Source organism: Hermetia illucens, chromosome 1, assembly GCF_905115235.1.
Source record: "Hermetia illucens chromosome 1, iHerIll2.2.curated.20191125, whole genome shotgun sequence".
Lineage (NCBI taxonomy): Eukaryota > Metazoa > Arthropoda > Insecta > Diptera > Stratiomyidae > Hermetia > Hermetia illucens.
Window position 1 is genome coordinate 62952181 of NC_051849.1, and position 119536 is coordinate 63071716.

A 119536-nucleotide genomic window follows, 5' to 3' on the forward strand; every position below is an offset into this window, starting at 1 on the left:
ATTCAAATAACTTTACAACTTCCCTGTCGGGGTAGTATGTTCCTCAAATCCTTAAGATGGGTTGTTTTCATGAATTTATTGTTCACTTTGAACACGATGAAGATTATAGATAGATTTGAAGTGGTAAAAAAGAATGTATCTCCTTTTTATTTGTAAAGATTGCTTGTCAAAATGTCGTTAAGGTTCCAGATACTTTTATATGGATCACTCGATAATTTTGATATTAGTATTTCAATAAATAGAAACATATTATCTAATCGTTATTTTATTCCAATTCCAGCAACTGCACCTAATGTCCTCGAGCTACTTAGCAATAAGACATCGCATATGATGAACAACCTCACCAGCGTAGAGCATATTGCTCAACCAAAAGTGCATCCCATCACACCTACGCTACCATATTCCGTATCTGGTTTACAGTTCCCAAATAGTCACCCCGGCCTTGTATACGCAAATTGGATTGGATTACATTCGAAACCCCCACCGCATGCAAATTATGTTCTAGGATTGCAAAGTAAGTATGTTTTAATGTTTTAATATTTTACTTGTGAGAGATGTGATCCCAGAGATGATGAGAGTAACAGCTAATACCCCTTAGCTATACACAACCCCTCCCCCCACCCTTATACACCCAAAAAACTGACCTACTCGAAAATATTTTTGAGAATTTACTACAAGAAGTAAATATGGATGTAATTTTTTTAATAAAATACACAATTTTCCTCCATTGAATTATTTTTTCTTTTACAAAATGGTGGTATTTTCCAGGCCAGTCTATTCTGAATTAATAAATGGTTGGGCAAAACAAATTTTAAAAAAGTTTAGTAGGTTTACTAAGCAGTGGCTAGCATGTAAATGATAATTATGGTTTTATATAATAATAATAACCAAGTGGCCAGCTTAATATTAAATTATGAAATTCAATTTTTTTGTGATTTTTAGTTTAAAAAAAAAAATAGAAAATATGGCATAACCGTGGTTTAAATGATAACTATATAAGAGTATTGTACATAAGTGGTAAAAATTCATGCAGTATTTTCGCAGAAATCGTTGTCGTAGTAAGCTTTTTTGCCTGATGTTTTTACTCCCTAATTCAAAGTGTTACTAGTGTTCAAAACATCGGTTAAGCAGCATTGTGAGGTCAAGACCCTGTTTCGAAATTCGACATTATGGTATCATATAGTTTTTATTTATCACCCGAATATCTGTTGTGATAAAGACTATGCAGAACCGCGTGTAGTGTGCTTGCATTAATCAATCATAACGACGTATAATAATAAGGCCTGAATCTTTCTAAAATTTAAAGACTGTATTCCTGAAAATATTTTCTTTGGAAAAATGTAAAAAAAATCGTTTCTTTGAGGTGTATAAAGTCTATAACGTCTTTAAGAAAGTCATGATGAACGGAAGCAAGCATTGATATTAGATGCCGTGCATTGTAATGTCAACCTTTATAAAGTTAGTGGGGTCTTTTGTGCTCAATATCAAGAGCTTGACTTTCGATAGAAGATAAGGAGCGTGACAACTAGAACAGATGAGTATTTTATCAATGACAAGCAGAGTTTGTTCCCGAATGTAGCAATATTGCACAAAAAGTATTTAGTGAAAAATGACCAACTGCTCAAAATTTTACAAATCCATTCATCGATATTGTAGTCTTCGCTTTTAAGGTTTTGTGTAAAACAAAACCTTATTAAAATCGATTCAATGTCTGTCTGTCTGTCACACGCATTTTTCTCCAAAACGGCTAAACCGATCCGAACGAAATTTGGTGGACAGATGGGAACTATGAAATCCCACGCATACAGCGAGTGGCATAAATTTAGGTGGAGGTTAAAGGGGGCCCCCCCATACATGCAAAGGGGGGATTCAAAAATTTTTTCACCGGATATAGTTGTACAGGGTATCAAATGGAAGGTCTCGATTTGTACTTTCCTGACTGACATTAGTTTTGAAATAAATTGCAAAGTGCGTGAGTAATGAGTCAAAATGTACGCACTTGAAGTGAGACAGGACTCATTTTCGGAAACTACCCAACCCAAAAATCCGAAAAAAATCAGGGTGGTGCGCCTAGATGAAATCTAGGCCTCAAAATATGTCCCATTCCGATATCTGCTTAAATAAACTTACTAATAGTATATTACTACTTTTTAGAAATTTACTGAAAACCCCCCTTAAATTCATCCTAGGACTTCCGAATTTCGTACCAGCATAGAGGATAATATTTTGTATATATGTGCTAAATTTCATGGAAATCAGGTAATTAACGCCAAAGTTATAGCAGTTCAAACTTAGCAATTTCGCTGGAGTTTACTGCTTCCAAAGCCATGCAAATCAGATGCTGACGTCATAATTACCCGGGATAATTGACATTCGAGTGGAATATTAAAGTCACATTTATGAAGAATCTATTTATCTGCAGCCCTTTTTAAGGTTTTTTGTAAAACACTTATGTGAAATCTAATCTTCGAGAGATGTCCCATTCCGGTATCTGCTCAAAAAATTTACTAATAGTATATTATCAACTTTTAGAAATAGAATAAAAAACTCTCCTTAAGTTCATCCTAAGTGTACTAAATTTTGCACCGACATAGAGGACAGCTTCGTGGATACACATGCCAAGTTTCATGAAAATCCAACTATTATTGGGAAAGTTATAGCAGTTCAAACTTATCAATTTCGTGCTAATTAACAGCATCCTAAGCCATACAAATAAGATGCTGACGTCATAATTAACGAGAATAATTGAAATTCGAGTGAAATATTAAAATTCCATTCAAGAAGAATCTAATTCTCCCTAGCCCTTTTTAAGGTTTTGTGTAAACACAAAACCTTATTAAAATCGGTTTACTGTCTGTCTGTCTGTCTGTCCGTCAGTCTGTCTGACTGTCTGTCTGTATGTCTGTCTGTCTGTCCGTCACACGCATTTTTCTCGGAGACGGTTGTAGCGATTGGCACCAAATTTGGTAGAAAGGTGGGAACTGTGAACGCTCACGCATGCAGCGAATTACATCTTTTTACATCAAATTTAAGGGGGGGTCTCCATACATGCAAAAGGAGGGTGTAAATTTTTTTTTCATCAAATATAGTCATGTGAGGTATCAAATTAAAGGTCTCGATTAGTACTTTTCAAAGCCGATCTTAGTTTTGACATTCGTTGGAAGGGTGGGGAGCGCGGGGGGTTGAAAGTGATCACTTCTTTAAGGGGGCCATTCTCAGAAACTACCAAACCGAAAAATCTGAAAAAAATCAGGAGGCTGCCACTATATGGTGCCTGGGCTCCGAAATACCTTCCATGCCGATATCTGTTTAAATAAAGTTAATAATAGTATATTACTACAATTTTTTGTAATTGGTTGGAAACCCCCCTTGTGTTCATCCTAGTACCATGAAATTTTGCACTGATATAGGCTATAATATAGAGCATGATCTTACCAAGTTTGGTGGAAATTGCACTATTACTAACAAAGTTATAATACCTCAAATTTGTTGCTTCTTTGAAAATTGAAGACTATGAATGTCAATATCACCCGAAAGTGGATACTCTCACATAATATATGGATATATTACGTGTTACGTACTAAGAAATACACAAAACCTTTCGTACCTGAAGCGTCCAGCTTCCGGTTTCCCGACTTGTTCTCGTTTGCCACCGAATTCCGACACACCAACTCCGCCCTGTTTCTTTGTTGTAGAGTGAACTTATTTGATAATTTTTTCGTTGCATTTTATCCCTATCTAGCACAATATTTTTCCATTTCTCACTTCTGTCATTCCATATAATAAATGTTATAAAGGAGAAGTAACATCTTACTTTTCTAGCTTAGCCCTCCTACTCTTCCTCCTACTAAGTAGGGAAGAGTGGTGCATGTTTTTGATAATGTTGTTCGGAAAATGCTCTCCGGTATTGGCATAGAGTTGCTGGTGAATACCATCCCACCTTCCACAAGACATAATATATGACTAGCGTCATTGCAGAACTCAAAGTCAGGAGATAATGCCTTACTAATGCTGTGCAAATAAGACTGAAAACTTCCATGAACCCTTAGGCACTAGGTAAGAAGATAATTAATTTCACCGTGCCTTCGGCTCATCAGTTCATCAGTGAGTTGACTGATTTTACTAAGAGAGTTGCTAATCTTTAATGTATTGTGCCGTTCTTCTTGAGGAACCACTTCCCTTGAGTCTTCTCCCTTGTAAATGTAGATAAGTTTAAGTTCTTTACCAAGGAGAACAATGGGAATCACTTCCTTAATCACTGCCACAACTGTGTCTGCCTTGATGGTCGCAAGAGCATATGTATCCACCGATAGAAGTCATATCTAAGAGATGACTAGCTCCTGCCAGTACGATGTTTGTTTTTGTTCATTGCACTGTGGTATCCTTTTAGCTGAATTGTATTTTGCCATTATGGCGCAAATAGCAAACTTTATGACACTCTGTTGTTATCAGGTTCATAGCCAAATTTAGCCAGTGCCACACCATTTCAGTGTCTTCAGCGCGACTTTGTTTTTTCGAAGAACTTCGACGAATCTTGCGATATTCCACCTGTAGAGGAAGCGCTGAACTATTGCACATTGAGAGATAGGGTCAACCACTTCGAACGCGATGTATTCATAATTGCTTATCGCGAAGTCTTCCAGAACTCACCATCCGTTTACCAACGCCATCAGTGATTCACATGATTCATGGTTAGGTCGGAGAGGCTTCCGTCGCAGCCTCGGCGCCGGAACGGTGGCATAATTGTGGGCTGTAGCAATACGAGCCGCGTTTCTGTGGCTATTTTCAAGATCCATTTTTCTCTGGAGTCTGGGTGAGGTATGTCCCATTCAAGTGCCCTGCATTGAAATCATCTCAACCAGGATTCGTCTCCCCAAGTCCAGAACAGCGTGCTTCAGAGTATTAAGCTTGACCTGAAAGTCCAACATCGCCTCATCCTGTGCTAGACTGCAACTGCTCAGGTTTGGGCAAGAAGCGAAGTCAGGTGCCGTCCCAAACCCCGATGGCAGCGGTACTTGACAAGTCGAGATGTTTCGATTTTAAGTACTGTTTGCTGATTAGCATTTGATCAGCTTTTACCTTCGCATCGAACTGCGCTAGCAACCTCCGAGCAGTTGCATTCTTGCGTTGATCTGTAGGATGCGGATCATGTTAATCACATCTTAGCCCTTTCCAGGCCCGTTGTGAATACTGAACACCGCACGAGGCGGCAATATGTGTAACATTTACTATCCCTGTGAAGAACGCAACTCTTCTTTTCTTTGCAAGTGTTCGCTTTCTGACGAACCTGTCCGTATCTGCGGCATGCTGCTCTACTGTCTGATCCCCGGCTGGGTGTAGACGAGCCTCCAGAATCTACGCACCGGTAATACTTGGTGGGAGCTACCCGATGTCTTATCCTACATACTACACAAGTAATTCTGATTTTCCTGCTGTTAAAAAGTTTCCTAGCTAGGTAACTTCCACCACAGTGAGTTTCTGCTTCGATTAACAAAGGTGGTACCTATCCAGACATTCACGCGTGATAGTCCTTTCAACTTCGATATTTTCTGGAAGACAGTTAAGATCTCACATTTCCAGAGAGCATGCAGGTTTTTGATTTGAAACCAGAGTATTGATTGTCTGAAGAAAAAGAAGAAGATATAACATTCCTTTTTTGTCGTATTTTGAACTATTATAATTCAACGTGGATTCCTCCGCCCTTCGTTTTCAGTGTAGAGGACACTTCTGTTCTTCTACCTTCGGCTTGAACTTATAGCAGATCACACTGAGAACTTCCGCAAGGGTCTTGACTTACGTTAGTTTATTAAGCGGAGCTGGCGGGTTACTCCTCCCTCGTTTTCTCGCCTTTTCCTTTTATTTGTACCCAACCTGACTATAGCAAACGGTTTTCTAATGGCGTGGCGTATTGCTTCCTATTGCCTTAATTTTTTTGAGACTACCTAGATAGATCCTTCAGATCTGTCTTCCTCTTCCCGCTTTTTCCGCAGTTTGCTCTGCAGATGACAAAGTGCGCCCCGTTTGACGCCTATGGTGCGCTTAGCAGGAAGTACGGTTGATTCTGCTTTTCGTGCCTTTGCTGTTGTTGTCCATATCCACTTGTAGAAAGAAATGCTGTCCAGGAATTCTTCCAATTCCATCCGTTCATTTTTCGCGTCTTTTCAGACGTTCCTCTGGAAAAAAGCTGCAAACGGCTCTAGCAAGGATAGTCGATTGCGCTCCCAATCGTTTTGTGTCCAAAACTATCGCTCCAGTTTCAACGATTTCCTCTGGGCTTCTATCCGGAACTGGAGCATTGCAAGGTACTGGAATTGCCGTGGCGGGATCGGTAGCCGCATAACTTTGCGAGACTACCGACTAGTTGGCCGTGTATATACCATCGTTTCCTTGGATATTTCAGCCCTTGACACCTCCTCGGAAGGGCACTGCGGTGAGTGAACGCAACTTTTCTTCCTTCCCTACCAAATTCTCAACTTTTCTGTCTTTTCCCCATCGAAGTGGTACCAGCGTATCGTGTGCGAGGGAGCGCACCGAAATAGTCAGGAACGAGTGTGCTCTCAGGTACAAACCTCTACCAATGTCAGTAAGGCTTGATCTATACTAGCTGATTCCAGAAGTCACATACGCTCCCGATAATGTGAAATTGGAGGACGCGATCGAATTGTCGAGACTTTTGGAGGTAGGGACATAGTGCCTCAACGACGATGACGATTACGATCGTTTCGCTGTGGATAAAATCCAACTCAATGGGTTGCGGTGGGTAGGGCACCAGATCCATATGGGTGGAAATGATCCAGCCCAGAAAGTCTATAGGAGTGGCATCTTGCTGACTTTGCTCCAGATGGACCAAGGACGTCAGGCAACTGCTAGGGATATTGAATTTCTAAACGTCCACGCAAAATCGGCGGGCCTAGACCGGACGCCGGTTGTTGCATCGTTGATGATAACGTTGATGAAACTGATACATATATTCGTAGATTTCTGTCCAATAATAAAAGAAAATGAAAATTCATAAGTTCAGGCTTCCAAATTGAAAAATCCGGACACGTTTCCAGCAGAAAGTATTTCCGTTCACTTCCCTTTCGGAATCTTATACACATTTGTAATTGCCTAATCGATTTGGCCCACGCTTACATAATTGCAACTATTAATTTAGATAATTTGCATATGCACGATTACCAAGTATTTAACCGTAATAAATTCGATATTTGCCCATAATTTTGCGGCTATCTAATTGATAAAATAATGAAGCAGTAGAACTGGCATTAGCTCATTTAAAAGCAAGGCAATGACTTTACGTAGAAACGAGCTAGATTTGCATTGCTAATGGCTCCGAGTACACCTCCGTACTTACTTGTGTGTTGCACTGATTTTATTGATGAATATTACTAACGCAAATATATAAGCAAATTATGATATGATGGAATCACTTAACACCTTTTGGAACACCTTCAACGTCAATTTGTGTTAGAGCAGAAAATGTCTGGATGGCGATTAGCTCTCATATGGTCACCTTCAGTAAATAATCGTAATAACATTCACATTTGTCCGAGCTCGAACCATAAAGATAAATAGTGCGTGTAAAGAACGTTAATGCACATTTCACAGTCTTCCAGGGATAATAAATGAATTATCTCAAAAAGTTCGATGCAGACTATGCAAATGACCATTCATATGATGTCTTACTCGAAAACGACTCACTTGATATTTGCCTATCAATTGTCACGTTTAGCTGAAGAGGATTGTGATCAACATGTCCATGTCAATGGAAATTTGAATAGAATCTAATTTCTGTCAATATGCTCTTTACGACAGGCTTCCAAATAGAGACATATGAAGTGTCTTCCTTAAACGTTTTGGCTGAGCTGATCCTAACTTCATAAATATTTCAGCGGAAGATGAAGGTCCGCTGAACCAGGTAATAATATTCCTGTTCAGAATGACTAGACCATGTCCTGATTGTGTGGAAAGCACTAGTTTATTTTTAACACCTTTATGTTCTCCCTTATTCTCAATATTTGAGGAACATGTAAACTGGATAAAGTAAACACAGACCAAGGAGATATTTTTCTGCTCCTAGTGATTCTCCGTGGAAATTATCGATTTAAGAGTCTTAATAGCAAACAAGGCACAGGTTGGAAGATTACAGTAAATTCCTTTATTTAAACTTGATTAAAAATATGCATTTATTAAGTGATCAAACAAACCAATGCTTGCACAGGAACGTTAGGTTCTTTTATGCCTGAACAGAGTTCTTTTATGGAAGATTCTCTACCCCGATAACAAATAATTCTACATTTATTCCTTTCTATTATTTCATTCTAGTACCAAAGCCAAGCGGCAAGCGTTTCCGAAAACCTGGTGTCGATCGCAAGCCCAGACAAGCATACAGTGCAAAACAATTGGAACGTCTGGAGAACGAATTCAAACAGGACAAATATTTGAGCGTTAGTAAACGTATGGAGCTTTCCAAATGCCTCAATCTGACTGAAGTTCAGATCAAGACCTGGTTCCAAAACCGTCGTACTAAATGGAAGAAACAATTAACATCACGCCTAAAAATTGCTCAGCGACAAGGAATTTACACAAGCCCTTATTTGACTCCTGGGATACCACCGTATTCCTTGTTTCCACCGTATTATGCAACCCCCCTGTGTTTTGTAGAGCCAGTTAGCAGTAGTGATAATAAATCAGAATCGCCGTCACCAAGTGGATTATCGTAATGAACGAATTGATTGGTCTTTTTTGATGTAAGGACATATTATAAGTTAAATTGTGTATGATAAGCGTGTGCTGCAATACTTTTGTTAGATTCAATAAATTAAAGAAAATAAATTTAGGCAAACGTTTTCTTCTTTCTCTTAATTCTTCAATTGTTCCCCATAGATTTATTTTGCCGGAAGGAGCCATTAACATCAACATTAATAAGGTAGGTAATCAGCTAGGTGTCAATGGCGGCTTTAAGGAGCGATGCGTTGTTTTGATGCCACAAACTCCTAAGGTCCTGACTGCTTTGGAAAGGCAAGGAGAGCACGACAGCCTATATACACTAGGCACTAGCTGGAGCTGAAGTGGTAGTCCACAGCCACATTCGACTGCGCCTACCGAGAGACTGCTAAAAACAGAGTCCTCGACTCACGAAGTTTGGTAGCATTGTACGCTACAGCGTATTTAAAAGAGGGTCCAGAGGGAGGAGGTATAGAAGTATAATACATTGAGAACATCCACCGGGCAAGTTCTGTGAACCCTATTAAGCGTGGTTCGTATTTTTGCTTAATGTTGGCCACCACACAACAGATCCGTACATTAAAAAGGGTGCGTACTTCCAAAGAAAAATTCCTAGTCGGAAATCCCGTTTCCTTACAAATGTCCTCTTGCAAGTGTAGAAGTTCTATATTTGATCTTCAATTGAACGTCAAATCAAAAATCATACCAAGGTACTTTACATTAGAGGAGAGAGGCAAACTTCCATTTAGCCGCGGAGGGTGGAATTCAGGTACCCTTGTTTTAGTGGTAAATAGCATCAGTTTCGTTTTGGTTGGATTTCATAACAAAGGAAAACATCCCTGACAACAAATTCGGCATAAGTCACAACCTTCACCCCGCTAGTGTCCAGTATCCGTATAATTACATCCATCACTATCAACCAGAGCATCGGAGAGAGGACGCCCACTCTGGAGCGTACATCTGTGATCCCTGGTCAAGTGGTTGCCGTCCAGATCAGAATGGTCTATAATGGCTCTTAGCATGGATACTATCCAATGCAAGTATCTCTCTAATCCTATTCTGGTTAGAGTTTCCCTGATGTATTTGTTAATAACGTTGAAAGGAATCCAGTTAGGGCATATTGCTTATAGTGTAACGACCGCTCAACTGTGCTAATGACATTGTCAAAAGCTATTTCTGTTGATTTGCTTTTGTCACCTTTAGGAATCACCAGTTCTAGGGAGGATACGTTTTATTGCATGACTTTACAAGACCCTCTCATAATGTGACATAGATATATTTTACGTATTATGCCGTAAATGGGGTTCATCCCAACTACATGTATCATATATATGCATATATTGTAATGTTTAAATTTTTGAAAAAGAAGAAGGCATCTGTTACTCAACTGTACAGGATACAGGAAAATGTTCAATGTAAAGAATACCCAAAAATGAAGCCGAACACGGAGGAGAACAATAGAAAGAAAGTTGCAGTACAGGACTTCGGAAATCCGTATCGTATAATGTGAACCTTAGCTCCTGTGGCATCAAATGTTACAAGCTCACGGGAGGGAGTAGAACTAGCTCCATTTACGGACCCGTTCAAAAGAAGTTTGATTCTTCGTAGATAATCACCCTTACGAATGAAAATTCTATTCTCAAGAGGGAGAATATAGCGGTATACGGGAAAGAGGAAACTATGACGCTTAAATATCCGAGCGACGTAAGACGTAGCGACCAATCAGGAGCTGCCTTTATCATACTGGAGGATAAAATCTTGCAGCTTCGGGAATTTACCAAGGTACGCTAGAATATTCATTAGGATATAAGGACCATGATTAGTAGCATCGGGTTATGGCAAGGCAAGAGGAGGGAAGGCATGGGACGAAAAAGTAAGCCCACTTTAAACTCAGGAGAGGAGAACCCGGGGAAGTGGCTACGGAGACGCTACAGTGAAAAACAAGCCGCCATCAGCAGCCTACTGATATAAATCAAAATCACCCACTGCCAAGCGACGGCGGATCTACACCCGCAAACCATCGCAAGAAAGATATCCATGTGTCTATAATTAGTGAGCCGTGTCAAGACCACGGTGGTGACACTTGGACCAAGAATCAAACAGCTCGATGGGCTTGCAGCGAACAAGTCTTCCAGGAATTAATGGAGCACCCGCAGGAAGACTTCGTCAGAACGAATGTGCCAGTGGTACTTGCAAATGTTAGGATCTCCTACACTTTCAGAGGAAAGGTCTTGCGTCTATAGTGGGCCTGACACACGTGAACGCTACTTTAGTAAGAAGAGTTGCTTAACAAGTTAGTGAGGATTACACTCACAGTGACTACCGGGAAATGTGCATGCAGATCAAGGGTGAATCGATCTCCAAAAAGAGCTCTTACAGAGTTCCGGCTTCGAGGAGGAGACGTTCTTTGCGACGTTTTAGCCTAATGTATCCCTTAATTGTGCGGCCATAGAAATAGTCACCCAGATTACTCAACCATGTTTTCGAGCAAGTAGATTTTACCAGAGGTTTAGGGGAAAACGCAGTAGCCACGATCGAGAGGAATCGTATCGACAACAGACGGTCAACGAGTGTGTGATATCTCCAGTTATAGCGAAAAAGCTGCAGGGAATATATGGTAGGATCCTGGACAATGAGGCCCATGATTTGGATAGCAGCCCCAACAGGGCTTTGAAGCTCGCAGTGCAAACTAGCCCCGACATTTCCGCCAACACCTTCGAGGTGTGCCTAAAAGGAGGAATAATCCCTGCCTAGTAGAAAGAGCAAATATGGTGTTGGCGCCAAGTTGGAGCAACCACTAAAACCACTCACACTTCTTTGCCCATATCCCCGCGGAACCACCGTAAAGTATTACTTTGCGAGGAGGGCTCTGGTTTACACCAGCATTACCAGGTCTCGTGTCCGTCGTACTTTCCGCCACAAAATGCTGGGGTTCGATAACTTCACTAAGGCATCATTTAACGTCCCTCTTTCAATCGTGAATCTCGCATAATTTAACATAGCAAGCTCCGGGTCCTGGGGTCTAGCACTTCCTTTATTCACTGTGTCCTGTAAGGAGCTGTGGTAGGTGATGACATACACTGCCTCTTCGGATACTGTCCTATATGGATTGCACACCGTCAGAACGATTGACTGGTATGTCGAACTTACTCTTCCCTGGTTCAGTATGTTATCCAGTTCGCACGCCCAGACAGGAGCCGTGTATAGTTGGATGGTTTTCACCACTACTGCAATAAGCAGCCGGCGAGTAGATTTTGGCCCCCCAATATTAGGCATCATTCTTGCCAGAGATAAACTAGCCTTTGCTGCCTTTTTGCGCACATAATCCATGTGCCGCTTGAAGCTGGGGCTGTTTCGGAACTATTACCACTGCTAGGTCGTCTGCAAAACCAAACAATGTTGCCAAGCACTCCATCATACATTATGTGCCACAGCAGAGGCTCCAGTACGAAGCCTTGCGGAATACCTGCTGTCCTTCGATCAGTCGTCCGGCTCGCAACAAAAAAGTTTCCTCGAGAAATAACTCTCGATTATCCTAGCGAAGTAACCAGGGACACCCAGTTTAACCGGTGTGCCCTTAATTCATCGATAGTTGGCCAAGTTAGACGCATTCCTGACATCCAGCATCACTACCACGCAGTTTCCTGAGTCAGGTCCACGACCATTGCTATTGCATCGACCAAGGACCGTGCGCCATACTGCCGTTACGATAACTCGACGAACGGAAGCATCCTGTTGTATATCACTCTCTCCAACATCTTTCCCAAAGTGTTTAAAAGACCTTTGCCTTTTTCACTGGCGGGAAACACTCCTTCCACCATGCACGATTCAATGAATCAAATGTGTTCAAATGTGAACCATGCGGGATTGATTTTAGCAGCCAAGTTCTGGGCTTTGTTCGGACTCCCATCTAATCCTGGAGCTTTATTATCTCCAATTCGTTCACAAATCTCTCGTAGTTCCTCCCTGATCACATCGGGGATTGTGGAGACATACGCCAGATCATCTCTCTTGCCTACGAGGCACTGAGATAAGTCCGATCGACGATTGAGCCTAGCCCCCTGCACCGGAAGGTTCGAACGCATCCAACATTGGCTAGTACGATGTAAGCTCCGCGAAGTTTTCAAGCAGGATTTGGCCCCTGGTGCTAATCACTCGACTTCCTTAGTTTAAGGCTCACTCGTTGAAATCGCTGCAGTGATTTTGGGGCAGCGGTTTCTAGCATCCAACACCAAGCTGTCCAGCATCGCCTCATACTGCGCTGATGCTGCACTAGAAGTATAGCAGCTAATTCCGGTAAGGTTCACAGATTACCGCCACATCCACCTTCGGCTCTCGAATGGTTCGCGACAGCGATTCTTGAGCTGCCTCGCAGTGGTTGAGGTTGATTTGTATCAACCTCATTTAGCCCTTTTCTTCCTTCTGCCTCTTTTTGACGTCCAGGTTTGTCCATTGTTCGGGTTTACGAGCTGTAGACTCTTCCCTTTTTGTCAAAGTTGGGGTCATACTCGAAGAACTACCCGGAACTTTTGCCGGCGGAGCTTTCTTCAGTATCCCTACTCCTCTTGCCCGCATTCTCACTTACCTTATGTTGAGAGGGCATTACCTGCGTTTCGCGCGTGACTTTGCCACATGACGCTCGGGAGTTTTTCTTCTCCACCGCCTTAATATAAGACAAGTCAATGCCACATATCAGAGCCCTAATATTTTGGTGGATATTCTCTTCTTGATGAACTCACTCACTCAGTTTGGGAGTTTTCTTCCCACCTACCCAGTCTATGCATAAGCATGCCCATGCACGCACATCTTCTGATGCGTTCATGTGCCTGCCCATGACCTATCCACCGAACGTTCCCTTATCCCCATGAAAGGATGCGTCTAATGGGAGATCTGGCAACTTCATACAGGACAGTAGACTGTTACCCATCGTCGAAAGCAGCAATGATCCCAGCGCCAGTATGGGTTTAGAAGTGGGCTTTTCCTTTGGGACAATATGCAACGGTTTTTCAAGCCGAAGTTTATGCGATCCTAAGGGTGGCAAACTGGGTGATTGACGAGCGGTTGAAGGGCAGGCGCATCGCAATCTGCAGTGACAGTCAAGCTGCACTGAGGGCATTGAGCAGTCCTTTGATTACCTCGAAAATCGTTCAGGAATGCAGAAACCGTTTGAACTCTATGTCTAGATTCAATACGGTGGAACTACTCTGGGTACTTGGTCACTGTGGCATAGAGGGAAATGAAATCTCGGACGCTTTAGCGAAAGAGGGGTCAATCTCCCCTATGCCGGGACCGGAGCCAGCAATTGGGGTATCAGTAGACACACCAAACTTTTCCTGCCAGAACCCAACATACGTACCGCAAAGTTTATCCTGTCGAAAAGCAGGAGGACTTGCAGGTGTATTGTGGGCATTCTGACAGGCCATAATTCACTAGCTGGGCATATGTTCAGAATAGGAATTACCGAAGATGATACGTGTCCCTCCTGTAATGAGGAAGCGGAATCCACGGAGCATTTCCTATGTGAATGCCCCGCCTATGGACGCATCAGGCATCAGATCTTTGGTGCCGATGTCCTCCAATTGCGACGGGTAGCATCACATCCACTAACGGAAATCCTGCGATACGTTAACGAATCCGGAATATTCCGTTAGACGGGGGAGGCGAGTACAATGGGCCAACACGGCCTGAGTGCTCAGAAGCTGTAGCTTCTCCCCCACCATACACACACACACATGGGTTTAGAAGCGTCCAGCCTACGGTGGATGCAACAAACACGAATTCTGGTGGCTGCTGTGTGGTGTTGACACTGGATGTCAAAAATATAATCAATTCTGCCATTGGCTGACATAGGTGTTCCCGAATTTTTGGTAAGTTTGGTCGGGAACCACCTCTCAGAGAGAACTCTCTGGTATGGGACGAATGAGGGCCCCAAAGAGTGCATAATCACCGCCGCGGCACCACAGGACTGTATAATTGTGTACGCTTTGGCGATGACCTGGATGTAGTTGTTGCAGCAAAGCACTCAGAGGATGTGGAGGTTTATGCGACGGCGACGGTGAGAGCGGTAAAGATCAGACTGACAAGGTCAGATTGACCCTGGCAGATGAGAAAGAAGAAACACAAAGAAGGTGGAAGTCGGTGAACATATGGTCGTCTAAAGGGCGCCAATCAAATACCTGGGGTGATCATTTACGTCAAGCTGAACTTTACGGATGCATGTCAAAAGGCAGCATGTCACTGCGGCACTTGCAAGAATGTTGGTGAATGTCAGTGGGCCGAAACACTGTAAAAGTTTGCTTATAGTCAGAGTGGTTCGTCGCCGTGTAGACGGAGGCTCTTCCAACTCTTAGAGGCTAATTGCTTTGTTTAACTTATTTTGATTAACAGTTCATCGAAGAGGGTTGTGCGGGGGAAACAGTGGTATAGTGGATTAGAAACAAGTTCTGTTTTTCTTTCCCACGCTCTGGATGAAATGCCCGTCTATTAGCCAGTGTATCATTCCAAGAAATTGACGCACACATTAACATCGTCATATTATGATTCCTCGATCCTCTTCCTCCTCCTTACTTTTTTATGAAAGGGGCACAGTCTGTACAATTTCAGCCCCCTGATGTTTTAAGTTGAACTTCGTACACCGAGTCTTTCCCACTACTTAATGGAGTAAAACAAGTGACAGTGATCTGAATAAAAGGGAGGAGTTTTAACTACATCGTCACGCTACTCCGCAGGGTTGAGGCGCGAGGCAAGTTCCGATTAGATCGCCTCCAAACTGCGATTGAAACCGACCACAATCATTTTTTTGCAGGTAGCGTTCCATTCAGATGGATATATATCTACATTAATGACAGCGGTATTCCACTTTTGTGCTTATATACGCGCATATTGTATGCTTTGGCGCATGCAGTAAAGTGGATATATTCAGGTGCGTACTATTAATTTAGATAGGTATGGACAGTATGTGATTATGGGCAATGTTTGTTTAGGGTTAGCATAATATTTATGTAATTAATATGTACATATATTTGCAAGTTTGGATATATAAGAAGGAATATTTTGAACTTTATTCCGAGAAGAAAAACCTGCATGGAAAGTTCCTGACATAAGGTGAACACAAAACCTTTTTACCTGAGGCGCTTAGCTTTCGGTATTCCGACTTGTCATATTCATAGTAGTTCCGACTTGCCTAAAAAGCTACACAAAAGATTCTTAGTTATTATGCAACCTTTGGATCGGTTCTTCCACAGCCGAAGTCGACAGATAGTCAATATTCATCGCCTTCTAGTATAAGGGTGCTGAATTATTCACAAATAAATGAGCTAACTACTAAGACTAATCTGAGGAAAAACAATTTTATTAAATCAAAACCGGTCATCTTTTAAAATTGTATTATTATTATTACACATTAAATTATTTTACGTTGAATATACATATTTATAAATAGAAAAATAAAATATCATCAAAATAACTTATTTTCCTGTACAATTCTCTAATTGACTTGTAGCATTTTTTTGTAATATTGTACTAATCAATTTTCATTCTACATGTTTCGTGTTGAAATCATATTAAAAAGTAACAAGCAATGAAGCAGACAAAGAAAAAGCAAGTATGTCCGTAAAAATAGTTAAAACAAAAATATACGCTAGGAAATATACTTAAAAGCTTTTTTGAAATAAAAAGTAAAAATTATCTTACGTGAAATTTCATCATCACTGTGTATCGGTAATAAAATATATTTTTTTTACTACAGAAAATATCCTAACAATATCTGTATTTTAAAATCACTGATCATTTATGGTTATTTTGTGATATATTCTTTTACTTTCGTATATTTCAAATATTTTATTTATGATCATTACGCCATTGTTTTGTTTGTTTTAATCCACTCGGAATATTTTTGCTCTGATGATCGTTGCATGCTAAATTCTAATCGTAATCGTAAAGTTATTGTTTCAGATTTGTCATATTCTCATTTTACTTTGATTTTTTTTATATTCCTTGTATTCCAATTTTTTTATTTTGTTACTAAGTAACATGTAAGTCTTTTTGTGCTTTTATAAATCTTATATAACAAAATAATTCCCATAAAAGATAATTACTTTTGTTTTTATATATAAAATTAAATATGAATTTATTTTCCTACTTATATAAATAACAACATGTATATAATCATTACTATAAATATTAATATCATATGTAGGTAATGCACTTGAAAATTCGCTATGTCACAGTTTCTGTATGTACAAAACACATGTCACTTTCTAGATAAATTCCTAAGATCTACTCTGGTATCTTTCTACTTTTATTCTCTTCTAAGCAATCGTGACAGGCTTGATCTGATATGTTGGTCAGACGGTGGTAGCATTGGTGGTGTTGGTTTCAATCTAGAGCCTGTGACCCTGTACTAGGCAATAGTAAGCATAACCCGCCACTTACTGTGAATGGAAAGATATTTATGTAAGATACTTGCTTGAATTATATATCCTACGACGACTTACTGAAAAGCATTGCTGAAAATAAAACTACTGGCACGACACAATTTAAATCTATTAAAAATCCGAAAATCAGGTTCCCTAATAAGGCACCTCCTCGGCCGAATGTTAATGATAAGGCTGCCGCCATTACTCTGTTAATAGATAATAATAATAATTTTATTATACAATTGTGGGAGTTATCTAGAAAAATTTGAATATTTACCACAAAATAGTATTTACCTTAAATTTGTTGGAAATAGATCGACCATCACACAATAGACTGTACTTATTCCGAGTGATGTAAGTGCTTCAAATATACACGATAAAACTAAATTTTGAATTGAGTTCACTACAAAGTACAGTCCAATCGTAACCCCTCCGGCTACAACTAAGCTGAATACTGTAAGGAAAAGTAAAGAATTTCCTATGAGAAACTTGAAAATATGACGTTTAGCAGAATATAATATAAGCGTGATCCATCTAGCACTTCTGTGGCAAACAAAGATTACGGCTTTCAACTACAAAGGTGTTATTCAACCACACCTTCGGAATTCAACAGCGGCTTACAGCGAAACCTGCTTAACTTCACGTCTTTTACGAAATCAATTTTGTAATTTCTTATACCTAAACTTTCCACCGGGGGTTGCGTTATTTCTTGGCTCCACGTAACCTTACAATCTAGGCCAGCCTTGATGAATTCCCTCTAGGATCCAATCTGGCTAAATGTTTGTTCAATGTTTCTGGTATATCAAGTTTTGACGCACACAGGAGTAAGGTTTTAAACTTGAACTCATGTGAGCATTATGCAGTTCGTAAACGCGTGACCATCAAAATTACTAGAGACCATGCTTGGAAAGGGCGGTCCAAAGGTAGTCTGTGTTCCAGAAGGGTTTGCAGATTCGGCACTGCAAACATCAAGAAATGACTGGATAATATACGACCTACAGCCCTACTACCAAATCGTACTCCCACTTCCAAGTGTCCTCAATAAAGGGGAGAGGAGCATGTAATAGAAAGAGAGCCGACTGATCCTCTGAGTTGGATGTTGTGCAACCGACTATTGAATATTGTTTTGGAACCTGAATTGAGCCCCTGATCGAATTGGGAAGACAACCACGATATAAGCAAAAACGGAAGCAGTCTCTTCAATTCATGGAAATCTTTCCGACTTGTTTCCTTTAAGGGGGACATCTCGTGTGTCAGACCCGAGGAATCAATTTTTCTTGCATCAATTGTGTCTAGATATAGTGTAGCATATATGGGCAGATTGATGATTGATATTCGGAGTCGTTCGGAAATTACAGTGTTAAACAGGCAAAATGTCATATTCCAGGTCTTTGTTGATCGCCGTAATAAAGCGCGTATTTACCGGTCCGAATTACATTCGAATGACTTCGCTAACAGGACAAGAATTGAAGCCAAGACTGTACATGTGTTGCTTCAAGAAACCTAAGGTTTATGGATCAGGGATAGAAGATTAATGGTCAATTAAAGTTTTATGGCCAAAAATCGCATTCTACTTTTTAAATGCGTTTTTCTTGAAACTGCATGCTGAAAATCGGTTTCCACTATAGTTCAAAATTTATCCAACGAAATTCTTTGAAATTTTCATGACTTATTCAGAACATATTTCTACGGTTAGCAAACTACGACAGTCGCGATTCTTTCGGTAGTTTTTTTTTATTCATTAAACAAGCCTTGAGAAAAACGCCAAAATTTACAAAAAAAGTTTTACAAGGCACCAAAAATTTAGTTTTGATTGATGTGAAGTGGATTTAGCTGAAAGAGGCAATCAAATTTGGTGCAAATGGAATGACTGGTTTGACAAAGAATGACAGTTGACCATTGATGAGAAAACTGCCGCACATAAAAGATATCAGAGCGATGCAGAAGACATGCCAGAGTAGGACGAAGCTCTAAGAACTGCCAGCATGAATGGTGTCAATGGTCAGTACTGAAATAGCCCAGATGTACCATCACCATGTAGAAGCTGTTTGCAGTATTTGCAAGGACAATTTCCAGGGATGGCATGGGAATAGTGTTGGCTCAAGATTCCTAAGTATACCGGGGGCAAATTTGTTTCCTGCAAGGAAGAAGTTTTCAACTATGACGGAGTGAGATTCGATTCCAAACAGTCGTCAACCGCGGAGCATGCTTTTCAGTTTTTCATTTTTGATTCCAGCTGGCATTAAGATTTAAAAACAAGGTAAATTGTTTATCAACGTGCAAAAAATGAATATTTGACTTGTCATTATAGCAGGAATAATTTTTGGTATAATATGCTATGTGATTTAATAAATCATATTTAATATAATAGAATTTGGGTATCTAAAAAGAATTTGGGTATCTAAAAAGAATTTGATTAAAGTAATAAACAGTTATGTTTAAAGTAGTAGTACATAAATTCTATACAGGTAATACAGGTTACTTTTTTTGTGAAAAACCAAGGACTTGTAATATTCTCAGATCTAAATTAAAAGCATATGTCCGGTCAGCGTTTTTACTCGAAATCCCGTGACTGTCCAAGTTCCATTGGAAACAGTATAGGAGAAATGCCACCTTTTGTGACCAGAAATCACAAAACATCGAGTCTATACAAGTTTGTAGCTAAGGGTAGAGTAACACCCTCTGCCTGTGTGAAAAAGGAAAATAGGAAATTTACCGAAAATAAGTGGTCTTGACACATCTGTCAGTAACATTCTGTCTGACAGTAACATTCTGTTTGATACCTCAACAACAGACAAAGGGAGAAGAAAGCAAATTGGAAAATAGCGAAAGTATGATCGGAAAAGGGGTAGTGGGAACCTTCAAAACACTCGGAGCGGATGGCATTTTCCTAGCACTACTCCAGGAGTCAAGAACTGCTCGGCCTTCTGGAAGAGGAAAATATTAGAAAACAGGCCGAACAGGAATATAGTAGCACATGAACTCCTGGGAGAGCTACCAAATTTTGAAATAAAACCCTAGATTGTATTAATCTGTTGGGGCAAATATGAGGACATCCTATATGCAGGAGGGCGGGGTCGTGCAACAGTACATAGCACCACTAACGATCACTTGAGAACCAATAAGGAAATATAGGTCAAACATTTGGGAATTACAGTAGATCAGAGGAGTAGGCTGACATTTGTAGAGAACGGACGTGTCTACAAATTGATATTATTAATAAAAATAATTTAAAATTGAAATTAAACTTTTATCAAGAATATAAAAAGATATTTATATTACTTAATTAATAATATATAATTTAAAACTTAATTGAAACTAATTTACTTTTGAGTTATTATCTAAGTTACTTAAAAAGTTTTGAGAAAAAATTCGTTTTTTTTGGCTTGGCGGGAATGAGCGGCGAGCCGCCGGCGGGTGGCGGACCAGACCGGCCCCCCACCATAAGGCCTAGGGGCACTCGGATCGGTCGTGGAGTCCGCAACGAGGAGGATCCAGACTTGAAAATAGCCAAAGTGAGGATAGCCAATCTTGAAAGAAGAAATGGCGAGCTGGCGAAGACACTCGAAGATTTCAAGAAGCAAATTACAACATTGATAAAAAAAATGAAAAGCTTACAGAGCAGCTAATGGCTGGGGAGGCGGGCCCGCCGTCTCCAAAGGTAGCCAGAAAAAAGGTTAAGCTATCTTCGACTACTTTTGCAATCATGGAGGAACCGGGCTGCCTTGAGGGCGAACAAGTTCTCGACACCGAATCTGTCCGTATGGAGGACACAGAGAGCAGTAAAGCAGACGATACGAGAGTCGGCGACAACGGTGGCGATGGAAATGTCCCAGAAGAGGATGCTAACCAGGCAAGTTGCAATAGTGAAGATGGAAAATTGGGTGAGTTTTTGGTTTATGTTTCCAAAAAATTAAAGAAAAAAAACAAAACTCAAGAAAAAATGTTAAATAATGTTAAAAATAATGCAAGTACGAGTGAAAATTTAAAAAATAATGCAAGTACGAGTGAAAATTTAAAAAATGGTCCGACTGGGGATACAATTAGCACCCGAAATAAAGAAAAGGGGGAAAGGGTGCCCCCCATTAATGTTTATAAATTAGGTGGTAGAGATTTAGCCACTCTACTTAATAGGAGCGCGGGGCTCTCAAATTTTGTTATCAAAAAGACGGGGGCCGAGAGAGCCCAAGTCAAATGCAATAAAATTGCAGATTACAAAAAAGCACGGGAGGTCCTCGAGCGAGTGAAGGCTCCTCACTTCACCTACACTCCAAAGGAAGAGAAGGTGCAAACCTTCCTTCTGAAAGGCTTGGATGCGGAGGAAGAGCCCGATGAGGTGCTCAAAATGCTCCGGGAGACGGGAACTGAGGTTAAGTTCCTCTCAGTGTCACGGTTTAGTACGAGGAGGTCCGTTTTGGAAAAGCAAATCCTGCCGCACTTCCTCGTGCAGATAAGCCCGGAGACCCGGGGAAGCGATCTGATCGGCATCAGGTCGCTTAATTACCAGGCCATTCGTTTTGAGCGCCTGCTAAGGGGCGAAATAGTCGAGTGTCGAAGATGCCAGCGCTATGGTCACTCGGCAGTGAACTGTCAAATGACCTTACGATGTGTAAAGTGCGGGAAAGACCATACCGCAGCTGAATGTTCGCTGACTGAAGCAGATGGCAAGGAAAAAACTTTCTGTGTTAACTGCGGAAGCGGAGGGCATCCGGCTTCGTACCGTGGATGTCCTACATACCGCAATGTTAAGGTCACAAGGCAGCAGGCTCCGAGATCGGCCCAAAGAACGAAGGCGTCAGCGGCGTTGGACAGTACCGTCCCTTCGGCACCAATCGTCTCGGGGATCCCATTTGCAGAAGTAGTTCGACAAGGGGGAGCTAAGAAGCCCCAACAAGATGCAAGTGGCGGGATGAACACTATCCTCAATAAAATACTAACCATGTGTGAAAACATGCAGCATACGCTACACGTACACAATACAAAAATAAATAGCTTAACAGAATATTTACACAAACAGCATGTCCGCTGCTAGGTCTGCAGTCACAGCGGTACCACTGGATGGTCTCCGGATCATCGCGATTAATGTGAATTCCATCGTAGGAATCCATCGAAGAGCGGAGCTCCTTGATTTCGCTGCCAGACAACAGCCTGACATAGTCTTGATTTCAGAAACCCACCTCAATCCGAGGCATTCGATAACATTCAAGGATTTTGAATTCGTAAGGAACGATAGACGAAATTGTGATGGGGGAGGTGGTACCGGAATACTTATGGGTCGCCATTATCGTTTCAGGCATATTAATAGGCCTGAATTTGAAACCTTTGAGTGTATCGAAGTTTCATGTATTCTTTTTTCACTGCCTAGAGGAGGGAATTTATACATTCTGTCAGTCTATGCAGTGGGAAACAACCGAGCCAAGTTCATAATTCATAATTCATAATTACTATATTATAGCTGGCGACTTGAATGCTAAGCATACCTCGTGGCTAAACGCCACACACAATCCCAGAGGGGTATTCCTCAAATCTTGGATAGAGCAATACCAGATAGAGTATAAATGCGAATTATATGGGTCAGAGAGTCCAACCTGGCCCAGGGCAAATTCCTATCTGGATTTGTGCATTGCTGACGCGCGCTTGAATTTTAATTTTAGGAATCCTCAACGGAAACTACAGACTCTTCCTTACGATAGCGACCATAACGCTATTCTTATTGAAGTTCTGTTTGATGGACGAAGAGTTCGCCTTCTGCCGATGGACAGTGGCGTCCACAGGCTGAACTTTAAACAAACAAATTGGAAGAAATTCCAAGAGAGGTTTATTCGGGGATATCGAGAGGAATGCCCACCTCTTGATGGGGAAAACGACAGTACAATTGCACCAGGTGACAGGAACTTGAGCAACGAGGAAATACTTCAGTATCTTCTCAAGCTGGAGAACTTGACGCTGGAAACAATTGAACAAGTCGTCCCTAAGATTAAACCTCGCAATAATATGGAAGGATATGAAACTGCAGCCATAAAACGGTTGAAAAAAGTGAAAAGCCTTCTGCTCACTCGCGTCAACAAAATCTATCGGAGATATGGGGACTATCATCATCCCATATTGGTTGAGTTCAAATCACTTCTAAAGATCGCGCGGGATCTTATCCGTCAACATTACGTGAATGAAGTGAACTCCCAGTGGCGGGAGAAGTTAAAGGGTATTTCACCAAGCGATCCAGATTCCATGTTTACTAAGATAAATACGTTATTCCGGAAGAAGTCACGAATAACTGTGCCGAGAATTAAAATCGGTGGCAGCGAGATACAACACCTTATTAACTCTTGTATAGACACGAATAGTGTAACTGCTGATGCGCAAGGCAATTACATTGTGATGGATGATGTTCTGAAACTTGAACTTATAGGGGAGCACTTTGAATCGGTGCATCGGCCCAGAACGGACTTAGAGCCAACGCGACTTTCGGAAATTGTAGAACGAGATGTCCACAATTTCAAATATAGCCTGAACGGCACCACAGTTCTCCAATTTAGCTCTGCGTTGCAGGCTGATCTCATACCGAGTGATAATCTGCTTGATTACTTTGTCTCATGTGTTGAGTTAACTTCCATATTCAGAAGAGTAAACAATAAGAGATCATCCGGTATGGATGGCATTCCCAACGTGGTCCTCAGGCATTTACCAGACATTGCCATTCGTAATTATTGCATTTTGTTCAATAATTTATTGAACAATTCCTTCTTTCCAGGACAATGGAAGAAAGCCCGAGTATTCCCGATTTTAAAGAGAGGGAAGGATTCATCCAGCCCTCAAAGCTACCGCCCAATCAGTTTGCTGCCTAACATCAGCAAGGTGTTTGAGGTTTTGGTATTGAAAGCCTTGAACGGGCATATCAAGAAGAAGGAATTATTGCCGAACGCGCAATTCGGATTTCGATCTGGACATTCGACAATACATGCAATAACGAAGGTAACGTCTGATATTTGCTGGCGGATTAACAATGGTGAGTGCGTAGGCGCTTGCCTTATAGACATGGAGAAAGCCTTTGATACCGTCTGGTTGGATGGACTGATTTTCAGGCTCCTGAAGAATGAGTTTCCCAGCCACCTCGTAGCGATGATGTGTAGTATGCTGTATGGCAAGTGCTTTGTCATTACGGACGGAAATCTCACTACTAACAGAGAATTTCATGTTCTGAATGGATTACAGCAAGGGACAGTGACTGCGCCTACACTTTTTGCGGTATTTGTCGGCGAATTGCTCAATTCTTTCGATTTTAATAAATCTCCTAAAAGGTCGTTGGTTGCCTTTGCTGACGATCTGATAGCCTAGACGGCGCACAAGAAGGTAACTGAGGTGCAAGTTGAACTTCAGAAGATGTTCAATGATATTAAGTTCTTCACGAACAGTTCGCGGATGAAAATCAATGCGCAAAAGTGTGAAACGATTCTGTTTCGAAATTCCTTGGCGTATGCCAGTAGGAACTTGACAAGGAATTGGAGAGATTTCCACATTGTCGCGAACGAGGATAGTTCTGAGCGCATTCCTCATAAGAAGTGCGTTAGATACCTGGGTGTGCGTATTGACGAGCGTCTCCAATTTAACGAGCAGGTTAAAGTCGCGCTAGAGAGCGCTCGCAAGGCATTCATGTCTCTCCGAAGACTCTTTTATGCTCCACATCTTAGCCGGAAGGTTAAGATTATTTGCTATCTTACTTTGGTTAGACCGGTGCTCACCTACGGGTGTGCTATCTGGTTTAATTTGAGTGCTAGCCAAATGGAGAAAATAAGGATCTTTGAAAGGAAATGTCTGCGTGCTTGCACGGGGCTTAATAAGACTGCTTCGTCAAACTATGAGCACTATGTAACTAATGAAGTGATGTATGCAGCTGCTGCTGTGCCAAGAATCGACACAGTTATCGTCAGATTGATTCGGAATCATATAGTGCGATCTGCTTCGCATGGTGAGAACCCTTGGGTTTCGCAGCCGTTCTACCCAAATGATGGGTATTTCGAGAAAACTCTCACGACAGGCTTCATTCCTCCCGAAGCGTTCGTGTATCTTGACAGGAATGGTCTAATTCTTGATTCTGCCGGTGATCCGGTTATGTATCATATACATAGACGGGCCACGGACAAAAGGATAGAATACCCCCCGAATTTGACAGTGGGGGCTCCGGGATTCGACTGGAGATACTCCAGAGCGAGAGCAATTGACATTAAGCGGGATGAAAAAGAGAAATCTTGGTACTGGTGGCTGCGGGATGCCGGTTAGCGGTGGCCGTGCTCAGTTCTGCCATTTGTTTCTTGGTGGGGCTTTGTAAATATGTACACATTGAACGGGTGCTGATTTTGTCTCCAGTTGTAGCTTATAAATACATACGTTATTATTCTTTGTTTTTTTTGTATGGATGTTATTGTAAAAAAAAAGAAAAAATGTGTAATATAAAATATATAATTATGATAGTTTTAAGAACAATAATTTAAGTTAAAAGTATTTTTTATTACTTTTATTATTACTTTTATATTTCTTTATTTGCCACTAAGGCCAAGTGAATTCTGTCGGGTTTTTGACCATTTCCCGACAACTTATTGTAAAATTAGGTTTTCATTTCTTACTGTTTCTCTTCTCTGTCTGTAAATCGTTATTCAAAAATTTTGAGAGCCCACAGTGGCCATTAGATTTAAGTTATTTTTGTTATTTTAAAAGATTGTTTTTTATTGTTCATTTTTCCAATCTATATACTATTGTTACCTATTTCTTAAAAATAAAAATGATTTTAAAAACAAAACAAAACAAAACAGTAGATCAGAAGCTACTGTCAAACACATGTTTCGGGAACAAAAAAACATGGCTTTAATGATACAACAGGGAAAAAATGTCATAATAACCGCATTAGTAAATTACCCATGGGTTGGTAAACTTGGCACAACAGTATTCCTGAAGGTCCTTCTTAGCGAGGCAGAGAGCTGCGTAAATCGAAGGAAGATCAATATTTTTTTTCTAGGCGGAACCCGAATTGCTTATACCAAGGGATAACATGACAGTGAGTTTCCATTTTGGGAAGAAATTTGAAATAAGTTGGGGAAAGCGGGCAGACTGCAAACCTACGGCCTAAACCAAAAACTGATTACCTGATACACTGACGGGTCCCCAACAGCGCGGGTGAGGGGGCCATTGGTCTAAGCAAAATATAGTTGAAGCCAATTCGTAAGCATGTTAGTATATTTTAGACGAAAATATGGGTTATAGACAGGTGAGCTTACTATGACCTCCAAGGCAATTATAAGGGGCAGAATATTGAAATTCTATTTATAATGCACTTAGGTCAAACTAGGTAAAGTCTAAACAGGTGTAAGAATGTTTCAATAAATTGAAAACCTTTTGTTCGCACAATAGGGTCTGGATACTCTGGGTTTCCGGTTTTATTGGGTTAGAAGGCAATGAGGGCATGGATGAACTGGTCAGGAAGGGGGAACAAAGATAACCAAATGAAACAGGGAGAATCTGTGGAATCAAGAAAGAGGGCTTTGGTCATTACAATGAGAAAATAAGTCGGCGCTCCAGGTATGAAAGGTTTTGTTGATTTTTAATGTATGAATATTTAACTACACGATGGTTCTACTTATATATAGCTGGGAATATACCCGATATTCAATTCGAAGTGGTACCGATATTTTACCTCCTAGGGAGTACAAATTTGATGCGAATGAAACTTTGACCTATTGTAACTTTGTTAATAATAATAGGATTTCCACAGTTCCGAAATTTCTACTGGATTTCATGTCAATAGGTGCAACCGTTTCTGAGAATAGTGCATGTATGTTCCTGGCAAGGATAATGCTGAACGTAGGAGGGACGCGGCACCCTTGTAGGCTATTTGAGCTCGATCTTGCTTTATGCCATCCCTTTTTGGGGAAAGTAATTTCAAATATCTTGCAATCCCCCAAACTGAGAGCGGTGTACAGGAGGCCAGTCCGAAGGGTGTGTTCTGCCTTCAAAACCGTCTCAAATGAATCTGCATTCGTCGGAAATGATGCCAATTGACATTTTAGCAAATGAGATGATGAGCATATACAATCTGAAATCGGTGTCTCTTTAGTCGCAGATGAGGAACGCCGAAAGAGAGATGACAGGAACGTTGGGAGCACTGAGGAAAGGGCCGGTGGACACACAAGCTTATCCGTACCATCAAGAACTGACTGGGGAAACAGAATGGGGAAATCAATTATTATCTCATTCAGTCTCTCATAGGCATGGAGGATACCACCAGTACTTGTATAGGTTTAAATTAGACAATTCACCCAATTATCCTAACTGCAATGGAGTCCCCGAAAACCCAGAGCACGTATTCTTCTTTCCACTGTTCGAGATTCATGAGCGAGAGGAGAAATCTAGAAAAAACTTTAGGGCACTGATACGGGGAAATGTCGTGGGGAGAATGTTAACATCGCAGGAGGATTGGGATGTGATCAACTCTATGATCGCTTCAATCCAGGGTCAACTGCGAAAAGGGGAAGAGGTAAGGTTAAGAACGTAGCGCATAGAATATACGAGAAATAGTTAAAGTGAACTAAATCCGCCTGGCAATGTAATACAATATGTTGGTTTCACGAGGCAGGGTGTGAGACGACCAAGAGGGGAGAAAGAATGGGAAGGGGGGGGGGCAAATATGCCAAAAATCTAAAAAGTTTACCGAAGTTGACCGTGAAGGTCCACCCGCAAATACGGATACTCCAGCGAAGTGTACTGCCGACGCGTGCTTGCTTGCCTTTTTGTTAGCTAAGCTCGGGAATGTGCAGGAAGAGTCCTTTGAAAACTTCAGTTCCTCCCGAGAAACCTCAACAACATTGGTCTCCTAGAGTGTACTAGAAAAAGGATAGAAGCTCGATGAATATGAGTTGCTATCTCTTTTGGAAAATAGCTGCAGGAAGCAAATGAGGTTAAGTATTTGAGAGTATATTAATCATAGGTAAAAATCTCAATTGAACAAATATTTCGAGCGTGTGGTAACTACAAACAAGTCGGGAAACCGGAAGTTAGACGCTTCAGGTATGAAAAGTTTTGTGTATTTCTTTTATAAAGAGATTTGGGTGTGCATTTGTCCCATTAGCATGTAGCACGTAAAATATGCATTTATTATGTGAAAATAGCCACTTTCAAGTGATATTGACATTCATAGTCTTGAATTTGCAGAGGAGCACAGATTTGACCTAGTATAACTTTGTCAGTAATAGTGCGATTTTCACCAAATTCATGATCATGATCTATACTGTAGCCTACATTGCTGCAAAATTTTGTGATTCTAGGGTGAACTTAAGGGGGGTTTTCCTGTCAATTACTAAAAATTATAGTAATATACTATTATTAACTTTATTTGAACAGGTATCGATATGGAGGGTATTTCGGAGCCTAGGCACCATATAGTGGCAGCCCCCTGATTTTTCCCAGATTTTTGGGTTGGGTAGTTCCTGAGAATGGGTTCGTTAAAAAAATGACCACTTTCAACCCCCCGCACTCCCCACCTTTTCAGCGAAAGTCAAAACTAATACCGGCTTCGAAAAGTACTAACCGAGACCTTTAATTTGATACCCCACATGACTATATTTGATGAAAAAAAAATTTACACCCCCCTTTTGCATGTATGGGGACCCCCCCTTTAATTCGTCGTAAGAGGATGTAACTCACTATATGCGTGAGCGTTCACAGTTCCCACCTTTCTACCAAATTTTGTGTCAATCGCTGTAACCGTCTCCGAGAAAAATGCGTGTGACGGACAGACAGACAGTAAACCGATTTTAATAAGGTTTTGTTTTACAAACAAAACCTTTAAAAGGGCTAGGGAGAATTAGATTCTGCTTGAGTGAAATTTTAATATTTCACTGGAATTTCAATTATTGTCGTTAATTATGACGTCAGCATCTTATTTGTATGGCTTAGGATGCTGTTAATTAGCACGAAATTGATAAGTTTGAACTGCTATAACTTTCCCAATAATAGTTGGATTTTCATGAAACTTGGCATGTGTATCCACGAAGCTGTCCTCTATGTCGGTGCAAAATTTAGTACACTTAGGATGAACTTAAGGAGAGTTTTTTAGTCTATTTCTAAAAGTTGATAATATACTATTAGTAAATTTTTTGAGCAGATACCGGAATGGGACATCTCTCGAAGATTAGATTTCACATAAGTGTTTTACAAAAAACCTTAAAAAGGGCTGCAGATAAATAGATTCTTCATAAATGTGACTTTAATATTCCACTCGAATGTCAATTATCTCGGGTAATTATGACGTCAGCATCTGATTTGCATGGCTTTGGAAGCAGTAAACTCCAGCGAAATTGCTAAGTTTGAACTGCTATAACTTTGGCGTTAATTACCTGATTTCCATGAAATTTAGCACATATATACGAAATATTGTTCTCTATGCTGGTACAAAATTCCGAAGTCCTAGGATGAATCTAAGGGGGGTTTTTCAGTAAATTTCTAAAAAGTAGTAATATACTATTAGTAAGTTTATTTGAGCAGATATCGGAATGGGACATATTTTGAGGCCTAGATTTTATCTAGGCGCACCACCCTGATTTTTCCCGGATTTTTAGGTTGGGTAGTTTCCGAAAATGAGTCCTGTCTCACTTCAAGTGCGTACATTTTGACTCATTACTCACGCACTTTGCAATTTATGCCAAAACTAATATCAGTTTCGGAAAGTGCAAATCGAGGCCTTCCATTTGATACCCTACGCAACTATATCCGGTGAAAAAAATTTTTGAATCCCCCCTTTGCATGTATGGGGAGCCCCCCTTTAAACTCCACCTAAATTTATGCCACTCACTGTATGCGCGCGATTTCATAGTTCCCATCTGTCCACCAAATTTCGTTCGGATCGGTTTAGCCGTTTTGGAGAAAAATGCGTGTGACAGACAGACAGACAGACAGACAGACTTTGAATCGATTTTAATAAGGTTTTGTTTTACACAAAACCTTAAAAAGGGGGATTACATGGGGTTTCAAACCGTACATAATATATTCGATATTGCAACTCCTGGTAAGACTTTTACTTATTTATGGGGCTCTAGAATTGTGGCCAGGTAGATCAAAGGAAAGCTGAAAAAAATTATTTCCTGTGCAAACACCATGTTACGGGTGTCATAAAGAGTGCATCTTTCAGTGTTGTTGTAACTATGTGCTATCTTTGGACAATATAATAATGGGAAAGGCGAATTTTGCAATAGACAGATCTAAGTAAACTAAATGGTATGTGGTCATCTGCGGTACACGGGTAGATGATCCACAAAGTGATGAAGCCAACTTCGGAATTCCAAAGTCTCAATAATGATATTCCTGGAAAGGCAGCTATCTGAGCGAGCAGAAGTTTCAGTTTAGGGGTCGATCTAAAACAGAAGATGGGACAGAGGCATGTAGTGAATCTGAAATACGACGTGTGGTATCCCTAGCAGCAGAGAGTCTATGCTGAAAACTATACCCTCTGGCATCAAACCAGATAAAATTTAGTGAAGACATCCGGGTCTTGCCCGGATAGCTAAAAACGACGTAACGTGGAAAGTATTGTTTAAGTAAGAATCCCAACCACTACTTACACGACCAGAATCTGAAATTAGCAAAAAATGGGAAGCCAAACAACTAATTGCGGTATGGATGTGTACTACCTGAGATATAATTTACCCTGAAAAACATTATTCAAAAGAGTCTCTAATTCGTCGCCTATTGTTAGTGTGGCGAATAGGACGATGCTATCACTTGAGCTGCTGCGGAGGTATGGGCTGATGCCCTTGATAAGGAGGTGCATCGTAAACGCCTCGCTCAAGTGCAGAGGCGGGAAGCTTTGCGAGTGGCGTCTGCTTATCACACCGTCTCCGAACCGGCTGTGATGGTGATTGTGGGAGTGATTCCCGTTGCCATCCTTGCCAAGGAGCGCAAAGCTATCTATCGCCGTAAGGGCGAAAACTTAAGAGAAGTGGTTGCCCGTGAAGAACGTCAACGCACCTTTAGCGAGTGGCAACTTTCTTGGCAAAATGAGCCAAGGGGCAAGTGGACTGCGCGGCTCATCGACAAATTAGACCCATGGTTGAACAGAAAGCACGGTAAGATTGATTACTTCCTTACCCAACTTCTAAGTGGGCATGGAGGTTTTCAGTCTTACCTGCACAGGATTGGGAAGGCGCGATCTCCTGATTGTGTGTTCTGCAATAGAGTGGCGGATGACGCTGAACACACCTTTTTCTCTTGCGAGAGGTGGGACGGCCTCCGCCAGCAGCTTTATGCAGACACAGGGGAGCTCTCTCCAAACAACATTGTCAGAGAGACGCTGAAGAGCGCTGGCAGTTGGAATCGTATTGCGCATTATATTCGGGCTCTTCTTACTACGAAGAAGATTGAACTCGACCGGCGGAGGGATCGGACGGTAAGGGGTTCCCTGAACTAACAACTCCCTTCCTCCCCTCCCCTCCCGTTGGTGAAAGGAATTCCCTGACTTGAAGGCTCCCAAAGCCGGGAAGCGGGAGGGCTAGCCCGAAGTAATGTGTCAAACGGTTAGTTGGTAGTCCACCAGCGTGCTGTTGCGGGAGTCCAACACTCTGTGCGTAATCGCATTCACCTACCCTACTCCCAAAAAAAAAAAAAAAAATCACTTTAGCTGCCGTGTGGAGGTGGCAAAATCCAATCATATACAAATTATCTATTCAACTACCTTCCGAACAGATCTTGGTATGAAAAAAAAATCATTAGTGATTCATAAAGGATCACTATAAAATCTAAATGATTGCAGAAACATGGATTTGATGAAAGATGAATTTGAGAGCCATGATTCTTACGGATGTCTAGTTTCATTCTGCACTCAAAATGATTTAGCATTAGAAAGAAGCTTCAAAGTGATTTTCCCAGTTAATATCTGAGGATATCGGAGGCACACTAATAATTATTCTAATAACGAAAGAAAAAGCATCATGGATTAAATGGAGCGTCACTGCAACACATGAATATGAATTACCTCTGTCAGAAAAAAACTCCGTTTGTAAGCAAAGAATAAAACTGTATAAAAGGAGCAATGAAAAGGGTTGTATATTTTCCTTAAAATCGTCGCTTGTTTCCAATAACGCCTAATTAGAGTGTTGAGTATGGAAATACATGAAGCAAGATCAGGCAGGACTGTTGAGAAATAACATGGCTTTGGAAAATAACATAGCACGAAGGTTGTACTGATTTTGTGTTTGCTTCACTGTAAGACTTCTATCTTTGGTATAATATTCTGGACAGGATCGCCATTGTAACGAATCCAAGTACTTACCTAGGAAAAATTTGGCCCCTAACCTATGGACACAAAGTGGCAGCCAAAAACTGGTTGGAATACAGGCTAACCCAATTATTATGGTATGCCAGTACACACTGTCTTCAATGGTATGGTTACAGAAATCAGTCTCCACGCTCCTGCAAGTTGGAAAAATAGAAGTAGAAATACCAATAAAAGTTATATTTCGCTATGCAGATTTACCCATTAACGACGACTATTGAGGAGACTTCGCATACGGACGCAGAGAGTTCAGGATGTTCATTCTCAAACAATTCGAACCTGTCGAATAACTCCGGGAACCATATCATAAGCGTATAGTAGCTATCAGGAAATAAAATGGATAAATTCATTTGGATTGACTATGAGTATGGGCAGATACCTTGAAGTTAGACCAAACTGGATAGCACACGTTAGAACTGTGTTGTATAAATGGGGAGGTCTACACAATGCCTTTGTTTGCTCCCAGATCTCTGCCAAGAGAATTTTCAATTCCTTAGGCCTTCTTATACTTAGAGCTCTAACAGGCTTATTAGACTTGAGTGAAATAATGCTAACTCTTTCTTTTTCTTTGAGCGATGAAACCTAGGAATAAAAAGGAGTAGATTAATTTATGCTTTCTTATTCTTCGTCAATATGAAACTTACCGGATACGATGACCTATCGTTTCCTGTGTTTTTTGCATACATATCCTTAAGGATCTCTAGTGCTTCGTCTATTTCGCCCGTTTCAATGAGAAATTTCGGGCTCTCTGGAAACATGAACAACCAGAGTGCAAGAAATATGCTATAAATATAAGATAAAGTTAACGCGCCAAAGTGCATTGTAGAATTTATCACAAAATTTCCGATACCTCACCTTGGTAGGGCACATATTGCCACAAAAAGGTTCCAACTGTGGAAAATGAATCCGTTGGAATTCCAGTTTATATTTAATGGAATCACAAGCCACGCGATACCTGGAAGGATGAGTACATTATTTTCGGGTAAGATACTCTTTGTGGTACAATATATGTATTATATCTAGATAATGGACGAGAGACTTCGATTTGGTGGAAATTAGTTTGAGTTGGGCATTGCGCTGATGATTACTCAATAATTCAGGTCGACCATGTGTTGCCTAGATAGAGTCGAAATTTATCATGCCAACATGTAATTCCTGAGCCATTCAAGTTTCTTTCGAACCAATTTCCGTCTAGATCATGTGTTTGTTGATCCAAAATGGTAATAATCTGACACGCATTATTTGAAATTTAAACACACGTATCACGAGTAAAAAGCCATAATTTTCCATTCGCCACACATAAGTACAAATTAGCATTTATTCGAGCAATTTAGTCGTAAGCTAGAAAAGTAACATCTAAATAATACTCGTTTCTTAACCACCGCCTCACTACGAGCCTTCCAATAACGAAGCGCATCCGAAAATCTCAAAATTACTTCATCCATCAAATAAATATGTAAATATTTTTCGTTTTGAAAACGCATTATCGCTTTAAGAGGACAATAAGAAATCGTGTGAATTGAAACTCAAATTAGATTATTTGGAGGCTCTAAAAACGTTTCAATTACTGCCCGGCAAAGAAGATGTCTTCCTTCCCGCTGAAGATGACATTGAACAATCATGTTATTGGACGATGATAGTCAAACTAATTATCTAACTAGGTGCCGTGATTGAGCCATCACGAAAGATAAATAAGGGTTAGATGGCAGTTTTTTACCCTCTCATGTGAACCATTCACATAATACACGTAGAGATGGTGTTTGCGTTACTTTTTCTTACCTGGCAGAACGATTATTCCGAACGTCCAAAATATTTCCATCCAGCAGAGAATGTTCTCCCGGTATTTCGTTGGTTGGAACTCGCCCAAATAAGGAAAGCAAATACCCATTGCACCAGCCACTCTGAAAATATTTTTATGAAGTTTTAATTAGCACCTTCCTGGATTACTTTTTGGAAACACCATATATTGTGGACAGTTTGAATATGTAAAATGTTTTATGAGTTCATATGAAATCGGTTTTAATGTGTAACAATGGATGGCCCCAGGAAGGGGCCTGTGTTTAACATGCTGCAACAAAATGGGAGGGTGTAATCCGAGAAATATTTGTTGATTTTTTATTGTGATTCCCCTTTGCATGCTTCTCTAATTGTGTAGAAGTCCTGGGTATTTCGCCTTCCATCTTCAAGTCTGCTTCTTGTTCCTGAAAGGGATAACCTGACTGGTATTGGTTGAATGGATGAGTGCTCCCTCTGGGCTTACGAAAATATTTCACTGTTATAATATAATAGTTTTGAATTCTCTTTGAAATCCAAAAGCCCATTTTGAGTAGTCGGAGACGAGCAAGAGGGGAGAGCTGTCCTATAAACGTAAAAAGATGGCGAAATTGGCCGTGAAGGTATGTCCCCAAAAATTGAAGCTCCATTTAAATGCTCCATCGACACGTGCTTGCATGCCTCTGTGCTAGCCAGGCTCGGGAATATGGGGGTCTTCTGCGAAACCTGAAAAAAATAACGGCTCGACCGCGCGCGGGGATCTGTAAAACTCAGGTTCCGATGTGTGGAGAAGCGCCTCAAAGTTGACCCCATTGCGAGAGGTATTTATTGCTACCAAAAGGGTGGAACGAGCCACTCAAACAAGTCCAAAGTGGAAAGTTGTAGAGGCCGTAAAGAAGAGCAGAGAAAGAATGGAGTATACTTGTGTAAAGCTCTTAACACCAAAGAATAGCTGACGGTCCAAGGAACAAGTAACGGAGGGAGTACAATCAGCTCCACAAATGAAACCCCAGGAAATGGAAACAAATGTTTCTAAAACCGTGAAGACAAGGAAGCAGGTAAAAGGAAGAAGGCGCCGTCCGGATGCAATTATTATCGAAAGTAGAGGTGACCTTTCTTACGCTTAGATTCTGCGGAAAGTCAAGGTAGATCCGACGCTAAGCGGTCTGGGAGACAATGTCACACGGATCAGAAGAACGCAGAAGGGAGAACTACTCCTGAAGCTTCGGAAGACGCAGAACGAAAGGACGCTGAACTACCAGAAATTGGTTGGTAGATCCTTAGGTGAGGAAGTTACAGTAAGGCAGTTAACCCACGAGATAACTGTGAAGTGTTGGGACCTTGACGAGATCACGACGAAGGAGGGCATATGAAAAGGACTGGTGCTGCAATTTCAAATTCCAGACGGCAATGTCGACACAATAAAGAGTTTACGGACAGCATACGGTGGCACGCAAACGGCAATCATTAGCTTGCCAGTTGCTGGAAGCTGGAAAAGTGAAGATTGGATGAGTTGTCTGTAGGATTCGGGAGAAAATATCTCCTGCTATGAATTTTAAATGTCTGGAGTAGGGCCACTTAGCCAGATGTTGCACAAGCAAGCACGATAGGTCTGATCGATGCAGGCGAAGTGACGAAAAAGGACACCTGGCACGAAATTGTGAGAAAGACCCTAAATGAATGTTGTGTAAAGATGCAAGCTTTGGTGATAAGGGCCACGCCGCAGGAAATGTCCGTTGTCTAGGAGAAAACCAAAAGCAAAGAGTAAATGAGATTTATTCAGATGAATCTCAACCATTGTGAGGCCGCACACCATCTTTTGAGTCAGTCAATCCAAGAGCTCGATGTGGACGTGGCAGTTATTAGCGAAGCATACAGAGGAAAAGATAACGCGGTATGGTCTACCGTCAAAAGTGGAAAGTGCGAAATTTGCACAAAGAAATAATAGCAACGCCTGGAAATGGGTTCGTAAAAGCTAAAATTAACGGTATTCATGTTTATAGTTACTACGCTCCTTCAAGTGCAACAAGCGTGGAATATGAGCGAATGTTATATGAACTGGCATTAGACGCAAGTGCACGATCCCCAATTGTTATCGCGGGAGACTTCAACGCATGCTCGACCGAAAGGGGAAACAAGGTTTCTAACAACCGAGGGTTCATATTGCTGGAAGTTTTTCTTCGCTGGCCATTGTTCTTACTAATATCGGAGGTACCTATACCTTCCGAGAAGGGAGTATAGGCTCAGTGGTAGATATTACCAATGTAAGCAATGCATTGTTGAGGGGCGTTACCTGACGAGTTAGCGCACACAGTGATCATCAAGCTATACTGTTTAGTGTTAGTGGAGAACAGGAGAATGGAGTATCCAAAGGAAATAAGCTGTCAGCTTATTTACAATGAAATCGAAAAGGTACTAAATTTAGTATTTTCTGCACGAGTTTGGCAGAACATCAATGCATTATCTGTTCCATACAGAAAAAGTTACCACCAAAGATACTACTCAGTGAAACAATTATAGAAGTATCACGTTGCTGAGCACTATCTATAAGATATTCTCCGCTATCTTGCTACGGGCGGATAGGCAACCAAAGAGACTTCACTTGAGACAAATCAGCAACAGATCAGATCTAAGACAGTCTAAGACAAGGGACTGCTCTACCATGCACTTCTCCCTGGAAAAGTGATCCGTTATGCTGTTGTTAATGCAAGAGGCACAATCCTATTCATGCTAACTATATCGACACCATGGGAAGAGCAACCTGAGATGAACAAGTGGTCTTCATCCAAATCGAGCAAGCGGCGATGAGCGCGAGATCATGGACTGCATGGCGGAGTACTTGATGGCAATGTGAGCACAAAAGCCAACAAATAAACTATACAGATTGTACAGCTTTGAGACCGGTGATACGACGATGAAATCCGCGCGTAGCTATTGACAACCAACAGAGCCAATTTCAAGAGTCAAAACCTCGGAGTTTGGGTCTTTAGCAAGGAAAATTGTGAACTCCTGGTCGCGTTCGAAAGAAGAATCCCCCAAACAAGTGTTGGCCCTCTACATGAGGACGGATGATTCCGCAGCTTATATAACGATGAAATCTATGTCTGGTTGTGAATAAAATGCGGTTGAATAGGTTGCGGTGGGCGGGCTACTTAATCCGTATGGGTGAGGATGATCTAGCTTGGAAAGTGTATAAGGACAATATCTACGGTTGAAACTGAAGATGTAGCAGACGCTGCATAAGATGAGCGAAGGAGTGAGTCAGGACCTCAGACAGCTTTTAAGCATATTGGATTGATGGCGCAAAACCGGGATGTCTACATGCTAAGGCAGGTGTAGACCGGATACCGGTTGTTGTGCCGTCGATGATGATGATGATATTTTCGAAAATAAAGAGAATATCTTTATTCTTAAGAGATTTGATTAGTGAAGTCAGGAAAATGTTAACCCCAACTAGGCTGAAGTTATTTTCAGGGTGTTGGCTTTCAACAGCGATGGAGCGTGTATGGATGGTATCAGAAAGGAGAAAGAGTCGTCAATTTACTCATGAAGATTTTCTTTATGGCTACTTCTCCACACAAGCTTTTGACCTGTTGAGTTGCTAAACTGAAATCTTGAACCCAGATTTGCTGGTTCGACTGCATAAATTTGGTTTGCTGAAGTGTTGTAAGAAGCTATTTGGCAAAATCATCCGAGATTGAACTCTTCAGGAAGATAATGATCCCATATAATGGACTCGAGCTTGGATGCAATGCAAAAATTAAATTTGCATCAATTAAATGGTCTGATCATCTCAGCTATAACATGCTATTCGAATAGAAAATGTTGGAGCTTTAATAAATAATAATAATAATAATCGTTGGCGCAACAATCCATATTGGATCTAGGCCTTGAAGTGTGTTAGAGCACTTCATTCAAGACCGTAACGGTACACTACAGTATACTGTAGGAGGCAATGTGGTCAGCATTGCGCTCGCCCGAGATTATTACCCTGATTTGACTCAGGTACTCATTCACAGCTGAGTCGACTGGTATCCGACGTCAAATCACGATACAAATTCCACTGTCACCAGTGAGATTTGAACCGCGACCTTCCGCACGACAGCCTTGATAGCTTTAATAAAGATAGATGGAAAAATGTTAAAACCAACCAGCTGATTCTTTGGTGGAAAAAGGTTTGGCGGACTTTGGGTAAATATGGCGTATTACTTCACGTTCTCTTCGGTAAATTTCAAGGATAGCTCAGAAAAAAAACTACATTTTTAAAATCCTCATACACTTTGCTTCTTTCGTCTCGAAACCCAAAATTTTTGAAAGTTTTGTGGGTGCGGAAAAATAAAATGGTACACAATGTTTGCTTGGTTCCATTCAAAATTTTCGCTATTGCGCCAACGTACCATGTAATCGCTTTCTTATCGTAAAATCGACAAGAGTTTTATCACTCTCCAAATTGTTCATTTGGCAGCAGGGATACCTAAAGGCTTACTAAGAGTTACACGAAACAAGGCGAACATTGAGAAAGGGTCATCATTAAACCCAACGAGATCATCTTAGCATACTTCCTCAGGTGTGCACTTTTGTTAGGAGTATTATTCGCGTGGAAGAATCTTTCGTTTTTGAAACGTATGCAGTCTGGACTGCCAACCAAATACAAAGTATTCTTTTTGGCCAGTAATTTTAGACATATCGAATAAGTGATCCTGGGAACTATCTAGGGTTCCTTAGGTAACCTCCATCAAAGCGCCTGAGAATACAGTGTCCAGTTGGCGACAATTGCCATCTACCACATGCACCTCATGGTGCTTAGTATTCACTTTTTCTTGACAGTGTCATGAGATTATCCCTAGGCTTTATTTGTCAACACTATCTATTAACAAGTGAAAATTATATTTTTGACAACATGTCCTTTGTTATGCTGTTTGGGAAGATTTAGATAAGAGTGTCGTGGGTGTTATTTCACTCGAATATCAATCAATGCGGATCGAAATATCCTCTACTGAAAAGAATTGTATACTCGCAAAGTGAATTAGATATAAAGTAGATCTAAAACTTTACCCTTTTTCGCATTTATTTTCGCGAAGATTAGCGCATACAAGAGCCAACGCCAATCAATCAAGTTTATTAGACAACATTCCCATTTAGCAAAGTAGACATTTCTAATTTATGAGAAGGATATATTTAGATTGCTAAGTTGACATATGCCGAGTTTGTAGATATATTTAACCTTCTTTTTCCGTTTAAAGAGCAACAATATGGAATGAAATGAGAGTGTTTATAAGTGCGTACATACATATATGTGTTTTAAAGTAAATAAACTTACCCAAATCCATTAAAAAATCTGAAGATCATAAACAGTAGATAATACTGCGATAGTGATGAGAGCAATCCACAGATTCCATCTAACAGTAGTGTCGCAATAAGAACGACACGTCGTCCTTTTGTATCTGCTAAACATCCCCAGAAGTAGGAACCGATGAGCATTCCCAGCATCGGTGAAGCGGTGAGCCACCCCTTATCACGTGAGGTCATATCAAAATCACAGGTTGCCGATGGCAGCACGAACGATAGTATCGTGATACCAATCGCCGTGTTTAGGTAGATCAATCCACATACTGTTAGCAGTAGGAAATGAAATTTACCGAATCCGGTTTGTACTATTGCGTTTTCATAGTCAGAGACCGTGCTGTCCATAAAATCAAGACCTGGAATGAAACCATTGAAATTTAGCAGGTTTGCCACGTTCAGTGGGTGGTATCAGAGCCTACCCATCCTGTATCGTTGAGCTTGGTTCTCGGCTGCTTATGAAGGTCTCCTCTCGATTGCGTTCCGTGGCTGATGGACATAAACTGAAGTGTTCCCTTCTGTGATCCAATTTGCCTAGTTTTGATATCCTGTGCCGTTAACACTACTTTCAACAGGCACTGATGCGACCATGCAAATTATTAATGTCGTTTATGCAACTGAAACAAAGCAGAAAAATTAAATAAATATGATTAATTGATATTCCTTTCCTTTCTGGCTATAGCTTCGTGAATAGAATACGTTTTCTGTAATAATTTATGAGTTTATTACATGCGCTAATAACTTTCAACAAAAGGGATAGTTTCAATAAAAGTTTCTTATTGATTCGTTGTCCATAGGAGAGCCAGTCTACGTGTCATGACTATTCAGACAGTGGAATGAGGGCATGCATATATGAACGTATGTAATTTTCAATAAAGGACGAATGGAATTTATCGAACAGCAAACTAAGTTCGAAGCATATGTAATCAAGGTACTCCGAAATTCAATTATCCTTCATGGACAAACGGGGTCGTAATCGTTTTTATTTTCGACTAGCAAGGATACGTCTGGCGCAATCCGTCAAAACATACATACTACGTATATATTAAAAAGTTATAGGTTATGTGATACATTCCAGGCATTTATGACCCTGCGATCATATTTACTTGCCTATCAATGGGCATTCGTCGTCCTGGTGTCGGTTGAAACAATGGAACAATGCCTTGTGATTTGGAGAATCAGCTGCATCGTGCACGAACCTCCTATGCGGCGGTTAGCTAAGAAGGGTTGGGCTGGAAATGGTTGGCAATCTGGGCAGAATTTCACCATTTTAATTTGGGAAAAGCTTGGTGAGGTAGGGAATGGGGTATTTTTAGAACCTTGGGAACAGCTTAGTTTGATTCACTCAATAGTGTGTATCAAATCGAAGCACTTCATATTCTTTGTATTAAAAAAAGTTTAGGGATGTCTTCTGAGTCACTATCCCCATACTGTGTTGCGAATCGTAAGCAGAACTAAAATTATTTAATAAAACACGAAACAAACCTGAGCTCATTGTAAAATATGAATAGAAATTGTAATTACTGGATTGTTTAAAAATAAAAAATATGTTTCCTTCTTCCTATGAGAGGGAGGATGAAAAACGTCCTGCTGAGCCAATATCTAATTCTATATTCACCTGTACGTGGTGATCGTTGGAAGTTCTACTAAATGGAAATCTGTAGAGGTAGAAAGATAAAGGCGAATCTCCTATGAAGCCTCGCAAGGAGATATGAAGGATCAAGGATTTTCGCGTTTCTTATGAAATGTGCACTCTCTGTATAATGTAAAAGCTGGCCAGCAACTACCCAATACTCTATCACAATATAATGCTAACTTCCTTCTTCATCAGCCATTGTCTCTATCGGAGGTGGAGCTGGTTCGTCAATTGAATTCGCTACTGTTCTCAACTTAGTCTGGCTGGGGCCGAGAGGTTGTTAAATCCCTAAATTCCCATCTGTCATATCAAGTCATCGCTATTTCGGTCGATCGTCGGATTGCTCCCCACCCCATACTACTTTGATGATTAATTTTAGCTCAACAATCCAAATTACGAAGACATCTCCTTTGCAATTTGTTCAGGATGAATGCGACCTCGTGTACATTGTTATTGTTCCAATTTCGGACCTTGGTATGTTACGCCATTGATCCAACACAACTTGTTCATCTGCATTACCACGAGGTGGTATTCATTGTTTTTGATATTTGACTAGCAGACAAACTTTGCCCTAGAAGCTTAGGCTTAAGAATATACTCAAAGCCTTCCCTGCTTGTCGTAAGAGACGACTGAAAGGGATAGAAATTTAGATTTTCGTTGCACCTACTCTTCATCGATTTCGTGAAAGTTTACGATAGCGTGAACAGAGAGTATATATGGAGTTCTCTACGCAAGTGAGGCATTACGGAGAAACTAATAGCTATTATCAGAGCGTGAAGTGCTGCACCGAGGTAAAATCCCGGAGAATTTCGAGGTCCAAAGCGGAGTCTGCCAGGGCTGCATCCTGTCACCGATATTATTTCTTCTTTTTATTGGTGACGTTCTTCATGTTGCTTTATTCGTAGGACGTGGAGGAGTTCAATGGACGGTGACATCTTTCCTCAAACATCTCGACTTCGCTGATGACATCTGTTTGCTCTCTCACCGGGTCATAGACCTTGGCCAAATAGCTATTGATTTTGAAAGAGAAGTAAGAAGAGTTGAACTGAAGATAAACATCAACAAAATCAAAGTTCTCAGTCTAACGGGTTATCGCACTCCCCCTATCTGCATGAATGACTAGAGCATCGGAAGCGTCAATCAAGTTGTAAATTTAGGAAGCGTGGTTTCCGCCGACGGTGGCTCGGAACTGGATGTTGCCCGATGCATGAAGCAATTTCCTAAGAGCACAGATACAAGATATCTAAATCGACCAATTCTTGGAAGATTACTGAGACTAATAGTGATAGTAAGTTTCCTGTTTCAGTAGGACTGGCCATTGAAAACTTTGCTTTATACAGGTTGAGTTATAGATGGAGTTGTATGAGGCGATCATTCCGTTTTTGAATAAGTTGTGTGAGTTCAACTTTATTGTGGGATACTAGGAAAACATCGTCTACATAGAACAGGGCGCTGTAGATTGGATATCCAGCGAAATAAGCAGTTTAGCAAGCTATGATATGTTATTCAGGGTAAATCTGTACACGATCATGAGCGAATTTGGTATGCCAAAAAAAATTAAGAAAACTAAATAGGCTGAACATTACTCAGATCAACTACATCGGAATCAGCAGTAGCTCGTAGATGCGTAATAATAGAGGTGCAGATATCGGCCTTGAAAACGGTTATAATTCAATGGATGGTTCCCTTTGTATCAGGCTACCGTTATAAATTGCCCCCTTTGAACTTGAAAAGTAGAGAATCGGATCCCTTGCTGAATGTAACTTCGGCCCAACAGAAGATCGACATGTGAGAAGAAAGATTCATTTACGGAGGTTATCCAGAAAAAATGTTGTTGTCAAGCATTGATATTGAAGCCTCCACCAAATGGTTGACTAATGGTGTGCTATTTTACGAGACAGAAGCATTTTTCACTTCAATTCGAGCTGTTTCCTCCTAACAAAAAAAATATAAACAGTACATCCTTCATGACTCCTCAATTACCAACTCTGGTTGTAGGTTATGCAATTGTGAAAAGGAGACGCACAACTTAGTGGCAGACTACCGTCCCTTTTATATATTCTTCAGAGAATCTTGGGAAATTATCCAGTCACACTACCGTGGGACTGATCACAGTGTTAATCATAATAGGCTCAATCTAGTTTTGCTTCCCAAGGAAAAAATGAGAGTACTTCATAATTAAGGTAATCGTACTGTTAGACCGGGACTTTGTTGAAAAACAGGGACAAACGGTCCAGGTAGTTTCAACCGTAATTTCAGCGACCGTATTAGTTACGACAAATTTCCGTTCGATTTAAGGGCCCGACTACACATGGAGGTGCGAACAGCTGTCGTCCTTGCAGCTTGCGCTATAGTCCAAAGAGTCCCCTCCGATAACAGTCTGGCCTAGTGGGCTCTACTCTAGATTTGCACTGCTTTCGGTACAACAATTATATGTCTCTGTAGTTGAAAGCCACCCCGTCACTACATTAAATGTTCGTGATAATTGTGAATTTAGCAATAGATAGTAGATGATAACGACGTCGAACTGTATAATATATATGACGAGTCACGAGCCTCTATTTTTAAGACTTCGGGTAAAATGAAACTTTATTAAAATCACTAATCGTTTGTTTGTCTTTCCGTCTATCTGTCGGTAATTTTCAAATCCGAGTAATGATAAGCTGTCTCCGTCGACTAAATCTGCCCACTGCTTTCCATACTTTACTACTGGTATTCGGCCGTTCACGCCCATTGAAATTAAGCATGTAGCTGGCCGTAAGGAGCGACTAATAGCGATGTAAATACTGGCCTAGCTAACTAAAAATTTTAAAAGTTTCCTCGGGTAGCGACTGAATTCACAGCTAAGATCTTTAGTTATCGGAAAAAAAACAATGGTATCGAGGGCGCCTATAATGCTTTCTATGAGCTTACTTTCACTTCGGGAGAAGCTTTTTAAAGGTGGTATTGTGATGGTGATGACAGTACCTTCAACCCGCCTAGGGGAGTGTAGCGACAATGATGAAACGTTTGTAGATATCAGCAACATTTATGTCGACAGAAGGAGCCTTAGGCTGGGTGGATCTCACAACAACCGACCCGGCAAGGGACGTTACAGGAGATGCGCTGGACAGGGACCGGTTTTCTGTACACCATCCAGTGAACCATGGCCATCCAGTGAACCATGTTCTCGGAGTAGGTTTCGCAATCAGTCATAAAATGAAAGCTGGTGTTATCGGCTTTGAAAACATAAGTTTATTAACGTCCACGCCCCTACAGAAGAGACTGCACAATCGGAGAAGGAGAAGGAAAGAAGACCTCCGAAGCCTCTATCAAGTATAATATCAAAATCATGCTTGAATATTTTAACAGCCAAGTAGGAAGGGAGTCTGTGTTCAAGCGGTAGGTTGAAATGGTTTTTGCAAGTACCCGGACGCGGAAAGCAATCCACAAATAAAGATGAGTGTCGTCAATCAAATTGACCGCGTATTAAGCGAACGCCATTTCTCAGCGTCCATGCCTTTGGCAATCGGGTAACAATGAACACAGAAGTCAACCATAACAAAGCCCTCCGTAACACCTATAAGAGGTGGATGTCGCCGGAGGTGCACTTAACATGCATCGACAAACGATCTTTTTCGATCACAAACATATTTGGTCGCAAAAAAAGGTTAAACAACTGGTTCGAAGATAAATGTATGTTAGAGTAGTAAATTGCAAAGCAACTACTCAAGAGAATCTAATGATTTCTTTTTTATTTGATTTGGACATATTTTGATTTTAAAAAATACTTTTGAAAAAAAAACCATCGTTTTTCTTATGTCCTTGAAACGTTCTTGCTATAGTTCTTGTCCAACTGTCATAGGCGGCTTTGAGAAATAAAAAACAAGTCGAGAAATCGAATGCTGGACGCTTCAGGTATGAAAGGTTTTGTGTATTTCTTATATAAAGACTTTTGAGTGTGCATCTGTCCCACGTAACACATGCATATATTATGTGAGAGTATCCACTTTCGGGTGATATTGACATTCATAGTCTTGAATTTGCAAAGAAACGATCAGTTTGACCTATTCCAACTTTGTTAGAAATAGTGCGAGCATACTCTACGTTACTGCAAAATTGTGGTACTAGGCTAAACTTAACTGGGGTTTGGCAGTCAATTATTAAAAATTATAGTAGTCTACTATTAATAACTTTATTTGAATGGATATCGGTATGGAAGGTTTTTCGGAGCCTAGGCACCATATAGTGGCAGCCTCTTGATTTTTTTTCAGATTTTTCGGTTTTGCAGTTTTTGAGAATGGGCCCGTTAAATAAATGATCACTTTCGACCCCTCGCACTCCCCACCTTTCCAATAAATGTCAAAACTAAGACCAGCTTTGGAAAGTACTAATCAAGACTTTTCATTTGATACTCCACATGACTATATTTAATGAAAAAAAAATTACACCCTCGTTTCGCCCCCTCCCCTAAATTCAACGTAGAAGTATGTAACTCACTGTATGCGTGACGTTCACAGTTTCCACCTTTCCACTAAATTTGATGTCGAGCGCTATAGCTGTCTCCGACAAAAATGCGTGTAACGGACAGACAAAAATCCATGTGAACCCCGACGAAATTGTTGTAGTGGTAGAAGAGGAAATTCTAGATGCGACAAGGAAATTTGCTGGAAATAAGGCCCAAGGCCCGTTGGAATCCCGAATATCGGCCTGAAAGTGGCAGCCAGGACAGCACCAGGTATGTTTGCCAAAGTTTTTACGGTATCCCTTCGAGGAGGAGAATTCCCCGAGCAATGGAAATTGCAAAAGCTGATTTGGTCAATATCATTACTAAACTATTTGAACGAGTATTATAAAACAGGCTGCTCGCTGTTGCGGAAAAGGAAGGAGACCTATCCGATAAGCAATTCGGGTTTCGTAAGAGGAGATCAACCTTTGATGCAATCAACATGGTGACTGGCCTGGCTCGCGCTGCAATACAAGATGACAAATTCTGCGCAGTGGTGACACTCGATGTAATAAATGCATTCAAAATTGGAAAGTAGACGAAAATCGTAGAGGAACCAAACTACAGGCTCCGAAGTATATTGTATGCATCGTTGTTGCATTTCTTCTAGAAAGAAAATTATACTGCGACTCGGATGATGGACTGAAATTATTCCTGATAACGTGTGGCGGTCTGGGGTCTGTCTTAGTTCCCTTACTGTGGTCAATTATATACGACGGAGTGTTGACGATACGCCTTCCTAACGGCGTGACATTGCTTTGCGCTCGATATCGGGGTAACAGTAGTTGCAAAACGCTAAGAGATCGAAATCTACGCAAATGAAGCGATATGGGAGATCAATTCCTGGTTGAAAAGTCCGGCCTATCGCTTGCTGAACATAAAACGGAGCTAGTGCTTATCAGCAAAAGAAGAAAGGACACAACCGTGAAAATTGAAGTTGGCAGACAAACAATTTACTCTCAACCATCGCTTAAATTTTTACAACATGTAGAATGGTCTGCAACTAAAGCGTCTTCCATCGCTGTAAATATCTCGAGGATATGGTGGACCAAGACAAAGTCGACGTCGTCTTATTTCAAGGGTAGTTAGTTCCGTGCTACTCTACGCAGCTCCAGTTTGGGCAACTGTTCTGGAAAACAAATCAAACTGCGGAAAATTAGGAATGGTGTATCGACTAAGTACACTCCGGGTATGCAGTGCTTATCGAACAATATCAGGAGAAGCAACATATGTACTGGCACGGGCAATCCCCATAGACATCTTGGCGAATGAAAGTCGGCGTCTCTTCGACAAAATGGATGCAATCGGGGAGTCTATTGTACTTCAATGGCAATTAGCACGGCGGGAATCCATTGCAGAATGGAAAAAGAGATGGAGCGAAGCACAAACTGGCCGCTGGACCTACCGTATCGTTCCACACATTCGAAGATGGATTGAAAGGAACCACGGGGAACTAAGCTACGACCTAACGTAGTTTTTAAGTGGACATGGAGGTTATCGGGCTTATCTATATCAATTTGAACAAGATGTGGTAACGTGGCTTAGAATGCGGAGCATGTTGTATTTGAGTGTACAAGATTAACAGCGCACTGAACTAGGCTGGAGGTGATGGCAGACCGGCGTTTAACACCTGAAAATATAGTGGAGTTTATGTTGAAGTCAACGAAGGCTTGGAATCAAGTTGTAATCGAGCTGAAAATGATTCATCAACAGCTAAGGCATGAAGAACTATGAAGAAAGCAAGAAAGGGAGTGATCAATAATGACCGCAATTAAAAACTGATCCAGACCCGCGATGCAATGCTTGTAGCAGTCTCGTGGGGAGATTGAAAGAAGACGGAGGTGGTTTTAGTGAGTCTCACATAACTGTATGGCAGGAGCCAGCTGTAGGTTTTGAATCTCTCCACCTTCCAACGATGAAAAAAAGAAGACAGACAGGCAGACAGACAGACAGTAAAATGATTGTTCTTATTAATAAGTGTTTCGTTAGTTACATTTTCCCGTTCGGGATTTTTCTTATTTTGAAATTTGGCAAAAATATGCATCATTTTATGAAAAAGTTGTAATTTGCACTTTTTATTTGAGGGTATAAAAATGGTATAAATCAAAATTTTCAAAAACTGGCTCGGGGAGTTCACTAAACAACTGAAAAAAATGGATTAAATTCGATAAATTTTTCTGGTAGAAGTGACGTCCCAGCGTTTAGAAAAGTCAACTTTCGGGGAAAATGTGTGCACCCAATCATCTTTCTAATAAACGATTATATTATATCACAAGACAGATCTCCGTATGTCGATTTCTTCAACTGTACAATGTGGGATCGATAGGATAGATGCTGAAAACTTTTGAAAGCCTCTTGGTCCTCGGCCCGACACCACTTGATAAGCGAAGTAGTCACGCGCCATTAAGCGCTCGAAAAAACTGGAGGTGTTCGAAATATCCATGAAGGAACGTGTTTTTCGCGAAATCCTTTTTATGGTGTATTCTTAACATTGTCTACTTTGTTGAAACCACGATGCTGCAGACTCCCTTACGGACGCCGCAGACAACGCGAAGAAATAATAATGTCGGTGAAAGAATGCAGTCTTGACAAATAAGGATAATTTTTTTTATGAGTTTAAAATTAGACACAGTACAGAGAGGCAACAAGGAATATTAATACGGCATTTGGAGAACCAACCAACAACACCAAACCGCACTGATCAAACGGGAAAAACAAAGATAGGAGAATACAACTTTGAGACCGTTGATAATTTCTCCTATCTAGGATCGAAAATTACAACCGATAATAGCTACGATGATGACATCCGGGCACAGGCAGTCAACAGAGCCTATTTCAGCTTACTAAACCTATTCCGCTCGAAACGTCTCACCATACGGTTAAAGCTCTTTCTGTACAAGACAGTGATTTTGCCAGTCCTCATGTATTCTTCGGAAACTTCTTAACAAGAAAAATTACGAACTCTTGGCCGCATTCGATAGAAGAATCCTCCGAAGAATTTTTGGCCCCTTACATGAGGATGGACGATTCCGTAGCTACATAACGACGAAATCTATGAGCGATAACAACCGTCAAGTTGTGGATAAAATCCGGCTCAATAGATTACGGTGGGCGGGTCGCTTAATCCGCATGGATGAGGATGATCCAGCCCGGAAAGTGCATAAGGGTAATATCTATGGTAGAAAAAGAAGACGAAGCATACTCTGCCTGGGATGAAGCGATGGCGTAGGTCAGGACGCTAGATAGTTTTTAGGAATATCGAATTGATGGACCTCGCCGCAAAACCGGGGTGTGTGGAGTTCCTTATTAAGGCAGGCCTAGACCGGGTACCGGTTGTTGCGCCGCTGATGATGATCATTTGGAGAAGGAACAGCTGGTGAACGAACCAGAAGGCGTTGGTTTGAGAAATTTCTATCAGGAGATATGGATCTTGAAAATAAGCCACGTGGATAACCTCATGCAGCCATTGATGATGGTCAATTAAAGGCTTTGGTCGAATCTAATCTCCGACAATCAGTTCGAGAAGTTACAAAAAAGTAGATGTTCATTCTTCAGCTATTTCCCGGAGTTTGGATTTCACTGGAATGGTAAAAAATATGGACAAATGGGTTCCACACCAATTGACGGAGCAGAAGACACGACGACAAAAAGTATGTACTTCTTCCCTTACACGGAATCAAATATATCCATTTTCCATCCATAGAATTGTAATGTGACCAGTGGGGACTGTTGTTGGTTTGCAGCTGGTGTTATCCATCATTCCTTCCTTATCCCCGTTGAAAGAATAGATGGAATAAATTGTAGTGAAAAAATCCAAGAGATGTATAAACATTTATTAACAATTAGCTATAGTCAACAGACATGGTGTCATTTTTCTTCAGGATAACGCCAGGCCATATATATCGAATACGACAGTGCAGCAACTGCATCAGCTGGATTACAAAACTGTCTCCTCTCTCTTCGGATTAGCTGAATTCACGGAATCATTCAAGTTTTTAAGTGTTTGAAAGAAGAGTGATTCAAAAGCAAGGGCATTGAAGCCAACAAGCATCGAATGGCGTTTTTCCACGTGTGATTATTGCGTCAATGGTAGAAAAAACAAGGATTTTATACATCATATCGTGACTGAAGACGAAAAGTAGATACACTGCAATAACATTGCCTGACTAAGCAGCACTTCCACATCAAAGTGACCAAAAAATGGATGACTCTTGAATAGCGTTACAGCACGTGTCCTTTTCCAAATATGTAATTCTGCCAGAAGAATGGGGTGGGATGACAAAGTTGAAGCTGAAGTTAGTTTCTCACATGTTGCAGGAGAATTTGAGACTATACTTATGTGTATTTCTTGGATATTTTTTGATAACTATTTAGTTCAAAAGTAAATTTTAGTCATTTTTAGTGTTACTAATGCAATGTGTCTAACTCCATTTAATCCAGAATTGATTGACTTTTAATTCAAAAGGGAAAAACATAATTGATGAATCGAAGAGAATAGATGATAAATGGAATGATCGATTTCCATAAGGTGCATATAATGAAAATGGGTTGGTTATTTACGAAGACTTGCTTTGAATTTCAGAGATAATAAAAGTATTTAAAACACTACATCTTTGAACGGTTTAGCTACCACAAGTGGCTTTGTAACTTACATTCTTCCGTGTTCAATGAAGTATAAATAACACACTCAACTGAAATTCACGGATAGAATACTTAGATGTCCTCGAATGAAACACTGTTCCACAAATGAATCTATTTTGCATAAAACATCATAAACTAGTCTATCTGAGAAGATTTTTCGTTGAATATTAAGAATTCATTTATTCCTAATTTTTTCAATTGAATTTGCGTGTCTTGGCGGCTCTTGAAAGCCCTTTTTGTAGTGCTACCAATATGTGGAATTAAAGAGTTACCAATAAACTCGGATGTGAACACGCACATAAACACGAATTTGAATAGAATGCTTCATTAATCTCTTGAAGGACATCTCATTAGATGTCGCTTTCGAGCTAATTTCATGTGTTCGCCGGTGCTGGTGTGTCATTAAAGTGTCATTATTGTTTATTGTTTATTGTTATTGACCGTTAAATCACGTCTCCAGGTGAGGGTCGGGCCAGAAAAGCTTCCACAAAATTTCTTTTGTAGATCAAAGGTAGGGTAAGGATTAGCACTATTTAAATAGAGCACAACCTTTGGAACTAGATTATAGTTTCCCACTAACTTTATCCCTATCCGAGTTACTCACGGGAAGTTACCTTCAAAACTGTGTGCATTTCAGAAAGAATCTGGCTCGCTTGAGTGGTATAATAGTTTCGTTTACACCAAATTTGCACCAATGACAGTTTATTGAAATTCATCTGGAGTGAACCTGAGTGTTGTGATAATTGGGATTTCATTACAAATCAAATAGTTTTATTGCAGAAACTCGTATGCGTATGTAAGTATGTCGAAACCATGCATCATACACTAGTTAATTACCAAAAGTGATCACTACTGCTCTAGACTCCATACAACACTCCCAAAACTGACCATGAATGACACGGGCTTTCGTTAAATGACTTCTACAACGTCGTTAAAAGTGTCCATAAATTGTAATTGGAATAGTTATCAACATTAGAAATGCGCTTAAATCGTCACTGTCTCCATAAAAAATCACAACACATTTCCCTAGTGAGCACTTGAGCGAAGTTAGAGGAAAGAAGTCACCAACCAATGTTCAAACAGTACTGGCGTTACTGTTGTATGTTTATCGTTCGAAATTACACTTGTAACTGTTTCAAGTTCAATTTGTATTCCTGAACTTCATATCTTCCCAAATAAAATTATTGTCAATATTTCGTTTATCGATTTCTACTCGTTAATAATTAATGTCTGATGATACGGTTTTTTCTTATGTTATTTTGGACATTCCATGTTGTTCCATGTCACTTTCGGAATGTACATTTATTGCTTTTCCGAGGAGGAACACAGTACAAGGATGTTAATAATAATTAGGCAGCGATATAATGGATGGATTGGAAGTGGAGTTCATTTTTAATGCCGTCCGCTGGAGGTATTACCAAATGGTGGTTTAATTTCCTTTTACGATAGTACGTGCTGCAAGGCAGACAATAGGGTTATTTGTGGGGAATTAGGAAGCGTGTGTGGCTAGTGATAATTTAAGGTCAATCTATTGAAAGTTTCATGTTAAGTAACTATTCTTTGCTTAAATGGAGCAGCTGCGTTGAAGCGTAATTGGCCGTTTCCCATGCAAAGAATTAGTAATGAGAGTATCACCCGAACCCGAGATGAGTAGGTGTTGAAATCAATTTTAACTATAATGGCCTTCCGGATCATATTCTATTTCAATTTCTATATGGAGTGAAGTTAGTGGAAATATTTTGTTTTTCAATATAGTAATAAAGCTGAAAACGGGGGCTTGCAGGTTGATAATTTTCTGGCCCTGGAATTGGATATGCAGAGCAAATTCTGACACTGACCGCTTTAGATTGTCTACAATTCGCTCATTTCGCCGATACCATTTGGTAGTCTATATACTATCCCTCCTTGATAATTTCTCCTATCTAAGGTCGAAAATTACACACGATAACAGCTACGATGATGAAATCCGCGCACGGTTGTTGTCAGCCAACAGAGCCTATTTCAGCTTACAAAAACTGTTCCGCTCGAAACGTCTCACCATAGGGTCAAAGCTCTTAGTGTACAAGAAAATGATTTTGCCTCGAACGTGTATTAATCGGAGACTTGGGTTCTTAGCAAGAAGAATTCCGAACTCTTGGCCACGTTCGAGAGAAGAATCCTCTGAAGAATTTTTGGCCCTCCACTTGAGGATGGACGATTCCGTAGTCTATGTTACATAATGACGAAATCTATGAGCGATACCATGACTGCCCGGTTGTGGATGAAATCCGGCTCAATAGGTTGCGGTGGGGGGGTCACTTAATCCGTATAGATGAGGATGATCCCACCCGGAAAGTCTATAAGGGCAATATCTATGGGAAAAAAGAAGACGCGGCAGAGCCTGCCTGAGATGGAGCGATGGCGTAGGTCAGCAGGCCAGACAGCTTTTAGGGATATCGAATCGGTGGACCTCGGTGCAAAACCGGGATGTCTGGAGTTCCTTATTAAGGCAAGCCTAGACCGGATACCGGTGATTACGCCGTTGATGATGATGATACTATCCCTCAGTGGCCATTCCTAAAACTTCCCTGAAAAGTGGAACGAGTAGGTGCCTTCAACTGGAACATAAACATTTCCGTTTTGCCCATGGTATTCTATCAAACCAGATGGTCCGCAGAGAGTATAAAGCGGAAATATCTGAAGCGAGGACGTAGGCGGAAAACTGCCTTTTTTTTATTTCGGGATGATATATTCTAATTTGAGTTTCTGCATTACGGTCTAGAGCCTGCATTATTCGACGGAATCAATCCAAGCTACTATAGTCACAGTGGATAGTGAAATACACGGAGAATTTAAAATAATCTGGCTATCACTCGACTTGGGGTCCTAGTGACAAGTCGCCTGAGGGGAAGTGCAAGTTCTTTTAGTCGAACGCTGAAATATATCCAGCGTTTGTCTCAATTATGAAAGAGGCTCGTTCAACCCGAAATGATAAAAATACTTATAATTACCGTGTTCCGTAAGAAACTGTGTCAGGCGGTAACCCAATTCTCCTTGTTTTCGTACGAACCATTTCTTAATACACGGGATTGACGTATGGGGTCAACGTTCTCATACGCTAGAAAATTCACTGAGATTAAATTGTTTTTTAGCGCAACACATATATCTTTTCGAAAAGTAATTTCGCCTAGGTACTCGTATTCACGTCTATTTTCTGGTTATTTATCAGCAGTGGTTGGCTGGTAGAGGCCAAAATAGACGTAGTGCTCATTCTTCCTCCCTGACGTCTGCCCTCTGAAGGAATGGATTCAGCATGTCTAAGGAGATCATTTTGAGTTTGCCTCCAACGTACGTCTGAACGCAGGCTTTTCACGTTCGAGGATGCAGTAGCTTCCGGGTGGCAACAGTCCTCACCAGAACGTGGGTGCAGACTTCGAGTTCCCTAGTGGAGTTTCCCACTGGTTGCGCATGATAAGAAGAAGGAGGCGAAGAGCATGGGCAACGGCATTTCATTGCAGGCGCAACAATGCGGTATAGGAGAGATTCTTGTCGATGACCAAGCCGTCGGGTAGTCGAGGGTTCTCCCCGCATACCAGATCAGTAGTGCTGGAAGCAAACTTTTCACTGGCGGCTGTACGCAGGCCAAGTAAAACGAAAGGCGAAACCTACGATCGGGAAGGATCGTCGCGTGTCACAATACCGGCTTACAGTGCGAACATTTCAGCAGTCCATTAGACTGCGGATAGAATGCAGTCGTCCGATGACGTTTGAAACAGACGAGCTTTTTGAGTTTTGAGAAGATAGTCTGTGATTATAACGGCTGGAATACTAAAGCGCCGAATCCACCCTCAAGAGAGGGCCTCAGCACATGTTAATACATCTACTTCTTTCTTAACATACTTAGTGACCTTACAATCTTTGCAGAGGTCAGAGGTCATCGGTATGAACTCCCAGAGTTTGAAAGGGGTGGTGTAAGCATATGCGAGATCCATGTCGAGAAAACACAACAGTTTGCTAAGTAATGAGCAAATCCTTGGGTAGAATGGGATACTGATCCGGAATCGAAGCAATTAGGCATCTGTAATCTCCACAAAGTCGATGACCAACAGTTGTTGGAAAGCCTACATATGTCCTGCTGCATAAGTTGTTGTTGAAAATCTTTTCGTGTAGGACGCGCCTTCGAGAAGATTAGAGAGCCAATAGTATTTATGTGGTGCGGAACATCATGCTTAACTGGCTGGGAGATACTTCAATTGGTAGTAATATTGTATTTTTGGAGGAGTGCATGGATATGTGGATCAGCAACTTCCTCAAAAATAAAGTAGTGGAGTGTTGTTGCTCGAGCAGGTTGAAATATTCCCTGGTGATTTAAGAAAGGTTGTGGGGTTTATCAGATACCTAAGCTGCATATATTGCAGTCCCTCGGGACACAGGAAGTCTGTGCATAATAAGAGAATACTGATGTCAGCTAGAATGAAGCACCCAACAAAATCCAACGCAAGCCAGGACTCATGTCTATTTACTTATAGCCGGAAGTTGTGATGGCCGGAGAAATAACTCGGGGGATCTAATGAGGGGACCTCTGGACCTATATTCAACCAACTTGCACCTTTTAAGCGATTCGTACACGTACGAAGTGTTGCAACGCTTTAGATAGACTCCGCTGTGTTCCCCAGTGACTACCCGACCGCTCATTTCGTGAGGAACGTCGGACGTGCGTTCTAATACGCCCTCTCGAACCCATAGCATTGACGGCCGCTGACAGAGCCACGTGAGAGTAGTCACTTGCCTTCGCATTTTCTCTCAGTGGTCTTGGGAGATACATCTACGATCATGAGGCCCGTGTATTTTGTCGTCTATCACGTATCCACCAACAGTCGCTGATCCATAAGAACTTCAGGAGCTCCACGTCTAACTTGTCCCTACCCACCTGCTTAATTTCACTCTGCAACTACCTGGAGGTGCGGCCGCCACCCGTTAAGTCTGTCAGTAAATGATTTAGCTTTGTTGTCTCACCTACTAATCAATTCCAACTAAGTTGCAATTATCATCTGGGTGTAGTTTTAAACTATGCGGAAAACAATAACTCTTTTGAATATTCTTCCTTTTGCTCCCCAAGGGGAAAGTTTTACATTTTTCCTGAATCATCCTTACTAGAGATGAACTAGATTCCATTGTCTTCTCTCGCGTATAGCCCCTTGAAACTCAACTTGGCATCGGAAATTACGTTCGTTTTTATTTTTCTTGCGATTATTAATAAGGACTCCTTCCGTCTTATCTTCCTCCATATTCAGTCTAACCACTCGTAGACATAATTTATTGTATTTATTGGTATGAACGGTTTCAATTTCGAAAAGTTATACGTCTTGGGGGTGTTTCGCGATTAAAGCTACTGACAAGTCATCCATAAAGCCTATCAATATTGTCTCCTCTAAGATCAGAGAAATATCTCCGAGTTGGGTTGATATACGACGATGGTTAGCATTGACAATAGAATAGGCTGCCAGAAAGCATAGGTGTGTGCGTATACGAGGTGAAGGGGAGCCTGCGAGCAATAAGACCGTAGAGACCCATTGCACTGAACCCCGCCGTCTAACGAAACTGTAACTGGAGTACAAGGCCGTTCAGTTTCTTCCTTTTGTAAATAATACCATCGCGGTTTTATTCGGGTTTATTAAAAGTCCATGTCTCTTCTATCGACCATGCCGACGTTTTGAGCATTAGTACAGTCATCATCCGCATAAATTAGGGCGTGAACTAGCAACATACTCCACAGTATGGCGGTAGTTGCACTCCCTGTGGGGCAACTTTTCATTGATTTTGTCGTTAGATATCGAACAATACCTACTTTGACATACAGCAACCTCCGCCTGGAATATGCTAGTGTATCTGCCCATTGGCTCAAAGTACATTTTCCTTGGACGAATGACACCGGCACCCGCTCCCTCTGCTGTGAGGGATCCGTGAGTGTACCAAGTAATCAGTTGCTGGTTTAGGCCGTATGTCGTAGCCACGCTCTCCCAATTTTCTTTGTTGCTCCAACGTGTTTCAAAATTCTTATCGAAGTGAAATCTCGTTGTCATGATATCCCTTAATAATATAAATAATACTAATCGTTAGCACAACAATCCATATTGGGTCAGGGCCTTGAAGTGTGTAAGAGCACTTCATTCAAGACCGTAACGGTACACTACAGAACACTGTAGGAGGCAATGTGGTCAGCATTCCGCTCGTCCGAGATTATTGCCCTGATTTGACTCAGGTACTCATGCACAGCTGAGTCGACTGGTATCCGACGTCAAATCACAATACAAATTCCACTGCCGCCAGCGAGATTTGAACCGCGACCTTCCGTACGACAGCCTTGTGCTCTAACCACTCAGCTATCCGGACACACATGTTATCCCTTGGTATCAATAATTCCGGATACCGGCTAGAAAGAATATCAATATTCCTTCGATGTAGGCAGCTCCCCGCCTCACTCATACTACCTTGCCTGCATCTGTATGCAGATGGAGGGGAGTTAGCCTCAGAAGGACCTCCAGGGATACCGTTGGGTATCTCCTTGGAGCTTATATAATTCCCTGGCGTGCGTGCTGAGCTCGGTTCTTTCTGGCCAGATATATCCATATATATATATCCAAAGTAGTGTCTTCGGGTCGCAACCCCATTTCTCCCTGCTATCGATTTACAAGTCATCAGAGCCCTGGTGGCTTTCCGACACGTGTTTCTGACATGTGTCTTCCAGAATTTGGTGTAGCGTAATTCCGAAATATTTGACTTCTGTTTCTCGTTTCACCTCCATATCATGTAATCTTATGGCTCTCAGGTGAGATCAATAGGTAGTATAACACCTGTGGTGGCTCAACTTTACCGTTTGTGAAAGTATAGTACCATATAGCTTGCTAAGAGAGTCCAATTTGATCGACTCATTCTTTTTAAGGACCCTGCAGAGCCTTGAATTTTCTCTTCCACCTCATCTCACAGTATCTCAGAGTCTCGCTTTGAACTTTCTACCAGCCTGCAAGTTATTGAAGTTTAACCAGTCTTCGTTCTTATTACTTTTACAAGCCTGATCCTGAAATCTTCCGGTTGCTTTCCTGCATATGGTATCTGTTCCTGAAACCTTTCATGTTTGTGAATTTATCCTTCATGGTATTCTTGAATTTTACCCTCCAGTGCCCAAGATGTAGGACCGGGTTCTGTTTAGCTAGCATGTAAACCTTCTTCCGAGCGCAGGGTATTCGGCATCCAACATAACTTGGACCGAAATGATGGAGCCCATTGTAAAAACCTTGATTATTAAACTTTGGCTTCGTTCCAGGCTAACATATTTTTTTCCACAGACATTTCCGCAGTTAGGAATTTGTCCCCTTGATGTTTGGCCATCCTTACAGGAATTCGACATGATACCGTTGCTTCTTATAGGGTACTGTAATCCTGTAGTGTGCCGAAACGGTCTTGACTGAAGTGCTCAAACAAATTTCAAGACCCTGATCAAATTAGATTGTTGCGCCAGCAATTATTATTATTACCACACCTGGCAGTGCAGGCAAAAACAATATTCTTCATTCGGTGTTGGCTGGGAGTCTTCCCAGGATCACGATGTTTATTTACAATTAGATTAGTTGGGTCCATATCATCTACTGGTACTTCTCCTTCTTCCGCTTCTTCTAATAAGTATGGAAGGGATTATTCTGACAGACAGGATTTAGCCTGCAGTTCCACCTTTTCCAGTGGTTGAAGTTTCTTTCTGTCAAGTAAGAAGAATTGCCGTACTTTCCTTTCTGGCTGACTGCGCTGTAGGCGCTAAGTGCAGGCCAAAAACCATACTGACGCTTCGTTTGACTACCTGCTAGTTAATTGGAAAACAGCAGCCTTCTGTTGATCACTCCTTCTAGCAGGCTCGATGGAAATGATGAACCATTTGGACCTACCGTCGATTATTAGCTGAGGTCCATCATTTTCCTGCAGCGGAAAAAGTCTGTAATTATTTGCAGCAACAGCGGTAATCAGGACTTGGTGGGACGGTATCTTGTACATTATAAATTTGTCGGCCCTGCAAATTACGCAGCTGCTTTTAACAATATTGATTACTTTTTCATACGGCCTCCTCAATGTTAAATCGGAAATTCCTATTCTCTGCCACCAGAATCCGGTATTCCGGCTTTTCCCTTGCTCTTTGGCAACAAAACATCGAGAATTCCAGAATCCATCAATTGTTTTGTTTCCTGCTATGCTGCAAACGCTGTAACCTGCTTTACACTGAATCAGTTAGCCCACCTTTTCTATCACCGTTCCCTTTAGGTGATGAATGAATAAATGTCCCAAAAACCCCATTTCCCCCACCTATTGCACCTTTCTTGTACTAGGAGGAGCATGCGTGATATTGTTGATTTCTTACCTAAGAAAACCTGACCCATGTTCCCCAGGTTCTTTAAATGATCGCTTCGCTTGTATTCGTCTCTCGAGCAGTTTTTAAGCAAGTCCTGAGCCGCTTCGTGGTTATCATAGATTTGTGTCAGCCTACTTTACTTGTGCGGTTCATTCCCTTCTATACGTCGACACCCTGTGGGCTTCCTGTTCTTTCCCACTCGTCATGTTATATTATATTATTATTTATCTGTAAAATATGTAAATTAAATTACAGCGGATAGCCAAAAATCGAATTAATTCCGAATATTCGGATTTTGCTCGGCGACGGTAAAAGATTCTTGGGGAAAGAATGATTAGGAATGACCAGTCCCATTAAAGCAAAAATTTAGTCGTTCGTCCTCTACAAAGTGACAACTATTGCTACTTTTGCAGCAAATTCAGGAAAATTCAGCGTCTGGTATGGAACTCATTCAACCTTGAGTTATTCACGAGATCTAAATTTTTCACATGAAGGAACCATCAGAACTGTCGTCATCAGAAAGAGCAATAAATAGGTGAACTCAGCACTTGCCACTAAGTTTGCTGCATTGCGTGCGTCTTCTGACCACAGTCACATCACCCAGCTAAATCTCATTGGCTAGAAAGAACAATGTGGAATTAGCAATCTCTACGAATGTATGGTCGCACATATGTAATTCGACAGGAATACAAGCCAACCAGGCTGAATTCACATGTGCAGATGATTTATGTTAGGACAACTGACCACTGGCACAATGTCAAAAAATCGTTGTTTTGAATGAAAATGAAGACGAAAATAAAATGCAATTTAGTGACAAATGGACGGTTAAGACATGAAAGCCCAATATTGAGTTGGTTGTCCCAGAGAGTTTTCATCTGGTCATGGCATTGGTGCTCGGTAAAACCTAAGCCATTGAGAATGTTTTCATCTCTTCATTTTGTTTTCTGCTTCCACAGTGTTTCATTGTTGTTGAAATAGAAGGAATAAACATGTTGTTTTGGTCTAGATCAGTGAGTAAGTTGTTGTTTAGTTTGTTGACAAGCATTTCTAGGCACATGAGGAACCATGCGTTGTAAACATGCAGGGTGCAATGCGCACACTCATTTTCAACACAATGTCTTAAAGGTCAAGTTGAATCGGAAAATTTTTGCAGTTCTTTCGAATTCAATTCAGATATGTAAGTTGTAGAACATCACAAATCTAGAACTACATATAAGAAGGGGCTGTCGATTGTTGTATATTATATTATATATGTATACTCCGATGACTTATGTACTGACACAATGATAAGTTGGAATGGTTATGTCAAGCTTTTCAAATATTTGTGATATGTAGGGAAAGTTTCCTATGGAAGATTTGACAATCTTGCCATGCCCTTGGGATTAAGAAGGGGAGAAGGAATGCAAAGGTCCCAAATATTGAGGTCACTTGGGCACTAAAAACATGTAAACGTGATTTAGTGCGCGACAAATTATAGTAAGATTTGCACGAAACTTCCCGGTATCGCCCCTTGTATTACAAATTCTGTTTTTACAAAATTTTATAGTCTTAGGGACGTTTCCCACAAAATTTGCAAAATGCAGAAACTAAAATTTTCAAGTGAGTGAGTTTCTGAGTATGAATCCCGTTCTATTTTAGGTCTATACATTTTCATCCTACTTTCACTTGCTCTCAAATCTATATTAAAATTAATTAGACCATTGAATTATACCATTCCTGTCAAGATACACGAACGCTTCGGGAGGAATGGAGACTGTCGTAAGAGTTTTCTTAAAATACCCATCATTTGGGTAGAGCGATTGCGAAACCCAAGAGTCCTCGCCATGCGAAGCCGATCGCACTATATGATTCCGAATCAATCTGACGATAACTGTATCGAGAATCGACAGCTGTGTACATCACCTCATTAGTTACATAATGTTCATAGTTTATTGAAGCAGTCGTATTAAGTTGAAAAAAGAACTAGGTTTTCTTCCTTATCTTGTAAATATTTTTATTTTTTCCCGCATGCCTCGTTCCTCAGTGCTGGTACCTAATTAGGAATTAGGTACGTGGTCTCCGAAATGATTGTATGCGGGAAAAAATAAAAATATTTACAGGATAAGGAAAAAAAAACCTAGTTCGTTTTTCAACTTAATACGACTGCTTCAATAAACTATGAACATATAAACATATAAAAACATATAAACATATAAAAAAACATGGACACTAATTTCAACTTAGTCCTATTAAGCCCTGTGCAAGCACGCAGACATTTCCTATCAAAGATCTTTATTTTCACCATTTGGCTAGAAAACCACCAAATTAAACCAGATAGGACACCCGTAGGTGAGCACCGGTCGCGAGATGCTGTATTCTGCCTTACCAGCCGCCAACTCTTCGGATTTGATTAGCGGAAACGGCATCAAAAATCTATCCTGGACTACTCTTTTTGGTCCTGAAATGTTCGATCACTTAACACGCTCCACGAACAACCAGAATATAAGCATAAAATTGTACAAAATCTTTCAAAGCAGAAGCTCTGTGGGAAAGAAAAAGTTTTAGTGGCACTTCTAATGATTTATGTGCTTGAGCTATGGTCATAGTACCATCCTAGTTAACCAAAGCCCACCCGTATCTCTCAAAAAATGGTAAAGAAATGGTGAAATTGATCATAAAGGTCCCCTCGCGAATACTGTAGCTCCAACAAAGTATTCCGTCGTCACGCGCTGGCGGGGAGCCCGGTAATTGGAAGGATCGTTTTAGATGCTGCAGTTCATTCAGTGACTAAATTTATCGCTTATAATTGAGCCGGTGAGTGGACGACAAATTAGCAGCTGAATGCGTCAGGTATGAAGGTTTTGGTGTTTTGATTATATTACCTACGTTTATTTTCGTACGTTTACCCATTCGTACATAGCTTAAACTTATATTCCTTCAATTATTAAGACATACATACATATGTTACATGGCAAAACACGTGATCCACACAACGGCCTTAAAATTTCATCATCATCAACGGCGAAACAACCGGTATGTGGTCTAGGCCTGCCTTAATAAGGAACTTCAGACATCCCGGTTTTGCACCGAGGTTCACCAATTCGATATCGCTAAAAGTTGTCTGGTGTCCTGCCCTACGCCGTCATTCCATCTCAGGCAGGGTCTACCTCGTCTTCTTTTTCTGTCATAGATATTGCCCTTATAGACTTTTCGGGCTGGATCATCCTCATCCATACGGATTAAGTGACCCACCCACCGCAACCTATTTGGCCGGATTTTATCCACTATTTGATGGTCATGGTATCGCGTCGTTATGTAGGCTACGTACAAATTGCTGTTGTCGCGGAATTAATGCAAAATTCCATCGTTACACAATTCCATCTTTCTGAATTTTTGTAGACGCATCATCAGTTCACCTTAATAAAAGTAAGGTGTACAATTTCTCACCGTCTCAGTCCGTCAGTTGTAATAAGCAGAAGTGGCTGCGATTATCTTTTGTCTACCTTTCTCTCTGGAGTTGATATGTGGCTCTCCAAGAGCCAAACCTCTCAACTACCAAGACCGTTAGTGGGTGGTGATAGTCACAACCTGTACGAGGTGACTCTAGTCTTAACAGAAATATCTCCCCCAATTCAGGGTGTTATGCAAACCGTGTCCATTGGATGGTTTGGATTCGGGGGTAATTGCCTGTATTCAAACGGAGCTTAATTGAGTGGGTAGCCGTGTTATGGGGGGCTATGGCACAGCGGAACACCTAATTTCCCACACTCATGGGATTTAAAGAAAAATATAAGGAAACCTAACACATAAACTGGCCCATCAAATGAAGGCACATCCCAGAATACTGAGGGCTAGGTGACCACACCCAATAAGAGAGCATTTGGGCGGTGAAGCAGTAGACCTAAAGTCACATTGGTTCACTGCGAAGACCACAACCAACAAAGGTCCCCGCTCAAAAAGCAGGGACGAGCAGGTCGCCATATCAGACGTTAGGAAGGAGATACACCTCAGTAGCACAGGTGATTAATGATATCCGCGCTCTCTGAAGGCCTGAAGCCAGAGGAGGCCCTTAGGAAGGCTCAGGACAGAGCTAAGCCTTCATAATCGGAGCCAAGAAAGCGGGTAGCAGCGGAAATCAGCCCGCAAGAGTGGATTGCTCCCAAGAAACTTAAATATGAGCCGAAGGAAGAAATATCCCAGGGAGGCCATAGGTTGGAGTCAGGAGACCCGCGATTAGCTATACTAATGCCGTAAGAGCATTCGACTGGCCAAATCGCCAAAGGTTTTTCCAAGCAAATACACCACTCTTGAGGAGCAGGAAATAATTGAGGACCTTATCGTCATGGAGATGTGTGAGGAATGGAATAAGGAGCTCACGCTCACCGGTGTATGCTTTCAATCAAGGCTTATACTGGGTAGACTGCGCCACGGAGGACACGGCGGACTGGATTCGGACTATAGCCCTTAAATTGCCAGGATAGAAGGGAACGGAACTGTCGGCATGTACTGGGGATTGTATATCAGGGGTATGTACACATGGTAACTGCCTACCTTCCCAAAGCCGCAGTGATAAAGATGGGGAAGCTTCTACGCCTCCTCATCACTCAAAACATGGATCTCCACACACGATTATGGAGAGTTTTTAGAAGCAAGGAGGAGTACAAAGTACCCTCCTCACGATCGGGATAGATGACCGATTTTTGGAGGTAATTAAACGTCGTAATCAATTGTAGACTTGGTAACATACCTATGCACGTGCACAGAGAGAAAGAAAGGAAGGATATTTCGGAGGGCATACGGGACGGAGTTATCGCGAAGGAATCGCGGAAACCATAGGGGCTGAAATGGCAGGCCTAGTGCCCACTGAAAAGGAGAAACTGGAGCCGGAGTTGGACAGCGAAATCCAAGGAAGTAGTATTATGCCATAGGAGGAGGGTAATACTGCGATATTGAAGAAGAGCTCCAAGTACTACCGGAGTCGATAACCAATATGGCTAAACCTCCACCACGCAAAAGCTGTATTTACAGTAATTGCAAGGGCAAGCTCCAAGAATGAAAGTGGGATATTTATTTATTTATTTAATGAAGATAATACACAGAATTCCTTATTACATATTGTCCTCAGAGGGAGGAGCAAGTAAATGTCTTACCTTACGCTTAAAACTAGAGAAGGAGACAGAGTCAAAGGACCCAAGCTGTAGGGCGTTGTAGGACCGGCATCGCCTCGGGATCGGGGAGTGGAAGTAAATCTCGAGCTCCGCGAAGGGCACTTCAAAAATGTCCGTACTACGTGTGTTATGAAAGGCGGTACGGAAAGTAATATCCGAATTGGCAGAGCAGTCCATCAGGCAATTGCAGAGTTTGAAAAGATTACACATTTCAAGGCAAATACGGCATGCTGCAGGTGGGGAGGTTGAGGGTGCGAAGTCGTGATGGATAGTCAACCCGGGAGAGGTTCTTTGTACAACTTCAAGAGCGCGGCAGTCACAGATGCGGAAGGGGGACCAGACTACACAGCAATATTCAAAAATGTTTCTGACAAGGGAATTAAAAAGTGTTATGGAGGGCTGGATTGAGGTAAAGTCGGAGGAGGAACGTAGGATAAAACCAGACATTTTGGAAGCTCTATTGATAATGTCAACGAAGTGGGAATTGAAATGAAGTTTGTCGTCGAATGGTCTGTGAAGGAGGTCAGTAGTGAAAGGTGTTGTCCACTGAGAGAATAGGAAAAGGATGTTCGGAAAGGTTTAAGCAAATAGCATATCCAGTGGCATTTGTTGACATTCAGTGTTAGCTTGCTGACCGAACACCAACGGACTTCATTCTCAAAACGAATATTTCAGCCATGGCCAGCTTTGGTCAGCAAGGCGGATTTGCGCTCAATATAATTCGTAGGCATGTCGTGTTTTACGAATTATATAAAGGAGCATGCAACATCTGCGAGCCGCTACGGTCACGCTGCTCCCAGGGCAGAGGTGAGGCAGCGTCTGACGATTTGCCTCTGTCCTGGTAAGAAACCGTAAAGCCGCCGTCACTTCACTTTTTTTAAAAAAGTTTGGGTGCAGGCCCAGCGAGGGGTCCGTGGACCAGAAAAGAAGGAGTAAGTTGCTCCTCAATTGGTCCGGTCCTGCATTAAGTTGATGCGGACTTAGGACCCCTCTTCATTCTCAAAACGAATATTTCAGCCATGGCCAGCTTTGGTCAGCAAGGCGGATTTGCGCTCAATATAATTCGTAGGCATGTCGTGTTTTACGAATTATATAAAGGAGCATGCAACATCTGCGAGCCGCTACGGTCACGCTGCTCCCAGGGCAGAGGTGAGGCAGCGTCTGACGATTTGCCTCTGTGCTGGTAAGAAACCGTAAAGCCGCCGTCACTTCACTTTTTTTACCAACGGACTAAATTATGGAGGTTGGACTGTAAGAGAGCACAGTCCAGCGGAGACAAAACAGAGGCAAATGATTTAAGATCATGTTCATAAAGCAAACACGGATAGGTGAGGATAGAGATGAGGTCATTGATGAAATATAAGAAGAGTAGGGACCAAGTATAGAGCCTTGGGGAACGCCAGAGGAAGGAGAGAATGAACGAGATGAGTAATGATGAAAAGAAACTTTACAGGAGCGGTATGAAAGATAGGAGGAAAGCCAGGAGATGACTGACGGATGGACGTTGAGTAATGAGAGTTTAGAGAGATCAACGGTATCAAAGGCTTTGGAGAAATCATTATAAATATCATAGCATGCACTTCCTGTCGTGAATTAAAGCATTTAGCAACGAAGTTGGTAAAGACCAGAAGGTTTGAAGCCGTAGATTTGTGTTTAACGAAACCATGCTGCTCTTTGGCAATGAAGAGATTGAAGTGCGCGGTTAACCAGTCGTTGACGTATCTTCCCAGAATTTTGGAGCAAGAGGAGAGATGGGGCGGTAGTTCACAGCAAGAGAAGGTTCTCCGCACTTGAGGATCGGTATGACAATGGCCTCTTTCCAGAGATGGGGAAAGTAGCATTCTTCTAGACTTTTGTTGTAGATTATACTCAGGGGAAGGGAAATGTGTTTTCTACAGTTAAGAAGGAAGAGGTTAGAAAGCCCATCGAGGCTAGGTCCGACATTGAGATCAAGATTATCAATAAGGAACTCAACCAAGAAAGGCGTAAGGAGAGGAATGGCCAGAGATTCGGAGCATTCTGCAGTTAGAAGAGGCGCAGAGTTTGGAGGAAAATATGCAGGTAATTTCTGATTCCTCTTGCGAAAAACCAGGGGCCTGCAAAAGAAACATACATATGTCTTTCGGAGTTTCCAATGGGAGACCTGATGACTGTCCAAGCCTCATTGGAAGCCGAGGGAAGAACTCGAGAGGCAGCCGTGGCATCAGGATACTTCCCAGGAGATGACACCAGATCCCATCGGAATTAGTTATTAACCTGACGAAGTTCTGCGAGAAGAAGGCGTTACCACTTCTTCTCGGCCGCAATGCCAACGACCACCATGATGTCAGGGGAAGCACCCACATTAACCGAAGATGTGAGCATTTTCTAGAATTCATCCTGAGTAATAAGTTAGAAATACATAATGTAGGGAACACACCACTATTGGTAACGAGCACCTAATAAGAGGTAACTCTCATGAGCAACTTGATCAAGAATTGGAGGGTGTTCGATGAGTCTTCTATCTTTGATCACAGAATAATCATATTTGACATTGAGAGGAACCCAGAAGTAAATAGAATAACAAGGAATCTCACGAGAACAGAGTGAGGCTCCTACACAAGAAACTTGAGTGACAACATGGCTGAGAAAACTGAGATCAGGAGCGAAATAGAATTTGAAACAGTGGTTGAAGGCCTCAAAAGACGCACATGAGGTGAGCTGTCGCGATAAGACAGTTAAGTCATCAAAGGGTGGTGAAAGTGCGAAAACTCTTCAACCGGGCGAAACGAACCGAAGACTGGCAGTGGTACAAAACCGCACTGAACGCAAAACGAAACAGCTTCAGGGAATTCTGTGAAGAGCATCTAGGCTGTGCAGAAAAGGCAATATATTCTGTCTATTTGAAGAAGGAAAATGGAACGTTTACTGAGAATGAGGAAGATAGGGTACATCTGCTTTTTAGAGCTCATTTCCACGGCGGAAGATAATAGTATTCTGCTTGACACCGTCACAGTGGATAGGAGGGAGAAAAAGGTGAATTGGAAACTAGCGAAAGTGGTATGCTCGGAAGCTAGAGTAAGAAACCACTGACATTACCGAGAGTAGATGGCATTTTAGCAACACTACTTCAGAGAGGCCAGAAATCATCTAATCATCTCTCCTAAGAGTGACAAGGGGCAGCATAGCCTTGGGGTATATTACCAAGGACATGGATGCGGCCAAGAGTAGTCTTCATTCCGAAAAAGGGTAAAAAGGTCCCTTTCTTTCTAAATTTTTCAGACCAATCTGCTTGATATCGTACTTCAAATGGTGGAGGAGGTCATAGATAACCACAAATATTAGAACTAACATTATAATGCGTAATCCCCTGCATTCATGTCAACGCGCTCACCAGGCAGAAGGGTCAATCTAAACTGCTTTGTATCAGCTGACGGGTATAGTAGGGAATGCCATTGAAACAAAAGAAATAGCACAATGTGAGTTTTTGGGCAGCAAGGGGGCATTTGAAAACAAATACGAGATACGAGATGTCCTAATCCGCAAGGGAGTGGAAAACACCCTGGCCTTCTAGATGGGCAGAATGTTGGAGAGTAGGCAAATAGAAGTGCCGACAAGTACAAATTCTATTGCCAAGGTAGCCCACAAGGTGGGGTATTATCACCATTAATGTGCAACATGGTAGCTGATCAACTCCTAGGAGATCTAACAAACACTGAAACACAGGTCCAGGGTAACGTTGATGATATTGTTTTAATATCTAGGGGCAAATATGAGTAATTTCACGAAGACGAGGCTGCGCATTAATCCGGCCAAGGCTAATATAGTACCTTTCACTAGGAAACGCAAACTTAAACACATGCGAGCCATAAAATGACATGGAGATGATGAAGGTGATTTAGGAATCACACTAGACCTAAAACTACTCTGGAGGACACATGTTGATAGAATATGTCGGAGAACTACAGGGCCCTTGTCCCGTGCGATACCCGGTTCTCCCCATAATAACGTTGACAGATACACAGGAAAACGAAGGTTCCTGTCTATAAAATAATTATCAGAAATGCTACGGATATAAACTTTAACTTTGACTTAGGCTTCTGAAAAATTGTCAAATCAAAAGTTCATGGCGAGTATATATATACGGCCTTCCGGTTACATCGAGTAGGGGTGCCAGATCTGTGCCTGTTCTTCGTTTGTTATAGTACCAGCAGAGCGGATCTAGCGGTGTTAATGCGACATCCAGTTTCCCAATCCCAGTCCAGACCCGTCAGTTTATGAGTTTTGGTTTTGTTGGAGTTTATTTTCAGTCCAACTTCTACTTGCCTATCTTTTTAAATCTAGAGCCATTTGGGGAAAATCTTTGACCCGGTAAAAGAGCAAAAAGATGTCATTAGCGTATTCGGAGTGTATGAAGAAAGAGATCATCTGTCAGAAACCGGCTCTCAGGGCAAGAGACCACCCGTTGCCGTAATCGTAAGAAACAACCCAGATTCAGGAAACTCTCGATGTTGTTGTCGAGGGGCGTGCGCACATTATAGTAACCAATCATGGTCTGCTTTCAATAACCAGACCGCTTCAGTGTGAGGTCAGTCGAGGCGTTGTTCACGTTTCGATAGCAGTAAAGTTTGAAAATTTGCAGGTTGCTAATCCACACATCTATCTGTTTTGGTCGGCTTACAACAAACAAGGAAGAGTTTGAGTGCATTCTTAACGCCTAACTCAAAGGGCTAGGCCGGCTTGGAACCCGAGAAAATGATGGAAGGATTTAGTCCACACCTACACTGCTTTGTTCTTAGCTGAAAAACTGGCAGACGCGATCGTTGAACCCGAAGGATTGAAGGCAATGCGTTTGGGGCCTAGGTTTCAAACAGGCTGCAACACTTGGAAAAGGAGGAAAGTTGGAAGCTGCAAGGCTATCATTGTTCCTGCTACAAAGTGCATAGTGGAGTCTGCTGCTGCAAAGTGAGCATAGTGGAGTCAGTTATAATTAGATTTACAATTAGACAAGTTTCAAAGCAAGTGAATAGATGCTTTTTTCTTGGAAGCAGGTGAATGGAAATCGCTCTTCTTATACCACGTGTTTCTAAATCTAGCATGTGAGCGTATGCTAGCGATCGGGAGGAGTCGTTTGTCGTTAATTAAGACCCTGTTTCCAAAAGTTTTTAGCGTACATGGTGTTAAAATCGTTATTCGATCTACTAAAACAGACTAGGTTTATATTAGGATCAGCAATTAACTTTAAATTTCTAAATCAACTATTTTGTAAACTCCTTCCAAATTGTCACTATCTTTAGTCTTTCATTACCTGCTCCAATTATGGGGACAAGGCTTCTGGATAATTTATCTCCGCTTACTCTGCTACTCTTACGTCTTATTTCTCACAGTTATTTCTTTAGATGAAGGCCGCAAGATAACACATAAAGCACTTTTCAAAGGCACACTCTTGTTAAAATAATTTACTTTTCCGAAAATAACCACACACGTCATTAAATATACTCGTAAGTGTGCATTGTTCACGAAATATATACCTAAGTGGGCGGCACACGTTCTACTAATTTTATTGATTCCAACAACGAATAACGGAAAAAGAACGAAGAGATGGGAAATCAATCGGGCATACTAGCACTATTCTTCACCACTGACAATGAAATGCTACTTTGGATTTTAAACCATAGCCCAAAAGTCCTTTCGAGAATATTTAACATCATAGGAACTAATCGAACACACTGGCAGGACACTAGCTCAGGAGCTATCGACGAAACTCGTCTCCGTCACTGATTAAAAGATTAGTTAGTTAATAACACTTCACCTTGGGTTCATTGTCAACGAAGCAGGGAGGAAAAAACAATGACCTTTCAACAATATCAACGTTACGGCTACCGCCCAGAGACTTGAGTGTCCTTGCCCATGTACATCTCTTTTCTACGACAACGTCCACGTCTTCCTGAGTGAAAACTATCTGGTTCCAGTCTGGAAATAGTTTGAAGGAATTATGGAAAAGCTTTGAAGTTGGACATTAGAGAGACAGCGCAAAAATAGTAGAAACCGTGGAAAATGAATTAATACCGTTGAATTTGTGATGTCAGTAGTTGAAAGGACAAAGGATAAGAGTTCCCATGTGCAGGTGGTTTCCAAAAAGTTTTAATCTTTTTAAAAAATTGGTGGAAGCATGACTCTACACTAGTTTTGTAAAACAAATATTGACTCCAAGCAATGAAAGAATCAGAGCCTTACCTTTTTGCCCTAGAAAAGTGATTCATTATCCTATTAACAGCTCCACTTCCTTCCAATTGCAGGACAAACCTTCTGCTAATGCGAGGCGTCGGTAACACCGACCGAAGCTTTCATTTGGCTGATGAAACAAATGAGCGAAGAGGCTACGCAAGGCCGCTACAAAAAGGTGAACTTGTCATCCAACCGACCAACCAGCAGCATTAAGGGAGTGTAAAGTATTCGTACCTCATTGTTGGGTGTTTACCTGAACTTGTCTCGCCGGTGTGTGAAATCCTGAAATGGGTCACGCATCGAATTTGCAAGGACATCAATTATGATATTGACAAAAATGATGATTTACGGCGATAATAATAGCGCGCTCATTTCCGTCTGTAAAGTCTGCTAAGTTGAGGTTTCTCAGAGGTAAATTGTAGTGGAATCCGAGTAGTTGGGAGGGGAGCAATATTAGTTGACAGCAGCTTCACTATTTAAACAGGAATCAACCATTAATTGGAATCACAAATTTATTCCTCCCTTCAGAGAGGACGAGCAGTAGTATCCGCATGACTCAAGTGGATATCCATGGACTACCTACTATTTCCAAATACACCACTATTAGCTGGAATTGCAGAGTATTAACATACAGTTCCAGCAAGGATACCACACCACTGCCCTAATTACGCGTAAACGCCTAAGGGCTTATTCGGTAGCGTAGCCTCATTTTCCCAATAAGGTAAAATCGCTTTTTATCGGAACGACAAAAATAAACCGATAATATTACACAAAAATGTAGAATATCGTTCACGCATTTTCGTGCATCTAATAATTTAAGGAAAACTGTCAGGAAAAGCCTTGAAACACTAAAAATATCAACTGCGTAAAGTGAGTCTTGCGTGTCGGAAATTAACAAACATCGGAACGAAAGTGTGAGTGGTCGCATAGTAAGCAAATAATCACAAATGACCAGCTACGAGTACTTAGAGAAAGCAACAAGTGCCTCTCGCTGACAAGGTCGAATTTAGAAAAGACAAATTACAATTGGAGGCAATAACTTGACCATGAAATCCAGATAAATACCAAACATAAAATGAACAATTTGATGGTCGGCACTAAATGCTTGCATCCATTAATTATTATTGGGAGGTACTGAAAAGGGAAATAGGATCTCGCTAGCATGTTCAAATTATCGGATACAAATTATTGAATTGTCCTTGTAGCGAAGCTGAGGTGAGGGAAACGTTGATTTGACAAATTTGTTTAGGTTTGAATGGAAAATTCAACATCAGATAAAACCCCCAATCCGTGTGAAAAAAGCCAACTGATGATAATGTTAAGAATCCGTTCTTTGAAATATTGTGCGAAAGGCACTACTGGGCCTTGCAGTTCAACACAAACGAGCATTGGAGACCGATCGATCGAGAAATAAAAAAAATCTTCATAACCATCATGGTTACTACCGAAAAAAAAGGAACTTGAGGAAGGTTTCCAGACCACGCCAAAAGCTAGAAGGCGAGGAGAAGCATGGTTTGTAAGGCACCGTGCAATTAACGTGAGGTGGTTACATTAAAAAAAACGGAGGGAGAGAGAAAGAAGTGAGATTCTTTTGGACTCTTACCGATGTATGGTCCCTATAATTTAAAGATAATAAGGCTTCCATACAATCTCTTATCTCATATGTTATTTTTTCCCTTTTCAATGAGATTGTGCTTCACTTTCATTATTATTACATTTAAGAGGTTAAGTCACATTAGAAGGCTTATTTTCAAGTATCTTTTACGATTTGTTTAGTGTGAAGAATTAGTTGGAATTCAAACATAACAAAGTAATGCGACATTAGTCTGCTGAAGTTCGTAACTTGAGTTCTCCGATTGCCAGACTTGCACCGGCTCCAATTTTTATCTCAAACCAAAAAGGTTTTAATTTTACATTACTAACTTATTTTGTGAGAATATGAACCTCATAATTCCAAATTTCATAATAATCGGTTCATTGCTTAGATTAGAAAGAAATATGAAAAAAGTCATTTTGAAAAAACACGTTTGAAAAACAGAACATTTTCCTTCTAAATTATTAACAAAATACAGTTACAAGAAATACAAATGCGTTTGCAGAAGGCTACATTAAGACTCTTGCCAAGTATTGCTGTTTAAATGGGAGTACAAGATTACGTAAGTACATGAAGCGACTTTATGCTGTGCGCTCGAGCCTGAGTCTATACGCAATAAGCGTTCGGTTCTACGGTCATAAAATCAAAAGAAATGTGATTTCCTAGCCTACCGATCTACGCAAAGAAAATGATTTCTTGAAATTTGTAATATGGTTTCCGGCTTAGTGATTAGTTTGTTAGTGATAGGCCAATAGCCATCCTCTTTAAAATAGCCCAAAACCAAGCCAAGAAGACGACCCTTCTTAGGTCCGTTGGGAGAGGGAAAAAGTGGAATTTTCACAGGGGCTGACTTTTTTTTGTGAGACCCGGAATAGAGACTTGAAAAAAAAATAATGAGATTTTAATCATCAACAGTACAAAATTCTAACAGAAAAGGACCGAATAGGTGCACCTCAAATTCGCTTCCAGGTGACCAGATACCAGATACCACTTGCGTTCTGTTAGATTCAACATATGCGACCACCTATCTAGAAAGTGTAGTAGGACATTAAGAATGCAGAATGAACTTCCAGAATTAAAAGCCTACCTACCATTATCTTTGACACCACAATAATTATGGATATTTTAAAAATTTTATTCAATTGCCATTTGTCATGTAGCTTAACAAAACCCATTTGTTCATCGCATTGAATAAGTAGGTGCCGCAATACACCGCAGAACCAGCCTTTCACAATATGTTCTTAGACGAGTGCCGCGATGACACGTCAAAGACAAGTATTACTGAATGCTTCGATATGGGTCCGCAATGGAAATCAGCCTGCTCCCTCTCGATCAAACTGTCCAGGTGTCCCTTGATGTATTTCAGTATCTTTGGGACGGCAGGGAGTACGTAAATACATAAATAATTTTGTTCAGAATTGAGGGAGCCTTGAGACCGCTATTCATTTGATGGCGGACCGGCATCTTCATCTGAAGCGTAGATGAGGTGCCACAGTTCCCAAATCAATTTGCAGCATTGTAAAGTGGCGACTGCACTTATCAGTCGTCGGATCAATAGCTGCAAAACATTTATATACCTCATACAAGAACCGTGGGTTGTTGGTGGGGTAGTCAGTTGCCTAAACTTCTAACATGCTGACCTGTTGTATGCCAATGGAAGTGATCGACCCCGCTCCTGCATGGTAGTCTCAAAAGACTTCCAGGTTAATTTGTTCAACGATCACATAGGTCGTTGGCGACACCACATCGGCTAAACTAACCATAAAAAGTCAACAGGGAGGTAAAGAGTGGTGGTGCGCTGCATATTTCCCCTATGACGCAGAAGGCGATCCCAGTGGAACATTCATCAGAGCTATCCAATATGCCAAAAGTAGAGGCATGAGGGTAATAGCAGGATGTGATGTCAACGCTCACCACATATGCTGGGGAAGTTCCAACATCAATGCAAGAGGATTTGCAGATCCTTAATTTGGGTAATGAATCCACTTTCTTCAACGTGGTCGGGCAAGAGGGCATCGGCATCACGGTGGCATCCCCTGACATCGCGGCTCTGGTCGGAGAGTGGAGAGTATCAAATGATATCACAGACGCATTGATTTTAGAATCCGCGGAAAACAGATTGGGTGACGTATAATATAATTGAGAGGAGAACTCAGATGATCACAACTCGCGTGAGAAAAGCTTTCGAAGAAAGCTGTCCACTCAAGATGCCAAAGAAAGGTAAAACACCATGGTGGACAAAACAGAGAAGAACGAGAAGGATGCTCCTCAATCGTGCTTTGAAGTGTGATTCAGACGTTACCTGAAATCGCTATAAAGATGCACAGAAGGCTCTAAAGAATAGCATAAGATCGGCCAAATGACCATTATGGAGGCGCTTTTACGAAGAGACTAACTCACTTGAGGCAACCTCAAAGCTAAAGCTGATTCTGGTTAAAGAACGTAGCCAGAAACTGGTTAATTAACGTTTATAGAAAGAGAGGTACACAGAAAGCAATGAAGAAACGGCAAACCATTTGCTTGAAGTGCCCTTCCCAGGCAGTATCCAAAATCTCATCTCGGGACCGCTAAGGTGAGCTCTGAAAACATCTTGTTCGGATATCTGATGGAGGTGATGATAACGGTGTAAGGTTTGTAGAGTTCAGTAGTGTCCATCGCCTTATTAGTGGTGGCATGTTGTTCGTGCAGGAAGACTTTAATAGGAGTCTTACTTCTTAGGAATTGAAACTCAACAACGTCTTCGTTGCTATTAGTGATATTATTCGACATACAGCGATATTTCGGGAACAACTTGTTCCCTTCTTCAGTGCTGGGTGAATATATCGAACCCGCGAACCGTGAGCACGCATTGATTATAGTCCAACTTCGTTTATCGTTGCGCTAGAGGTGGTGGTTGCAAAAGCCTTCAAGATGGTGTGTTTCTCCCTGCTCTGCTTGGCAAAGGTGCGAACGGAATACCTGTATGCAGAACCCCTCGCGACAAAGACAATTCGCTTTGTTAATTTTGAGCTGCAAAACATATAATCCCTACCGAAAACAGGCATTTGGCTTGATACCAGAAAATTTTCCAAACTGTATATCACTGCACTTCCGTTTCTAAGTGAATACTGTATGCACATTATGGAAAATTTCCTAGAAACTATTATTAGTAAATATAATCATTTAAAAAAGTTCACATACTATGAGATCTGATGAATTATGCTTGTATATATGTATGTACATTGTTTGCGACTCCAGCCTCTAGTATACTAATTAACTGAGTTGGCCAAATGTTCAAGCAATTAAGCAGTGAAAGTGGAATAAAAGTGAAATTATTTGGGAAACGAGAGTGCCAATGTCAACTCAGCTCAATTATTTTATTCAAGTTGCATCGACACGACTTACTCGCCGATCGTTCAGCTTTTATTTGAGTTTGGAAAAAGTTTTTCGAAGGTTTTAATGCTCTATTTCACTCTCCACATCATGGGAAAATTTACTTGTTTTGCGCTTTTGTAGGATGGTTCTCATTAATATTGCTGTGGATCAGTACTGTTGATTTTAAGAATGAAAGGATTCTAATTCTAAATATTATCAGAGATTCCCTTCCAGTCATTAAAGCTTTCAACCTACGAATTCTTCCAGTCAAGACCGATTGACATGAAATTTGGGGTAGGAAAAGAGGGTGTCATAAGAAACAACAGTTATATAGAGCGGATGTGCGCCTCCCCTCGCAATAAATTCTGAAAATTTGGTGGATATAGTGATTTTACCCCCAAAAAAAAAATTTTGTATTTTTCTAAAAAAAAAATATAATATTTTTGAAATAACTCAAAAAAAATAACGATGATAATGAAAACTATTCACTTAATGTTTTAGCAAGGAAAAGGCCACATTTTCACACTTTAGTATTTTTTCATTATTTTTGAGGACCTATAACTCAGTTCATATTGCACCTACAAAAAAAATGTTATTTAATATGCTTTGCTTTTGCTTAATGTTTTTTCTACATGAAATGCTTGATTTTCGAGTTATTTGCGAAAAACCATTGAAAAATATGACATGTTTGTACATGAAATGTGTTACTACAGGCAAAGTTACTACTTGTACAAAAAATTTTCATGAAGCATTTTTTTCTTAGAATTGACCATTTGACGATTTCGTAGCTATTTCGCAAAAAAGGCGCACATCGACACTATATAACTTTTGTTTCTAATGCCACCCTCTACTCCCACGCTAAATTTCATGTTAATCGGTCTTGACTGAAAGATCCTAATTCCGGTTGCACCCGATTTTCAGCTTCAGTTTGTGTGAAGTAAACCCTATTAGGATCGGTTCAGTGTGTCTGTCCGTCTGTCTGTCATACCCGATTTATCCAGAAACGGCTGGTGCTATTGTCACGAAGTTTGGTGAGAATTTGTGGCTGTAGGAGGCAATGCGGTCAGCATTGCGCTCGCCCGAGATTATTACCTTGATTTAACTCAGGTACTCATTCACAGCTGAGTATAACTGTTAAATCACGATACAAATTTCGTGTGTGCGCTGTAATTTTCCGCTGAGTTCAAAGTCATACATGCGGCAGAAGGGTTTTGGTCATTATGTGTTCATATCAGGTATTAAATAAAAATATTGCCATTTGAAGTACCATTGAATTGCGTGAATTGGCATCTTTGGGAGTAACTTTAAACCAAAATAGTCAATACATGGTTGGGTAAATTATTGAAAGCTAATGAAGTTTATGCAGCTGTCAAGAAGCCCAAACCCCGCTATTCCAAAGCGTGTGTGAAGATAATATTGATGAAGAGATGCACAGACATCTAAAGCTCTTACATTGCCCCGAACTTTACATTGGAGAAATATGTATTGTTGTTGTGCTGAACAATGGAGTAGCAGAGAAACAAAGTAAGAAGAAAGATTTAATAAAGGCAGTTTTATATATAATTCGGAAGTCGAAGAATGCCGACAAAGTTGCCTTTAAAGCTATGTTAGAAGATGCTGCCAACATACAAGGAACAAAAATAAATTTCCGGGGTTTCGTATGTGATATCAAAACGTGACGAAAAACTTGCAAGGGTGCTGACATTGAAAGCTAAGTTTAAGCAGTAAACCGCGGATGGATTGATCCCGAATGTAACTCTCTGGGAGCCAACCTATCATTCTCCGGGGTAGATATGTGGCTCTCCATCAGCTAAACATCTCGTCTAACAAGCCCGTCATTGATTTTAATAAGGTTTTGTTTTGTATGCAAAACCTTAAAAAGGCAAAAAACAATCAAACGGGACACCATATCGCACAAAAACTGATCCATTAGGCGGAGGCATACCTCTATAATACTGATAACTAAATATTCACTAGTGAGGAACAGGAAATCCGCAAAAACATTATCGTCGAGCAGATTTGTGATGCACGATTAATAGGCCCTTAATTGTCAAGCTGGTAGGAAATGGAAGTGTCAACATGTGCGGGGGATGAAATGCCAGGGGCACACATGACGACAGTTCGCAGATATTAGGAGGAAAGAGCTTTTGGATCGCTTAATTGCTCAAAATAGAATTGTGGAGAGTCTTTAGAAACAAGATGAAGTGCAAAGGCAAACTCTCTACGGTAGGCGTAGGTTACCGATCCCTGGAGACAGTTAAAACACCGTAAATTCATCAACTATAGATTAGGTAACACCGTGATGCATGTAAACAAGAAGAAGGGTAGAGATACTTTGGAGAACCCACCGGATGAAAAGCGCACCGGGAGCTCCCTAGGAATCGCTGAGATTGTAGAGGTCGAAAGAGTACGATCGAGTGGAGAAGTGGTCTTAATGGACAACGTAGACCTGGGTCTTCAAGAGCACTAAGCTAGACCAACAAGAGCAATTGCCAACAATCCTTAAAGGCAATTTAAAATATATATATATTTGAGAGCGTAGTTTTAAAAAAAAGTGATTGACCCAAAAAAAGTTCCTTCGATTTTTTTAAAAAAAAAAAATGTTATTTTCATAAAGACGATAGTGGAAAGCTGCTTAATTTATCTTTTAGCGGTAAAAGAGCTACGTTTTTGTACATTAGTATTTTCCCACTCTCATCTTTTTTTTAATAATATTTACAAAATAAAAAATGTTTTGTTTCAAATAAAAGAATTTTTTTGAAGTAAATAAATATTTTTCCGAAACTACGCACTCTACTACTCTAATACTCAATATTTTCTCTCTCTAAATCTACCAAATTTTGATCATTTTCGACCGCGCGCACTTCCTACCTATCCAACAAATTTCAAAACCAAGATCGACTTCGAAAAGTACTGACCGATACCTTTCATTTGATACCCCCCATGACTATATTTGATGAAAAAAAAAATGTACACTTGCCTTTTGCGTGTATAGGGACCCCCCTTAAATTCGATGTAGAATTATGTAACTCACTGTATGTGTGAGCGTTCACAGTTCCCACCTTTCCACCAAATTTGGTGTGAATCGCTACAATTGTCTCCGAGAAAAATGCGGACAGACAGTAAACCGATTTTAATAAGGTTTTGTTTTACACAAAACCTTAAAAAGAATGGATTGTTTTAGTTTTTTGTAGGTACAATATGAATAGAGTTATGGCTCGTCAAGCGTAAATTCGTAATGTCTAGAAAAAATTAGTACTTTTAAGGTCAAATAACGCAAAATCAAAAACTTTCCGTAGAAAATGATCTAAAGTTTTTTAAAGTGCTTGAAAACCCCTTTAAAATGAGGTACAATACTCAGCGGGATGAGTACTTACGGAGCTACGATTAACATAATGTAATTATCTGAATTTTTTTATATAAAAATCAATAAAAACAAAACCTGGTTTTCTCATATAAATTGAAAGTAATTCGAATCCTTCGAGAATCTTTTTAGCCAATCTATTTAGCCACTTACAAAAAAAATCTGAAAATTTGGTGGATATAGAGTTCGTAGTATCAGAGAAAAGTGTGATTTCCCCAAAAAAAGTTTCATGACCAGAAAAATTTGGAAGTCGCATCCGATTTTCGGATTTAATGACTGAACTAATATGTATGTTTGGAGAAAGCCAAATGTGAAATATAAAGAAAACAATTACGGCCAACAGTTAAACATGGAAGTGAGTCGGCGATGGTTTGGAGGTCTATGTCAGTTGCTGGGCTGGAAAATTTATGAAAGGGGCCACTGTGGACCAGAATAAGCAGCTACAGATTCTAAAGCAAAATGTTGCCTGTAGTGTCCAAAAATATACATATACATAGCCGATTGTGCCAGTTTCAACCAGAATAACGACCCGAAACACAAAACTGTAAGTGTACAACTGCGGTTACTTTATAATTGACTGTCTGTTCTTGATCCACCTCCAAATGTTATCGAGAATTTATGGATATATTTGGTGGAAAAATTTAAAAACCTCTCGATTTCTAACAAGAAAGGCTTAAAGAATGGATTGTCCTCTCTTATTATAAAGAAGTGGTGTACTCAATGCCAAACAGATTGCAAGCTTTCAGAGCAAGTAAATCTAATAAAATTATATCATAACTGTTCACATATAAGTAAAGTTAGTTTCAATTTGAGATCAGAGGTTTGCTAATTTGTCAACCTTCACTTTTTTCGAACTTGGTCTTGAGGTTTTTTTTTATGAACGCACAACATCTCAAGAATGTTGTGTCATCTTTTTAGACTGATTAGAGCAAAACTATCGGAGATATGAAATTTTAATCATTCGAAGATCTGAGTCGCCCGCCAGATCTGTTGATCTTTAAAGCGATTTTCCCACACGTCTTTCTTTCAAAGTCGGCTTAAAATCAATGCACTGATCCTTTTGAAATTTGATACGCACTTTCCCTGCATAATTCACGATGTAAAGCTGTCTATTTTTTTTTTTTAAGTTTGTTGTTATTTTTTATTTCCCAGTAGCAAATATGCCAATTTTTAAGCGAGATTCGCGTTTTTGACTTGTTAGTGTTGCCAAGAATCGAGAAATCATTAGAAAAAGAGAAACTTGACTGCGTTGCCTGGAGAAACTCATATATCAATAGAATCACTTTGGTCCTTTTGCTACGACACCGCAAAACGACTTTTCTTTGGAGACGTCTCGGGAGATTTGCTACCATGGCTTCAATTATCGAAACCGGATGTATTTTGAGGCCTAGATTTCGTAAAGATGCACCATCGTGTTTTTTTCAGATTTTCTTGTTGGATAGGTTCTAAAAACGAGACCTGCTTCACTTTTTCGGATACACATGGTGAGCTCTCCCTCCTCTATGTTTCACCCAATATCAGAAACAAGATCATTTTCGAAAAGTACTAATAGAGCCCTTCCATTTGATACCTTACCTGATTATATTTGATGAAAAAAATGTGTACCCCTATTTCGCATGTATGGGGAGCCCCCCCCCACACCTTGTTACCAAATTTCGTGACCAGTGGTTTAGCCGTTTTACACATACATACATACATACATACATACATACAAACATTGAATCGATTTTAATAAGGTTTTGTGTTTTAATTGCATCTAGATATAGTGTAGAATATATGGGCAAAGTGATTTTTTGATATTCAGAGTCGTTCGGAAATTATGGTGTTAAACACGTGATAAGTCACATGCCAGATTTATGTCGATCACCGTAATGAAGCTCGTATTTATCGGTCCGAATGATGTTGGAATAAAAGGGCAAGAATTGAAGCCAAGGCTGTACATGTGTTTCTCCAAGAAACCTAAGGTTTATGGATTAGGTATAGTAAATTAATGGCCAGTTAAGATTTTATTGCTAAAAATCGCATTCTAGTTTTTAAATGCGTTTTTCTCGAAACTGCATATTGAAAATCGACTGCCACCATAGCCCAAAATCTATTCAACGAAATTCTTTGAAATTTTCACGACTTATTCAGAACATATTTCTACGGTCCGCAAACTAGGCTAATTGCGATTCATTCAGTAGTTTTTTTTATTATTCCTTGAAAAAGCCGTGAAAAAACGCCAAAATTCATAAAAAAAAGGCGCCAAAAATTTAGCTTTTAATATTTTTTGATAATCCCAGTTTGGGGACTGTAGTTAAGTCTGTACGTTAAAATGCCGTTTACTTTTTTCTTTAGGATGATCCCAGCGCGTATAAATTGCTTTGTATTTCAAGAACGAACTATGCGATCGGACTGGAAATTACTATGCACGCTCAAGATATTAATAAATCTATGGTAAAAATTCGTATTTGTATCTTCATCCAGTTCTTCACAACAAATTTCTAAAAAAAGCCAAAAAAACGGTCTTCACACGGGATGACCCCCTTAAGGCAGTAGCATTCGGAGCGTGGAATACTATCGAACCCTGCTTATGCAACACTCCATTGAGAGGCGGTCCTGTTGTTATGGAATGCAAGATTTTTTTTCTTTTAAACCCTTTAATTTTCTCGTGGTTTAATGTTAAACTTCAAAGTTGCCATAAGCATTTGGAAAAAAAAAGGCATTTTTGATTTAGCTATTTTAAAAAATGAAAGAATGTTTCTAAGATAAAGGACAGCCACAATTATTTTCTTATGCTACATGTAGATATTTCGGAATGCAGATGCTCTTCACCGCGTTTAACACTCTGATCTCAAAACACACTGAGGAAGGGAACATTTTGCTTCTGAAATATTTATTTGCGGGGTAAAAATATAACTGTGCCCCCTGTTTAGTTTGAAAAATGCTTTTTCATTTCCATAATCAAGGAAAAGACAAGTCCAAAAATTTGTACCTTAAAAAAGACGAAAAATTGTTTTTTTTTATTTAATGCTGTCGGACAAGAATTTTTGTTGGGGAACGGTACGTTGCGAATGAGTTTTCCTGACAATTTGATTATGAAACGAGAACAAAGAGTCACCCTCAGTTGACCATTTGCGTATAAAGAGCAATCCAGCATTTTCGTTTTTCCAACAATTTTTGTTATTATCAATTCACAGAAATTTCAAATCATAGTCATTAGGCAGAACTTGAAAACCTGAAAAATTTCCACTACAATTGCTGTAACGTTGCCAAAAAATTAATTTGTCTAGAAACTGAGCATTTCTTTTCAGAAATTGTATGTATGTACTCACTGTTAAGAAAGAAGCAAAGGAATCCGCAATTATGTATCGCCAATAATCACAGGAACGCGAACTTGATCTATCCGGTTATGCACAAAAGAAAATTTTCGAATAGCACTTTTTGATATATTTGTGATCTTGACAACTTAGTATTTTTGAGATTTATCTTTCATTAGCACAAATTAATATATTTGAACAAAAAGGACATTGACTTTGAGCTTTTTATTGTATATAATATATTAAAAAATCACGTATTTTCGAGCTTTCCAGCATATATACAATGGGGATGAGAAAAAAGATAAGACGCACTTTTCAAATTTCAGATTTTCCGATTTTTTTTCCGCACAAGCCAGTGGTTGGCCAATCCCAAACGGATTCAAACTCTTCTGTTTATTAGTATCACAGAACCATTACACGGTGTGGGCGCGATTATAGACCATAATACCGACATAATTGAAAAAAGTTAAATACTGATGGTTTGTCAGATCTGCTGACCGTTAATTTCTCCCCAAGACTCACTTATGTAAACCTTTTAAATTTGACTACGACTAGCGAAAACAAAGTGAAATGTTCTCGAGAACAGACACCGCACATCTACTCGAAAAAACAATTCGTGAAAAAATTCGAATCCTAAAAAGACACTGAAAACATAACAAACACAGATCTCAGATTGTCCGATTCGGATACAATTCTGATTCTGTTTTGAGCAGAAACTTTCATGGGAAGAGAGGAAAATCACTTTTCATTTTAACTGACATTGAATAAATTTAATTAAAAGTACATTTAAAAATGGAGAAGTGCAATGATAGAATGCTAACAAGTGTGGCCAAGTACCTATGTATGTGCTGTTCATGTAGAGTGTGTAGAACCAGTGACGGAAAGCTACGGTTGGCAATATAAAGTTTAAATTAAATTGGTTGGCGGTTGGCGCATGGGCACCGCGATTGCATACAGATACATGTATCTCTGCAGCTATGCCGTGATTGAACACTTTAAATTTAACGAAATATTAGCTTGAAGGAGGCATAGAAGATAATTTGGATGGAAGTGGACACTATCAATCACGTAGTTGATAACAAGGATTTTCAACAGCATTCTGAAGCCTAATCTGAACCGAATGTCGATATTGAAGGCATTAAAGTATTTAAATTTGCTTCAAAGGAGTAAACACATTCCGTTCATTCCATTGCCATTTTCGAGTTGTATGTTTTCCAGGAGCGAGCTCCAGCAATATGTCGGTCAGAGGAGAAATGCATGCTTATATTTGATAGCAAATTAATCCGAAGCACCGCTCACGGGATCACACCTATGAGGCTGTTCTACACAATTAATTTATTGCTAATTTTCATTCATGGGACATTTCGCAACACTGAGTTAAACGCTTTGCAGACAGTGGAAGTTCTCATGTGACAAATGTGAGCGAACATCTAATTAATTGATTCGCCTATTCCAACCGGTCGTGGTGAGATTTTTTGTAGTTTAAACCGATTACAATGAAGTATCAAAGAAGCCGTCGAGCAAATAGCGCAATTTGTTTATGTGTATCATGATCATGTGTCGATACCCTGCATTCAAGTGGTTCTAATTGAAGTCAGAAGGTCCTGAAATAATAATTCTAGATCAAGACTGCGGCGGTGAAACGGAACAATTTAAAAGAAAATACTAATAACGTTTTCCAGCATTTACGCTAATGTTGACTGATATTAATGGTTCGTGTTTAGCAAATGCCGACGTGAACTCAGCATAAGGCCGAATTTTTCATTAAGAAAATTCCTTGAATGTAAATGATATGCTCTCGTGGAAGTTAGCAAGGTCGGCCGACATACGCGTAATGTTTTATGAGGAAAGTGTTGAGGAAGTTCAAGTTCGTTATTGAATTAGATTGGCTTGGGATTTTGCAATTTTCACGTGTTGAGTGAAAACAGTAACAGTTTTCCTTAGTCAAATAAAAGTTAGGACTCTTTTCCTATGGCTTTACGGAATATCTAGATTAGTTAATTAGAATTCTTATAAGAAAGTGGGGATTCGGTGCAATATTTACTATATATATGTCAGGGAAAGTTTAATAATTGCACATTTGCATTAATGAGAAGCTGCACATAGTTTGAGGTTTATGTTTTCAGCAGTGCCAACGCTTTTGTTGATATCTCCGGTTGTCAGAAGTAGCGAGGGTCCTCAAAACACTCACTACAGTGCAAAGTTTTACTGAGTTCCCCTACTAAACAATTTTTTTATTACCCTGTATGCACTCCTCGGATATTACCTTGCTGTGATGAGGGAGCCTATATTAGCAGCACTAAGGGTGCACAAAAGACATGAAGATGGAAGCAATGGATAGTAACTCTTTGTGGTAAGGAGTCACTAACTTCGAAAACATTCGCGACTTTGAAAAATCAGGTTGTGGAGAAATTTGTGAAAAACATGCTCTCCACTCCAGTGGAAAGCCTGTACCCAGTGTCTACTGCGCGGTCAGTTAGAAAGGATAGTGCAACAATTCACTTAATGGGAGGAACTGGAAACTTGACTTTGCCCGGCCTATTGGCTAATTCTTCCAGGAAACTTTAGCCCCAACGGGAGGAGACTACAGGCTTGCCTTTCTTCCACCTCTGCCAGGAAAAACGGAATAAAGGCAAGATAATGATGTGGACGCAACTGGTCTCGATATGTAGATCCATGAAGCTCGCACACTATGAGCCTGGGACGGCTCCCAGGCGACGACAATGAAAGGCAATGAGAAAGAAGGCGAAGTTTTGGCAATGAGGACATGGGCGTTGCAGCACCATCGAGTGGGACGATATTCAGAGAAATCGAACCCAAGAAAGCGGAATTTTCGACAGAAAGTAAGGAGAAGTAGGTAACCACGATCGGATCCGCACTGGATGCAGCAGACTTTTCAGTTAGCACAAACATGCAGGTTAGTTAAATTAACTTGCAGTAGGCCAAAGCCTCTTCCTATCTACTGACAGCAAGGCTGGCAAAGTTGCAAGACTGTCCTTCTATATTTCTGCTAAAAAAGCCATGGGTTCGTTTTAACCAAATCTGTGATTTTGGATCAATAAAAGGGACTAGGATGCGTGGTTTGAAGTGTTCAACTTTTTGGTTTTCCTGTGTTTCAATGCAACGAAAAGATTTTTTTTTGATCAAGGACAACCCTATTATTTTCTAAGCAGATTCTAAGCACTGAGGAAGGGAGCAACTGGCTCCCAAATTATCAATATCTGCAAATGAAAACAATAGACTTATCCCTAATCAAAAAAATAATCTTTTCGTTTCAATTGAGACTAGGATGTTTTTCGATGAGAGATCTTCGAGACCGAAAGCTTGCGACCTGATATCAAAATCGTTAGAGGCACCCATGCTGAGACAATTCTGTTCCTAGGACGTTGTTGCGAACTTACAGTGCCACGATAATGGCAAGAGAAGAAACGTTATAGTTGACTCCACTTACATACCCTATGATTCTGTGTCCTCCACTGATGCAAGAATTAAGTGATTTGATAGCGTATGCAAAGTCAAGTGGCATTGAACTCTAACTAGCTTGTGATGCGAACGCTCAGCATATTTGTTGAGGAAGTAGCAAATGCAACCTTAGATTTTATCACTTCAGTTGGTCTGATGACCCGAACGTAGGGTGCGCCTCTATGTTTATGGGGCCAAGAAGAAATGACAATCTGCACTCCGAAGTTGTTTGAGTTGTCCAACCCTCAGAATTTAGTCTAACTATTGCATTCGAACAGTCTGTGATACAAAGACGGGATCGTAGGAAAACGGATTGGGTAAAGTTCTATGAACTTCCTGGCAACAAAGCGGAGCTTCCTAAATGACTAAGGACTCCCTTGGCGATAGAATATCAATTGAACCCTCTAAATTCCTCACCTTTATGGTGCTTTGTAGAGGCTTGTCCTGTTTCGAATGTGCAAAGCGGTAAAAAGGTGCAAAGACTCAGGAAATCCACCAGATGACTTCTGAAGCGTGTTTGTAAAAACAATTAGAACGAAGACTCGTTAAACTTCTGGAAATCGAATATAAGAGGCTCGCAAAATGTTCAAAGCCAGACTTTAAGGCATACTGTGAGGAACTGGAAGAAGAAAGACGGGCTTCTAGGTTGTGCAGAGTTTTTAAAAAGAATAAGTCGGTCAAATTGGACTCTCTTAGAAAACCGAATGGAACTTTCATGAACTCCAGAGTTGAGTCTATACAGACTCTCTTGGAAGTAGACCACCCCTGAGAACAGCTCTCAGAAGCTGGGAGAGAATTGCGGTTTCTACAAACCTATCAATATAAAGGTATTCCAAGAGGGATTGGGACACTGCGAGAGCTGCTAAACTATCTTTCGAACACTTCAAAGCACCTGGCATGGATGACATCAATACAACAATGCAAAAGATGTGCATTGAACAGTTAGAGTAGCTTCTGAGAAATATCTTTCGAGGATATCTTGCTCTGGGCTACGTGCCTTCCTCTTGGCAGAAGATTAAGGTATTCTTCGTACCTAAGCCTGAGAAAGATGACTATTCAAAGAATTTCAGCAAATCAGCTTAACATCATTTTCGCTGAAATGTCGGTAGAAACTGGTTGAGTGTCACATTCACGAGAAGGCGCTAAGGTCGCACCCATTAAATGAAAACCAGTATGCTTACCAACGTGGAAACTTCTGTGAGTCAGTTCTTCATTATTTGGTTTCAAAGATAGAGGTCAAAACTGTGAAAGTCCAGTACGCGATGGGGGTGTTCGTGGACACTGAAGGAGCGTTTAACTGTGCGCCTTTCAAAAAGCTCTGTAATGCCCCCAGAGACCATGGTGTTGATGAAACTTTAATTAAGTGGATCTATGTTATGCTAACATAGAGATTGTTGTGTGCTGAAGTGGGTGTTGATCGCTAACTAAGAACGAAAGCAACGATATGCTGCCCCAGTGTCGTGTGCTATCGCCGCTTCTGTGGAATATGTTAATGGACTCACCACTAAGCGAACTGCAAAATCTGCCAATACACGTTCAAGCTTATGCAGATGACGTGGCTGTGCTAATTGTTGGTCGAGATCTCGGAACGGTGTGCAGAAATACACAACGCCTCGTTGATTTGATTGACAATTGATACTTCAGGCATGGACTTTTAGTATATCCAAATATAACTACAATGGTATTATTTACAAAAAAGAGGAAACTGAATGATCTTTGCCTTCCAGAGATGAGAGGTGCAACCCTTCAACTCTCTGAATAAGTTAAATTTCTGGGAGTTATTGTAGACAGGAAGCTCCTTTGGGCAGACCTTTGTCTCAACATGGAGACTTGCGCCTCAGGTAGTAATGTGGATATACGTTGCTATCACTAGACTGATGTTCGCCTATGCTTCCGTAGTGTGGTGGGTTAAGGTGAAACAAACGAGTTTTCGCTGTAAGCTAGCCACACTGAAGAGGACTGTGTGTTTGGGTATAACCGGTGCCATGAGGACGACATCCGGCGCAGTTCTAAATGCATTGCTTAACTTGCAGTTCTTGGATTTTTTTATTCAGACCACCGCAATGGGAAAAGCTCATAGATTAACTCGATCAAATCTATGGAGAAACAATGAACGTGGGAGGTGGACACCGAGCGTTGGAAGAGTTATCGGGAGAACTGAATCCAGTTTTCGCAATGCGTTCTGATTCTGATTCATCTGTTTGATAAAACATATAACGTTACTTTCAAACGTAGAGAAAACTGGGACGAACAGGGAAAAGGTTTTGTAGCGGAAGTGTACCTCTCGAATAAAATCAAGAATTGGGCTTTTTCCTTGAGCCAATATGATCGGTCTTTCAAATACTCAATTTTGAACCGCACATAGGGTACATTTGGGAAAAGCCTTCCACCACGAGTATGATCCTAGCATGAATGATGCCGAATGTAGGAGGGCCACTTTTTGATTGCTTATCGTTAGGTTCCATCTCTAAACTGAGACCAGATACAGCATGTCGTCCCAGTTTGGGGAAACTGAATTAAGATGTAGTCGTTGCAACAATTTGTCTGTATTTTCGGTGCCTAAAATCGCCCCTGATTTTTAGTAACATATTTTCACCCTTTCTTTGGCGGGTCGTTCCTAATCCGATTGAACAGGTGGAGAGCGCGCTGGACTTTATGGGAAATATATTTTATATACATACAATTCTCCGATTTTCCATCCATAAATTTTTCTTTAGTTGTATCTATCCAAAACAAAAAAAAAACATTAATGTCCTAATTATTTTCTGAGATTGATGGCAGTTTTTTCAAAAATTCCATTGACTTCCGAAACTTTCTAATGCCCACCATCAGCCACTGACCAAATTTAAAACAAAAGGAATAAAATACATTAAATATCTATTTTGTCTGCTCTTTTCGTCGCATGTCACTCTTATTTCTTGGTCTGGGGCTTTTAAAATAAAATGTCTTGCTTGCCAAAAAATGTACATATTTAACAATTCATAGAGCACATGTGTTTGTAACATTACGTTAAGTGTATGCGGTGGATTTGTTTGCTCCCGAAATAAGAATCAAGGGTAGATCATGGCCGAAATCTTGACTTTAGCTCGAAATTTTCATCAAGTGGATAATGATCGCTTTGTCATCCAAAGAAACATAAATTTAATTAGTTCTGGCGTGTGTGTAAAAAGGTGGGGAAAGAAAATGTTTTGAGGAAAACCAGTGGAAAGCACCTGCGTACTGTCGCCAAATGCTTTCGGTTAACATTTGGGAGAAATAAGGGTGAAACTATTTTTAAGAAGTTCAGAGCTGAACAAATGCTGAGTACAGAGCTTTACAAATTACTTGAGAGAAATTGAAATTGATGATGAATCAATCCTGTTAGAAAGAGGAAAACTATAATTAGCGGCTCAGGTGTTAGAAATTGTGTTATGCAACAGTTGAAGGAAGTTTTGTGAATCAAAAGACTCACCGTTTGATTGCAATCTTCAGTACACATTTGCAGTCATAAATGTTATTCCTAAAAATCGCATTACTCCTAAGGTAGTTGAAAGTAGAAAAAAACAAATCCCATTTAGGGGTTGGAAATATTAAGACTCCACAGAATGCCTTGCTAATCGTTGTAGCTTTTTAAAGGGGGGCTCCCCATACATGCAAAGGGGGGATTCAAAATTTTTTTTCACCGGATATAGTCGCGTGGAGTATCAAATGAAAGGTCTCGATTAGTGGGTCTCGATTGACAGAACTGAGTGATTTAAAAATCTCGAGTCAATGCTATTAGCCAATGGAGAACAGCGTTATGTACAGTATTCGGAACTAGGCAGTTTGTTTGTTTAAGGGGAGGATAATATCTATGGCTGTAATATGTATGTATGCTTTGTAGTTTAGAAAAATATGAAGGATTATGTTGGATTTGTAGCTATATGCGGATAGAAAAATGTGCGTTAAAGTCTCCAACATAAGATGAACTTAAAACCTTTATACCCGAAGCGCGAGCTTGCAGTACTCCGACTTGTTTGTATCCATTGTAGGTTAAGTTCTTTACATTTGCTAATAATATTAAATTCTGACTATGAAGCGTATGAGGTTGACTATTATCAATACAGTGCTTTCCATCAAATGATTTATTTAAATCGCTTTCTAAAAATGGAGGCCAAAAGAATTTATAACTATGTGACATGGAACTGTCAGGCACTCATCGCTCCTCACATCTACTTCTTTTTCTTCAGCTTTTGTCTCGTCCACAAGTGAGCTCAGCTCATCGTGATCGGTTTCACCATTTTATTTTATCAAGTGCCTGATCTGGATGTAATCGCGAGGCTTTTCAATCCCCATCCAGCGTATAAACCCACCGATGTTTCGGTCGGCCTTTTGGTCGTTTACCATCGACTTCGATGTTCAGACTAATCTTTGCAAGTGAATTCTTGTTAGCGTGAATTACGTGACCATACCCTCGAGGACGCCTTTCTCGCAGTTTTTCCACGATCAGTTCAACCTCATATCGATCGCAAATATCCTTATTTCGAATGTGATCAAAACGTGTCACGCCACTAGTCAAACGCAATGTGTTCGTCTCCATTACCGCAAGCCGGTGTTCTTGTCTTTTATAGTCGGCCAACACTCAGAACCGTAGAGAGCGACAGGACGGACGACATTTCGGTAAATTCTAGATTTGAGATGTTTGCCGAAACGTCAATCACAAAGAACACCAGTTGTGGAATGCAACTTCATCCGGGTTGCGCTAATGCGTGAAGCAATTTCATAAAGCGATTCTCCATTGGTTCATAGCATTGACCCGAGGTATTTAAATTGCTTAGTTCAGGACAGGTCACTAGCAGAACTGAGTGATTTAAATATCTCGAGTCAATGTTATCAGCCAATGGAGAACTGCGTTATGTTCCTCACATAGGGAAACACAAAACCTTTCATACCCGTTCATACCTGTTAGTTCTGATACACGCTCCGCGGCATGAGCGGTAAGTGCAGGGATCTCACACGTGGTACAGAGGTGGAAAGTTAGCATTTTTCCTTGATTTTTGCTTGTAGACCAGAATATTTTCCTGACATATTTGAAGCATTGTCGTAGCTTGGTCTTCTACAATCTTTAATCAGAATATGATGATTCTCTAAAACATTCAGAACTGCTTCAATTAAATACTCACATTTATGCTCTTTAATAGGTATAAATTTCAGAAGTGTTTCAACAGGATCAGGGCCTTTTACGTATCTAATTACAGCGAAATCTGCTATAGAAAAGGCAACATATCTGTAAGGGTGGTTTTGTAAAGCGCGAACAACCAACATACCGATCTCGGGTACATTAATTCAAGAGAAAGCTTTTGAAATCTCCAAGACTTCTGGCATCACAGATTTCAAGGCATCTTTGGGTTGGCTGGAAAAATCCAGAACGAGGCATGCCATTAAATATAAAACAATAAATGGACGAGCATCCGTGGACTCGATTTGAGCCATCAAATTAAAAGATTCATGAGCTGAATTTTCAGAAAAAACATTTTCAATTGCGATGAGACCGCGTTGTTTCATACGGCCATTCGCGAAAAAAACATGGCATTTAAGGATGAAACCTGTAGAGAAGAGAGTTAAAAAAAACACAGTTAAAAATTGTTTCATAAAATCAGGTTTTCCAGGGGTTACTTCAAAATTGTTTACTTCAAATTGTTTCTGTTGAAACAAGTGATGTAAACGAACTTGAGTCTCTTTTGGAACAATTATGCGAAAAGCCAACTTGCTGCAAGTCCTATGCAAATGTAGACCACAATCTATGCACGAAGGATGGAACGCTTCAAATCATGGATATCATAGCTCAGACCATTTCATTGCCACCACAAGCGCATGAATAAGAATCTCTTTAACTTCTCTTCTTTCTACTTATTTATGTTTAAGAAAAAACACGTGTAACAAGTAAAGAAGCTTTGTTTTATATTGAGCAGTTGAAGCTTTACTTCATTTCGAAAGTAGATGCTGAACACGTCAACATCCTTTCAAGTATATATGGATTTAGAAAGAAAAACTTCAGACGGAGAGAAATATCGTTCAAAAATTACCGATTTTTTCCAAAATTAATTTATGTATACGTGTCTCGTTCTACACAATTGAATACGTGCAAACTCGGCCATGCTATTAACATAGTGTGCTGGCCCTAAGCCCAGGTAAAGGAGGAGGGTTTGAGGCAACGTACTTTGTACTATTCTTAGTAAAACAAAAATCACATGCTGAGATCAGGGAAAGAGATAAATAACGTATCATCATCATCATCAACGGCGCTAAGCCTGCCTTAAAAAGGAACTCCAGACATCCCGGTTTTGCGCCGAGGTCCACCAATTCGATATCCCCAAAAGCTATCTGGCGTCCTGGCCTACGCCGTCGCTCCATCTTGGGCAGGGTCAGCCTCATCTACTTTTTCTACCATAGACATTGCCCTTATAGACTTTCCGGGCTGAATCATCCTCATCCATACGGATTAAGTGACCCGCCCACCGTAACCTATTGAGCCGGATTTTATCCACAACTGGATGGTCATGGTATCGCTCATAGATTTCGTCATTGTGAGGGCTACGGATAGTTGGAGTTATTCCGCTATGCTAAATCCTACCTAATCTCTCTTAGTGACAGGCCCCGCGACAGGCCAACTAAGAAAATGCATACAACGTTGTTAAAAACAAAATGATCGAATTGAGTCACAAGCCTCGGAAAAATGCTACTGCGTTCACCTCTGCCGACGCGCCAGGACGGGTATTGGCCCTGTCGAGAAATGGGTAAGGATTCTTGACGCATGGACGGCATCAGGACGTAAGCAAATTAGTCCGGGAAAAAATACGTATCTGCAGGTCGGTGTCTATTGAAGATTTCCATCTCCTCAAAAGAAAAAAAAGACAGACAGTGAACCTTAAAAAGGAAAATAACATACTTCCAACAAACGGGAAGAAGAATGAAGATAGGAGACTACAACTTTGAAACCGTTGATCATTTCTCCTATCTAGGGTCAAAAATCACAACCGATAACAGCTACGACGATGAAATCTGCGCACGGTTGTTGACAGCCAACAGAGCCTATTTCAGCTTACAAAAACTGTTTCGTTTCAAACGTCTTACCATTGGGTCAAAGCTCTTACAGTACAAGACACTGATCCTCTGATCCTCATGTACTCTTCGGAGACTTGGGTTCTTAGCAAGAAAAGTTTCGAAATCTTGGCAGCGTTCGAGAGAAGAATCCTCCGAAGAATTGTTGTCTCCCTACATGAGAATGGACGATTCCGTAGCCTACGTGACGACGAAATCTATTAGCGATACCATGACTGTCAGTTTGTGAATAAAATCCGGGTCAATAGTCAGTTAATCCGTAAGGGTAAGGATGATCCCGCTCGGAAAGCCTATAAGGGCAATATCTATGGTAGAAAAAGAAGACGAGGCAGACCCTGCCTAAGATGGAGCGATGGCGTAGGTCAGGACGCCAGACAACTTTTAGGGATATCGAATTGGTGGACCTCGGCACCAAACCGGGATGTCTGAAGTTCCTTATTAAGGCAGGCCTAGACCGGATACCGGTTGTTGCGCCGTTGATGATGATAAAAGGGAACAAAGGACGGAAATTACACAAGTACAAAAAATAATTAACAAACCCTACGCAAGGAACAAGTAGAAAACCGGAAGCTGAACAATTCAGGTATGAAAGGTTTTGCGTATTTTTGTGTAATAATATTTAAACGTAGAACTGTTCCGTTTACACGTAGCAGGTTGTAGGTTGTATATTTTTTGATGTGGCACCAGTTATACTATGCAAATTACCTAGGAACCTCCCGAAATAAACCAAAATTTTATGAATATTATCAAAGCAGCCACAAAAAATTATTAACATTTCAGATTGGATGAGGGAGTGAAAAATCAAACTAAACAAAACCAAATCGATTTACATTAACTCGATTAACAAAAAATTGAATCCAGCTAAAGCCATGACCAACGTGCAAAACATGCCAAGGGTGAATGGAGTTAAATATTTGGATATGACACTTCATGCTAAATCCTGCCGAAAAAAGATTCATTCCAAAAAAAGGAAAAGTTAAAGCCAGACACAAACAGATTTGCTGGTTATTGGGTACATGAAGTTCCTAATCTATAAGCAGATTTTAAACCCAATATGGACGTACGCATACATTATGACCAATGAAACTAACTTGAAAGTGGTTAAGACTTTCCAGAACACAGTGCTCAGGAGCAGAGAAGACGCTCTGTGGTAGATTCGAAATGAAGATCTACATTGAGTTGTGCGAATACAGTGAGAACTTCAAAAGAGTGAAGCCTAATGACTTACTCTCATAAAAAGCAAAACGCCAAAGGAGGGTCATGGGGTAGGATCTTTCCCCTACAAATTCGGGGAAAACCCCATTCGTAGCTTAGTGAGAGTTGGTTTTAGGGTGTATAAATTCCACAGCCTCAGTGTCAATGAATCTCAAACAAGTCAGAATACCGGAAGCTCGGCGCTTCATATACATATGATGATGACGTCATACACGCCCTGGAATGCAACAAATTTACATGGAATGCAATATTTTAACTTTCAATAACTTTGTTAATAATCGTTGGATTATGTTGCAGCTACACTGTTGCCAAATTTTGTACTTCTAGGAGTTAAGTTAAGAGGGTCATCTCGTGTGAAGACCGTTTTATTGAAGTATACAACGACTTATACACCCATCTCCAAAAAAAGGTGTTTACCACAGTCCGCCCTTTAGGATTATTAAAAAATATTGAAAGCAAAATTGTTGGTGCCTTGTTAAACTTTTTTTTTGTGAATTTTGGTGTTTTTTTCAAGGCTTTTTCGATGAATAAAAAAACTACCGAATGGATCGCAATTATTCTAGTTTGCGGACCGTAAAAATATGTTCTTAATAAGTCGTGAAAGTTTGAAAGAATTTCGTTAGATAGATTTTGGACTATGGTGGCCGGTGATTTTCAACATGCAGTTTCGAGAAAAACGCATTTAAAAAGTAGAATGTGATTTTCAACCATATAATCTCAACTGACCATTAATCTGCTTTACCTAATCCATAAACCTTTCTTGAAGTGAAACAGGCCTTGGCTTCAATTCGTATGATTTTAGCAAAGTCATTCGAACGTCATTTGGACCGATAAATACGCGCTTTATTACGACGATCGACATAAACCTGGCATGTGACCTGGCCTTGACTTGTTTAACACTGTAATTTCCGAACGACTCTTAATATCAACAAATCACTTTGCGCATATATTCTACACTATATCTCGATGGAATTAATGCCAGAAAAAAAATCAATTTCGCGGATCCGACACACGGGATGACCCCTCTAAGGGGAATTTTCGGATATATTTCTAAAACATAGTAAAATACTATTATTAACCTCATTTGTGCAGATATCGGAACGGCATGTTTTTGAGGCCTAGATTTCGTATAGATACATCACTGTGATTTTTTCAGATTCTTTGGTTGGATAGGTTCTGAGAACGAGACCTCGGAAACACGTTTTGAGCCATCACTCTCATATGTTTCATCTAATATCAGAAATAAGATCAATATTTTCAGTGGATATCCCACACGACCATACTCTGTGAAAAACAAAGTACAACCCTCTTTTTGCATATATTGGGAGTCCCCCTCAAATTCACTGCATATAAAGGGACACACAGGCCACATGTCTTCACCAAATTTTGTAACAGTTCGTTCGACAGACGGACAGACAGGCATTGAATCGATTTTAATAAGATTTTGTTTCGCACAAAACCTTAAAAACCAAAAGCTCCCCAAGGTTTAAATTGATTTAATTACAATTAAGGCAATTGCTTAATTAGACTAGAATAAATAATTAAGTTTTCAACTGTTTTATTCGGTACAATTTATCTTATCTGCACTATGCATTAAACGCGTGAAATTGAATTACATTTGAGCGGTTGCTTTTTGAACAAAAAAGTCCGGAAAACTCAGAACATTTCAAATTAAATATTAACACAAGATTCGCAATCATTAACACGAAATTTTTATTAAAAAGGGGTTTCCATTTTTTTGAGGATCAAATGAGGAAATAAAATAAACTTTATAATGTTTTCTTTTGATATTTCAGATAGACACGATGGAAGCAAAAATTCGTTTCGAGCAAATATAGAAGACATATATTAGCCTGATGAAGAAAAGCTCATTATGTTTAGTATATTTATAAATTTTTCTGACAATAAAAATGTATCATTGACGACAATGGCTGCCACGGACTCCCCGAAAGATAGCTTTGTTCTTACAGTGAGAAAGTCTTGTGGGGAAGTCGTTGACACCAGACACTTCGTTTTTTTTGCCGAAATAATGATAACAATCAAAATCACTCATGTCTATGTATACTTACTGTTTTATTTTTAGTTACATAAGGAAAAAGAAAAAAGTGATTTCAAACGGACACTGAATATTGTAATCCTTGAAATATGGGTCACGAGATGAAAATGATTTCTTTCGCCAGCATGCTACCAAAACGTGAGCATGTGAGACATTTAGTTTTGTTAAGTGACATCGAAGTATCTGAAATGTGTGGGATCTAAACTGATTTATTTAATTCCATACTAATAGACGTATTCATGTATTTTGGGTACGAATTGATATGATAGAGTTGAAGACCAATTGAGCGCAACGATCTAGGACATTAAATAAATTACCCTGGTGGATATACATAGCCAAAAACCTACCCCATAAGTGTTTTCGCAGGAATTGGGGAACTGCAGTTTTACACTCTCGCGTGGGGATCAATCGCACTAACCGTGTAATGTGGTAATTATCATTGCTTGAAGGTCTTGTTAACATGCTAACTTCATGGAAATAGTAATAATATTTAAAGACTAAAGGTATTTAGCAAATGCGGCAGTTAAATGTTTATTGATATGTTTTATTAAATTCGCTAACAGACTGTGTCATTTACTGGCAACTAGATAATTTTCCGATAATTAAACGGTGCCAAAAACGTCAACATTCCGTGATTTCACGCTTTATAACATTCAGAGACACATTCAAATATACTCGAATAACATTCGAATGGGAAAAATCGATAGAAGGCAATCAATTAATTTCAAGTTCAGTCATTTTATTCAATGTTGCGGTAGAACTAACAGGCCATTGACGTAGATTGAATATTTATTATTGAATATATGTGTATCATTCCAGGAGAGTGTTGGAGGATAGCACTAACGTTGCATTTTAATCGAGTGGAGTGGAAAGCCAATGGAGAAGTTATGCCAAAGTAGAAAATTGAATAGGCTGGCGGTGCAACTCTTGAATAGTTCTATGCACCTATGAGAATGCAAATCAAATTGACTTTACAGCACCAAAGAAATTGCTTGTAATATATAAAATCGGCTTTATAGCTTAATGAAATATCAAACTAGATATTAATATCGATCACTCGGCATATTTGTGTCAGTTATTTCTAGGACGATTGATAAAATGTTTCCGGAGGTGAATAACGAAATGAGAACGTCCCCAGCTTGAGAAGTTCATTAGTAGAAGTAGAGGAGTTTTAAATCGTTTATGAATAATGAATTTGATTCTTCAAGGGCTGAGGGCGTAAATTTGATTGAAAATATTCGTAAAGGAGGGTGGGGGGCTGGAAAAGATTGCATTTCGCCCGATCCCGGATTTTTTTCGGGGGCCCGGAATAGAAATTCCAATAAAAACATGCCAGAAAATCCAAAAGCTGGACGCTTCAGGTATGAAAGGTTTTGTGTATTTCTTACATAAAAACATATGAGTGGACATTCGGTCTATGAATACCTAACACGAAATGTGTATAACCATGTTTTGTCAGAATATTCACTTTCGCGTGCTACTGACATTCAAAGTCTTAGCATTTGCAATGAAGCGACAACTTTAAACTATTATAACTTTGTCATAATAGAACGCGTTTACTACCAAATTTGGTTGGACCATGTTCTACATTATAGCTTATTTACTATTAACTTCACAATTGTAGGATGAAATTAAAGGGGGTTTTGCAGTCAATTACCAAAAATTATAGTACACTAGCGGCTCGAAAGTTAGAATTTGCTGAAATTAGAAAAGCTTGGAAATTAGAAAAAAACAATTTATTTACATGTAGCATTCTAAAATTAGAATAAATTGTTCTAATTTCCGAGCTCCGAAATCCGTTTTCTATTTTCAAGTTATTTTGTTATGTTTTATTTACCTTTTGTTGGCTAGGATAGGTGAGCATGTCTGTGTACTGCGTCAGTGGACTACCAATCACACACCTCGCTGTCATCAAAGAATGTGCCAAGAAACATTTGACAGATGATATTACTTCGGACTAGTTCCCGTTTTGCCGTCTCAGGGAGCATGCAAGCTAGAGAATTTTCTCCACCAAGGGAAGGGAGAAGAGGAAGGGATTGCCATCCGGTCCCCCACCCCGGTCGAGCTCAATCTTCTTTGCGAGAACAAAAACCTGAACATAATGTGCAATATATCTATCACTCTGTCAGTGTTGCATGTCCCTGATAAATCCTGTCTAGAGAGAGCTCTTCTACATAAAGTTGCTGATGAATTCCATCCTACTGTGCACAAGAAAAAAGGTATGATTGGAGTCGTGCACTGCCACATTGCAGAACCAATATTCTACAGGAAACATTGGAAGCCTCCAAGCCCGCTTAGAATCTGAATATAAAAATAATCAATCGAATCACGGTTTCGGTTCTGCCACGCTTCTAAGTTGCTGATAAATCGCGCAGTTCGACTGTTTCTTGACTAGTTTTACCAAGAGAGTTACCCTTATTTAGTGTATGTTGTCTTTCTTCGCGTGCAATTTTTTTCCTTGGTGCTATTTTTTCCTTCGCAAGGAGGAAAACGAGGATTACTCTCACAATCACCATCACAGCCGGTTCTAAGACAGGACAGTATGCAGGCGCCACCCGCAAAGCTACCCGCCTCTATACTTACGCAAGATGCAAGAAGAGCAGATGGGACTTCGTTGCATTCATGAATAAATGTCTCCTGCTAGAGATAGAAACCCTCCAACTGCGGCCTTGTCCGCCGCTGCTTTTATTTGTTGCCATTTACTTAACTTCTAGCATCAAGCGTTAAGAGAAGCACTTTCCGTCTAATTCAACGGTGTGTTCGTTTTAACTCGGTGGACAGCATCCACAACCTCCACGACAGCATTTAGTATGGATCTCTCTGCTCTAAAACTGAATGGTATTGGGGATAATTCTCCAGCAGCAATCTACTCCTTATAAGATTTCCGAACATTTTCCCGTCCATGTCAAGCATACAGCAATCAGTATGTAGATGACATCCCAGAGTCCTGGAACTATGCTTCTTTATCAAATTACCAAGAATATGAACTAACATTTTTAAGGGTGTTTTTTTGCATTATTTGTGAGAAAAAACTGATAAAAATTGAAATTCAACAGCTGCAAAATTTTTGGTTTTTAATTATTTTCACCCGTATTGAGGTTCATATTCTCAGGAAATAAGTGAATAATACAAAATTTAAAGTTTTAAAATTGGATTCGCTACGTGTCCCGCAGTTGGAGAACTCTAGTTACGACTTTCATCGGAATGATGTCGGGTAACTTTTTAATTGTTGGCTTCACTTTTCCAAAAAATTTACAAAGTTCTTCGGACTATGACTAATGTAATGTCCACAATTGGTTTGAATTCCAAGTAATTTTTTCTTCTAAAAACAGAAAACCTAAAAGCACACGTGAAAATAGGCCATCTAATGTGGTGCCCCAGTGTGAACAGGGTTTCTGCAGGGACCCGATTTTTCGGGTGATCGGTTTTTAATGAGTTCTGCACGCACCACTATCTAACTCATCAACTGTTGCCAACAGCTCTTGACAACGGGGAGCTTCGCTCTTGTTTATTATGCTGCAGAACCTCGGTTTATCACATCTGTCTTTGTGGTGCTTGCCTCCTCCCGGCCGGTTAAAAGCTATGTCAAACATTAAAGCTTATGACACTCCTTCGGCAGGTTGGCAATTTGCGTTGCTCGCCAATACATGGGAGGCTTTTTACAGTCGGGTGCCTTCTGGGTCGTTACTATGTTCATAACTTAATTTACGAAAGCACTACAATCTCTGAAGCGTCTTGCAGCGCAGCTCTATCTGTGCCAAGAGCTTCAACGAATCCTCCGATGTTGACCTTCACGAGATTCCTTGCGCAGAATGACTGCCGAACTAGTGCATACCGAAAGATAGCATCAAATATTTTGAACGTAGTGTATTGATGGTCACTCACTGAGAAATCTTCTAGAAGTCGTCGCCCGTCGATGGACGACAAACTTTAATTCCATGCTGTTTGAAATTACAAGTCCTGTACTCTGCATCATTACCAGAATCCGCCGGCCCTTCCCCTTTCAAATGCCCAGTCATTTAAGACGCCTCAATCAAGGTCCACACCTCTGTGCCCAAGGCCTCCTAAAGCATCGAGACTACGTCAAAAATCTTGTATCGTCTTATTCGCTATCGGATAGATGCTCAAAAATCTTATCTCTAAAAACCATCTCACGCAGAAACAATTGCTATGAGTTTACTAAGCTCGACTCCGCAGAACTGTTTATCAGCGTCCAGAATCATTGCTCTGCAAGATACAATGCAACCTCCATATAACAAAGCTAAAAGAGATTTAAGAATATTCATTATATAAAATAATTTGTTATAACGAGGTTAGGTTGGTCTGCGATTCGTTGAAACAAGGTACGACGACGATACATGAATTGTTGTTTTTTGTGTGTGATTGGTAGGATACGTTATGTAAAGGAATTTTCTCATAAATTCTTTAAACAGAGTTAAATTATGCTTTCTTCGTTATTCGTTATAAAGAGGTTTTCTACAAATGTATTCATAATAGAAAGCTATATTCCTACGGTTTGTTCCAAGGGATTTCGAAAAATTTGCTATATAGAAAAAATCGTTATATTGAGGTTGTATTGTATTAGAGACATAGTTATAAGATTTTCTGCAAAAGCTGGTAATCTAAAATAGATGGTTTCTTTAGTTCCTAATCTTAATCTTTTTCAGTTCCTAATCTTTTTTCCTCATTATTTTGTACATGATAAATTCTTTGAATAAATACATATGCTTACATAACCTTACATGAAATTTTTTTGAAATGTAGTCACGGACCTTTATTTTCGTCATTATTAAAAAAGCTTGGAAATTAGAAGTTATTTAATTAGCGAGAACTCTAATTTTCCAGTTGGTACTGTATTATAATATGCTATTATTACCTATGTGTGAAAAGATATCGATATGAAGGTCTTTTAATTGCCTAGACATCGTATATTGGCTGCTTGTGATTTTTTTCAGATTTTTCGGTTTGAAGTTCTGAGAATGGGTCCGTGAAAAAAACAACAAATTTTCAGCCCCTGGCCTCCGTCCTTGTGCCCTAAATATCAGAACTGGGAGCAGTTTTGAAAAGTACTAAGCGAGATCTTTCAATTGACTCGTATGACTGCATTCGCATGACTACATTCGGTGAAAAAAATTTACACTCTCCTTTTGCACCCTGCCCCTTAAATTTCACGTACTAAATGGTACGTTTATATGAACGTACCTAGGTTCGAGCAAAAAGAAACGATTTTTCATACCCCCGTGACTACCAATTTTGTTGGTACATTGTTTTAGGAGAGACGAGGTTGAAGCGCGCATTTAAACATGAGACGATACAATGAAAATTAAAAATCAACCAAATTCGAACTTCAACTTTAATTTCATGCAGGTAGTTATAATTATAAAACAATGCATCGAATTAGAAAGATGTTAATTAAATCACATCGGGGGAAATTTCGGTTCTAGCTTCCTAATGTATAAACTTGAAATTTAAGCCAATGCTATAGATGTTCAACCATTTTAAAATTTACCGATTGGGGAAGCATGTAGAGTCGGCGTGGGACATAACACAATAATCATTCTCGTGCCGATGAGGAAGTGTGCTTGGCTTTGCTACTAAAAGACTGCTATATGTCTAACTTGGCTTATTGTAACAATTTAAAACGCAGCACATTATAGTATGTTTCTTCTTCATGTTCTAGTCAACAAATACCAGTCTATTCACTCTGGTCACTTTGCAGCTCAAACTGATTCCCGCCGCCATGCATGAGGTTTGCATGTGTATCGTAGGTTTAAAGCTCTGTATTGGCTTACTTAAATAATCCTGATTTTTCTTTCGCCGAATCGCAGAACTGGATACTTAAAATCCAAAGATTTTGATAACACTCCCTTTTACAGAGGCAGTCTGTTTCCGGAGATGAACGGTTTTCTTCTAGCCGGGCGACTAGTTTTGTGTAAGCTATGGGAGCCTACGTATCGTCTGTATGCGGTTTCCGTCCCTGCTTGGCTGTTAAAATATCCAACCCCATACCGATCGCCACTAATCCAACGCAACATCTTCGTCTCCATTGCCGCAAGACGCTGTTTATTGTCTTTTATAGTCGACCAATACTCAAAACCATAGAGAGTGACAGAGCACTACGATAAATTTTAGATTTGAGACATTCGTTGATACGTCGATCACAAAGAACACCAGTTGTGAAACGCCACTTCATACAGGTTGTGCTAATGCGTGAATAGCAATTTCATAATTCGGATATTTAAATCGTTCAGTTTTGTGAAGATCACTGCCACTAACAGTGATGGTGCCTGTTTCATAGGACAATTCTGCACCTAAGATCTATCATAGTTGCAATTACTTTGCCAGGCAAAAGGAGAAACGTAGCAGTTGCCTATGTCTATTTATGCTGGCATTCTCTGAGTCCTCCGCCGATGTAAGAACTAAGAGATCTGATAGCGTATGCAGAATAAAGTGGCCTTGAACTCTTAACAGTTTGTGATTTGATCTATTGCTGGGGTAGTAACAAATATAATCCCAGAGTAGAGAAGCTACTTGATTTCTTAATTTCAGCTGATCTCATTACCCTGAGTGTGGGGTATACTCCTACATTCGTGGGGCCAAATAGAAATGAAGTTATTGATCAAACAATGGGCACTTCGAAGATATTAGAGGTTTTAGACGAAGTATCACTGGTAGATCACCATTGCTTAGAATTTGGTTATTGCGGACGAACAGGCTGAATACAAAGGTGAAATCCTAGAAATTTGGTCAAATTAAATCAATTTGTAGGCAATAAAATTCAGCTTCCAAACGGATAAGGAACCTTTGGCGATTGAAAGTCAACTGGAAACTCTGAATTGCAAACTTTTAGGGTAATTTGAAGAAGCTTGTCTTATTATCGGACGCAAACGCGGTGAAATATTCGGTTGTGGAAAAGAGAACTGCAAAAACTTAGCAAATCAACCATACAACTTCTAAATCGCGCTTGTAAATGGAATAAGAATGAAAACTGATCAAACCTCAGGAACTGAATATATAAGACGTTCGTAAGAACTTCGAAGCGAGACTCCTTACTGTACTGTAAGAGACTTTAAGGCAAAAGAGAGACTGTAATGCTATGTATTTAAAAGTGATGAGTCTGTCAAGTTGAACTATCTTAGAAAACCGGATGGCACTTTCATGAACGAAGCACACCATCCGGAAGTGCATGTTACAGAAGTGGGAGAAGGAGAATTGATGGCTTCTGCAAACTTTTCAACGCGAAAGTTTTGCGAGGGGAATTGGAACAGCGTTCGTTACTAGTGAAAAGAAAGAACTGCTGTCCTATCTTTTGAACACTTCAAAACACCTGGCGTGGATTACATCTATCCAATAATCCTGACAACTTCTAGGAAAATATTTTACTAGCGTGTCTTGCTATGGGCTTCGTGCCTACCTCTTCGCAGAAGGTTAAGGTAATCCTCATATTGGAGTTTGGGAAAGTTGACTATTAGCCTAAACCAGAGAATATGGTGTCAAAATTTGCCAATACACACCCAACCTAATGCGGATGACGTAGTTGTGCTAGTTGTTGGGCAAAACCTCAGAACTGTGCGTCAATCACGTACAACGCGCCGTTGAGGTGATTAATATTCGGTGCCTTCAGCATGGGCTTTCCGTTAATCCAAATAAAACCACAATGGTATTGTTTATAAAAAGGAAGAAACTGAATGATATTTTCAGAGGTTAGGGGAATAAGTGAGATATCTGGGAGTTTTGTTAGACAGGAAACTTCTTTGGAACAAACATGTAGAGATAAAGATGACTGTGTGCCCTTCCAAAAGCTCTGTCATGCTGCCAGAGAGCATGGTGTTGACGAAACTCTAATAAAGTGGATCTACGCTATGCTAACGCAGAGATTACTGTGTGCTTAAGTGGGTGTTGATCGGTACCTAACAACGGAAGCGACGAAAGGCTGCTCTCAAGGAGGTGTGCTATCGCCATTTCTGTGGAGTATGTTGATCAACCCACTACTATGCGAACTGCAAAATCTGTTCATACACATTCAAGCTTATGCGGATGACGTGCGCTGTGCGTGTGCTGACTGTTGGTCGAGATCTCGGAATAGTGTGTAGAAATACACAATGCGCCCTTCACACTTGTTGTCTCAGGAATGGAGTTTCAGTAAATCCAAATGAAACCACAATGGTATTAATTACAAAGGAGGAAACTTAATGCACTTCAACTCTCCGAAGAACTGAAATATCTGGGAGTTATTCTAGATAAGAAGCTTCTTTGGAACAAGCATGTAGAGATGAAGATGAAACGAGCTCTCACAGCTTATGGGCTGTTTAGGCGGACCTTTGCCTCGACATGGGGACTTAGGCCTCAGGTAGTAATGTGGATATATGTTGCTATCATCAGGATGTTCGCTTATGCATCCGTAGTGTGGTGGGTGAAGATGAAACAAAAGAGTTTTCGCTGTAAACTAGCTACACTGTAAAGAACTGTGTGCGATAAGCACCACATCCGGCGCAGCTCTGAATGCAATGCTCAATTTGCAGCCCTTGGATTTGTTTATTCAGAGCACTGGAATGAGAGCAACTCATAGACTAATTCGGTTAGACCTATTGGAAAACAATGGACATGGAGGCACAGAGCATTGGAAGAGTCGTTGAGAGAACAGAATCTAGTTTTCGCAATGCCTCCTGATTCTAAGATTCCCATACACCTGTTTGGTAGAAGATATGATGTTATTTTGAAACGAAGAGAAAACTGGGACGAACCAGAAGAATGCGTGTCGGGATATACTGACTTCTTCAACGACGATGTCTCAAAAATAGAAAATGGCTCTGGACCAGGGGTCTGCCTCTCGAATAAAAACAAGAAGTGGGCTTTTCCTTTGGGACACAACCGTCATTCAGGCTGAAGTAAATGCGATCCTAAGGGCGGCAACCTGGATGATTGATGAGCGGTTGAAGGGCAGGCGCAACGCAATCTATAGCGATAGTCAAGCAGCATTGAGGGCGTTGAACAGTCCTTTGATCACTTTAAAAATCGTTCAGGGATGTGGAAACCGATTGAACTCTATTTCTAGATTGAATACGGTGGAATTACTCTGGGTACCTGGTCATTGTGGTGTAGAGAGAAATGAAATGTCTAAGGCATCAGACAGCAAAAGAGGCTTCTTCTACCCTCATGCCCGGACCGGAACAAGCAATTGGGGTGCCAGTAACATTCGCTAATTCTGTTATCAAAAACTGGGAACTAGCTGTTCATAATGGCAGATGGCGAAGCCTTAATGCCGCTAGACATACCAAACTATGACTGTCAGAATCAAACAAACATACTGCAAAGTTTATCCTGTCGAAAAGCAGGAAGACTTGCAGAAGTATTGTGAGCGTTCTGACCGCCCATAATTCACTACCTGGGCATATCTTCAGAATAGGATTTATCCAAGATGACACGTGTCCATCCTATAATAAGGAAGCGGAATCCACAGAACTTTTTCTATGTGAGTTCCCCGCCTATGTACGCATCAGACATCAGGTTTTTGGTGCTGATATGCTCCAACTGAGCTCAAAGGGTTCCTCACCTCTAACACACACACACTACCTTTCGAATAAAAACAAGAAGTGAACTTTTTCCTTGGGGTTATTCATGAGTGATTGAAGGATATGCCCATCACACTCTGAGCGATAGTCAAGCTGTATTGAGTCCGTTGAGCAATCTTTCCATTAAATCATTCGGGGATATAGAACTAGTTTGAACTAGTGGTAGTGGGTTCAATGGACCACCACGGTCTGAGTTCTGCAAAGCTATGCTTTAATCCCTGTAATAATAATAATAATCGTTGGCACAACAATCCATATTGAATCTGGGCCTTGAAGTGTGGTAGACTTCATTCAAGACCGTAACGGTACACTACAGTACAATGTAGGAGTCAATGTAGTCAGAATTGTGCTCGCCCGAGATTATCCCTCACTCATTCACAGCTGAGTCGACTGGTGTCCGACGTCAAATCACGATACAAATCCCACTGTCGCCAGCGAGATTTGAACTGCGACCTTCCGTACGACAGCCCAGTGCTCTAACCACTCAGCTATCCGGACACTTCCCTCCCTTTGCTTGCACATATCATTAGATGTTCGCCACCGGTCGGTCGAAATCTAACTTCCCTTGGGCGTTCCCTGTGTTCGAACAGTATTCCGCCAATAATTAAGTAGTGAAACTTGCAGAATCTTACAAATATACCACCATTATTATTGTGGTCACCAAGAACGAACCCGCCTTAACATTCAGATCACCCATCACAATGACAATATCACCTTTAGGAACCGTTTCCATGACTGCATTCAATTGCTTATTGAAAGCTTTCATCTCCACTACATTGAAAGTCTCCATTGATTCAGAATGCTGTGCCATTAAATTCTTCCTTTTTCGTTGCAGAATCTCTCGGCAACATCCTATTCGAAACAGGCTCAATGGTAACGAGAATGCGCCTTGCCGTAGCCATCAGTAGCAGTCCAACACCGAATCCACGTCTACCATCACAACTCTTCAGAGTAAAAAAGCACAGTGCCGCAAGGAAGAGAATCACTCCCTAAAATCCTATCTATGTCATTGAAGTTGGAGAAAGTGTGCTCACATTCACAAAACGTATACTACAGCCAAAGCTCGCAGCATTGAAGTGAGGCCTTATCCACGGCGGTATTAATCGAAGTCGAAGTTTGTAGGACGCTGGGTCAGAAACTGAGTCGTCTTTTATGGCAAAAAGCAAAGTATTGCCTGTGTACTTTTCAAACTCAGCGCAATGAACAAAAATAAAAAAGTCAGTAAGAAAGCATAGGTCCTTAGTAGTTCACAGGAATAAATAACGGTGCTAAGTCCACCTTTTTGACTAGAGAGATGTGATGCTCAAAGTGGATTAAGTGCATTCCGGGAAGTCTAGTTGACACTCTACGCCCCATTGAAGAGTTTATGGTAAAGAAAGGTTAAGGATAAACTGTAAGCAAGCAGAAGTGGTAGCAGTTATATTACAAATATGCATGTCCAAGGAACCAATGCATATTTGTAATATAACTGCTAGCACTACTCTGGAGGACACATGTCGGAAACACTTGTCGGAAAGCCACGAGGGCTCTGATGACTTGCAGATCCATAGTAGGAAAAAATGCGGTTGCAGCACGAAGATACTACTTTGCAATAGTAAGGCCAATGATTACCTATGGAGCGGTAATCTGGGCAGAAAGAACCGAACGCAGCACACAAGCCAGGGAATTACATAAGCTCCAAAGGCGTGTATATCAGTGGGGCAATGAGGACATGCCCAACGGCATCCCTGGAGGTCCTTCTGGGATTAACCCCTCTCCATCTGCACATACAGATGCAGGCAAGGAGATCAATATTCAGGATGGTCGGCTATGAATCTATGAAATGAAGAGGAATGGTTGAGGGAACTATACTGGGCGGGCTTACCAGGGATGGAGCAGTCCAGGGTGTCTATTGGTGGATACGAACCCATGCGCACAAAGGATTGCTTAAACCTCACCAAAAAGAACCTCCGAATCATAGTGGGAATTCTCACTGGTCATTGTCGGCTGAACTATCACCTAGGGAAGCTAGGGATATCTACGGACACTGCCTGCAGGTTTTGTGAGGAGGAGGACGAAACCTCTATACACGTCCTGGGGCAGTGTCCGGCACTTGTGTAAAGAAGGTCGAGGCATCTGGGAGAACACTCAATACCAGATGCAAAGCTGAAAGTTCTAGAAGTAGGGAACATACTAAAGTTCCTAACGATTATAGGCCTGCTTGAGATACTATGATCAATAGGTACACTATATCCAGTAAAAGGGGCACAATATCTTCAAGGACGCGGTGAGACTTTCCCTTAACAGAATAATAATAATAATAAGGAACCAATGTATATCAACAGAATAATTTATGTTCTATGTCAACGTGGATCATGAGAAGGTCGCGTACTTGAAGGTGCTAGAATCGAGAGAAAATTTTATTAGGAATCGGTGTCAATTACAAAGCGCCTTATAGGCTAAAGAACAGAAGTGTCGGACAAGTTGTTTTGTTAGCGCGAACAGATCAAACTCCATTATTCACAACCAATTAAACAGTACTTAGAAGAATCAAATTGGATTATTCTACCCTACAAACGGCATTTTCCTTATATCGTGCCCTTACCACCCAGCTCACGAGGAAAATGAAGATGCTTTAATTATTCGACGTTTTAATTCATCGAAATCCTTACAGGAAAAAATATATCAATATCATTGGTCAAACTTTTTGTGGTCGCAAATTTAGAGCTCTTGTTTAAGTCATCACGTTTACTTCATTTTCTATCAAATCAATACATGAGTTCAAGCTTAAACGTGGTTCTTTATTTTTCCGTTTTTTTTTCTGAGCTGTAATTTATTCCTCAAACTTAAAATTTACATGGCAACCATGCTCTCTTTACATACGAGATTTAAAAACAGATATACGTATACATACCTCTGAAAATCCCTACGCAGTGCTAAGCCAATTAATTAGAAAACACCACAAACGTCGCCGACAATGCTGACTAGATTTAATACGCAGGACATGGATATATACACACAAATTAAAGAATATTAGAAATCCACTCTATTGAAACAAGATACGCTAAAAATATTTCAGCACAGAACTCCCAAGGGACACCGAGAATAAATGTCAGAAGCACTTTTCATCCCATTCGTACTAATTGGCCCCAGCGGAGTCAACATAAATATTAAAGGAACTGGCAATCTTCTTATTTCAACGGCAAAGTCCTTAAAGTCGATAGTCTGCCATCACCACAAGGTGCACCGTCTTTCCTCGCCCAGCTGCGTCCACGAAGGACGTAATTTAAATTTCACTGTAAACTTCGGTTCACCGCGTATAGCTCCGATACACAATCAACAATCCTCCACGATATTATTCTGTTTACTTAGAAATTACGGATAGCACTGAATTACAGGTGCATTGTTCCGGACGCAAAGGCCGCTAAGGGAAAGTTGTCATATTTTCGGGATATTGCTGCGAGTACTCAGCACACTCCGAGAATACTATGTACACTATTTTACTACGATTGAACTTTCTGGCGGAGACGGAGTATTTGTTGCCAGTTTTTGACGAATTGAAGGCTAAGGACAACCAAAACACAATTTGTTGTGTGGACGGAGCTGCTCACTTTAATGGTTGGCACACGAGCATACGACACAATCATAATAAACATAACAATTATTTATAGGCACCTTCTAATGAAGTTCTAGTTCCGAGGAGACGTAGTGTGTAGTGGACAGTTTGTGGCGAAATGAATTCAGGTTGGAAATCTCAATGAGAGCCTCACGAAGTTGCATCGAATATTATATTTACCCAAACCTACATTTACATCAACTAAAAAAATTGGTCTCATTTAAATTAATTTGAAACCTGACATTTTAGGTCGTTGGATTATGTTAGTGTGCTTACATTGGTTCCAAGTACATTTTTCTTGGACCAATGACCCCGCTCTGAGGGGTCCGTCAGTGTACCAAGTAATCTGTTGCTGGCCTAAGCCATATGTCACAGCCACGCTTTCCCAGTTTTCCCTGTCGCTCCAACGTGTTTCAAACATTTAATCAAAATGAAACCTCATTGTTATGTTATCCCTTGATATCGATAATTCGGGGCACCACCCAGAAAGGATATCAATCTCCCTTCGATTAAAGCAGCTCCCCGCCTCACTTATTCTGCCGGCCATCTGAAGATCGTAGATCGAGAGGAGTTAATCCCAGACGGATATCCAGGGATGCCGTTGTTCATGTCATCATTGTCCCACTGATACACACGCAAGCCAGTCTTTAGAGTTTGTATACCTCCCTGGTTGTTGTGCTGGGTTCCGTTCTTTCTGCCCAGATTACCGCTCCATAGGTAATCATTGGTCTTACTATTGCAGTATATATCCAAAGTAGAATCTTCGGAGTGCAACCCCATTTTTTTCCTGTTATTGATCAATAAGGCCCTCGTAGCGTTTTCCGGAGTAATTTTTTATCTGTAAGTGTAGTTCCCAACTATTTAACCTCTGTTTCTCGTTTCATCTCCATGCCATGTAACCTTATGGCTCTCAGGTCATCAAGCTTCCGCTTCCTAGTGAATAGTACTATAGTGATTTTGGCTGGATTGATGCTCAGCGCCGCCTTCGTGAACCAGGCACTAGTAGTCTATCATATTGGGTATCCTCATATTTGCCCCTACAGATTATAACAATGTCGTCCACGTAACGCTGGACTTGTATGCTAGTATTTATTAGCTCGTCCAGTAGTTCGTCCACTACCATACTCCACATAAGCGGTGATAATACCCCGCCCTGTGGACAACCTTGAGGAGTATTCATAACAGCAGAATCTGTACGTGTCGGTAATTCTACTTTCCTGCTCATTAACATTCCGTCGATCCACAAAGCCAGGGTGTTTCCCACTGCCTCGCCCATCTCGTACCTCTGTCTGCGATGTGTTATCAAAGGTTCCTTTGATGTCTATAAACGCACACAGTGCTATTTCTTTTGCTTCTATGGCGTCTATGGCGCCAGTTGATACCTTGCAGTTTTGATTGACCTTCCTGCCCAGTAAACGTATTGTACGAGCTTACACATTAGAACATTCTCCGCCGTTTTCATTGCGAACGATGTTAGGCAAATTGTTCTGAAAGATTTAGGATGAAAAGCATTCTTTTTACCCGCTTTCGGAATACAGACCATTTTTTCGTCTCTCCATGACCTTTGTATACACCCCAAGGCTCTGCCGCCCTTATCATCCTTATAGAAGAGTCTCAAATATGATTTTTAGGCCTCTCTAGATTAGTGCTAGAAAGATGCTATATTTTCCGGGCGATTTCGGTGGTATAAGGTTCCCGCTGCTCACCTGACTCCAACTTCCGGGCATACCTCTTTTGCTAGTTTCCAATTCACCTTTCTTTCCCTTTTGTTCGTTGTTGGGGTGTCAAACAGAATGCTGCGGGTGAACGTCCCATCTTCCTTCTTCAGGCAGACAAAAGACTGTCTTTGGTGATAGCTTTGTATAGTCTGATTGCTTCTATGGGGATCAAACAACCCTTCACAGAATTGCCTAAAACTGTTCCATTTTGCTTCCTTGATTACATTGCTATACGCAGTCAGTGCATTTTTGTCTCGACCAGTTTCCCGGGATGGCTCAAGTGGTTAGAGCGCTGGGCTGTCCTAGCGGAAGGTCGCGGTTTAAATCTCGCTGGGGGCAGAGGAATTTGTTATCGTGATTGGATGTCGGACACCAGTCGACTCAGCTGTGAATGAGTACCTGAGTCAAATCAGGGTAATAATCTCGGGCGGGCGCAATGCTGACCACATTGCCTCCCACAGTGTACTGTGGTGTACCGTTACGGTCTTGAATGAAGTGCTCTAACACACTTCAAGGCCTTGATCCAATATGGATTGTTGTGCCAACGATTATTATTAGTTTATTATTATTATTATTATTATTAGTTATTAGTTTCCCGGGAAAACGCCCGGTTGAAGAGTTTTTCACGTCTGTTCTCATTCTGGCTAGGTTTCTTTTCCATCTAGGTACATCCTTTGATATCTTAACTGTCTTAGCCGGACAGCTGCCCTCATACAATTTTGTCGAAATCTTTCACTACTGTTTCCAGTTCGTTCTTGATATCACCGCTTTTTTTTTGTAGGTGAACCATATTGTTGCTCAGGTACGTTGCATAGGAGTCCCAATGGGTTTTCTTGGGATTCCTTATTATTCTTTTTATTTCGGAGTTGTTCTCAATGTTGAATCTGATTATTCTGTGATCCGACATAGAGCGCTCATCCGGCAGCCTCCAATTCCTGACCAGTCGTTCATCAGGGTCTTCCTTAGAGTTATGTTCAGCACCTCTTGTCTAATGTTGCCACGAATGTAGTAGTGTTCCCTATGTTTATGTTTCTGGCATATTGCTAAGAATAAATTCAGAAGATTACCCACCTCTTCGCATCGCAGCCGAGGAGAAGTGGTAGTGGCCTCCTCTCGCAATACTTCAACAGTCTAACGACTAGCTTTGGTGGGATTTCAATTGAAATAATAAAACTTGTTGTTTCTTTTTCGTTGGTGTGGGTATTTATTCTTGCAAATACCGATATTTCGGGAACCACTTGTTCCCTTCATCAGTGCAAACAAGATTTCAATGTTGTCTACTGGGAAGTAACCTGATGCCACGACTGCCTGTCGAGTCCTCCTCCCAGTTTCTAGAGAGACTTCGGCAGTCACAAGGTCTCCGGTCAGGAACTCTGACAGATATATATATTGTAAATTACGTTTGAGAATGATATTCTTGGCTTGTCACCAGAGGAGTCACAAATTAACTGCATGCTTCCTCCTTGCAGACCGCGAGGCAACGCTATTCCAATGTTACCCTTGGAACTTGTAATTAATGCAGATGTAGCTTTTGCGCTATTGGGGTTTACCTTGACTATCTTAGTGGTGCCCTTTGCCTCCATTAGTGTTTGGAGCTTTTCTCCATTGTCACAGTATCACCCTCCGCCTCTGGGATGGCGCTTCCTTGCACGTCACTGGCCATCTTAAACCCTAAAAGATTTAGGTCTAGGTCGTTCAACTTCTCCCCTTCACTGGGTAGCAGGTCTACTTCCCCGCTTGATCCAGTTCTTTTAGCCTCTGTGGCCTCCAGGACTCTTTCGGGGATCCGGTAGCTTTTCCAACCGATATCTCCTTTGCAGTATGCTTCCTATGCATTTCCCTGTGTACGTGCACAATTATGTTACCAAATCTATAATTGATATGGCAACTTCGACGTTTGATTGCCTCCGCGATCATCATCCACCCCGATCGTGAGGAGTCTACTCTTGCTCTCCACCTCGCTCTCCATAATCGCGTGTGAATGTTCTCATTCTGAGCAATTAGGAGGCCCATGAAAACTTCCACCTCTAGTTTTGCGGCTTTAGATAGAAACGCTGTTACCATGTGTGCTTCTAGTGTATCATCCTAGCCAAATGTCGACAATTCTACTCCTTTCCAGCCTGGCAATTTAGGGGCTATAGTCCTAAGCCACTCGGCAGAATCCTCCGTCGCGCAATCCACCAATATGTGACCTGGTCGAGAGCGTATCACAGTAAACGCAAGCTTCGAACTCCATCTCTCGCACATCTGCCTGCCGACAAGGTCTTCCATTGCTTCCCGCTCCTCACGAGTGAGTATTTGCTCGAGAAACGTTTTTGGAAGTGTGGTCAGTTGAATACCTTTGGCCGCAATGGCGAGTTACCTGGCTTCTTCGCTCTTCCCCGCACTCTCGACTTCGATAAAGATGGCTTAGGTCTGCCCTGAGCCGTCTTAAAGGCCTCTTCCGGTTTTAGGCTTCCTTTCCAATAACGCAGGTACCATTTAGCACCTGCGCCATTGAGGCCTGTCTTCTTCCTGACGTCTGATATACTGATCTCTGATGTGCTTTTGCCTGTCTCTGCTTGTTGAACAGTGGCCTTTGTTGCTTATAATCCTCGCAGTAGCCCTATGTTGACCTTGACACCACTGCTGGACGTCCCAACTTTCTCCTTTTTGGAAGTAATTACCTGACTTCATGTGGTTGCACACAATATGGGGGTTAGGAGGTCTGCCGTGCCATAGCCCGGCCTAGCACGGTACTGTCAAACTTATAAATTCAGTTACCCCCGACTGCAAACGATTCAATGGGCACGTTTCGCGTGACATCCTGGTTTAGGGGACGTGTGTTGCCCTCGCCAGTCTAGATCCGTAGCGTAGGGTCACCTCGCACAGAGTATAGATATCACCACTCACTGACGGTCTTAGTAGACGAGACACTTGGTTTCTGGAGAGCCACATATCTTCTCAAAGAAAGACATATCATCCTCAGAGAAACACAGTTTGGCGCCACGTTAGTCTATCCTGCAGTGCACTGCTTGCCCCCTTCCCCTGGAAGCTTAAGATAAAATCATGGTAGATTTTTCTAGGTCTGCCAATTCCGCTGATAGATCGTATTTATAAGGCAGTGATGTATCTTGTTATAACTTCTAAAGCAGACAGAATTAGGTCGGCTTAATAGGATCGAAGAAGTGCTTAGCCAACTAAAAGAAGCACGCAGTTATCTGAAGTGTAAAATTTAGCCAGGTGAGCTGTAAAGGCCTTCGCTATCAAGACAAGAACAGATGCCCTATTTCTATTGTAGCAGAATGAAAGTAACCCGAATAACTACAACAACTAAAACCCACAGTCACAGTTAAGATAATTCACCTAAACTCTTTCATTGTTAAAGAGAAAGTGAAAAATGCTGTATCTAGGAATGGACTGCAAAGACCAAGATAGAAGTAAGCTATGCAACTGCTGCGGCGATCAAGACCACTACAGGAATCAGTGCAGTAAAACACTAAAATACTGTTTGCATTATGTTTATTGGTACGCGCCACGGAATCTTGTAAACTGACTCCACTACAAAACTAGGTTGGAAATGCCTTGCTGTACGTCAAAATCAAAGATTTCTCGTTGATAAGCTGCTATCTCGACACCAAGGAATAGGACTAAAGACTCTCACCAAAAATTTGATTTCATCAAAGAAGAAGCAGAAGAATTGGAGAAAACCTTTGCTAGTTGCAGGAGATTTTAAATCTATGGCAATCGTATGGATCATGCAAATAACGAATTCAAGAGGAAAACGTTTTGTAAAATTTATCTCAATAAGATAAGTATCTTACAACATTCAATCTACGTAAATCAAGTTAAACATATTTGTTGTTCCCTTTCTCGAAATTGATAATGAGCAAGTGGATGGGCAATCTAAACTTGGGACACGGATCAACAAAAATCCGAAAAGTTCTAATGGGGACATTACATAAGTATCCAGAGCGGGAACCACCCACTCTCTTTTGAAGCATGATAAGCTTCAGGATTGTTTTAGCTACCATCTTCCCGACAGAAAGAATGCATGCAAATATCTTTGCATCTGACGTCCCCAGATACCTTTCTTCCAAATCTAACCTAATGGGAAATAACGTCCCTCGCGACTATAAACCGCAAAAGGTAACGAAGTTCTTATTATTCGCAGCAGCTTCTGCTTCCCTCGTCAAGGCAATGGGGAATTTCCTTTTGTCACGGCATACGCTGAGCTGTACCCCTCGTACTTAATCAAAGTACCGGAGCCCTACCTATAAATAAAAAGACGGGGTACAAGAAAACGAAGTAATTCAAACTAGAAATGTGAACTTTTCGAAGCTACAATAGATAGCGGTTACAGTTTACTCGACGCAAATGTCAATGCTACGACGCTCGTCAACGTGATAATGAAACGAAGCATTCAAGATTGCAGCGCGTCAATGACCTGGGTTAGAAAAAACGTAGAAAACGAGCTGTATATTGGTGGACATAAAAAATCGCACAACTAATAGAACGCTGTTTGCAAAGAGAAGAAAACTGACTAGACTAGGCTTGACACAATAATTGGAGAATAAAAGAATTCAAACAACTCATGAAGAGTGAATGATAGCTGGATCATAGAAGTGGTGAACGTTGACTTTGTAACTCCCCAACTATGAAAAAAGTGACAGATACAACACACAAGCGAAGACAAGCGATCATTGGATGATGATTCCTTTGAGACTGATCAACGTTTCTTGTTACACATATCGAGAAGACAATTCCTAAAACTATCGTAGATCGTTATGTTGTCAATCTGATTGCCCGTACGTTGGCAGTCAGTTCAAACTGAGCTGCCGTTGTAGCAACCCTTTTGCTTGAACAATGTGCCACCAATGACGAGCGGTCAAAGCTGCAAAAAAACCACAAACCATACACCATCATTGCTAACTCTCGCCAAGACCGTATCTCCTCATCATAGGTCCGGACAAGATGTTATCAGAGCCCACCTTGGCATCCATGTCCCCCATCATAATTGCAATATCACTTTTAGGCAGCCTCTCCCGGACTGCATTCAATTTCTTCTTCTAGAGTGCCTCTTTCTCCCATGTTTCCCATTCTGGACGGGAATCCCTCAGTCAAAATCGTGTCAGGTACTGGCTCCCAATAATAATAAAGGCGTGCCTTGGGGTTGCCGTAAACATTAATCTAACACTGGATTCACGCTTACTTCCGCCAGACTTTTCGAAAAAGAATAGAACAGTGCTGCAAGAGGGAGAGCAGTGCTCTGCAGAGTTCCACCATCTAACCTCACTGAAATTAGCTCTCAAGGTAGGTGACACAGCTAATCCTTGATCTAAGAAAATGGGGCAAAAAAAATTTGTTAAGAAAGTTGCCTAAAGAAATATTTGTCCACACATGAATATATAGTTTTCATTCACCCCTTGGTGGGGTAAAGCGTGCAACCAAACCTGCACGCCATCGTTCCCGGTTACCTGAAATGTGCTCCAGCTCTCGCCAAAACTTTCCAACACGCCTACTCTCCTCCTCTACTGTTCTGCGCCATGCGCCCTTGAGGCGATCCAATCATCTGTCTGTCTGAAGTAGCTAGTAATACAATTTTCGGCCCTCCTTATGCGTTACCTATCCATTGCCACTTCTGTCTTCCGAGCACATTGTCCACGGGTGCCAAGCCTGTCCGCGACCTGGTTCTTCGTTTATAATATTATCAGAGCAGTGTTCTCCGATGATAGGACGCAGATAAGTGTTGACGAAGCCTTGGAGCCTTCGAGTTAAACTAAAGTCCACTTTCTATGTGCTCCTTCTATATAGAAACACAGCGCGAACACTAGTACAGGGCGTTCTCAACTTGATATTGGTATGCAGTTTTCCAGATTTTACACAAGGGAATGAAAGCAGATCTAGCGGTGTTGATGAATCGGGCGACATCCAGCTCACTACCACCGTCGGCCTTTTTTGACCGCCTAGATATACAACTTGATTGAACCCTTCGATGCTCTGCCCATTAATGCATACACGGAGGGTACGGTTCATGTACACTCCAAGATAACCTGCCTCTCTTTCCAAATCCCGAGCCATTTGACCAAGCTCCATGAGCCAGTGAGAGAGCAAACACATCTCCCAAGCGTAGTGGAAATGATCCATCCATTGAACTCCTCTATGTCCTCCGAATAAGGCAGCATAGAGAACCTCAACGATAACAAGAAGAAATTATATCGGTGATAACATGCAACCCTGGTGGGCTCCAATGCACAACGTAACATTTTGGGCCATCATGTGTTGCTATTGGTTTCTTCGGAATGCCCCTCTTGCGTAGAGTACTCCAGATATATGAATTTGTTCACACTGTCGAACGCTTCCTCAAAATCGATGAAGAACAAGTGAAGTGGAGATGTAAACTGACTTGGTACATTTGGCACCCTCCCGTCGTGTTCATCATATTCGAAAGCATAAGCTCTGCGTTAATTGCTTGAAAGGCAATCATTTTATTTCATCAAGTTGATCTAGAGGATACCCAAAATACGACAACACAAAACCCTACTGAGAAAAAGAAGGAAGATTGAAGAAAGAAGAAAGAAAAACAAGAATGCGACATTGGCAACTATTAGCAAGCAAGGTTTTCCTCAATGGTTGCATTCGTAGCTGAAAACGCATCGAAGAGTGAAAACCAAATTTTAGTCAAAAGTGACCAGTTATTCAACGAAAGTAGAGGCAGTTGTTTTTCTCAGATCGTGGCGATACTGTCGTCACGGACATTTCATGTATCTTGTTAGAATATCCCCAAAAAACATGAAATTGACTGACCCAAAGTTCAACAAATCAATGTGTTTAAAGGAACAGTACTGTTGAGCACAAACTTGCGATGAACAAGGACCGGAGGAAGCAATACATCAAATTTAATACCTCACCTGCCTTATTTTTGCTGGGTCACGTCACGTTTCTAAAAACATCATATTGCATGAGAGACGAAGCATACAAGATGAAGTATTCGCGGTTTTATTGCGACTTTGACTGCCAATATTTGTATTCTGGGCGGACGTATAAATGATATACCACTAGGTTCAACTATAAGAAGGAGACAGACACCAATATCCATTCTGTGAGAGATATTTATATGCATGACTTGATGAGTGGTGCTATCAGTCTTAAAATTGTAAAGAATAATCAGGAGCCCGGAATTTTCCATGAGAAAAATCTACTGCAGGAAATTCCATCCAGGATTTTGAGGTGTGTCTAATTAATGGCAGCGATGAAGTATCAGTAAAGGCACTAGGACTAATCTAGCTACCGCAATCTAACGTATTCCAAATTAAGGGTCGGGGTAACTAAAAAAAACAATTTTCCTACTAAAACACGGACCTTTAATTCACTGGATATGATGACACCAATGGTAATAGTTGCTGAACTGGCCCTCCAGAAGGCTCAGGTCTAGATCCTTCTGTGCCAATTACATTAACATTCTTCAGCGTACGAAGTTCAGATCTCCCCTCCACCTGCTCTTCAGAAATTACGAGAAAACTTACGCATAGGAGTATTCCGACGAAAATGTCTCAGAACAGCATATGATGCCGCTAAATGTCTCGTGCCGTATTAAGGTAAAATTTTACAGAGGTCCAAAGTCGAAAGCGGAATTCAACCGAGTTTCTTCTCGTCGCCGATATTATTTCTTTTCGCTATTCCTCAATGCTGCCTAGGCTGAGAACGTGGAGTTTTAATTGACCAAGTCACCTTTCTCAAACATCTCGACCACACTAGTGGCATCTGTTCGGTTTCTTACCGAGAAATGGGCCTTGGCTAAATGGTGACGACCTCATTGCTGGCTATATCACGATCCAGCAGCTAGCGTATGTAGCACGAGCGTGTCCAGCGCAGCACAAACGGAAGTATTCGTAGGATTTAGAAGCTAACATGTCCAGCGCCTAACGTGTCAGACACAAAAGAATTCTTCCATACATTCACTATGAGGGTATTCATAGGATGCAGCAGCAAGTGTAGCGTTCCCAGCACGGAGCGTGTCAGACACGGCATCGTAGAAGCTCAGAAGACTCGTCTTCCGATTTGTATGATGGAAGAAAATCATTGGGCATTTACCCCGTTGGGCACATCTCAATGGAACTTTGTGCGATTATTTCGTTCATACATAAACTATTTCATCAATGCAAACTAATAAAGTGTAATATTGTGGTATTTTTAGCGATAAAATTATTTGAAATAACTAAGACTTGTTTTTGCTTTGCGCTAATATTATTTATCATACTTACAAATATCGATATTTCGGGAACCACTTGTTCCCTTCATCAGGGCTATAAGTCTTGACTTCCCAGTGCTACAAGTCAAGGCTTGTAGAACAAGTAGTTTCCGAAATATCGGCATTTGTATTTAAGTATAAGTATAATAAGTAATACTAGCGAGAAGCAAAACAAATCTTAATTATTTCCAGAAATTGAATAGTTCCAAAACGAATGCAGATAAAATGAGTATCTACAAATGCAACTACCGTTCTTTCTGCATTACATTGTAATCATTCGTTCATTTATCCAAGCTGATGACAAATTCACAGCTGAAAAGGAAACACAATACTACTATCTTCATGAAATTACAGATTAAATAAAAGTTTGCATTGCATTTTAGACATGGAACCATTTTATATTCGCGAAAATTATGATTGAATTCTTAAGAGATACATTTTGATATAAATTGGCCTCCGACGGAACAATTCCTCGAAAAATTATGCTTCTCCGCTTCCAATGAAATGGGTTTTCAATTTCCCTACTCCTTAATTCCCTTCTAACAAGGGGAAAAATATGCTTTGCAAGAGTTCTGACCTGTGCTGTGTCTCTGCGGATCCAGAACCCCTGCTGCTGGATCGTACGAATACTCTCAACAATTCCTTTGTATCTGGTACTTTCAGTGCTGGACACGATAGCTGTTGGATGGTATGAGCAGAGCATAAGTCGTCTTTGAGCTTCATGGCGTAGAACAGTAGAAAAGTAGTTCAAACTTCTCGCAAAGTCTTGGAGAAAGGTGTAGGTTTGGTTAACACATTATGGTGTGGCACCCCTCGGTATTAATAAATGAACTTCGCTTCGTCTTTCGTGTGTACAGGTTTCCAGGATGACTATTGTTTACTTTTGAGTTATCCGCTATATATTTCTAAAGATGCAGTGCGCCAAAACGAATC

General features: G+C 40.7%; 2 protein-coding genes and 2 long non-coding RNA genes across 10 annotated transcripts in view; 3 read left to right on the forward strand and 1 right to left on the reverse strand.

Annotated features, from left to right (window-relative positions):
* The window catches only part of LOC119661745 (homeobox protein EMX2), a 14213-nt gene extending 5463 nt beyond the window's left edge, over window positions 1–8750 (forward strand). The window contains exons 2-3 of the mRNA XM_038071211.1: window positions 281–514; window positions 8326–8750. Of these exons, the coding sequence (XP_037927139.1) occupies window positions 281–514; window positions 8326–8723 (632 nt within the window). The 3' untranslated portion in view covers window positions 8724–8750. The remainder of the gene's footprint in view (window positions 1–280; window positions 515–8325) is intronic.
* A 7347-nt stretch (window positions 8751–16097) lies between these two features.
* LOC119646283 (synaptic vesicle glycoprotein 2C-like) lies at window positions 16098–108647 on the reverse strand. Of its 5 annotated transcripts, none has more exons than XM_038046693.1 (12): window positions 107954–108647; window positions 39996–40190; window positions 39551–39932; window positions 34237–34358; window positions 33313–33412; window positions 33102–33240; window positions 32837–33039; window positions 32659–32778; window positions 32455–32594; window positions 17439–17598; window positions 17223–17350; window positions 16098–17159 (listed from the first exon to the last, which is right to left on the reverse strand). In XM_038046693.1, exons 2-12 carry the CDS (start codon window positions 39997–39999, stop codon window positions 17104–17106), a joined length of 1554 nt encoding a protein of 517 aa, XP_037902621.1. In that variant the 5' UTR covers window positions 40000–40190; window positions 107954–108647; the 3' UTR covers window positions 16098–17103. The 5 variants fall into 5 exon arrangements, with proteins under 5 accessions (XP_037902621.1, XP_037902620.1, XP_037902622.1 ...); XM_038046692.1 differs by lacking the exon at window positions 107954–108647 and adding an exon at window positions 81691–82253; XM_038046694.1 differs by lacking the exon at window positions 107954–108647 and adding an exon at window positions 69145–69772.
* Window positions 50784–51329, forward strand: LOC119646285. The gene is made up of 3 exons (XR_005248716.1): window positions 50784–50847; window positions 50974–51132; window positions 51198–51329. It is a non-coding gene; the product is annotated as an uncharacterized LOC119646285 (long non-coding RNA).
* LOC119646284 lies at window positions 82297–96458 on the forward strand. Of its 3 annotated transcripts, XR_005248714.1 has the most exons (4): window positions 82297–83140; window positions 95229–95626; window positions 95720–95917; window positions 96308–96458. It is a non-coding gene; the product is annotated as an uncharacterized LOC119646284 (long non-coding RNA). The 3 variants fall into 3 exon arrangements; XR_005248713.1 differs by having other exon boundaries at window positions 95229–95917; XR_005248715.1 differs by having other exon boundaries at window positions 82297–83093; window positions 95229–95917.
* Window positions 108648–119536: the final 10889 nt, after the last annotated feature.

Excerpts from the sequence above, each read along its gene's own strand:
- LOC119646283 (XM_038046693.1), bottom strand. Across the intron at positions 32,779-32,836 it reads CAGTTTGGTCTAACTTCAAG|CTACTATACGCTTATGATAT; the intron begins GTATCTGCCCAT and ends ATTTCCTGATAG. Across the intron at positions 17,160-17,222 it reads ATTTTCAGCAATGCTTTTCA|TAAGTGGCGGGTTATGCTTA; the intron begins GTAAGTCGTCGT and ends TTCCATTCACAG.